A 144179-nucleotide genomic window follows, 5' to 3' on the forward strand; every position below is an offset into this window, starting at 1 on the left:
AATTTTAATTTGTCGTTGGCTCCCTATCTCTACCGCGCAGTTCGCCACACACCCTCCAAGGCTCACTAGTAGGCAAGCTGCTCATCGGGGATACAGAGGCACTGCACCAAAAATAAATGAGTACACACACACACACACACACACACACTTCAGAAGTTGTCTGTCAGCCACGTTGAGTGATCCCTATATCGGTGTCAGATGTGACTAAGATGTTTTGTCAGCGTACCAGGGGGAGACGGGTTTCAGAGGCCTGTTATTTTGCGACGGAGTAGAGTGAACGTTTACAACATCTGACAAGCCCCCCCTCTTTAGTTTTGACATCTCCCAGACGTCAGAGCTAAGCTATAGACACACACACACACACACACACACACACACTCAAACACACGCATACAAACACACGCACAAACCCACACATGCAAGCACACACGCACACACACACCTACACACACACACACACACACACGCACACACACACACAAACACACATACACACACACACACACGCACACACACACAAACCCACACATGCAAACATGTGTACATTCACACACATGAATACACTCCCCTTTGGTTGGTGGATTTGCTCCCTTTTGCGGTTTCGTTGTTGTAAGTAAGTAAAACTTTATTTATATAGCACCCTTCCCAGCACGGATGCACAGGGTGCTTTACATATAAAATAAATAAAAAATAAAAAAGTGCAAATTCGAAACATCAATGATTAAAAACAGAAAGGAGACAACATAAACAGAACATAAACAGGAACAATAAGAAGGCTAAAATTGACTGCCGGCCTGTCTAAACAGATGTGTCTTAAGTTGCTGCTTAAAAGTTTGTTCTGATGGAGCGGCTCTCAGGTCAAGGGGGAGGGCGTTCCAAAGCTTTGGTGCCGTCACCTCAAACGCTCTGTCCCCTTTTGTTCTAAGTCTGGTCCTAGGCACGACCAGGAGCTCCTGGTCGCAGGACCTTAGTTACCGGGTGGATGAGTAAGGGTGAATGAGATCCGAGATGTAGGCGGCTGTTGTAGGCGGTAGATGTTGTTGTTGTTGTTGTTGTTGTTGTTTACTATCTTCACAATACTACAGTAATTGCTCACTTGACCCAGCCCACTTGGTCTGGTGCTGACATGTTGACGAGGAGATGAGATTGAGCTGTTACAATAACTCCTCTGTTTCCTGAGAGTGAGATGCCTGACAGCAGGGAAGGGATTGACAGAGAATTGCCTCTCAGTGTCATGTACACAACCACTCACGTCAGGTTGTGGCGGCACACTTGACATTGTTGTGCTCAGTCTATGAAATGGCAGCCGTGTCATTTCTAGTACAGTGTCACTACAGTGCTAGTAACAGTGGCACATACAGTCACACTCACAACAGGAATACCTTTTGGGGGTTGCTGTTATTACTGACTATCATGAATTAAAACATAATTTCTCATTTTGATGCTAAACTTGACAGGCCACCATTGTAATGGTCCCAACAGATCATCACATACATATATATATATATATATATATATATATATTTATACAGTATATGTATATCATACAAACCTCATAGATATTCTAGTTTCAAAAGCCTCAGTATGAGACTAATCCAGGAAGTAGATTTAAGCTTGCTGTGAGGATATCTATGAGGTTTGTACTATATGCTTAAAGTGACAAGAAATATGATTTTTGTCTGTAGAATTCCGCTGTAAGGTTGGTACACATTTCATTGCTACGTCACATTACACAAGTGTAAGAGAGTAAAATTCTTAGGCTTCAGTTCCTGACATTGCACCATAATTAACATTTGACAAATTAGACAGCATACAATTAGCAGTATCCAGACAATTAGCAGACAATAAGGCAATAGGGCATAATTCAGGGCATTTAAAAAGTGACAATACATGACTAGTAGAGCCGGCGTCTAATGATCGCGAGGTCGGCAGCTCGCGGCGGTTCGAACCCCGGCTGGCCACGTGTCGACGTGTCCTTGAGCGTGGTACTGAACCCCTAATTCCTCCAGGGTCGCCTTCTATGGCTCTGACCCCTGGCCTAGAGCATAAAATACATTTGGTTGTACTCTGCAATGACAAACGTTGAACTTCTTCTTCTTCTTCTTCTTCTTCTTCTTCTTCTTCTTCTTCTTCTTCTTCTTCTCCTTCTTCTTCTTCTTCTTCTCCTTCTTCTTCTTCTTCTTCTTCTTCTCCTTCTTCTCCTTCTTCTTCTTCTTCTTCTCCTTCTTCTTCTTCTTCTTCATCTTCTTCTCCTTCTTCTTCTCCTTCTTCTTCTTCTTCTCCTTCTCCTTCTTCTTCTTCTTCTCCTTCTTCTCCTTCTTCTTCTTCTTCTCCTTCTTCTTCTTCTTCTCCTTCTTCTCCTTCTCCTTCTTCTTCTTCTCCTTCTTCTCCTTCTTCTTCTTCTTCTCCTTCTTCTTCTTCTTCTCCTTCTCCTTCTTCTTCTCCTTCTTCTCCTTCTTCTTCTCCTTCTCCTTCTTCTTCTCCCTCTCCTTCTTCTTCTTCTCCTCCTTCTCCTTCTCCTTCTTCTCCTTCTTCTCCTTCTCCTTCTTCTTCTCCTTCTTCTTCTTCTTCTTCTTCTCCTTCTTCTTCTTCTCCTTCTTCTCCTTCTCCTTCTTCTCCTTCTTCTTCTTCTTCATCTTCTTCTTCTGATGGATGCGTGTGTTGGTGCGCCCCCTGCAGGTCAGACGGTGCGCTCGCGGAGCGTCCTCCAGCAGGCCCATGAGGAGGGGCGGCCCTGTCCCCTGCTGCTGTCCCAGACCAAGCCCTGCCCCATCACACCCTGCTACAGCTGGGAGCTGGGCGACTGGTCCCCCTGCCATGTGGAGGTATGCATCGACCATGTATATATATACATCGATTCCTGCTGGGACCATATATATATATATCTATATACATCGATTCCTGCTGGGACCATATATAGATATATGTCTATATCTATATCTATATCTATATACATCGATTCCTGCTGGGACCATATATATAGAGAAAAATGTATGCACGCACAATGTAAGTCGCTTTGGATAAAAGTGTCAACTAAATGGTGTGTGTATATATCCGTCACCTTCTTAAAATAATGTAATATTTTCAAGTTTTGAGGAAAAGCAGAATAAACTGAACCAAATCTAGAATATATGATATTTAGGCAAAACGTAATTTTCCTCAAAAGTGACTTAAGCCATTATTTGAAGAAGGTGACGATGTATATGTTTACATTGTGCTTGCATACAGTTTTCAGTATATATGGTCCCAGCAGGCATCGAACCCTAAGCAACCTAAGCTTTGTTAGCGCCATGCTAGCTAGGTCTAGCTAGTATCAGCGTAGCTAGCTAGCTAGGTGTGGTGCCAGGTCAGTGTTGTGCTGGGTCCAAGGCCCACAAACAGGCTGGGGTGCGTTTCCGGCTTTGGAGCACGGTGAGCATTTCTATCAGTGTAGAAGTACCCAGTGTAGAAGTTTGCCAGCCTGTTTATTTCCTGAGGTCACGGCAAGTGTTGGCAAATGTTTTTTGTTTTTGTTTTTTTTCAATGATGTTTCAAACTGTTGATTTTAATAAGCCTAAGGTTTGGCTATGTTTATGATTTCAGCCTAATAAAGGCTTCCTTGACACTGATTTGGTCCTCATGTTGACAGACACCAATAGCAGACTCCAAAGGCAATCGCAAAGCCTAGAATCAATACTAGACATTGACATCTTTCTTACGCCTGCACAATTATGTGCCGTAACACACCTGTCAAGCCAATTGTCCCATCACTTTGATGTCCCCTGAAATAGAGGGTTTATATACACAAAAATGGCTTCAAATAAAAGTTGAGAATCTCTCATTATCCTCACAGTAACTGTTGGATTTCAAATCCAAACTTCGAATGCGTGTAGAGTCAAAAGATGAAAACATGAAAGCTTCACTCTTCTATTACCATACTGCAATAACAAACAGCAATTTTGTTATTTCATAAACATATTTTTGACCACTTTGAAGTTATTTCTCCCTCTGATTGACGACTACAATTGAGAAGGGAGGAAAAGTAAACATGCGTGCAGACTCTGTTTTAGAGGTAACTGTTGACACATGGCGTTCCTGTTACAGGAAGAGGAATTTGGGGTAGTGGGCTAGTGGTGGCCTCATAAATAGGGAGTTGGACTGGTGATCAGAAGGTCAGGAGTTCAAATCCCACCTGGGAACACCTCCACTAGTGTGCCCTTGAGTAAGACCTGGGAACACCACCACTAGTGTGCCCTTGAGTAAGACCTGGGAACACCTCCACTAGTGTGCCCTTGAGTAAGACCTGGGAACACCACCACTAGTGTGCCCTTGAGTAAGACCTGGGAACACCACCACTAGTGTGCTCTTGAGTAAGACCTGGGAACACCTCCACTAGTGTGCCCTTGAGTAAGACCTGGGAACACCACCACTAGTGTGCCCTTGAGTAAGACATGGGAACACCACCACTAGTGAGCCCTTGAGTAAGACCTGGGAACACCACCACTAGTGTGCCCTTGAGTAAGACCTGGGAACACCACTACTAGTGTGCCCTTGAGTAAGACCAGGGAACACCACCACTAGTGAGCCCTTGAGTAAGACCAGGGAACACCACCACTAGTGTGTCCTTGAGTAAGACCTGGGAACACCACCACTAGTGAGCCCTTGAGTAAGACCTGGGAACACCACTACTAGTGAGCCCTTGAGTAAGACCTGGGAACACCACCACTAGTGTGTCCTTGAGTAAGACCTGGGAACACCACCACTAGTGTGTCCTTGAGTAAGACCAGGGAACACCACCACTAGTGAGCCCTTGAGTAAGACCAGGGAACACCACCACTAGTGTGTCCTTGAGTAAGACCTGGGAACACCACCACTAGTGTGTCCTTGAGTAAGACCTGGGAACACCACCACTAGTGAGCCCTTGAGTAAGACCTGGGAACACCACCACTAGTGAGCCCTTGAGTAAGACCTGGGAACACCACCACTAGTGAGCCCTTGAGTAAGACCTGGGAACACCACCACTAGTGTGCCCTTGAGTAAGACCTGGGAACACCACTACTAGTGTGCCCTTGAGTAAGACCAGGGAACACCACCACTAGTGAGCCCTTGAGTAAGACCAGGGAACACCACCACTAGTGTGTCCTTGAGTAAGACCTGGGAACACCACTACTAGTGTGCCCTTGAGTAAGACCTGGGAACACCACTACTAGTGTGTCCTTGAGTAAGACCTGGGAACACCACCACTAGTTTGCCCTTGAGTAAGACCTGGGAACACCACCACTAGTGAGCCCTTGAGTAAGGCACTTAGCCCTAAGTTACTCCAGGGAGACTGTCCCTGTAATCTGTAATTGTAAACCGCTTTGGATAAAAGTGTCTGCTAAATGGTTAAAATGTAATATGTAAATGTAGAAACCTGTTGACCTCTGTGGTTGTCTGTGGGTTAGGGTTAGTTAGCTCAGTTAGAGCATGCCGCTAACAACGCTTAGATTATGGGTTTGATTCCCGCTGGGACCATATATACTGAAAAGATAAAAGCGTCAGCTAAATGGCATATATTATTTATATATATATATATATATATATATATATTATTTGAATCTATTGAATTAAAAGCCCCCATCTTTTTCCCTCATCTACTACGCCAGCCTTTATTCCCTATCTCATCTCCGTTGGGTAATTGAATATCTCTGGGTCTTCTGTACACCCCACCCCCCTCCCACTCCCACCCCCCCTCCCACTCCCACCCCACTCCCTCTCCCACCCCCCACCCTGCTCCAACTCCCCCCCCCTCCCACTCCAACGCATCTCCACTCTCATGTTGATTCATCTCAAGCCATTCCGTTCTCATGTTCAGAACGTTTGGCCCTAATTGCGACCGTCACTTTCAAGGCGTTTTTCCAGTCTGACAGAGAATGTTCTCTAATGGTCACAGTACGCTGGGTTTCCTGTATGATATGTTTTCTCGATATACTATATACAGATACTGAGTAGCATGTTTGAACATCTATTGGAGTTTCTACATACTTCTACAGGGACATTATGAATCAGTTATTTAACTGTGATTTAATTAAAAGGCTTGACATTCAAGATTAAGACACATTTCAACAAAACTTTGACACTTTTTCATCTTCAAAATGTCACTAAAAACGGAGAAGGTTAAATATTAACGTTTTCCCATAGTTGTTTGTTGTTCTCTCCTCCTCCCCGTGTCTATTTTCACCAGGAACTGTAACAAACGTACTGAGTTATTGAGTCTGTTGCTGTGTCCCTGCAGGGAGCGGAGTGCGGGGAGGGGGCTCGCAGGAGGAGCCTGACCTGCACGGTGCGCTGGGGGGGGGGCGCCTGGCCCTCCGCCTCCTCCTCCTCCTCTCCTAAGCCAGTGGAGGAGGACCTCTGTGGAGACCGGCTGAGGAGGCAGAGCCAACAGGAGCTCCGGCTGCCCTGCTCCGTCCCCTGCCCAGGTACGCTTCCTGTTCCTCTGTTCACACCTGCCCCCCCCCCCCCCCCCTCCCTGCAACCCCGCCGTGCTCTCCCCCGGCTCGCTGTGCCGAGCTTCCGTTCTGCCCAGGTATGCTTCCACACTCTGTTCACACCTGCCTCCCCCCGCACACCTGCCCCCCCCCCCTGCACACCTGCCCCCCCTGCACACCTGCCCCCCCCGCACACCTGCCCCCCCCCCTCCCCCCGCACACCTGCCCCCCCCCCCCTGCACGCCTGCCCCCCCTCTCCCCGCAACCCCCGCCGTGCTTTCCCCCTGCTCGCTGTGCCGAGCTTCCTTCGGCTCGACTTCAGCTTAAATAATTGTTTTAAAATAAATTGCTAGAAGTGGTGGATACCTTGGTTTCAAAGTCTTTTTTATTATCCATTATCCACCTACTGGATGCTGCCCCTGGTGTGTGCACTCCGCTGATAGATATAGATTTTTACATTTTACTTCTTACTTACTTACCTGGGAAGCCAACAACAACAAAAACGAACGTCTCTCTGAGCTGAAAACAATCACTTATTCTGCCCCCCTCCCTCCCCCCGATCACAGACTCTCACTGTATCTTCTGTCTTCATGAGTCTCGTCACCGCCACATTAGCTAGCAGAAGCAATTCATTGAAAGGGGGCCTCTGTATTCCTCTGTATTCCTCTGTATTCCTCTGTATTCCTCTGTATTCCTCTGTATTCCTCTGTCTTCCTCTGTCAGGGTTCCTACAAGTTTCAACAAGTCGAATTTAAGAAATGTTTAGACATTTTTTAGACCTCTTTGAATATAATTTTAGACCTATCGCGACACCATATGATAGCTTTTTGTCATCCTCGAGGTGATTCATTTTTTTGGGTTCCAGCTTGATACATTTCCGTGTAAATAGATGTGGTCGGACTGATTTCCTTGCAGGATCTAATTTTTAAGACCTAGCACCTAATTTTTAGACTGAATAACTGCCATTTGAGACCTTTTTAGGCCTTATGAATTGGATTGCTGGATTCTAGACTTAAACGCTTTTTAAGACCAGCGCGGGAACCCTGGTCTGTACTCCTCTGATCACTGCCTCTCCGTCTCCCTCCTGTTGTGTCCCCGCCCTCCGTCCACGGCCTGTCCCCCGCCCCCCCTTCTTCTTCTGTGGTGCTGTCACTCGCCTGTGTGATGGGAGGGAGGTGGGGGGCGGGGGGGGGGGGTCTGACGACCGGATGAAAGATAATGAGCTGCTTCACTGCACAGATTGTCACTAATGGCGAGCGCGCCAGGGCAGGGAATCAAAGGGATGTCATGGATGAGGAGCCGTCACAGTCGGAGGAATTATCACTGTGAGATACCCCGCGCTTTGGATTAGAAAGGCCTATTGATGTATGACCTTCAGTTAAGGAAATGCTTATACCCGTTATTTATAGACATGCATAATAGATGCCCGCCTTTTTCTTTTCCACAATGTTAGATCACTCAGCGTCGCCGTTATGGAAACGATAATATATGTATTTTTTTGTGTGAGTAATTTATTCCCCCAAGCAGATTTGTATGGGTGGTGGTGGTGATGGTAACTGTGGGGGGGCAATTACACTGTATGGATTTTACTGTTGCACTCTGTTGTTTTCAATAAATGCTGTTTACTGTTATATTGATGAGTCATGAATAGCATCTTTACTTTCTTTCTTTCTTTCTTTCTTTTTTTTACTTTTTATTCATGAATATTTTCGCTTTAAGAAACTATACACAGGGTTCCCGCGCTGGTCTTAAAAAGCCTCAAAGTCTAAAATCCAGCAATCCGATCTGCAAGGCTCTAAAATCGGTCTAAAAAATGTCATCCCCCTCGAGGATGACAAAAAGCTATCATATGGTGTCGCGAATCGGTCTAAAGTTCTATCCAACGAGGTCTAAAAAAGGTATAAAAAGGTATTACATTTTGACTTGTTGGAACTTGTAGGAATCCTGTATACAGGCAAGACAAAGAGTAAGACAGAACCAGCCAAACAAACAGACATGAGGTCATGGGACGATGGCGGTCAGGTTAAACCAAAACAGAATCTGCCCAGTGTAACATGAGCATCTTTACTTCCTGTAGGAGATTGTCACCTGACCGAGTGGTCGTCATGGAGCTCCTGTCAGCTGACGTGCCTGGAGGGGCGGAGCTTTGAGACCACGGGGCGCCAGGCCCGCTCCAGGTCTGTGGTGTTCCAGGTCCTGGAGAACCAGGACACCTGCCCCCTCCAGGTGTTTGAGACGCGCCCCTGCAAAGGTACGAGGGGGGGGGGGGGGGGGCGGGTGGGTTGGGGTGGGGGGTGTCCAGGTCCTGGAGAACCAGGACACCTGCCCCCTCCAGGTGTTTGAGACGCGCCCCTGCAAAGGTACGTAGGAGTCGCGACCCTGCAAAGGTGCGATATGGGGCGGGGGGGGTGGGATGGGGTGGGGGGTGGCGACCCTGTAAAGGTACGGGGGAGGGGGAGGGTTGGGGTGGGGGGGGGGCGACCCTGCAAAGGTGCGATGGGAGGGGGAGGGTGGGTTGGGGTGGGGAGGGGCGACCCTGCAAAGGTACGGGGGAGGGTTGGGGTGGGGCAACCCTGCAAAGGTACGGTGGGGGGGAGGGTTGGGGTGGGGGGGGGGCGACCCTGCAAAGGTGCGATGGGGGGAGGGTTGGGGGGGGGGGACCCTGCAAAGGTACGGGGGGGGGTTGGGGTGAGGTGGGGTGGGGGGGGGGCGACCCTACAAAGGTACGGTGGGGGGAGGGGGGTTGGGTTGGGGCGGGGGGGCGACCCTGCAAAGGTACGGTGGGGGGAGGGGGGGAGGTTGGTTGACAGAAGCTAGATAGTAGATACAGTGTGAATCACATACTGTACATCCAGCTTCTTTCTGCTGTTTACTAGATTAGATTTTTAGATTAGATTCAACTTTGTTTGTCATTGCAGAGTACAAGTACCAGACAACGAAATGCAGTTCAGCATCTAACCAGAAGTTAACAAATACTGTAGTGCAAAAATGATATTGTAGACATAGTGCAAGGACATGATAGCGTAGACAAAATAGGGTTTGTACAGTTATGAAATGATAAGTGCAGTATGATGAAGTACATACATAGACAGGAGTATATATGAAGTACAGAAGGTAGTAGGTATATACAAGAGATGGATAACAATAAGCTATGTACAGTAGGGTGTATACGGATGTATAATTAGAGACTAATATGAAAAATGTGGTATGTACCAATATGTGTAAACAAGCATTAATATTACTTTGTCGCGCTGTTGAGGAGCTACCTCCCCCTGAGAGTTCCCATCACTCTGTGTTCTGTGTTGTATGACAAATAAACATTGATTTGATTAGATTTGATTACGGTGACTTCCACTTCATGTGTATGTGTGAATAGCCTACATTCAGTCATTAGAGAGAGAGAGAGAGAGCAAACCTGTATCTCCAACTGTCGTTTTTATATTGTTGACTGTCTCCCACTCTGACTGGGAAGACAGACAACTTATTTGCGACAGCAGCTGGTGAAACCGGGAACAAGTCGCCCCCAACCAATCAAAATGTTCAGACTTTTATTTGGCAATTTTTTTTTATAAATGTCAACGTTGTTGCAAAGGGACACCTTGGCCCCCTCCCTCTTCATCATAGTCCTAGACTACGCACTCAGGAAGGCCATCAGTGGACGGGCGCAAGTACTCGGCCTCACTATAACACCTAGGAGGTCAATATGACACCCCGCTGTAGTCCTAACGGACCTGGACTACACAGACTACTATCAGCCTGCTCTCCGACCACTTAGACCAAGCACAGGAGCTCCTGTGCCGAGTGGAGATAGAGTGTGCCAAGGTTGGCCTTCAGCTAAATGCCAAGAAAACTGAGGTAATCACCTATAACGTCCTCCCGGACCATCCACCTCTAACAACAACAACAGGAGGCATTGCTCTGAAGGAAGTCCTGACCTTAAATTGAGGAAGGCGTTTGTCTGGAGGGCCCTGAAGGGCATTGGCCAGGGTGTGGCACTCCAACCTCCCACGACAAATCAAACTCAGCTTCTTCTATGCAACGGTAGAGTCTGTTCTCCTACACGGCTGTGAATGCTGGACCCTGAAGCCTACCCTGCAGAAGTCCCTAGATGGGTGCTACACCAGAATGCTGCGTGCTGCAGTACTTAACATGTTACCAACAAGCATCTGTATGGGGGGTCACCAAGGATAAGCGAGAAGATAGCAGTCAGGAGAATGAGGCTGGCAGGTCACTGCCAGAGACACCAGGAGCTGCCAGCCAGAAAACCAGCCAACACACGGGCTTCGATCACGAGGGCGTCCCACACTAACATAGAGAGCTAGCAAGATGTATGGAAGATCGGGATGACTGGAAGCGCAGATGGGGGGCTCGTCCAAGGACGACCTAGTAGTAGTAGTAGTAGTTGTTGAAAATCAATGACACACTCGCTAGTTAAGCCAAAACATTGCAATGCAATGGATTCGGTGAGTAATCCCCACTGCTACTTAGTTAACTATAACACTACTTTACATTGTTAGCAGGCTCACAAAACAAGCTGTGTTAGTTGACTAGCGAATGGGCCATATGATTTTCAACAACAACGCTGAAATGTATTTACATTTTTCAGAATAAAAGTGCGAACATTAAATCGGCTGCCGACTTGTTCCCGGTTTCACCAGCTGCTGTCACATTTTTGCACGACCAAAACAGACCCACTTCATGCTTCTTTTCTGTCTTATTACGGTACTTTCATCCCATCCTCCCTGCAGAACAGAAAACATGCCTGATGATAAATACCCCACGTTGGCTGCGTTCGTAAATTCGCTCTGAGTGCGCTGGAGCGCACACTGGGTTCAACGTCATAGAACGACCAACTCATTCGATTGGACAAGAGGCGTTGAGGCCCATGAGCGCTGATCAGATTTCCAGAGCGTATTTACGAACGTATTTACCATTGTGTGTCCACTCACCGGGAAAACGAGAGGCCTTTTCAGTTGACTGCAGCTGAAATATGTTTTTGTGGTAGGCAGCCAGGCAGTAGGGTTGTGTGGCTAATGCTCATGAAAGCTTGCAGTCATGCCTGGATGCCTGACAAAGAAGCCTAACGAGTGTTGCCTCTGCCTCTGTGTTCTCCGTGAGGCAGGAGGGAAATGCCACAGCTACGAGTGGAGGACCAGCGGGTGGAGCGACAACGAACGGGCGGTCTGGTGCCAACGGTCAGACGGCGTCAACGTCACAGGTATGTAGGGAGTCAGACGCTTTCATACAGGTACGTAGGGAGTCAGACGCTTTCATACAGGTACGTAGGGAGTCAGACGCTTTCATACAGGTACGTAGGGAGTCAGACGCTTTCATACAGGTACGTAGGGAGTCAGACGCTTTCACACAGGTACGTAGGTAGTCAGACGCTTTCATACAGGTACGTAGGGAGTCAGACGCTTTCACACAGGTACGTAGGTAGTCAGACGCTTTCACCCGGCTTGCTCTCTTACCACGAACACGCACATGCACACACATAGACACACGCGCACACGCACACACACACAGACATGCATGCACGCACACACTCAGACACACATAGAGGCACACGCACGCACACACACACACACACACAGACACAGACACAGACACACAAACACATGCACACACACAGGCACACAGGCACACACACACACACAGGCGCAGGCACACACGCACGCATGCACACACACACACACACACACACACACACACAGGCACACAGACACACACACATGCACACACACACACACACACACACACACATATACAGAATCACAGATGAAAAAAAATCTTTCTTGTGTAATATAACACCCTTAGATTAGATTTGCTCATGCTCAGCACCGATAGCATTGAACCCCCCCGCACCCACCCCCACCCCCCCCTCCCCTTAACACAACTAATCAATAATACACTGAATGTACAGGAGACTCTCAATCTTTACAAATATAATAAAGCACCATTTTATTTGTGTGTAATGAAGCAGTGCGTGGTAGCAGCACAAAGGTATTCTCAATTCTCAAAGCGGAAATGAAGGCTCCGGGCTTGATGTGCTGTAAATAGCAGGTAAACCAGATCTTATCAGGATAACAGAGTGTCTTGGGCAAACAGGAGCTGTGCTGGAGTAATCTCTCATTGCAGAGAAAGCGCAAAGCCCAAGGCATTATTCTTTGATATTTTGACATGTAATTTTCCATCCCCAGAATTACAATGTTTGCAGGTTGATCATAAACTCTGATAGGACCCCCAACCCCATTAATCTGGCAGGGGGAGAGACTGTATTAATTTGATTATCAACTGGGGTGAAACGGTGACAACTTTCTGTGTTCCAGGGGGATGTTTCCTGCAGAACCAACCGACAACGGTTCGACACTGTCACCCCCCGTGTACCAAGCCCTTCTCCCACTGCACGCCGGTGAGACGTCTGTGCCGTGGATATAAAGTGTTTATTTTTCTCCTTTTTTTTTTTTCTTCATCCATTGCATATCTATCGATCCGCTTGCTTGGCCTTGGCCAAGATCTAATACCCCTGTGCTTGAGGCCATGTAGCCTATTGACGCAAAGAAAACCATACGTGGATGAGTAAGATTCTAATTAAACGTAAACATTTTTTTGAGAGAATTAGAGAATTCAGATTCAGGCCATGCAGAGAGCTGCATGTCAGCGTTTGCATGACTGAAAGACGAGAGTCTGACTGGAAAAACAAGAAACCGGACCGTGCCGTTCCTGCAATGAAAGCGAGGGAAAAACAATTTTCTCCCAGGTTGGATATTTACTGCCCCTCAGAGGTTGTTCTGTGTAACTGCAATTAAGATGTGCACATTAATTTCTCCCCAGTCTCTCTCTTTCTAACACTCAATATCGATCTGGGTGGGAGGCAGAGGCAACACGTTGCTCTACTGTACGCCACAGACCGTCACTATTGACTGTGTGTTTTGTTGCTCTGGGTAAACTATGAATCGCTCACAAACGTCCAGCCGTTGACAGGCTTCTAAAACAAGGCCGATCTCCTCTCCCCCCGCAGAGTGGCGTGTGTGGATGTGAGAAGGGTTACACTGAGGTGATGACCACACACGGCTTCCTGGACTACTGCACCAAGACCCCGGGAGCGGATAACAAGAAGGCCGACGTGAAGACCAACGCTGGGAGGTTAAAACCCGGGCCTTCCCACATCCAGGACTTCTTCAACGAGTGGACCCTGACACCTGTCGGTCCAGGTATTGACATACAAGACATCTCACAGTCCTTAAGATCTGTTCTGGCCTCCTTCAATGGCTGCAAGGTTACTGTGGTCAGGGGAAGGGATGGAGAGGGATTTCAACAGTCCCTGTGTAACTGCATTATTTTTTAGAGAGCATGTCTGAGATGGAAGTATCATTACTGATGTTGGGCTCCTAATACAGTACAGGCCCTTGTATTTACTGTATATTCTGTTGAGCTAAATTATGTATACTGTGTGGTTGACTACATTTCCAGTCATTGTTTTTACAGTCAATAACTAACCGGTTGGACCCCATCTGCCTCTCACACACTGTCTGTAAACAATGCAAGTGTCTTCATGGAATAGCTTAGTACAGTTTGGTTCAAGACCAGGGTCACCGTGGTCTGCATTGATGCACACTCAATATTTGGGAACTTTTCTAAAGTTAAACTTTTCTCGTCACGATCTAGACTTTGTGAAACAGACGTCAAGCTGTTGCAAACAGTGGTCTCGAACTTCGCAACCTCTCGTTTGTGACTTTGTGACTCCTCAAATACCTGATGTAAGCTATTGAAAAGCTACCGTTTTGACAGTGTGGGCTATCGAAAAAATTGGTAGCAATTTCCCGGCAGCACGGGTGTCTTTCCTGTAAGAGTAAAACATATTTTAATGCCTCAGAATATTCAGGGCCAAATGTTTCTCACTGTGCAGTATATTAAAGAACGTATTGAGGTCTAGATGAGCGGTGCAGAGGTATGTATCTAATAATACACCTCCTGCTTTCTGATTGCAGACGGGAGGATAAAGCTCTGGGTCTACGGTGTGACAGCGGGAGGATTCGTCTTGATATTATTCATAATTGCATTATCATTCCTGGTCTGGTACGTATATATTACATCTCTCACGAGGCGTTCATTCCTATTCAGTCTCAAGTTTCATAATGAAAAATCCATTACAGGACACATTAATTGTAAAGGGTTTGTAGAAATTGAATAAGTGGAAATGGGAAAGGAGAAAGGATGTGTTTGGCCACCCTCGGTGCTTCCGTCTTTGTTTTTGCAGCGAGAGTGAAACGCAGCTCAGCGCTTTTGGCAGTAACCAATATTTCAAGGGGGATGGTATTGATTTTGTTTTTGTTGTTGTTTTTTTGTTTCTGTCAGATGAAGGTCAACTTCACGTGTCGTGTGGCGTGCTTCACCTTTTTAATGCAGTTTTGTTTTTAGCGTTTAAGGCCGCACCTCGGCGCTTGTTGTTTGAACACAAACTCCCTCTCGACTTTACTTGACTAATGTGTGACACGTTCGAATGCTTTGGTCCTCATATCGAGATCCGATGTAATGATCAGACTTTTCTTTCGAAAAATGTGAATACATTTCCACGTTGTTGAAAATCAATGACACATTGCTAGTCAACTAACACAGCTTGTTTTGGGAGCCTGCTAACAATGTAAAGTAGTGTTCTAGTTAACTAGGTAGCAGTGGGGATTACTCACCCAATCCATTGCGTTGAGGTATTTTGGCTTGACTAGCGAGTTTGTGTTGTGATTCTCAACAATGTTGAAACGTAGTTCCGTGTTTCAAAAGAAAAGTCACGACATTTTGATTGCCGACATGCGGACCAAATGATCAGACTGCGTCACATATCTGTTCTCATTGTACAAAGCATGGGTGACAATTCCCTTCCTGTGGCATGGATACAGCATATAATACGTCAATGCTGTGTTTATTTTTTCCCTAAACTAAAGATCGATAGAGAAATATAATAATTCATCTGTGTTTTGTTTTTTCTTTCCAGCAAAATGCCAAAAACAACCAAGAGCTCCTCCCCACCACAGAAGCCTCTGACCCTAGCCTACGACGGCGATGCGGACATGTAACCATGGTTACCATACTTTACTAGGACCCACCCTAACCCTGGACAGGGCCTCACACACAGACATACTCTCTATACAGTAACAGTATGAGGTGCAACCCCTTTAAACATCAAGTTCCTCTCAGAAGGTCTCTTGCATTCATCTCAGTCAGCTGAGGGATTTGCCAGGTGTGGTGGACGTTTGTGTTTTTTCCATCAGCATCGGGATGGGAGCGTCCTTCTGACCTGAAACATGTATTTAAGCGTGTTGAGCTTTGTGACATGGGGGAGGACGGGTGTTTGGGATCAACAGACAGAGGTACTCATGACATTCAAAGACGTGGACCAACGGAACATTGACATTTACCACAGAGGATGTTTGCCTGTGCCGGAACATTTTCCAGGTGGAGTAGAACATCTTCACAGGTCATTGTGTAAAAACAAACAGACTTGAGAGTGACTTTTGGATTATTGGACCAATAAACAAAATGCTCTATGCACTACATTAGTGCTGATTCATTCTTGTTTTTCTTTTCAAACAAGTTTTCTAGTGTTTTCATTGTAATGCAAGTTTTTTCGGCTGTGAAATACTGTGTTTTCTGTTGATTATGCCATAGGGATGTGTATGTTCTGGATTTCAACAGTATACCAAATCGGGGTTTGCCAGAGTGCTGTCAGAAGTGAGGATGATGCAGTGCTCTGGTCCATTCAAAAGGCGTGGTCATTTAAAACACTCTGATGCAAAATGTGTAATTTAACTGCTCCAACATAGAACATGAACACGATGTTCATACAGTACATTGCATCGGGTGATTATCATTCTCATCACCATGAGTATTACTACGCATTAATTTAAAAGACTGCAAAGAGCGATGTATTTCTACCTGTATCCCTCTATGATTGAAGCTAGATGGAGATGGAAGCGGCTCAGTGACTATCGTGCAGGTGAATGATCTTGTGGCCAGTTACAGTAAGTAGTTTGAATCTAAAAACAAGTGAATTTATCTTTGTCATGACATGAGAATGTCCTGCTTTTGTGTGAGTTTGTAGTGTGAACTACTGACTGCCAACAAGAACACTGAGTAAGAGTACTGACAGCGAGACTGAGGACGAAAGTCATTTTTAACCAAAAACGCTTAGGGTCTGTTGACTTGGGTTTTTGCTTAAAAATGCTAACAGCTGTTAGCGACAGTGCCCAGGAAAACAGAAGTGTGGGCTGATGTTGTCCATCGACTCTTTCGCAGTAAGGAACCAATGTGATGTCATATCGGAGAAATATTAGAGTGTTTGCTTCCATCATTTTACAAAGTAATATTTATTTATTTATTTATTTATTTATAACGTTTTATTTGATACATTTTTGTAAACATTTCACTATTTATAACACTATTCATAATTCAGCTAGTTATGCATTCCTAACCTCACAGCTACCAATATGATTCAAGCACACAATTTAAAAATGCTAATATCAGTTGAGCAACACATATCTGCCAAACTGTCCATAAAGAACAGTACAGAATGAAGTAGCTTAGTCTGTTATTTTGGTTATGACAATGGCCTGTCTCGTTTCTCTCTGCCTACGTTCTGTTCTGAATGGACATGGTTTGCAATTGTGAATTACTAGAACTCTGAATGTCTCCTTCAAAAAGGTTTATAATCTGTGATGGGTGTTCAGATATTTTTATGTTTCTTGCTAAAACAATGAATATTTCAACACCCAGTTGTATGTATGCATGCTTGATCAGTTTTTACAGAAATCATTGATTCTCTATAAGTGGCCTTGCAAGTACTTTTGTTTTATTTCCATGTGTATTTCTAAGGAACATCAGTTTTATTTCCATGTGTATTTCTAAGGAACATCAGTTTTATTTCCATGTGTATTTCTAAGGAACATCAGTTTTTCAGTGATCATTGGAGGGGTCTTCTCAGTCTATCTGAAATGCCTTTGTTTACATCGACTCTTCTACTGTGTTACTCTGCGCTCTATCAACACATCGCTATACCCAGTAAACTATCATTTACAGTACCTTGTCATTTCTGTTATGTATTGTGTGTACACACAGAGTTGGACGGAAATGCAAATAAATTGTGATACTCTGATGTGCAAATAAATGTACCTCAAATTCAATGGATTTGATATGCCTGTATTTGTATCTGGGTTTTGTGTGTGTGTGTGTGTGTGTGTGTGTGTGTGTGTGTGTGTGTGTGTGTGTGTGTGTGTGTGTGTGTAAAGAGACGACACAATGAAACTCAGAAGAGTACAAACTTGTTTTGTTGACCTTATGACTGCTGTTGAAGATTGACTGCATTGCAACGACACAAACTGTACACATGCAAGGACTCCTTTTGTGGTGTTGACACCATAAAGAAAGAAGCCTCACATGATCTACTGTATGCCCTTGAGAGACATACAGTTTGCACAGTTGGGTCTAATATTGGGTTTAATGGCAATAGTGAGGATTTTTTCCAATTAATTTTGTAGCCAGACATAGTACTGAAAGTCTCTAGAATAGGTGGAATAGAAGTGGATGCTTTATCTATAAACAACAGCATGTCATCCGCATACAGTGCAATATGGTGTTTAGTATCATTAAATGTAATAGGAGAGATGACAGGGTGTTGTCTAATTGTCTGAACTAGCGGTTCTAGCGAAAGAGCAGCAAATAGCAATGGAAACCCTTGACGACAGGAACATGAGATAGATAATTGGCCGGAGATAATTCCCTGTGACAATCATAGCAGAGGGGTTACAATATAGCACTTTGAAAATTTGATGAAATCTGAGTCAAAACATAACCGCTCAAATCCATCCATAAATAGTCCCACTCTAGACGATCAAATGCCTTTTCGGCATCTAAGGATAATACCGCACAGGGTGAGTCAATACTGATGCTAAGCGAGTTCTAATGAAACCTGTCTGATCATGGTGAATTTGTTTCTTTTTGGAGAAAAGAAAACAATAAAAAACATTTGATCACAAAAAAAAGAGACATAAAGTTTGTCAAACTAAAGCTACTTTGAAAAAGGAGTTCACTACATAGAAACTACTTCAACCAACATAATATAATCAGTTACTGACAGATGAACGATAGTTATGGAGATAGACTCCAGTTCTATGAGTGGAGCGGAGCCCCATAGGGGAGCTCTGCTCCTATTGGTTTACCCGCTACCTAAAGTAGCCAATGACTGAATTTTTCAATGCCTGCGCCCGCCTGGGGTGCTATATAAAGGGGTGTACTTCGCTACCTCATTCTCCCAAACATACAAAAACAGCCGGGTTTGAACGAGTCGAAGTGGGCCAGCAGCCCTATGGGGCTCCGCTCCACTCATAGAACTGGAGTCTATCTCCATAACTATCGTTCTATATCGTGGAGCTCCGCCCCATAGGGGAGCTCTGCTCCTATTGGTTTAGGCGGAGCGAACAAGGCCAAATGTACCCCCACTGAGACTATTAATCCGTAAAACAATCTCAGCGGCACCCGGAGCTGACCACTGATGTTGGTTCAAGACAACCTTAAAAAGTTGGCCCAACCCACACGAGTCTGCTCCACTGATCTAGCCCTTACGTGAGCACGCAGGGTTGTAGATCTAACGGAACATGTCCTGGAGGAGGGTCCCCTCCCCAGGCACATCCGTAATCATCCTGACAGCACTTGAATAGCATCCCCAACCAGGGTAATCCAAGTGCCATCCCCACTACCTCAGTCCTCAGCAAACTGAGGACAGAGTGAGAAAAGGATGAGGAAGAAATATCACTTACCTAACCCTTACGTTGGGTTGTTGATCTAACAGACATGTCCTGGAGGAGGGTCCCCTCCCCAGGCACATCCGTATTCATCCTGACAGCACTTGAATAGAATCCCCATGACCAGGGTAATCCAAGTGCCCTTCCCACAACATCAGTCATCAGCAAAACTGAGGACAGAATGAGAAAGGATTGAGGAAGAATATCACTGACCTAACCCTTACGTGAGCACGTAGGGTTGTAGATCTAACGGAACATGTCCTGGAGGAGGGTCCCCTCCCCAGGCACATCCGTAATCATCCTGACAGCACTTGAATAGAATCCCCAACCAGGGTGATCCAAGTGCTTTCCCCACTACATCAGTCATCAGCAAAACTGAGGACAGAATGAGAAAAGGATGCGGAAGAAATATCACTGATCTAACCCTTACGTGAGCACGTAGGGTTGTTGATCTAACGGAACATGTCCTGGAGGAGGGTCCCCTCCCCAGGCACATCCGTATTCATCCTGACAACACTTGAATAGAATCCCCATGACCAGGGTAATCCAAGTGCCTTCCCACTACATCAGTCATCAGCAAAACTGAGGACAGAATGAGAAAAGGATGAGGAAGAATATCTTTCAAGTAATACCGTACAAAAAGTGATGGCGACGACCAAGACGCCGCCTCACATATCTCCTCCACTCCCACTCCCCTGAGAATGGCCACTGATGTGGCCATGCCCCTGGTGGAATGAGCCCGAATGCCAGTCGGCACGGGCTGCCCCTTCGATTCGTATGCGAGGCTAATAGCCTCGCAAATCCAATGGGACAGCCTCTGCTTCGAGAGTGGTGCCCCGGCTTTCTGTCCGCCGTAGCAGATCAGAAGCTGGGGAGAAGATCTCAGTCCTGCCGTGCGCTTCACATATTGTGCCAACGCGCGCACCGGACATAGACAATGTAAACGCCTCTCCCTCTCTCCGTCGTGAGGAGGAGGAAAAAAGGCACTCAGAGCACAGCTCTGAACCCTAAACCCACGATTAACCTTAGGGATAAAAGCCGGGTTAGGGCGTAACACAGCTTTTGTTCTGTCATCAGATATGATCAAACAATCTGCCCGTGTCGAGAGAGCACATAAATCACTCACTCGCTTAGCCGTAGTCAAGGCGAGGAGCTGACTCGTCTTGAGAGACAATAAACGCAACGACACAGTGTCAATGGGTTCGAATGGGGCACGCACAGCGCCTCTAGCACAATCGACAGGTCCCATTTTGGCATTAGAGTCCTATGAGGGCGTCTAAGCCTACACACTCCAGTCAAAAAACGCTTAACCAGCGAATGACTGAACAGTGTCGTTGTCGCAAAACCCTCATGACAAGCTGAGATGGCAGCCGCGTAAACTTTAATAGTTCTCGCCGCCAATCCCTTGTCAAACAGCGACTGTAAGAAGCACAAGAACGTTTCGACCCGACAGCAGACTGGGTCAACGTCCTGTCCCTCACACTGTGTAAACACTCGCCAGCGCGCCGCATATCCCTTTGCAGTGGATTGCGCGCGCGCACTCTGAATGGTCTGAATGACCGCGTCTGTCAGACCCCTGCGTTCTAACAAATCCCTCTCAGTAACCAGGCCATGAGGGGGCCCCCCATCATAGGCGGCCCCCTCACCAAGCCTCTGGCTTGAGAGAGTGCATCTTGTCGATGAGGTATGGGCCATGGCCCTCTACCAACATCTCCATCAGTTCCGGAAACCACGGGGCTCCGGGACGGTCCGGGGCTACAAGAATTAACTCTAGCCTCTCTGACCTCACTCGTGCCAACAGTGGGAGGATAGATCTCAGGGGTGGGAACGCGTATAACAGGACCCTCGGCCATGGGTGGTGTGCGAATGTATCGACTCCCAATGGCGGATTGTCCTGTTCGCGCAGGAAGAACCAAAGGCGACACTGCGCATTCGTCCGTGACGCAAACAGAACCACTTCTGCTTGCCCGAACCGTGCCCAAATCAGCGACACAATGGAGGGTGCTAACCTCCAGTCGTCGTCCCTCGGGCCTCCCCGTGATAACAGATCTGCTCCTTCGTTGAGCAGACCTGGAATGTGGAGAGCTTTCAGCGAACTCAGGCGACTCCGCGCGCGATGACGCGCGGGTCTCTCCAGTAGCTTAGGTCGGTTTTGACCGATCTCTGTATTACAATCAACTTGCGACGGCGTTCTCACTGGAACCCGTCGCAGTCGTGCGAACCGCCTCTGCAGTCTGCGCATGTGTAACAGGCCTAAGGGGACCACTACATGGGCTGCAGACCTCAGTCCTAGTAAGGACATCCTTGACAGAGCGGTGATTGTATTTGTCACTTGACACACCCAGGGAGCTGACGTCAGTGTCGCTCTCCGTGGTGCCGATAAACTGGCCCTCATCTCGGCAGTATCCAACTGAATGCCTAGATAGGAAAACTGTTGAGCCGGCCACGGAGCACTCTCTGTCCAGTTTACAGCTAACCCCAGCTGAGTGAGGCGCTGCACCAGTGAGGTTGCGTCCCGAATGGCTCGATTTGGGCATTGGGCCAAGACCAGTAGGTCGTCGAGATCCGCATATTATGCGTATCTCGTTACGCCTCAGTGGTTCGAGTGCTGTCTGCACGCATTTGGAGAAAAAACGAGGAGCAAGCGCGTACCCGAAGGGCAGGCGCGTGTACTCGTAAACCTTCCCTTGGAAAACAAAACGTAGGAATTTCCTGTGCCACTCTGTGATTGGCACACGAAATACGCGACCCTCAGGTATCTACGAAAGGGGTGTTTCGCCACTCTCTCGTTGAGGACCCTGAAATCTAGTATGGGTCTCATGTCTCCCGAATTCTTTGGGACAAGGAAATACGGGGAGTACCATCTCATGTCCCACTGGTCCCTCGGAACCAATGTCACTGCGCCCTTTGTTAGGAGATTCGTAATCTCCTCCCGGAGCGCACGTGTCTTTATCGGGCAGGACAAAAAACAGTCTCTCTCACGCCCCTGAAGGGCGGAGGAGGCTGAATGAACTGTAGTGCATATCCCCTCCTCAATGTCCTGTCAAGCCAGCCCGACAGAATACCTGTCCCTTCTAGTCATTCTGCATAAAGCAACGACAGCGGCTGGGCCGTCTGTTGTGGTGCAGTCGACAGAAAAAGCTTGAATTTCTGTATGACCCCAGCCGCCGCTGCCCACCGAGGAGATGGCACAGCCCAAGGTGGGGACATTTCGAAAAGGGATGGGCTGCCGTCTGTAAAGAGTGTTTGTTATGTGTAACAATGCTCTTTATTGACGCAGGTTTATTATGCCTGATAATCAAAGAACCGGCCGCACGCTCATGAGCTGGGCCAGGTCTTGATAGACATGGAGGGGTTTTTGATGTAAATAACGCCTCGTGTCGTGATAGGGGTAAGTCTGCTAGGCAGAGAGCTGGCCACACGCCGGTAAGCTGGGCTAGTCTCCGCTTCGTTTCTAACTGGTAGCGATTCGACCACACTCTGACAAGGCAGGTGGGTCTCCGCTCCGGTAGATACCATGGAAAATCCTCCTTAGGGATTTACCGTCTGACTTACCGTCTGTAAAGAGTGTTTGTTATGTGAAACAATGCTCTTTATTGACGCAGGTTTATTATGCCTGATAATCAAAGAACCGGCCGCACGCTCATGAGCTGGGCCAGGTCTTGAATAGACATGGAGGGGTTTTTGATGTAAATACCGCCTCGTGTCGTGATAGGGGTAAGTCCGCTAGGCAGAGAGCTGGCCACACGCCGGTAAGCTGGGCTAGTCTCCGCTTCGTTTCTAACCGGTAGCGATTCGACCACACTCTGACAAGGCAGGTGGGTCTCCGCTCCGGTAGATACCATGGGAAATCCTCCTTAGGGATTTACCGTCTGACTTACCGTCTGTAAAGAGTGTTTGTTATGTGTAACAATGCTCTTTATTGACGCAGGTTTATTATGCCTGATAATCAAAGAACCGGCCGCACGCTCATGAGCTGGGCCAGGTCTTGAATAGACATGGAGGGGTTTTTGATGTAAATACCGCCTCGTGTCGTGATAGGGGTAAGTCTGCTAGGCAGAGAGCTGGCCACACGCCGGTAAGCTGGGCTAGTCTCCGCTTCGTTTCTAACCGGTAGCGATTCGACCACACTCTGACAAGGCAGGTGGGTCTCCGCTCTGGTAGATACCATGGAAAATCCTCCTTAGGGATTTACCGTCTGACTTACCGTCTGTAAAGAGTGTTTGTTATGTGTAACAATGCTCTTTATTGACGCAGGTTTATTATGCCTGATAATCAAAGAACCGGCCGCACGCTCATGAGCTGGGCCAGGTCTTGATAGACATGGAGGGGTTTTTGATGTAATAACGCCTCGTGTCGTCGCGGCACTGAGTTTGCTCAGAAACTCCGCCTCCGCTGCAGACAGACCGTTGGGTCGGTCTGTGGTGATCTTCGCAATGGCGGCGTTAAACACGGCGATGTTATTCGCCGCCGCCTGCGCACCGAGCTCATCAGAGCTTTCTGATTCTGACACCGGCACCGACCACTCAGCTGGGTGAGGGCGGCGTGGTGTCATGGCCGGCTGAGCGGGCGGGACCATCCCTACTTGGGGAGGTGCCTGCCCAGAACGCCGCTCTGGGGCCTGTCCGGACGCATCATCGGCAGAGCTATTCGAGTCGGATAGCATCCCCGAGATAGCGCCCGCCAGGGGAAAAACGCTCTCCTTGATCCAGGCCATCCCCTTTCGCCTTTCCGCGACGGAAAGGAGGTGGAAGGGGAGGCAGCTGGGGGAGGCGACCAACGCCGCCTCGGCATGTTCGGGGCCGAGGCAGACGTGGCAGAAGTCGTGCTTGTCCTCCGCTGCTAGGAAATCGCAGCGGCAGGTGTCCCGGAGGAACTTCTTCGTGGTCGGCGGCGGACGATCCATCGCTGAAGGGAAAAGTCTCCTCCGCTGAAAAGTGTCCTCCGCTGCTCGGAAGTCGCAGCGGCAGGTGTCCCGGAGGAACTTCTCCATAGGCGGCGGACGATCCATATCTTGAAGGAAAAGTCTGGCGGGTTCTCCAGTCTTAGTAGTCGTCCTTCTCAGTCTTCAGATATAAACCCGTGCTGAACTTTTTGGGAGAAAGAGGTAGCGAAGTACACCCCTTTATATAGCACCCCAGGCGGGCGCAGGCATTGAAAAATTCAGTCATTGGCTACTTTAGGTAGCGGGTAAACCAATAGGAGCAGAGCTCCCCTATGGGGCGGAGCTCCACGATATAGAACAGTACATGTGACAGAAAGCATGTGATTGAAATGCTTTGAAATCACTGGGGGAGTGAACAATTGTGAGGTGGAGCAAAGCAGGAAGACTGTAGGCACTGAAGTAAGAAATAGTAGAGGGATTGAAGTCCAAGAGCTGGAATAATATAATCATATTTTCTTTTCTTTTGGACAAGTAGTAAGCAGTGACAGTATCTTACTGTGCCACTACATGGCAAACAAGTATTCCACTACAGGAAACACTACTAGGATTTTAATTAGAAGTACTCCACACAACACTGAAATCCTGCCAAGTCATTTAATTTGGCTAATGTTACACAATATATTGCTCTCATCCTGGTACTGCAAAGAAGAGGCTGTCCTTCACCATATGCTACTCCCTCTGTCATGTATTCATTGATAATTGTCAAGCACTGCGTCTATCAACTGACATTCAAACGATAAACACTACTACAGCAATGGTCTGATCCTCCGCCATTGCCGTGTTGTCTGTGAGAGCAGTGGTGTAGTCTACATGATACGCAGGACTACATCCTGTCTGTGTTACGAAGCACTTGAATGTTGGACCATTGGGACTGACTATAGCTTCATATACCATCAAAGGGGGGAGATGCGACATGAAATATGTCAAAATGCAGCACTATCATGCACAGATCAGCCTTATAACATGTAATTTATATACAGTTAGGTCCATATATATTTGGACACAGACATAATTTTGGTTATTTTAGCTGTTTACCAAAACATCTTCAAGTTACAGTTATATAATGAATATGGGCTTAAAGTGCATACTCTCAGCTTTAAGGTAAAGGTATTCACATCAAAATTGAAGGAAGGGTTTAGGAATTACAGCTCTTTAATATGGAGCTCCCTCTTTTTCAAGGGACCAAAAGTAATTGGACAATTGACTCAAAAGCTGTTTCATGGGCCAGTGTGGGCTATTCCTTCATTATTTCTTTATCAATTAAGCAGGTAAAAGGTCTGAGTTGATTCCAAGTGTGGCATTTGCATTTGGAAGCTGTTGCTGTATACGCACAACATGCAGTCAACTGACCTCTCAATGCAAGTGAAACTGGCCATCCTTAGGCTGCAAAAACAAACAAAAGATATTCTGTCTGCTCAGATTCAGACAAATTCAGCAAAGTTGATTGGATGGTGCTTCACAATACAGATGGACAATGACCCAAAGCATACTGCGTAAGCAATCCAGGAGTTTTTTAAGGCAAAGAAGTGGAATATTCTGCAATGGCCAGAGTCAATCACCTGATCTCAACCCGATCAAGCATGCATTTCACTTGCTGAAGACAAAACTAAAGGCAGAAAGACCCACGAACAAACAACAACTGAAGACAGCTGCAGTAAAGGCCTGGTAAAGCATTACAAAGGAGGAAACCCAGCAGTTGGTGATGTCCATGGGTTCCAGACTTCAGGCAGTCATTGCCTGCAAAGGATTCTCGACAAAGTATTAAAAATGAACATTTTATTTATGATTATGTTAATTTGTCAAATTACTTTTGAGCTCCTGAAAATAGGGGACTGTGTATAAAAATGGTTGCAATTCCTAAACGTTTCATACAATATTTTTGTTCAACCCTTGAATTAAAGCTGCAAGTCTACACTTCAATTACATCTCCATTGTTTCATTTCAAATCCATTGTGGTGGCATACAGAGCCAAAATTATGGAAATTGTGTCACTGTCCAAATACTTCCGGACCTAACTGTATATATATATATAACGTTAGACAGGGAGCACAGACTTATTTTTATGCCATTCCGAAATGAACGATATGAGGCTGGGAGGGGAAAATCACAATATACCCACTGGACAAAACTAGACTACACCACTGGTCTGATCCTCCACCATTGCCGTGTTGTCTGTGCCACTGAAGTGAAGAACGTGCTTTCATCCCGTTGGCCCACCGAGTTACAAATGGACCCAAGATGTCTGACAGATTCACTTCCCCCAACGTTTGATGTGATTTCCAATGGTTCTAAGGTGCTTTTTTTTTTTGGGCCTTAATCTAAATTGTAATTACTGATGTTGGATGATTGGCTGCTGGACCCTACTGATGGATTATAGCCTGATAAGAATTCCACACAGATTGCCAAATAGCCTCTCTCCGTTTTTCCCAAGTCCAGGGTATTCAGAGGATGTGGGGGAATAGAGTTTACATTTTTGGTTTGATCTAATTCATTTAGTTAAGGCTGTCACTTTTGTTTAAGACAACAGTGAATACGAACGGTTGTGTCAAGGCCACTGAGATGAGCAGCAAGGAGATGGGGCAATCATGTCACATCTAATTCATCCGTTTGAGTCCCTCCCAAGGCTTTGCCTTATTTTTGCAGTACGCGAGGGCCTGAATAGTTTGGGAATGACCAGGTTCCATTTTAATTATGATTTATCTTTTACCAGCAACCGAATAATTTTTTTTATACAATTGAATGTGGTTTGGCTGATTTGAGTGAAAAGCATGAACGTGACCTGAAGAATCTATTTCTACCTATTTAGACGATATTCAAATAGAGAGTGAATGAGGTGGCAGATTTGCTGATCGCTTATCTCCACAGCAGTACCAAAAACACAGTAACCAAATAGGCTGTGTTCCTCCCCAGACCTGCGTATGAGGAGCTAGCAGGTGTGCAGACTTTAGGTCCTGCACAGTAAACACAGAATCAGGTAAGGTAGTGGTCTGCATGCCTCGTCATACGAAAAGTCTACGAAATGTCCGGTTGCATGCAAATGTGATACCTTCAGCCAAACGTTTGCATTGTATCAGGCTTTTCATACCTTTGTCGTGGATTTAATTGATTCTTAACAGATTGAGTAGAACTTATAAAGCACAAAGAGCTTAAATCAAGTGTTTCCAAAGAGGCCTTTTATTAAGCAAAGTCACATGAGGGCAGAGAGAAAGTAGCAGACAAAAAGGTAAGAAGCCAAAAGCCCCCAACATTGGGCGGGACTCATATTTATAGAACTGTCCTTGGTCATGAGGTCACTATTCTTGGGAACCAATCATATTATACAAATCTAATCATATTATACAAATCTGTGATTGCACAAGTTATGGGCCCTGTCCATGGTCAGAATTATTCACTGCGCCACAAATCTTGGCCCATCCCTTACAGGAAGGAAATGGGCCTTCCTTGAGTGCTAGATTCACCAAACTGTAGAGAGACTTCAATTTCTCAGTATAAAATGATATAAAACTACAACACCTTCTTGAGGCCTACATAGATGATTCAGTAGCATGAATTATGTCCAGCACAGGACCATGTGCCTACTTTTATTGCCAGGGACTAAATGTGCACACGTCATAATGTACTGTATGGACTTCTAACAGCGTTTATGAGTTTGCTTATAAACCTGCATCATGTATATGAAGGGTTAATTTAGCTTTGATAAAATATAGGTCTGTTTTGTTGACCTATTTTGTTATTCGTTAATTCGGTGTGCAATGAGGCAGATTCCTCATAGCAAGTCAAAGTCACAGAGACGTCGTTGCTTTAAAACCAGACACCCTCCAAGTACACTAGAGGAGCTATAGCTACCGTACATCTTTAAAACCAGACACCCTCCATGTTCTGGAGAAGTACACTAGAGAAGCTATAGTGTATTAGATTACACTATTATATAAATAGTGTGGAGTAGTTATGATACTGTAATATGTAAATGTGTATAGTGTGCGTGGGATTGCTTGGGACGTGGCATTCTTTTGTATTCTTCCAGTGTAGTTCTCCAGGAGCCTGATTGCTTGGGGGGAAATAACAGTTTGTCAGCCTCTGGGTTTTAGCCCCGAGGCTTCAGTACCGTTTCCCAGACGGCAGTAGCTCGAACAGTTTCTGATTGGGGTGGCTGGGGTCCCTAATAATCCTGAGGGCCTTTCTGACACACCGGTCCTTGTAGGTGTCCTGGGTGGAGGGAAGCTCACATCCGCTGATCTTCTCAGCTGTCTGCACTACACTTTGCAGCGCTTTGCGGTTTTGGTCAGTGCCGTTACCGTACCAGGCAGTGATGCAGCCTGTCAGGATGCTCTAGGTTGTGCCTCTGAAGAAGGCCCCTAGGATCTTAGGCCCTAAGCCGAACTTTTTCAGCCGCATGAGATGGAAGAGGCGACGTTGTGCTTTTTTCACCACCTGGTTGGTGTGTTCATCCCAGGTGAGGTCGTTGGTGATGTGAACCCCCAGGAACTTGATGCTGTTGACCCTCTCCACAGCAGACCCGTTGATGGTGATGGGGTCTTGTGTGTCTGCCTCTTCTTCCTGAAGTCCACCACCAGCTCGTTGGTCTTGTCGGCGTTGAGAGCGAGGGTATTGACCTGGCTGTACTGAGCCAGACGGTCCACCTCAATTCTGTAGGCCGTCTCGTCACCATCGGTGATGATAATGAACGAAAGATATCAGTTAAAGAGGAACTGTACTATAGAGTGTACGATAGAGGAAATTCGATACTAGGACCTGTTAAACCTATTTTATGTATATTAGTAAATGCATTTAGCAATATTCAAATCATATTGAGACTATGCATGCTAATGCTCATCGCTCATGAGAAATAAATTGATATCCATGGATTAGATAGTGTTCATCAGTTATTAGCTGACAGATGACTGATTATGTTTATAATCAGTTATCTCTCTCAATTTCTGTTTTTCTCTCTCTCTCTCCCTCTCTCTCTAATGAAATGAAATTTCATGGCCACAATTGATTGTTGCACAACATTCTTTCCCTCTTAAGGGAAAACTACACTTGTAAATATTCTCCAGGCTTCGGTAAACATCTGTCCTGCTATTCGTCAATAATTTACCTCCATGTCACCTTGTGGACGTCTGTTGGCACTCTCTTGCTGATCTTAAATGTAAAAGAGAAATATATTGTTTGTTTTGACTATAACTCAGTTTTGCTGAGTGCCATTACTCATGTTCAGACCAACCGTATCATTCATGTGACTTGTCAGTTAAGGAATAGATTTGATCGCTGTGTTCACTGATGGTCTTTTAAATTAAATAGCATCAAACAAGTATTCCCTCAGGCTCTCATGTTCACTGTTCTCATGGTTCTGTCATGTTATATATATATATATATATATATCTGGTATATAGCGTACTTCAGCTGATTGTGTCTGCAGGGGAAATAGACCTGGCGATGTTGTCTCAGCTGCTTCTGAAGCACCCGGGTTCGATGGTGGACAACCAGGTGGTGGAGCCTAGCGCCGAGCAGCTACACCTCTACAAGGGTAGAGCAGACCACACTGACATGGTCCACTTCCTTGGTGCTAATGTTGTGGCGGATTATTCAGCTAATTCAGCTAATTCAGCTAATTCAGCTAATTCAGCTAATTCAACTCCATGCGTAGACGTTTTAAACTTGTTGCTGAATTCTGTGTGTTTTCATCTCATGGATGATTAATTCAGTGACACTCCTGAGGCTTTATTTGTTTTTCTTTTGTAGTGTTGGTGTCCAACACACCTGACCTTGAGCACATCCACTTCACCTGGGACAAGAAGAATGTCAAGAAGAGTTTGAAAAGCACTGGACGGAGAATAACATGACCAAGAAGATGGACTTCATTCACATGATACAGGTTGTACATTCTGTTGCATTGACAAATGCCTACGGCAGTTTTCCATCATAACAAGCAATGCATTGTGTGAGTATGTGTACAGTATAGCCACCCAACGGGCTGCAGCCCAGCTGGAAAGAAGCACAGAAAGAGGAAACAAGATGCTCAACAAGGACGATAACTTCAGTGTCCCACAGTGGCTATCCCAGGAATAACAACACATGGGTGGGAGATGGGGGGGCTGGGCAGGGAGGGTAGTAGCAGAGGTTTTGATTGACCCTAAACAACCGCATAGAGTGTTTATGCCAGCGGCTGGCCCTGAAGTATCTGTTTCTATGGCCCACAGATGTTGTACTACGTCAAGGATCCTGGAGCTACCGTCTCCTTCTTTCAGAGTCTCTTGAGTAACAATGGGAAACTTATGATCATTCTTGGATCTGGTAAGTCAGTTGGTTCTGTATTGACATTATAGGGGTCTTCAGCGGTTTTGCACTGAAGTCAGTAAGAAAATGTATTCGGCGTTGAGTATAAATATGTTATTTTGCTGTAACAGTAGCGTTTTGTATGCATATAAGGTTCCACCTTGAAGAAATGGTCTCCTTCCGAACACTCCCCCATCTACATCAATGGGATGGAGGTGGAGCATGTTCCCAGCTAAGTTTCTGGGGGTCCACATCTCCAAGGACCTCTCCTGGAACCTTAACATCTCTTCCCTGGTCAGAAATCCTTCTCCTTTTTATCCACTAACGCAGCCTCCTCCACCCTCCTGTCCGCTCTCTCCTCATCCTTCACTTCTCTCTGTCCACTGACCTCAAGGCCAGCACTATCCTCTCTATGTGCTCCCTGGCTCTCTTCATATTGTTGTTTATGATCTTTAGTTATAGTTTTGAAGATTCTCTTTATATATATCATAGTGGACTTGAAGGTTTGTTTTTCTCCATCTGCGCTCTGCTTTATGACATTCTCTTTTTTGGGTCTTTACGGATGGGGCAGTTCTCCAGGGAGCTTTTTGCTTACCAGAAATGCATTTGGATCTAATGGGTGCAATATCATCAATGGTTTTTGTGATTTTTTAAGTTGAAATCGTGTAGAAGGTCATTTACTGAGGTTGAAATAGAAGTTTTGGGGAGGGCTAGGGAAAAGGCCTGTGTGAACAACAGTGTTTTCAACAACAATTGGTGTTTTCATTGATATATAATTTGGAAATAGTTTTAGACATAGTTTGAATAACCGGGAAGATAGATACGGGTCCTGAGTGGGACCTCGATTATGAGTAGGGAGGTTCACATGTTGTTGAAGTTCAAAAACATCTAACAGAACAGAGAGTTCTTTGGCTTTGTTGTCCTCTGAGTTATCTACATGAATCAGACCATTAAATTCAGTAGTAATGATGGAGAGAAGCTCCGTAAGTTCATTGAAGAATATTGTACAGTATTGGGGTGGTCTATATACAATTATAAAAAGAATTCGAGTGGAACAAGTGAAAGGTATTCAAATGATAAAGATTCTCTGAAGGATGTCTGTTTGCAGTTAAAACTGTCTCGAAAAAAAGAGGCAATTCCACCTCCTCTTTTATGGAATCTAACGACATCTAAGGTTCTAAAATTGGGGGGTGCTGACTCGATAAGAATTGGTGTCTTGTTATCTTTATCTAACCAGGTCTCAGTTATTATAAATAAGAAATCTAGTTCATAGGATCTAATCAAGTCATTGATTAAGAGAGACTTATTAGCTAAGGATCTGGCACTGAAAAGTGCTAGCTTGTGTGGTTTTGTGTTTGGTCCCTGTGTGGGCTGTGTGTGGCAGGGTACAGAAATGAGAGGAAAAGGAGAAAAACCAGCCTCCTTGATTACCTAAAACTTTCTCTCTCCTCCTCCTCAACTACACCTCCTCTGCATCAGCTGCTAAAGCTTCTTACTACCATTCCAAAATCCAACCCTCTGCCTCTGACCCAAGTAAACTGTTCTCCACATTTTCCTCACTACTCAATCCACCTCCCCCTCCTCCCCCCTCCCTGTCTGCGAATGACTTCGTCACCTACTTTGGAAATTCACACAAATTGACCTTCACAGCTCTTTCTCTCTCTCTTGAACTTCAGCAATCTGGCTTTAAGACTGAGCACTCTACTGAGACTGCTCTCCTTGCTGTCACGGAGGCCCTCCATTCTGCTCGAACTTCATCCCTCTCCTCTGTTCTCATTCTTCTGCACCTACTCCTTCTCTCCAGCCTCTCAGAACTCCTCTTCCTGGCTCTGCACTCTCCTGGTTTGCATCCTACCTGGCCGATCGCTCCTATCAAGTGACGTCCTACCAGAGTATCGCTGTCCTCTCCACGAGCCCTCACCACTGGGGTCCCCCAGGGCTCCGTCCTTGGGCCCTTACTGTTCTTCCTCTATACCAAATCTCTTGGCTCGATAATTGCCTCACATGGTTTCTCCTACCACTGCTACGCAGATGACACTCAAGTCTTTACTCTCTTTCGCTCCCTCTGATTCACAGGTGGCGACACGTGTCTCTGCGTGTTTTGCAGACATTTCTGCTTGGATGTCAGCCCACCACCTCAAGCTCAACCTTAATAAGACTGAGCCGCTCTTCCTCCCTGGGAAAGCATGCCCTCTCCAAGACTTATTCATCACAGTGAACTCTACTCTGACCTCCTCCCAGACAGCCAAGAACCATGGGGTGTTCCTTGACAACCACTTATCCTGTGCGGCGAACATCACAGCGACAGCACGCTCCTGTAGATTCTTCCTCTACAGCATCAGGTGGGTCCATTCCTCACCAGAGAAGCAGCACAACTCTTGGTCCAGACACTTGTGATCTCCCGCCTTGACTACTGCAACACACTCCTGGCCTGACTCCCTGACTATATCTTAACTGTCCCTTCTAAAGACCTCCTCATCCCCACTACCCCCTGTACAGTTTCTCTACTATAAAATTTAAATTCTAATTAAGTAATTCTTCCTTCTAGCATTGTAACTGCCAATGGCCCCTGGATTTGCCATAGATTACTTTTTCTTATGATGACTGATTGATGGATGATTCACTTACATAGATGTATTTGTATTTGTTTATACAAATGTATTTTTTGGAAAGTCACTTTGGATAAAGGCGTCTGCTAAATGCCAAAAAGGTAAATGTAAATGTAGGCCAATCCACAATGTTTGATTTTATAGCTGAAGTGTTGGCGCCATCTTGAGGTCAGTCTATGTAGCTCAGCTAGGGTATTCAGCACGCCTGTAGGCCTATATTGTTCAAAGACAATTCTACAAAAAATAAAATAATAATAATAATATATATAATACTCAGTTTGATATAAGCTCTTCCTCAATGAGTCATTCATCTTCGTGATGACTTTCACTGGTCAGCTAGAGGTTGTGGTTTAGTTGTTGTGAAACGCAGGGCGTAACTACTCTGGTATGCGGGGTAAGCACTGTACTTCTCGGGTGGGTGTCAGTTTGGAATTCTAATTCCATGCCTTGTTGTTGAATACATACACCACTAACAAAATGAATCTGTACCTGAAGTAATGTTCCAGCAGTTGTTGATGACATGCAGCTGTGAGGCTCAGATAACCAACTGTCTCACTATCTCCTTCAGAACAACCTCCTTGAACCTCACCAACCTGGCTTTAAGGCTGGACCCTCTACTGAGACTGCTCTCCTTGTTGTCACAGAGGCCCTCCGCTCTGCTCGAGCTTCCTCCCTCTCCTCATTCTCTGTCTTTCTTCCCCTCTGACCTACATGTTGCAACACGTGTCTCTGCATGTCTCGCTAACATCTCTGCATGGGTGTCAGCCCCCCACCTCGATCTCAACTTTAACAAGACTGAGCTGCTCTTCCTCCCTGGGAAAGCCTGTCCTCTCCAAGACTTCTCCATCACAGTTGAGAACTCTACTGTAACCTCCTCCCAGACAGCCAAGAACATACAAAGCTAACATGTGTAGGCAAAGCTAAATTGAATGTTTGCATTGCAATGTAGGCAGTTGTCAGTGCAGAGTGCATAGTAGTGATGGGGGTTTTAAACAGTACCAGCAGAAGTGTGGACTGTAGGGACGAACACATGGTGAATAAAAGCTTAAATGTCATAAAAGGAACCTTTAAAAAAGGATGAGCTAAAATAATTTTAAGATGTCTTTTAAACATGTCCACATTGTCTGCCCTTCTCAGGCTCTCTGGCAGGCTGTTTGGTTGGAGGCAACTATAGCAGCTTACACTGCAAATAAAAATATGTAGTTAAATGTCCAAAATATGTCTGGAATTGGTTCAATTCATAGCTGAATGTGTACTGTATGTGTAGTCGAATTATGTCTAAAGAAATGTGTCCAACGTATTGACTTGATTGATTAACCTGTACTGTATTGCATAATATGCACATTGGCCTTAAAGTAAGTAAGGATAGAGTTGAAGCCACTGCTCAACAGTCACTTTTTTGCTACATGATGTATAGGCAGAGGACATGCACTGACTAGGCCTAAACAGTTTTTTCAACAGTGAGTCATCTGGAATATATTCAGCATAGTAGGTTTTATTTACATTTACATTTTTTAGCAGACGCTTTTATCCAAAGCAACATACAACAAACACATTTGTCACAATTAGTTGTTTAATTGAGGTTAACTTGAGGTTGCTGAAGCACAGTAATGTCTATCAAAACGGGGACGGACACACTGATATTGATTCCTGATGGTTATCAATATCTAAAAGCATCTAAGATGGAACAAGTTGTACACTTTTCAGAGACATTCATTAGGGTTGATGGAAAACATGAAAAATAAAACGACTGACAACTGTAGTGGTTTTTATATTATGTTATACAGTGGCGGGCGGTGCATTTCACACCTAGGCCTTCAGTGATGTCCGACACATTCCTACCTGAATTATTCTACCTCTTAATACCATCGTTATGACGCCATGGCTCTAGAAACTAGACAGAAACACAGTATAACCGGGCGTTGCATCACCTTAACATAGTCAGACAAGTACAACAGAGTTATATTAATATTTCCGAAGCATTTTTAATCAATAAATCCGCATTTACAATGAAGAGTGTTAAACTAACATATTTAAGATCGCTACATTACCCACGTCTGTCGTCTCGTCCACCATAATAGCGACAAAGGGTGCCTTTTTAATCTCCATTTTGATCTCTTCTCTCATCACTTCAGCAATAGCAAAAATCAGGTCGTTTTGTATTTTGCCTTACGTCCCAGTAAACACTTTGTTTGTGGACAGGTGGTAATGTAAATCTGGGTTGTTTTCAGCAAGAAAAGCTCAACGTAGTTTCCTCTGTTTGTGGACTCAGCGCTTTCATCCTGTCCCCTAAATGAAAGTTATTGTTTACCCAAAAACAGGACACAATCGATCAGTATTATCGATCAGTCAACGAAAGGGTGACACTTGTTCGTTGAGCTGTAAATCCACTCGCGTGTCCCCAAAGGTGTTCAAAAATCCCACATCTACCGGCATAGTTACGCATCTCAATAGTGAATATCAATAGTGCGTATCAATAGTGCGTATCCAATCAAAAGACGTGCTGGGTGCTGACATCATTGAGCCTTACAGCAGGCGCCGTTGTTGCTATTGCTCACCAACTCGAAATCTACGTAGGTTTCCACTAGGAACGCCACAGGTGTTCTCGTTCAACGTTAAGTTACAGGTCGTATCCGCGGCACGATTTATTGTGCAGGCGGTAGGGATGGACGGTTTCCAATTATTGAAACCGAAAAACCGTCAGAGAGTAAAACCGCGGTTTTCCGGTTAACCGAAAAATACAGTAAAAAAAAAAAAAAAAAAAAAAAAACGGAAAAATATAAAGAAAAAAAGGAGCGCCAATTTCAAATAATTGAGCCCTACTGCTACAATACACTCATGTCGAACACCATTAAAACACCGTAAGCACAGTCGCAACACATTTAGGCTACTTAGTTTCACAAATATAAGTGGAAAGGCAGACTTTTGTAAGCTACACCATACATGAAAACACATGAACACATGAACACCAGCTCCGCTGATCCAGGGTGCACGCCTGCACGGAAGATCATCTCTTGGAACAGCGTCTTCATTGAATGAACTGCTTTCTCAATATCTTGGTTCTTAGACAAAGTTTCAGCTGCTGCTCAATGTATTTAAATATTTGAATACTGCTCAATAATCACTGAAATATTAGACTTAGAATTATGCAGTGAACATACTTAAAGCTTTTCATAAAAACCACATGCCGCGAGACTGACTCGTCCTGAACTGTCGTAAGTCAATCAACAAAGAATGCCCCATCAAAATAAAAGTGCCCATGGTAGAGCTGTCAAAATAGAGCTTTCAAAATAAATGTACTAATACAGATAGAGATAAATACAGAACTACCTTTGCGTCACTAAGTGACCGCGTATCTTCTGAGACATGCGTTCTGTCATCACTTTCAGTAGCGCCTTCACACACAGTGGCGCTGTGCACAAACACTCTTGATCCGTATAGCTCTTGTTTTATTATATTGTGGTTTAGTAAATACTGCACTTGGAGTTACATTCAATGCATGATTTGTGCTATAGAATATAAATAAAGTTTGATTGATTGATTGATATCAAATCACATTTTATTTCTATAGCGCATTTCTCACAAAAGTGACCCAATGCGCTTTACAGAGAGCAGCGAAAATGATCTTATTAAATGTAAGCGAGTAATTGTAAAAAACCTTTCCTATCTACCAATAACTGAAGGCAACTATCTTTCCCATAGAGTGATTCGTTACCCTTAAATATAATCCCAATTAGATATTAATCCTCAGTTATTCTTCACAACTGACCAAACCTCTCACTCATTGCGTGGCAGATTCAGACTGTATCATTGTTATTTTCACACACGACAAACATGTCACATGTTCCAGTTTTATTCTTATTCTATTTTATTCTTAAAAAAAAAAAAAAAAAAAAAAAAAAAACGGTTTCAGACGGTTTTGATAAAAAACCGTTTCTATTTTTATAAACCCCGGTTTTCGGTTTAACCGAAAAACCGTCCATCCCTAGCAGGCGGGCAGATTTTGGAGCCCCCTGGCAACACATTTTGATTGGATAAAAGCTCTAACATAAAGGCCAGCCCTCCAAATCTCAATCGGAGACTGGAAGCAGCGCAACCAAGAGGAAAGCTATGAAATGAAGAGAATAGACTATGGGGAATCATTAATACATATTTGTGGAAAAAATATATTAAAATAAAATGTATATTCTGATGATGTTTAGGCCAGCAGAGAAGGCCTTGCTGGCCCTGACGGCACACCACTTATGTTATACTGAGTCTCTCCAGTAGTGGCGAAGCTAGCACTCAAGGAAGGCCCATTTCCCTCCTGAGGGGGTATGAGCCAAGATATGTGTCGCAGTGAACAATTCGGAGTATGGACAGGGCCCATAACGTATGTAATCACAGATTTGTATAATATGATTGGTTCCCAAGATTGGTGACCTCATGACCAAGGATAGTTATAAATATGAGTCCCCACCATTGTTGGGGGCGGCTTTTGCTTCCTGCTTGCTCCTGGCTGCTACGCTCATGTAACCATTTTGCTTAATAAAAGGCCTCTTTGAAGACAATTGATCGAAGCTCTTTGTGCTTTGTAGGTTATACTAAATCTATTAATAATCGATTAGAGGCCACAACACAACATCTTTCATCAACAGTGCATGAACAAAACATACAACAGAATTGTTTCTAAGTCAGAGGGTCAACGACCAACACACCAAGGTTGTTATTAAATATGACTCTTCCGTCACGCTCTACACTGCAGTCAGGGTGACGCAGGAGGTCCAGCACACCTGCTCTCAGCTCAGGGGAAGCTGTTTTACGAAACTCTAACACCTCTGTCAGGAAATCCAGCAGCAGTTCCCCCTCCTCATGGCCCTCTGTGAAGACCTCTGTGATGTCCATTTCAGACGGCAGCTCATAGCTCGCGTAGCGGATTCCTTTAGAGTCCAGGGCGCTTTTGATATCACCTGTGGTGACACACTGGCTGATCTCAGTATTGCACAGCTGGGTCTTGTAGGTAGTCCACAGCTTTCCCCAGCCACTCGCATCTGCAAGGAAATGTCATGAACACAAAACAGCACAGAAAAAGGTGTAAATACTGTACTGTGCTTGACCAGGAAATTAATGTACTTCATACATACGTACATACATATATACAAAACACTAATGTTACAGGAAAACAACATATTTATACTCAACACCGGATACATTCTGTTACTGACTTTAGTGCAAAACCGCTGAAGACCCCTATAATGTCAATACAGAACCAACTGACTTACCAGATCCAAGAATGATCATAAGTTTCCCATTGTTACTCAAGAGACTCTGAAAGAAGGAGACGGTAGCTCCAGGATCCTTGACGTAGTACAACATCTGTGGGCCATAGAAACAGATACTTCAGGGCCAGCCGCTGGCATAAACACTCTATGCGGTTGTTTAGGGTCAATCAAAACCTCTGCTACTACCCTCCCTGCCCAGCCCCCCCATCTCCCACCCATGTGTTGTTATTCCTGGGACAGCCACTGTGGGACACTGAAGTTATCGTCCTTGTTGAGCATCTTGTTTCCTCTTTCTGTGCTTCTTTCCAGCTGGGCTGCAGCCCGTTGGGTGGGTATACTGTACACATACTTACACTATGCATTGCTTGTTATGATGGAAAACTGCCGTAGGCATTTCTCAATGCAACAGAATGTACAACCTGTATCATGTGAATGAAGTCCATCTTCTTGGTCATGTTATTCTCCGTCCAGTGCTTTTCAAACTCAGCGGCATTCTTCTTGTCCCAGGTGAAGTGGATGTGCTCAAGGTCAGGTGTCTTGGACACCAACACTACAAAGGAAAAACAAATAAAGCCTCAGGAGAGTCACTGAATTAATCATCCATGAAATGAAAACAGAGAATTCAGCAACAAGTTTAAAACGTCTACGCATGGAATTGAATTAGCTGAAGTAGCTGAATTAGCTTAATAATCCGCCACAACATTAGCACCAAGGAAGTGGACCATGTCAGTGTGGTCTGCTCTACCCTTGTAGAGGTGTAGCTGCTCGGCGCTAGGCTCCACCACCTGGTTGTCCACCGTCGAACCCGGGTGCTTCCGACGCAGCTGAGACAACATCGCCAGGTCTATTTCCCCTGCAGACACAATCAGCTGAAGTATATACCAGAGAGATATATATATATATACAGGGTTCTTACAAGTTTCAACAAGTCAAATTTAAGACCTTTTTAGACCTTTTTAAGACCTCTTTGGATAGACTTTTTGACCTATTCGCAACACCATATGATAGCTTTTTGTCATCCTCGAGGTGATGAAATTAGGGATTTCACTGCCATACAGACAAAAAAGGAAGCGAATTGGCATTTGTTGGGTTCCAGCTTGATTCATTTCTGTGTAAATAGATGTGGTCGGACTGATTTCCTTGCAGGATCTAATTTTTAAGACCTAGCACCTCATTTTTAGACTGAATAACTGAAATGTAAGACCTTTTTAGGCCTTATGAATCGGATTGCTGGTTTTTAGACTTCAAGGCTTTTTAAGACCAGCGCGGGAACCCTGAATATATAACATGACAGAACCATGAGAACAGTGAACATGAGAGCCTGAGGGAATACTTGTTTGATGCTATTTCATTTAAAATAAAATTAATAAAATGTATTTTAAAATCTATTCCTTAACTGACAAGTCTGACACAAATGCTGTGACAAATGGTACGGTTGGTCTGAACATGAGTAATGGAACTTAGCAAAACTGAGTTATACTCAAAACAAACAACAAAGCGATCAGTAACCGCCAACAGACTTCCACAAGGTGACACAAGGTGAGGTAAATAATCTACAAATAGCACAACGGATGTTTACCAAAGCCTGGAGAATAATTACAAGTGTATTTATTTATTGTATAAAAGAATGTTGTGCAACAATCAACTGTGGCCATGAGAGAGAGAAAGAGAGAGAGAGAGAGAGAGAGAGAGAGAGAGAGAGAGAGAGAGAGAGAGAGAGAGAGAGAGAGAGAGAACAGATTTGAAACCATTTCTAAATCAGCTCACTCCACATGTAATATACATATGGTTACAATGTCTGTCAATCATCTGTCAACTACCTAATAACTGATGAACACTGTCTAATCCATGGATATCAATTTATTTCTCATGAGCGATGAGCATTAGCATGCATAGTCTCAATATGATTTGAATATTGCTAAATGCATTTACTAACATACATAAATAGATTTAACAGATCCTAGTATCTAATTAGACCTAATTTCCTCTGATAACTGATTTCTTTCATTCATTATCTAACAAGTATCATCAATTTGCACTAATAACTTAACCACACATACACAGCAAGGTTATGGTGATCTTTTCTATACCTGCTTCCTGGTAGAGTTTGATAGATATCCATCTCACCTGCTCCACTTCCGACGCCAAGGACATTGAAATGGCCTTTTCCATCTCCAATGCTGGAGGGAAAGAGATGGTCCAGATGTGTTAACTGGGAAGACATTGTTTTTCAAGATAGAAACTAAGACTACTAGTGTAACAAAACTGTCATAAAGAGGATCCCAAACAGCTTGGTAGAAAAGTTGAATATAATATGTTCTTATTCATGTTCAAAATGTAATTACATTTTTCTGGATGTGCCAAACACAGTTTGTCAGGGTTTCAACAAGTCACATTTAAGACCTCTTTGGGTAGAATTTTTGACCTTTTCGCGACACCATATGATAGCTTTTTGTCATCCTCGAGGTGATGAAATTAGGGATTTCAAAAAAAAGTAAGCAAATTGGCAATTTTTGGGTTCCAGTTTGATTCATTTCCATGTAAATAGATGTGGTTGGACTGATTTCCTTGCAGGATCTCTTTTTAAAGACCTAGCACCTCATTTTTAGACCGAATAACTGACATTTGGGATATTTTTGGGCCTTATGAGTTGGATTGCTGGATTTGAGACTTCAAGGCTTTTTAAGACCAGCGCGGGCCAGCACGGGAACCGTGGTTTGTGCACTTGGGAACTGTTACCTGGCCAGTATATCAGGGAGGGTGCCATGGATGAAGTCCTGCATGCACTGATGCTCAGACGAGCGCTCCAGGAACAGACGAAAGGACTTCAGATATCTGCCGTCATCTTCTGACAGGCTCCTCAGCGGAGAGGTCATGGTAATCACTGCTGTTCAGACAATCACTGGGTCTAAACAGATGGACTATATCAGACACCCAAACCATAATTGTGGATATTTATTGACATCAGAAACACATGGTTTACGTGATAACACAGATTGCGATAACCACCATGTATAACAATGATATATGCCAGTACTGTATTGTAGGCAAACAACACTGTATCATAAGGCAATGCTTTAAAGACATTACATAATTATAATTATAGTTACATTATATTACATAGGCTAATTATAGTACATAATTGTCCAACTAAGTTCATTTGGGTCACCTGTTTTATAATATATTAAGAGACACAGGGCTTATGTTGAAACTCATTAAAATGTAAAAGGTCGCCTGTATGGTTCATTCTGCATTTATTTTTTATGTAAATTTTAGGGACAATGCATATTAATGAACATTAAAAATGTAAATACGCCAGATTTAGCCAGGAGGCAAATGTTCATCCATAGTCCCTCGCCAGTTATAAAAAGGCTTCTTAAAAAGATAAAATAACATCACACAGTAAAAGCATACATAGCAAAGGTAATACTGTACATTAAATAATAAATCATCAAATACAAGACAGGTCATTAAAAAAGATAGTCTATATGTCCATACAAGAACAACACAGTACAAGCAAGCAGTAGCGACAACACAGTAACACACAGAAACACACAGAGACACGGTACAGACACATAGACAACACAGTAACACACAGAGACACAGTACAGACATATAGACAACACAGTAACACACAGAGACACAGTACAGACATATAGACAACACAGTAACACACAGAGACACAGTACAGACATATAGACAACACAGTAACACACAGAGACACAGTACAGACATATAGACAACACAGTAACACACAGACACAGTACAGACATATAGACAACACAGTAACACACAGAGACACAGTACAGACACATAGACGACACAGTAACACACAGAGACACAGTACAGACATATAGACAACACAGTAACACACAGACACAGTACAGACATACAGACAACACGGTGACATGTAGTTCCTTATGAAACGGATGTTGCCTAGGCTGAATTTGACTGGCTTCCAATTTTGGGGGGACATGTGCCTTGAATGAAAGATTCGAGTCTAGCCAAACACCAAGATATTTCAATTCACTCACAGCCTGTAATTGTTCCCCGGATACAATAACGTGTGGATCCTCATTTCTCATCACGAGTTCCTAAATCGAAAGCAAGCCTGACTCGTGCAAGACAAGTGTTTCTATTGACACTCTGGGAAAATAACTCCTACGATCTACGGTTTGAAGTGTGTGTTTCTGCGTTATTGCAGGCTGACATAGAAATGTAAAATATCCACTTACTTTAACCTCCATGGGATACTAAAGCAGCTGATGTTATGACTGTTATGTTATTGTTATGACTGTGGATCCCAAGAAAACGCGCAAGATGTAACAGATCCTCCTACTGAACATGGAAGATGTCTGGTTTTAAAGATGTACTATAGCTCCTCTAGTGTACTTGGAGGGTGTCTGGTTTTAAAGCAACAACGTCTCCGTGACTTTGACTTGCTATGAGGAATGCGCCTCACTGCACACCGAATTAACGAATAACAAACAGGTCAACAAAACAGACCTACATCTTATCGAATAAATTAACCCTTCATATACATGATCATGCAGGTTTATAAGCAAACTCATAAACGCTGTTAGAAGTCCCGTACACATTTAGTACCTTGCAATGAAAGTAGAGGAACATTGGATCCTGTCCTGTGTTAGACGTGATTCATGCTTGTTATACAACAGTTAGTTCCGGTCATTTGATTGGACAAGAGGCGTTGTAATGGATCTCCGTATATGAAATGGCTTGAAACTTACTGCTGTTATTTACTTGTTTATTTATTTCCTCTTACAATCATTCAACTGTGAAAGTCCACATCTAATAAACGATCACATTCCACCGTAAGAACTATGGCCTCATACGGGTCCATTCCTTTACGTTATCCTGTTGTGACCAGAGCTAATAATAATAAACTTGACGAGAGCTTCATCATTATGGAAGCCGAATAAAACAAAACACGTACATTTGGCTAAAGCTCTTCGCAATAAGAGTCACGGATATCCTATTCAAACAACATATAAATCACATAACAAAACCAGTCCGGCAATAAGTAAGCTAGAAATGTACGGCAGGTTAATTAACTTAAAATAATAACTTTTCATGGGGTTATTTACAGGCGCATTCCATGAGTGCTGATATAGGCCGTGTTCGAAAATTCGCCGGAACGCACACTGGGTTCAACGTCATTAAGAGACCACGTAATTTGATTGGACAAGAGGCAGTCACGTGGACGCTCCAGTGCTCTCAAAGCTAATTTACGAACGCGGCTTATGAATGAATGAATGAATGAATGAATGAATGAATGAATGAATGAATGGTCTTTATTGTCATTGATATAGTACAGGTACCAAACAACGAAATTTGGGAGGGGGGGCTCCCCTGGTGCTAGGAAAAAAAAACTAAAAACAAGAAGGGAAAAGAGCTGGTTTACATAAATAAAGGCTATGTACACTATCCACTATACTATACTATACAAATAAAACACTGTGCTGTACTCTATGCTATGCTATACATATCCTAACATTTCCTATCTCTGAACCGTATATATCCGAGGGTTGTCATATTGCACATAGTGTTATTGCACATTCATTTAAAGTGTCGCAGTTTGCAGGTTTGAAATGTTCACAGTTGTGTTCAGTATTGCACTTGATTACAATCTAGTAGCTGCCATCAAATTGTCTAGATTGTCCAGGGCCTAGAACCTAGGTCTTTGCTGTGTTCAGGGCCTGGATGGCCCTGGGGTAGAAGCTGAGCTTCAGTCTGTTTGTCCTTGCGGACATGGTCCTGAACCGCCTGTTCGAGGGCAGCCGAACAAAGTGTTATGTATCACTCCACCGCACAGGTGTTCTATTAAATTACTGTTAATTAGACTAGGTTACATTAGGCCTAGGCTACGTTAATGGTCGTTATCTGTAAGATTGTAACACATTTTGCACTGCAGAAATGTATATATTTCCACAAATAACTTTCGAGTTAAGTTTCGAGGAAAGTATTCAGGTTGCTTGGCAACAGTCCAGTTCAAGTTCAAGGGCAAGTTCAGTTGCGGAACTATTTCATTGGCGGAGCCAAAATAAATGATTAAATAAATGAACACATCATAACCTGTTGTTGCTTATTAATGTTAAATAATAACTGGCGCTCTCTCTTGAACCTCATCAATCCGGCTTTAAGACTGAGCACTCTACTGAGACTGCTCTCCTTGCTGTCACGGAGACCCTCCATTCTGCTCGAACTTCATCCCTCTCCTCTGTTCCCATTCTTCTGGAGCTGTCTGCTGCATTCAACACAGTAAACCACCTACTCCTTCTCTCCAGCCTCTCAGAACTGGTCATCCCTGGCTCTGCACTCTCCTGGTTTGCATCCTACCTGGCTGATAGCTCCTACCAGGAAACGTATCACTCTCCTCTCCACGAGCCCTCACCACTGGGGTCCCCCAGGGCTCCGTCCTAGGGCCCTTACTGTTCTTCCTCTATACCAAATCTCTTGGCTCGATAATTGCCTCACATGGTTTCTCCTACCACTGCTACGCAGATGACACTCAAGTCTTGCTCTCTTTCCCTCCCTCTGATTCACAGGTGGCGACACGTGTCTCTGCGTGTTTTGCAGACATTTCTGCTTGGATGTCAGCCCACCACCTCAAGCTCAACCTTAATTAAGACTGAGCCGCTCTTCCTCCCTGGCAAAGCCTGCCCTCTCCAAGACTTATTCATCACAGTGAACTCTACTGTGACCTCCTCCCAGACAGCCAAGAACCATGGGGTGTTCCTTGACAACCACTTATCCTGTCAGGCGAACATCACAGCGACAGCACTGTTAGGCCTGAATCAAGCGGTCAAATGTGGCAGCACCCCAGAACAGACGGACACAGAGACTAGGGTAATAACAAAAGGATATTTATTAAAGGGGTTAGTCAGAGAATGGTCGTAGGGCAAGTGGGGGTCAGGCAGGGGGAGTAGTCGGCAGGCAGGCAGGGGGGTTAGGCAGGAGGGGTAGTCGGCAGGCAGGCAGGGGCTTAGGCAGGAGGAGTAGTCGGCAGGCAGGCAGGAGCTTAGGCAGGAGGAGTAGTCGTTAGGCAGGCAGGAGGGTAGGCAGGGCAGGCAGACAGGAGGGCAGGTAGGGCAGGCTGTCCAGGGATGATGGAATGGACACATGGGATCAGATTGATCAAGCATCAGACGGCAGGTTGTGGGGCTTTTTATGCAGGTTTCTCCTCCTGAGATTGTAAGCACCTGCTGGAGCCGGCGCAGCTGTCCCAGATTGGGCCTGATTGGTCTCAACGAGCGGTGCCGAGGTGGGAACGAGTGGAGCCGAAGAGGGATCCACAACAAGCCCGCTCCTGTAGATTCTTCCTCTAGTGTCAATGTCCCTTCCTCACCAGAGAAGCAGCACAACTCTTGGCCCAGACACTTGTCATCTCCTGCCTTTACTACTGCAACACACTCCTGGCCGGGGCTCCCCGCCTCCGCCATCAGACCTCTGCAGCTCATCCAGAATGCTGCCGCCCGTTCAGTCTCCCTCTCATGTCACCCCCCTTCTTCAGACCCTTCACTGGCTCCCGGTAGCAGCTCGCATTAGATAGAAGACCCTGGTGCTCGCCTACTGGGCGCTACTGTACTGTATGTCTCTGCAGGGTTTTTTTCTCCTTTTTTTTTTTTACTGTGATTCCCCAGCTTGGTAGCTAGAGTATATTTGAACTGTACACATCTTAACCCTTGTCTGTACATAACATATCACACTGTACATATATCTTTACTGTACATCATATTGATATTCATGCTCATATATTGACTTTTTACATTCATATTCATTGCACATATACTGACTTTATATTAATTTACTTATACTCACTGTAATACCGTATACTGTCCCACCATGCACTGTAATACTGTATACTGCCCCACCATGCACTGTCCATACATTTATGCCTTTTGCACTATGCACTATTGCATGCAGTTAGATGCCGAACTGCGTTTCATTGTCTTTGTACTGCTACTCTGTCAGTGACAATAAAGTTGAATCTAACCTCAAATCTAATCTAATCTACAGTTGAAGAATAAACAAATGAATCCTCAGTCAATGATTGATATGAGGGTAGCTGGCTCTCTCTGGTTTGTTTGTTGATTGACAGCCTGTCTACCCAGTATAGTTATGTTACATCATCACACCAGGTAGACCCCTGAGGTCCGCTGGCACTGAACTCCTGACGGTCCCAGAAGCCGGGACCAAGAGATATGGAGAGACAGCTTTCAGTATATGTTCCCAGACTATCGAACACCCTACCTGAGAGCCTGAGATTGTCCAAAACTCTGGAAACCTCAAAACCTACTTATTCAATCTGGCCTTTAAAATGTCCATCTTAGTTGTTGCGTTATCTTCTCTGCTCTTTGTGAAGCGCGTTGGGTCACATTTTGTGAGAAATGCGTTATACAAATAAAACTTAATTTGATTTGATTTGATTTGATTTGATCACATTACTGGATCAAATGTCCCTCGGTACACAGACTTTGGACTCACACTCAACTCAGTGTGTTGCTGTTCCTCCAGAGTCTACTGTGTAAGAATATATACTGCTATTAAAGCTATTAATCATTGAAGTATCTCGTTAATATTGTTGCAATGTTCCCTCTCTGAACTGCTGAATGTTTGAAGCTTATCAGCTATTTACTTTGTAGTGTGTGTGTGTGTGTGTGTGTGTGTGCGTGTGTGTGCGTGCCTACATGTGTGTGTGTGTGTGTGTGTGTGTGTGTGTGTGTGTGTATGAGTGTGCGTGTGCACGTGTGCGTGGGTGTGTGTGTGTGCGTGCCTACACGTGTGTGTGTGTGTGTATGCATGCGTGCATGTATGTGTGTGGGTGCGTGCGTGCCTACACGTGTGTTTGTGTGTGCATGTGTGTGTGTGCCTGCCTGCCTGTATGCATGCTTGCCCATGTATATTCATCCTGTCTATCTGTATTTGTAGAGGAGGATGTCTGGGGGAAGCTATGGGGTCAGATTCAGACTCTGCTGTGCTATACAACTCCCTCACCCCTCTGTGTGTATGTGTGTGTGTGTGTCATATTCAACAACAACCTGGAAGCTGTTATTTTTTTATCCCATAAACTACGCTGTGTGTAACAATACAGATTAGATTCCATGTTCTCTGTGTTGCTTGTATCTAGGTGGGTCAGGGTGGAGTGAAGTGGAGACGGCGTCCTCCATTGACCTGTTCTTGCGTGGTTAGGCCAACAGGTGGGGGTCTAGTGTGGGAGGTGGGTGAGTTTTTAGGTGGGTCAGGAGGACCGACCTCTCGAAGCACTTCATGTCGACGGAGGTGAGCGCAACAGGGCGGAAGTCATTCATTCCCGCTGCAGCAGAGTTCTTTGGCACTGGCACAACGGTTGTGGTACTCTGTCAGTGACAATAAAGTTGATGAGATTGCAACGTTGTTGCATAAATTATTTCTCTGATTTGCCTTCTCACAGCCCTTTATGTAAACAAAGTAACATACTGTAACGATCCTGTATGAGGCCCCGTTGACAGCTCCTCCAAGGGAGTTAACTCTCTTGGTATAGTGGTTAGCGCGGCCGTCGGTTATGCGGGAGTTCGGGGTTCGACTCCCGCATGGGGCGAGTTACACTACCAGTTCCCGTTCGCTACACTGGTGTCAGAAAGTTGGGATGGAAGGAAGGCCATCGGAGAGGCGTGTCCACGTGAGGGACTTGACATAGTGAAGCGTGAGGGCACGCTCTCCCGAACGGTGAGGATAGTGTAACGATCCTGTATGGGGCCCGTTAACAGCTCCACCAAGGGAGTTAACTCTCTTGGTCTAATGGTTAGCGCGGCCGTCGGTTATGTGGGAGGTCGGGGTTCGACTCCCGCATGGGGCGAGTTACACTAGAAGATTCCCGTTCGCTACAATACGCAATCGAAGCAACAGACGTGGTAGTTGATTGGTCAGAAAAATTGAAAATTGCCCGTTGTCCCTCTCTTATCCAGATCAACACGCTGTTGTTTTCCTATGGACTGCCTCGAGCAGCGTTCTCACCAAAAGCGAAGCGAAGCAAAGTGATGGATGCATCGTTTGTAACCGGAGCGAAACCACCCTTTTCAAGCGGAGCATCCGTCGGATGTTTGCTCCGGGAGTGACTTCGAATGCTCGTTCTCACAGCTCCAAACGACGCAGAGCAAAGCAAATGTTATCCTAAACTCCAATTCCAAGTGAAGCAAATGTTCTAGTGAGAACACACCCTACGAAGAATAACAAATGAATCCTCAGTCAGTGATTGATACGAGGGCAGCTGGCTCTCTCTGGTTTGTTTGTTGATTGACAGCCTGTCCACCCAGTATAGTTATGTTACATCATCACACCAGGTCGACCCCTGAGTTCTTTGGCACTGGCACTATGGTTGTTGCCTTGAAGTGCGTGGGGGACACCTGCCTGGGCCAGTGGCAGCGTGGGGGACACCTGCCTGGGCCAGTGGCAGGTTGACAGGGCGTGGGGGACACCTGCCTGGGCCAGTGGCAGCGTGGGGGACACCTGCCTGGGCCAGTGACAGCGTGGGGGACACCTGCCTGGGCCAGTGACAGCGTGGGGGACACCTGCCTGGGCCAGTGACAGCGTGGGGGACACCTGCCTGGGCCAGTGGCAGGTTGACAGGGTTCCCACGGGTCCTTGAAGTGCGTGGGGGACACCTGCCTGGGCCAGTGGCAGGTTGACAGGGTTCCCACGGGTCCTTGAAATCCTTGAACGTTTGTGAATCAGAGAAAAAAAAATATGTTTTTGAAAATAGACATGGGTCATTGAAAGTGCTTGAATCAATCTCTCTCTCTCTCTCTCTCTCTCTCTCTCTCTCTCTCTCTCTCTCTCTCTCTCTCTCTCTCTCTCTCTCTCTCTCTCTCTCTAAAACAAACCAATGTAGCCCGAATATACGGGACATCCCAGGCTAATGCAGGACAGTTGGCAACCCTTTGAAAAACGGTCAGTCAGTCGACTCACAAGTAACCATGACACCATAACAGAGTGGGGCTGGATCTCAGCCAATGGGAAAGGCGAGAGGCAGGGAAGTACTGAGGTCAACTGAGTTAATGTAAAGTATATGTTTCAGTTAGCTATGCTGCTAGCACACAACTATTGGTTCTCAAAGTTGTTTGAAGTTGTTGTGCTTAATTCAAATGTGCTCGATAGTGATTGAATACATGAATTACACCCATTTGGAAAGATTAATGCAAATGATTAAAGCTTTACTGGTTTGATTAGGAAACAAACTAAATAAATGATCCTATTCTAGATGTTGGTGAGTCGGAGGGCTGATCCTAATATTTAGACAGCTGATGGCCTTTGTAATGTATCTATCTATCTATCTATCTATCTATCTATCTATCTATCTCTCTCTCTCTCTATCTCTCTCTCTCTCTCTCTATATCTATCTCTCTCTCTCTCTCTCTCTATCTATCTATCTAGAACAAATGCCGATGGTGAATAAAGCAGCACTGTGCAGATCAGGGTCGTTGTTAGGGGGCTCTAGCCCCCCCCTCCCCCCCAATGCCCAGGGTTACAGCAGAGAGAGGAGCCTGAATGGGACAATGTCTTGTTGAAAGAGTTACATAACCACAGCTTTATGTTGGCCCAGTCAGGGGGTGGGAACACACACTTCAAACTAAACCGTGCTGTTCAGAGGAAGGAGGACACTTCTCTATAAGGTAACTGTCAGTGATTCTTGTTTAGTCACTGATATATGTATCTTGGGATGTGTATTTTTTTATTATACATTTTTTAATGAGATGAACCATTTTAAATATTCAATTGTGTGATTATAGTAGCGTTTTTCTGTGATTGCTGCTGTAACAATGAGTTCAGTTCAATGTAAAAACCCATCTTTTAATGACAAAAAAATATTGCCTTTAAATGACTAAATGATTCAATGTTGATTATATAATGACTAAAGCACTTTGAGCTGACACGTTTGCAGGAAAAGTGCTATACAAATAAAGGTTGTTATTGTTATGAAGGTTATTACAGTGTATGTAATAATAGCTTGTTTGTGTGACTTGTTCTTGTCTGTAGGCTATAGACCCCAGGCTGCAACCATGGGCACTGAACCTAAACCAGCAGGTTACGAGGGTCGATATGTTCAAGGCTTTCAGTATTACCTGAAACACTCAGAGGAACATAAGGCTATCCTCTCATTCGTTGACAAGGTTCTTCCTGGTGAATTTGAAAGGTAGATTTCAAGATCTTTCTGCTTGTTTATAAAGCTCTCACTGGCATAGCACCAGAATATCTGAAAGACCTTTTGCTAGCATATCAGCCCAATAGAGCTCTCAGGTCTTCTGACGCTGGTTTTCTCTGTGTACCACATGTACAAAAGAAGAGATTTGGTGAGGCTGCATTCTCATTTTATGCACCCAAATTGTGGAATGCAGCACTGCCAGTTTACATTAGGGATGCAACCTCAGCAAATATGTTCAAGTCAAGACTAAAAACCCATCTTTTTAATATTGTCTTTAAATTACTAAATAATTAAATTATGATTATATAATGATTGGAGCACTTTGAGCTGCAAATTTTGCAGGAAAAGCGCTATACAAATAAAAAGTTGTTATTATTATTATTATTATTATTAGTGTAAAGAAGAAGGGGGTTATTGTTTTTGTGTGATAAGCACATTTTAATATTGTGTTGAGATGCATTTTGGGTGCATTAGCGTTTCCGTTTTCATTCCTAGGATTGCAGAGGGGAGATCCCACATGGATGTGCTGGGTGTCGGGAGTGGAGGAGGTAATAACGCACGACACGATTTCGAACATCTTAGGGTGCGTTCGTAAATACGTTCTGGAAATCTGATCATCACTCATGGAATGCCTCTTATCCAATCAAATGATTTGGTCCCTTTGTGACGATGAACCCAGTGTGCGCTCCGGCGCTCTCAGAGACAATTTACGAACGCAGCCTTGAAGCCGGAGAACCTCTCACACTTTGCTTCACACTTTCCCAAATCCTTCTGTCGCTCTCTCCAAGATAAGTGTTCGTCTCACAGTGCAGGATTGAATGGATACGTTGATCATACGATTTGATCATAAAGATCTCAATACGTGTTTGTGTAAGAACAGCAAGGTATACACATAGTTGTATAGTTGTGTTATTTAATTTGTGTACCACATAAAAGACGATGTATGGATAATTAGCTTATTTTCTCTGGTTTCCCCTCTTCTGTTATCTGATAGTTGTATTGCTCTGGGAATCACAACTTATTTGAAGAGCATTACTATTATGCGTTATCAAATGAATTAAATCGACAATGCATGTATACATGTGTTACAGTATAAAGACATGCAAACAACTGTCATTGCACAACAAACTTGATTGGGCAGCCTAACCTGCTTCTGAAGCGTACATGCACACATGCGACCAACCACAAGGTGGCGACATAACCTCACACAATGCAACGTCACCCTCCCCCCCACCCTCCCCCCCCACCCCCCTCAACCCCTACAATGTTCAGGTATCACCAGATCACATGTCTAAAACCCAGAATATAATCAGTTAAAAAAAAACAAGTGAAGCAACACATCATACATAGCCTACATGTTGATGTTTTTCTTTGTTATATGTTTTGTGTGGACCCCAGGAGCTAGATGGTGCTAGCAGTTGCTGATGCTTTAATGGGGATCCTAATAAATCAAATCAAATCAAATCAAATCAAATCAAATCACCCCTGCCCTACTCAAGCCTCCCTCTGCCTTAGTCAAGCCTCACCCCTCCTTCTCCACCCTCACCCCTGCCCTAGTCAAGTCTCACCCATCCTCCTCTACCCTCACCCCTGTCCTAGTCAAGCCTCACCCCTCCTTCTCTACCCTCACCCCTGCCCTAGTCAAGCCTCACCCCTCCTTCTCCACCCTCACCCCTGCCCTAGTCAAGCCTCACCCCTCCTTCTCTACCCTCACCCCTGTCCTAGTCAAGCCTCACCCCTCCTTCTCTACCCTCACCCCTGTCCTAGTCAAGCCTCACCCCTCCTTCTCCACCCTCACCTCTGCCCTAGTCAAGCCTCACCCCTCCTCCTCTGCCCTCACCCCTGCCCTAGTCAAGCCTCACCCCTCCTCCTCCACCCTCACCCCTCCTCCTCCACCCTCACCCTCTTCCTCCACCCTCACCCCTGCCCTAGTCAAGCCTCACCCCTGCCCTAGTCAAGCCTCACCCCTCCTCCTCCACCCTCACCCCTGTCCTAGTCAAGCCTCACCCCTCCTTCTCTACCCTCACCCCTGTCCTAGTCAAGCCTCACCCCTCCTCCTCCACCCTCACCCCTGTCCTAGTCAAGCCTCACCCCTCCTCCTCCACCCTCACCCCTCCTCCTCCACCCTCACCCTCTTCCTCCACCCTCACCCCTGCCCTAGTCAAGCCTCACCCCTCCTCCTCTACCCTCACCCCTCTTCCTCCACCCTCACCCCTGCCCTAGTCAAGTCTCACCCCTCCTTCTCCACCCTCACCCCTGCCCTAGTCAAGCCTCACCCCTCCTTCTCCACCCTCACCCCTCCTCCTCCACCCTCACCCTCTTCCTCCACCCTCACCTCTGCCCTAGTCAAGTCTCACCCCTCCTCCTCCACCCTCACCCCTCCTCCTCCACCCTCACCCTCTTCCTCCACCCTCACCTCTGTCCTACTCAAGCCTCACCCCTCCTCCTCCACCCTCACCCTCTTCCTCCACCCTCACCTCTGTCCTACTCAAGCCTCACCCCTCCTCCTCCACCCTCACCCCTCCTCCTCCACCCTCACCCTCTTCCTCCACCCTCACCTCTGCCCTAGTCAAGCCTCACCCCTCCTTCTCCACCCTCACCCCTCTTCCTCCACCCTCACCCCTGTCCTAGTCAAGTCTCACCCCTGCCCTAGTCAAGTCTCACCCCTCCTTCTCCACCCTCACCCCTGCCCTAGTCAAGTCTCACCCCTCCTTCTCCACCCTCACCCCTGCCCTAGTCAAGTCTCACCCCTCCTTCTCCACCCTCACCCCTGCCCTAGTCAAGTCTCACCCCTCCTTATACCCTCACCCCTGCCCTAGTCAAGTCTCACCCCTCCTTCTCCACCCTCACCCCTGCCCTAGTCAAGCCTCACCCCTCCTCCTCTACCCTCACCCCTGTCCTAGTCAAGTCTCACCCCTGCCCTAGTCACCCCTGCATTGTTCAGATATCAACCCTGCTATTTACATTTACATGTTTGCCATTTAGCACACGCCTTTATCCAAAGTGACTTACATTTCACTAAGTAAGTGAATCATCTATCCACCTCAGAGGAAACAGTACAGGGGGGTAGTAGATGTCTCAGGAGGGACAGTACAGGAGGGTAGTAGATGTCTCAGGGGGGTAGTAGATGTCTCAGGAGAGGGGTAGTAGATGTCTCAGGAGGGACAGTACAGGAGGGTAGTAGATGTCTCAGGAGAGGGGTAGTAGATGTCTCAGGAGGGACAGTACAGGAGGGTAGTAGATGTCTCAGGAGAGGGGTAGTAGATGTCTCGGGAGGGACAGTACAAGAGGGTAGTAGATGTCTCAGGGGGGTAGTAGATGTCTCAGGAGAGGGGTAGTAGATGTCTCAGGAGGGACAGTACAGGAGGGTAGTAGATGTCTCAGGAGAGGGGTAGTAGATGTCTCAGGAGGGACAGTACAGGAGGGTAGTAGATGTCTCAGGGGGTTAGTAGATGTCTCAGGAGGACAGTTAAAGTGTAGCCTGAAGAGATGGAGGTCTTCAGTCTAAGGTGGAAGGGGTGATTCTGCAGTTCTGACAGCAGTGGGAAGGTGGTTCCACCAGCAGAGGGAGCCAGTGTAGTGTCCTAGTCAAGCCTCACCCCTCCTCCTCAACCCCCACCCTTGCACAACAGTGAACAACATACACAGTCAGGGAATTTTAGGGATTACAACTAATTGATTAACTGGGATGTAAGCGACAACAAAGCAGTCACCCTACCCCTAGGTAAACAGCTGAGAGACGGGGCAACAGTATAGCACTATTCATACAACAGGGGCAATTCAAAGTGCTTTACATACATTATTTTTAAATACAGCAAGAGGAGCATAGTAAGAAAATAAAAATTACAATGAATGAAAGCAAATATAAGAAGTAAATAGATAAAACATTTAATAAGACAATAGTTAATGGAAAAAAGACATTGATAGAAGTGTTTCTGTTTAATCATAACTGGTGCAAAACATGAAGGTTTTTAGCTTAGATTTTTTTAAAAATAAGGGTTTGGGCCTGTTTGATTTCTTCAGGGAGTTTGTTCCAGGAGCATGCATCAGCGTGACTGAAAGCTGCTGCACCGTGTTTTGTTTTTATTCTTGGAATTATTAGCGAATTATTCTCAGCTGACCTTAGACGTAGGAATGTCTCAGCTGACCTTAGACGCAGGAATGCAATAACAATACAACAGACTAATATTGTATCTATCTCTATGATCCTAGAAATACATTAGAAAGCCGTTTAAATGGTTCATCTTGTGTTTCAGGTGAGGTGGACACCCACATGCTGTATCTCCTGCAGTCTAAGGTCCCAGCCACTCCCATCACTGCTGACATCGTGGAGCCAAGCAGTGAACTCACAGAAAGCTTCAAAGGTATTCAACGCAGCTACATTTGAATAAAACATTTTTAACAAAAAAAAAATCACTTGAGTTGGGTCAGTCCTACTCATATATTTAAATCTTTTTTTAGACAGAGACAGGTAAGTAAGTTGGAGAGAGCAGGGATCCAAACCCATGCCAACATGGGCATATGTGTGCACTGTAAGCCATGGTGCTAGACCACTGGACCACTCCAGGCCACAACACTTGAATAACTCCTATCACTAAGCAGGTAATGGTATATAATGTATACCGGTAGTCAGTGGGTTTGATTACTCCGTTTATTCTTCTTTAGTCTCACTGCCAAGTGCTTCTCTGGTTTATCCTGTGCTGTGTTTTACTGCTTATCTACTTTTTGTTTAGTTTTTGATGGCGTTCTTATTCTCTTTAATGTGTTGTGTTTTAGTAAGTAAGTAAGTAAGTAAGTAAGTAAGTAAGTAAAATGTATTTCTATAGCACCTATCCCAGACCAGGGGTCAGAAAGTGCTTTACAAATACAAGATCATAATAAAAGAGCAGAAGTCATAGCAGGTTAAAATAGGCAAACAAGTGAAAATAAGAACAAGTAACAAACAACAAGTGTACAACAATATCAACAGGACACAGAAAGACTGTTTCTACTTACATTTAATATTTTATTTTTTATTTTTAAATCAGTTCTATCGCTTCTCTGCCTTTTGGCTAAACTCAAGTGTAGTATCTGTTCTTATCAGTTTAATATCTGATACGTCCCCTACCCAGGGACCATATATTAAATATTTTTTTGCAACAGGGAGCTGGAATAGGGGCTTGCTCCGTCCACTCCACGCATCGACCTGGTATTGCAGTATGTCCAGGGAATGGTGCACTCCTTTTACTGCATTCCGTTGTCTGGTACTTGTGCTCAGCAACGATAATAAAGTTGAATCTAATCTAAATCTAAGCTATTTGTAAAACACTGTAATGTTAACGCTTGGCTACATAAGGAATGTCCCTACTGGTGCGTCTGGCCGACCCAACCGGTGCGCTACGTTACATAAAACAAGTTAATACGTTTCCATACTGACCATGAGCTGGTGTTAACATGGACAGGCTGTTTAGTTAGGCTCGACCATTAGTGGGATGATATCAGCCCCGTCTTGGAGCGAGCAGAAGTATTTTGAGAAGGATGCAGGAAAATACTTATGAGATGCGTAATTCTGTTTGGAGACCATGCATGTACGCTTTCCCACCAGCAGAGGGCAGCCTAGCTCTTCCTGGTCAGCGCTGACACGAATGGTGGTGACTTTATTCATCAACATTGTTTTCATCTAGGCCTATATATTTGTATGTATTTACTTGTTTAAATCTTACAGTAATTCTTAGATTATTTAGTTATTTTCTTTATCTTTGTTCTAGGCCCTTGAATAAATGGTTTATTCTTGTTTTATTAGGTAGTTTATATTATTGCTATTGTGTGTTGTATTGATTACTATTGTTCTATATTAGAAATACTCATGTACTTTCGAAATATACATAACCCTAATATATATATGTATATATATATATATATATATATATATATATATATATATATATATATATATATATATATATATATATATATATATATAAGGATATGTATATGAGCATAGCCGTATATAGCCTACATATATACAGTTGGGGACAACATTGTTTTAGGACGATATGTCGAACCGTCGTTGGGACTTCTGTCTTGTTGGTCAGGTACCCGGGTTTCTCTGGTCTCAGGTATCTCTGCGCAGTGGCAGTATCGTAGCCTATGAGGTTTATCCGAGGCGTGATTATTGCTAGTTGAAAACTTTACCCAATACCCCGCCGTGACGACTTGAAATATAGTCGGCATTGGCAATTTTTGATGGTCTCTAAGGAGACTGATTTACTTGTGGAAAATAAATTACAGTAGAATCTGAATCGCTATTATTACATCCTAAAGTAGAAATACACAAGTTAGAAGTATTTTGAGAAGGATGCAGGAAAATACTTATGAGATGCGTGATTCTGTTTGGAGACCATGCATGTACGCTTTCCCACCAGCAGAGGGCAGCCTAGCTCTTCCTGGTCAGCGCAGACACGAATGGTGGTCTCGACTAGAGTACCGCGGGTGACTTTATTCATCAACATTGTTTTCATCTAGGCCTATATATTTGTATGTATTTACTTGTTTAAATCTTACAATACTTTTTAGATTATTTAGTTATTTTCTTTACACACTGCAGATCCACCTCCCCTCCCAATCAGACAGTGAAAATGACTGGAGCTTGGCTCAACCAAAACGCAAAAGACCACAAAAAAAGGCAATCCGAAAAAAAACAGACAAAAAGACTACTCCAGAACCCAAACCCCAACGCCATACAGGTAAGCCGGCTCCCCCCCCCCCCAAACCCTCCTCCCCACCCTCTTCCTCTCTCCAGTCATCACATGCTCCTCACCCTGCACAGCCCACCAGCCACCCCCAGTCCATGCTCACCGGACCGTACGGGCCACCGAAAATCACCTCATCAACAACACAGATGAGAGGGCCACCAGGCAGTCAGTGGGGAGACAACCCCCACACCATGAGCAGCCAAGGGGAGGTGCCACACTATCTGGCCCCCAACGACCCATTGGAGGGCCTCATCCTCATTTGCAATGACTTAGCAAAAATTGGAACAAACCAAATCCAAGAACCATGAAGATAACAATCTCATCTCTCAACACCAGAAGCCTCCGGCAACCAGACAAACGGGAGGTCGTCTACCAGTACATCACCCAACATCAGTCAGACATGTATATCCTCCAGGAGTGCGCCATCCCATTCAAGGAGATGGACGCCACCCTGGAGGAGGAATGGACACGGGGGGACTCTCTCTGGTCAGGCTCAAACATCGATAGAGCGGATGGGGTCGGCATATTGGTGGCCAACCCTTTTCTGCAGACCAAAAAGGGGGAGGTTGTAGAGAGCGGGCGAATCCTGGTTCTGGACCTAGAGATCCAGGGTTCGCCGCTGAGGGTCATCAATGTGTACGGCCCAAACAACGTGGCCAAGAGAGTCTCCCTTTTCAAGAAACTTCGGTCTCTCCTCCTCATTCCCACACCAGTCCTAGTGGGGGGAGATTTCAACTGTGCCCTCCGGGATGAGGACCGCAGTAGGTCCAGGAGAGACCGATCCACTACAGAACTTCAGTCCATCATAGACGACTTCCAACTGGTAGACGCCGGTGGCACCTCCCCGCCGACACACACAAGGGTGAGTTCCTCCGGGAATTCTTCCTCCAGGATAGACATGTTCTTGCTCTCGCCAGGTCTGAGGATGGGAACCCTGACCAGCCAAGCGGCCCACTTCTCGGACCACAGGATGTTGACAGTGTCCCTGGAATGGGACGGCCAAACAAGAGCGGGTAGGGGAACCTGGAGGATGAATACATCGATCCTTCAGGACCCAACAGTGGTGCATTCCTTCTCCAGGCGCTACCTGGAGTGGAGGACCCTAAAATAACTGTTCGACTCCCCGATAGAGTGGTGGGAGATGGTTAAGGCCAGGACAAAGGGCTACTTCGGGTCAGTCGGAAGGAGGAAAGCGGCAGAACAGAGGGCCAGGTTTCAACACCACAACGCGGCCCTCCAACGCCTGAGTCTCCTACAGCTGGGTGGTCTGGATGTGGCCCGAGAACTGGCCGAGACCAAACAACACCTTGCCACCCTCTACCGGGAGCAACAACAAAAGAAACAGTTCAGGGAAAAACTCCAGGGCCTGGAGGAGAAGGAGAAATGCACACGCCACTTCTTCCGCAAGGCACGGTCAAAACACAAGCCTATCCTGTCCCTATACGACACCAATGGGGACACCGTGTCAGACAGAGGCAACATCCCGGGGGTGGCAAGAGAGTTCTACGAGAGTCTCTACAACATCAAGACAACCGACGAGACTCTCATGGCCACCTTCCTGGATGGTCTGGACCGGGTCCCCGAGGGTGGTGAGAGTGAGAACCCAGAGCTGACCACGGAGGAGCTCACCCGGGCCGTGCACTCCTTGAATACACACAAGGCCCCTGGACCGGATGGGATCCCAGCAGAGTTCTACAAGACTCTCTGGGATCTCCTCAAGGAGGACTTGGCGGAGGTCTTCAAAGCCGTCTACAGGGAAGGGAGGCTTGGAGAGTCAATGCGACAGAGTACGGTCACACTGATCCCCAAGAAAGGGGACCTCAAGGACCTCCGGAACTGGCGCCCCATCAATCTCCTCCCAGTGGACTATAAAATCATGACAAAAGCCCTCACTCAACGGTTTCAAACCCTCCTCCCCTCAGTTATAGCCCCTGACCAAACCTGTAGCATCCCCGGTAGGTCCATCAACGACAACCTGCTCCTGGTGAGAGACCTCATCCTGCACTCCCAGGAGCGGAGGTCCCCTTTAGGCCTTCTCAGCCTGGATCAGGAGAAGGCCTTTGACAGGGTTAGCCATGGTTTCCTGCAGAGGGTGCTGAAGGGCATGAACTTCCCCCAGCACCTGCTCAACTGGACCGAACTCTGCTACAACAACATCACAAGCAGAGTTCGGATCAACAACCAGTTGACAGACCCCTTCCCCATCAAAGCGGGAGTACGGCAGGGATGCCCCTTGGCCCCTCTGCTGTACGTCATCTACCTGGAGCCGTTCCTACGGAAGATCAGGAGCTCCCCCAACATCATGGGCTACCCTCTACCAGGGGCCCGTGGGGAGAGGCTCAAGGTGGTGGCGTACATGGACGACATCACCATCGTCGGCACAGATAGTCGCTCCATTTCCACAGCAACGAAAGTGGTGGAGGACTACTGTGCAGCCACTGGCGCCCTGATCAATAGGGGTAAGTGTGAGCTGTTTCTGTCGCAGCACTGGCAGGAGAACCTGGCAACCTCCTTCCCTGTAAAGACGGAAAACATTAAGCTGCTGGGGATCACCTACCAGAAAGATGGAAGGGCCTCCGGCAGCTGGAAGGAGACCATCCGCCAGGTCCAAAAGAAGATCTGTGAGTGGAGTGCACGGCCCCTCACAATGACAGGCAAGATCCTGGTCCTGAAGGCTATTGTTCTTCCCATTCTCCTTTACCTGGGCAGGGTGTTTCCCCCAGACAGAGCAGTATCCAAAACCATCGAAAGGATCATGTTTACCTTTGTCTGGGGGAGCCAGATGGAAAAACTAAAACGCACCACCCTGTACAAAACAGTGGAGAATGGGGGTAAAGGGGTCCCAGACATCCTAAACATCATTAGGGCACAGGGACTCTCCAACCTCATCAACAACATCAACAACAAAGATAGGAAAGCCAGGTTCTTTGAAATATTCTATGCCACACCCATCCTCCGGACACTCAGGGTGACCGCATTAATAAATCACACTGTGCCCTACAGCTGGGACCCCCCTCCAGTCTACAAGATATGGAGGGACTTTGCCTTCAGGACAGGATTGTCCGCGGCTGGGCTGGCCTCATGGAAATACAAAGACATTATGACCTTCATAAGGTCGAAGGAAACCATTACTCACCCCAAGGCCAGCACAGCCGTGGACTCCAAACAGGTATGGAAAAACATTAATCATAAATGTACTAACAATAAACAAAAAGACATTGCCTGGATGGCTGCTCATGGTTGTCTCCCCACTAGGGAATTCTTGCATAGGCGGCACATCGCAAAGACTGAGAAATGCCCCCACGGATGCACGGACACAGAATACATTAACCACCTGTTCTGTGAGTGCTCCGTGGCCAGGCGGGTCTGGGCCCTGTTTGTTCCCTCTGTCTCCCTAAACAGCCTGCTGACCCTGCCCCGCTTGACGGCCGAGAACATCCTGTATGGTCCTCCCGGGGGGTGCACAACCCCCCAACTACAACAACAGTGGAGGATCATCAGCGCCGTCAAGCAGGTACTCTGGGAGACGAGGAACATCAGGATCTATCAGAAACAGAGCGTCGACCTGACAACCCTGAGGAGGAGAATCACCCTCTTCCTCAGGGACCATGCTATTATTGACTTTAAAAATAACCCGGATCAAGCAAGAGCGGTGTGGGGGGTGGAGAGATGGAAGGACGTCATCCTCTAAACCGCCCCCCATGCCGCGCCGCATCGCCCAACCCCCCCCCACCCCGGGCCTACCTCACTACACCACCAGTTCCTGCACTATCACCTTCACCACCGTTCCAGCACAAGCCCTGGTCAGCAGTAACACCATCACAAGGACCAGGAGAGGAGCAGCGCACAACACCAACAGGGAAGTTTACTGCACCTTCCACCACCTACACATGTACACAGCACTGACCCACTTCCTACCCTCACCAGAATATCACCACACACAACCCACAGCCGAACCAGCCGTCTCTGCCAGCACCACCAGCACCAGGATGACCAACATCACTGGGTCACAGGGAAGCACATGTCATATCCAGCTCTGACACCTACCCAGGCTTCCAGACCCAGGAGCAGAGACCGGCGGGAACCACCACGTCACCCCAGCACCAACCCCAGGTTCCAACTCAGCGACCCCAAACCCCCTGTTCCGGGCCCCCCCCCCCCAACTCCAGGCCCCAGCTACAGGCCCAGTCCCCTACCCGCCAACCCCCAACCCCCAGCCCGGAACAAGCTGAGAAGAGCCAGGGAGCTTTTTCCCTGGATAAGCTGTGTACAGGTTTTTCGCCTCTGCTTGCCTGCCATGCGCCGAGCTCTCTGGGCCTCTCCTCGGGGGCCTCCGGTCGGCCTGCGTGCTCGATCTGCTCCGCCGCTGGGGCGCCTGGTCCGGCTAGCCTCGTGAAGGGCTACAGGAGTCTGAGCCTGGTGGGCTGGGCCGGATGCGCCGGTGGTGGGGCGGGTCGGGTGAGTCGGGTGTGTGGGGTCCCTCCGGGGTCGGGAGGTGGGGGAGCCACGGCTTTGCACTGGTGGGCAAACTGGATAGTAGTCGCTCTACAACTAGAGGGCTGCAGGGGAATTTTTTCCCGGATGCACAGCGAACAGGTTTTTTACCCCTGCCTCCTACCGACACTGGAACCTGGACACTGAACACTGAACATTACACTACACTGGACAATACACTGAACACTGAGCACTTTAGTTAGTTTAATGTTGGTTGTTGTTGAATGAAATGTCTTAAATGTCTGATTGTTTTATGATTGAGTAATTGATTGTATACACGGTGTTGCGTTTTTATAAAAACCAATAAAAAACACCTTAGTTATTTTCTTTATCTTTGTTCTAGGCCCTTGGATTGTATAATGGTTTATTCTTGTTTTATAATGTAGTTTATATTATTGCTATTGTGTGTTGTATTGATTACTATTGTTCTATAGTAGAAATACTCGTGTTTCAATCTCATGTACTTTCGAAATATATATAACCCTAATCTATATATATATAAGGATATGTATATGCGCATAGCCGTATATAGCCTACATACAGTATATACAGTTGAGGACAACATTGTTTTAGGACGATATGTCGATATATATTACATTGATTTTTGCAACAGGGAGCTGGAATAGGGGCTTGCTCCGTCCACTCCACGCATCGACCTGGTATTGCAGTATGTCCAGGGAATGGTGCACTCCTTTTACTGCATTCCGTTGTCTGGTACTTGTGCTCTGCAACGACAATAAAGTTGAATCTAATCTAAATCTAAGCTATTTGTAAAACACTGTAATGTTAACGCTTGGCTACATAAGGAATGTCCCTACTGGTGCGTCTGGCCGACCCAACCGGTGCGCTACGTTACATAAAACAAGTTAATACGTTTCCATACTGACCATGAGCTGGTGTTAACATGGACAGGCTGTTTAGTTAGGCTCGACCCTTAGTGGGATGATATCAGCCACGTCTTGGAGCGAGCAGAAGTATTTTGAGAAGGATGCAGGAAAATACTTATGAGATGCGTAATTCTGTTTGGAGACCATGCATGTACGCTTTCCCACCAGCAGAGGGCAGCCTAGCTCTTCCTGGTCAGCGCTGGCACGAATGGTGGTGACTTTATTCATCAACATTGTTTTCATCTAGGCCTATATATTTGTATGTATTTACTTGTTTAAATCTTACAGTAATTCTTAGGTTATTTAGTTATTTTCTTTATCTTTGTTCTAGGCCCTTGAATAAATGGTTTATTCTTGTTTTATTAGGTAGTTTATATTATTGCTATTGTGTGTTGTATTGATTACTATTGTTCTATATTAGAAATACTCATGTACTTTCGAAATATACATAACCCTAATATATATATAAGGATATGTATATGAGCATAGCCGTATATAGCCTACATATATACAGTTGGGGACAACATTGTTTTAGAACGAGATGTCGAACCGTCGTTGTGACTTCTGTCTTGTTGGTCAGGTACCCGGGTTTCTCTGGTCTCAGGTATCTCTGCGCAGTGGCAGTATCGTAGCCTATGAGGTTTATCCGAGGCGTGATTATTGCTAGTTGAAAACTTTACCCAATACCCCGCCGTGACGACTTGAAATATAGTCGGCATTGGCCATTTTTGATGGTCTCTAAGGAGACTGATTTACTTGTGGAAAATAAATTACAGTAGAATCTGAATCGCTATTATTACATCCTAAAGTAGAAATACACAAGTTAGAAGTATTTTGAGAAGGATACAGGAAAATACTTATGAGATGCGTGATTCTGTTTGGAGACCATGCATGTACGCTTTCCCACCAGCAGAGGGCAGCCTAGCTCTACCTGGTCAGCGCTGACACGAATGGTGGTCTCGACTAGAGTACCGCGGGTGACTTTATTCATCAACATTGTTTTCATCTAGGCCTATATATTTGTATGTATTTACTTGTTTAAATCTTACAATACTTTTTAGATTATTTAGTTATTTTCTTTATCTTTGTTCTAGGCCCTTGGATTGTATAATGGTTTATTCTTGTTTTATTAGGTAGTTTATATTATTGCTATTGTGTGTTGTATTGATTACTATTGTTCTATAGTAGAAATACTCGTGTTTCAATCTCATGTACTTTCGAAATATATATATAACCCTAATCTATATATAAGGATATGTATATGCGCATAGCCGTATATAGCCTACATACAGTATATACAGTTGAGGACAACATTGTTTTAGGACGATATGTCGATATATATTAAATTGATTTTTGCAACAGGGAGCTGGAATAGGGGCTTGCTCCGTCCACTCCACGCATCGACCTGGTATTGCAGTATGTCCAGGGAATGGTGCACTCCTTTTACTGCATTCCGTTGTCTGGTACTTGTGCTCTGCAACGACAATAAAGTTGAATCTAATCTAAATCTAAGCTATTTGTAAAACACTGTAATGTTAACGCTTGGCTACATAAGGAATGACCCTACTGGTGCGTCTGGCCGACCCAACCGGTGCGCTACGTTACATAAAACAAGTTAATACGTTTCCATACTGACCATGAGCTGGTGTTAACATGGACAGGTTGTTTAGTTAGGCTCGACCCTTAGTGGGATGATATCAGCCCCGTCTTGGAGCGAGCGGAAGCATTTTGAGAAGGATGCAGGAAAATACTTATGAGATGCGTAATTCTGTTTGGAGACCATGCATGTACGCTTTCCCACCAGCAGAGGGCAGCCTAGCTCTTCCTGGTCAGCGCTGGCACGAATAGTGGTGACTTTATTCATCAACATTGTTTTCATCTAGGCCTATATATTTGTAAGTATTTACTTGTTTAAATCTTACAGTAATTCTTAGATTATTTAGTTATTTTCTTTATCTTTGTTCTAGGCCCTTGAATAAATGGTTTATTCTTGTTTTATTAGGTAGTTTATATTATTGCTATTGTGTGTTGTATTGATTACTATTGTTCTATATTAGAAATAATCATGTACTTTCGAAATATACATAACCCTAATATATATATATATAAGGATATGTATATGAGCATAGCCGTATATAGCCTACATATATACAGTTGGGGACAACATTGTTTTAGAACGATATGTCGAACCGTCGTTGTGACTTCTGTCTTGTGGGTCAGGTACCCGGGTTTCTCTGGTCTCAGGTATCTCTGCGCAGTGGCAGTATCGTAGCCTATGAGGTTTATCCGAGGCGTGATTATTGCTAGTTGAAAACTTTACCCAATACCCCGCCGTGACGACTTGAAATATAGTCGGCATTGGCAATTTTTGATGGTCTCTAAGGAGACTGATTTACTTGTGGAAAATAAATTACAGTAGAATCTGAATCGCTATTATTACATCCTAAAGTAGAAATACACAAGTTAGAAGTATTTTGAGAAGGATGCAGGAAAATACTTATGAGATGCGTGATTCTGTTTGGAGACCATGCATGTACGCTTTCCCACCAGCAGAGGGCAGCCTAGCTCTTCCTGGTCAGCGCTGACACGAATGGTGGTCTCGACTAGAGTACCGCGGGTGACTTTATTCATCAACATTGTTTTCATCTAGGCCTATATATTTGTATGTATTTACTTGTTTAAATCTTACAATACTTTTTAGATTATTTAGTTATTTTCTTTATCTTTGTTCTAGGCCCTTGGATTGTATAATGGTTTATTCTTGTTTTATTAGGTAGTTTATATTATTGCTATTGTGTGTTGTATTGATTACTATTGTTCTATAGTAGAAATACTCGTGTTTCAATCTCATGTACTTTCGAAATATATATAACCCTAATCTATATATAAGGATATGTATATGCGCATAGCCGTATATAGCCTACATACAGTATATACAGTTGAGGACAACATTGTTTTAGGACGATATGTCGATATATATTAAATTGATTTTTGCAACAGGGAGCTGGAATAGGGGCTTGCTCCGTCCACTCCACGCATCGACCTGGTATTGCAGTATGTCCAGGGAATGGTGCACTCCTTTTACTGCATTCCGTTGTCTGGTACTTGTGCTCTGCAACGACAATAAAGTTGAATCTAATCTAAATCTAAGCTATTTGTAAAACACTGTAATGTTAACGCTTGGCTACATAAGGAATGTCCCTACTGGTGCGTCTGGCCGACCCAACCGGTGCGCTACGTTACATAAAACAAGTTAATACGTTTCCATACTGACCATGAGCTGGTGTTAACATGGACAGGCTGTTTAGTTAGGCTCGACCATTAGTGGGATGATATCAGCCACGTCTTGGAGCGAGCAGAAGTATTTTGAGAAGGATGCAGGAAAATACTTATGAGATGCGTAATTCTGTTTGGAGACCATGCATGTACGCTTTCCCACCAGCAGAGGGCAGCCTAGCTCTTCCTGGTCAGCGCTGGCACGAATGGTGGTGACTTTATTCATCAACATTGTTTTCATCTAGGCCTATATATTTGTATGTATTTACTTGTTTAAATCTTACAGTAATTCTTAGATTATTTAGTTATTTTCTTTATCTTTGTTCTAGGCCCTTGAATAAATGGTTTATTCTTGTTTTATTAGGTAGTTTATATTATTGCTATTGTGTGTTGTATTGATTACTATTGTTCTATATTAGAAATACTCATGTACTTTCGAAATATACATAACCCTAATATATATATAAGGATATGTATATGAGCATAGCCGTATATAGCCTACATATATACAGTTGGGGACAACATTGTTTTAGAACGATATGTCGAACCGTCGTTCTGACTTCTGTCTTGTGGGTCAGGTACCCGGGTTTCTCTGGTCTCAGGTATCTCTGCGCAGTGGCAGTATCGTAGCCTATGAGGTTTATCCGAGGCGTGATTATTGCTAGTTGAAAACTTTACCCAATACCCCGCCGTGACGACTTGAAATATAGTCGGCATTGGCAATTTTTGATGGTCTCTAAGGAGACTGATTTACTTGTGGAAAATAAATTACAGTAGAATCTGAATCGCTATTATTACATCCTAAAGTAGAAATACACAAGTTAGAAGTATCTTGAGAAGGATGCAGGAAAATACTTATGAGATGCGTGATTCTGTTTGGAGACCATGCATGTACGCTTTCCCACCAGCAGAGGGCAGCCTAGCTCTTCCTGGTCAGCGCTGACACGAATGGTGGTCTCGACTAGAGTACCGCGGGTGACTTTATTCATCAACATTGTTTTCATCTAGGCCTATATATTTGTATGTATTTACTTGTTTAAATCTTACAATACTTTTTAGATTATTTAGTTATTTTCTTTATCTTTGTTCTAGGCCCTTGGATTGTATAATGGTTTATTCTTGTTTTATTAGGTAGTTTATATTATTGCTATTGTGTGTTGTATTGATTACTATTGTTCTATAGTAGAAATACTCGTGTTTCAATCTCATGTACTTTCGAAATATATATAACCCTAATCTATATATAAGGATATGTATATGCGCATAGCCGTATATAGCCTACATACAGTATATACAGTTGAGGACAACATTGTTTTAGGACGATATGTCGATATATATTAAATTAATTTTTGCAACAGGGAGCTGGAATAGGGGCTTGCTCCGTCCACTCCACGCATCGACCTGGTATTGCAGTATGTCCAGGGAATGGTGCACTCCTTTTACTGCATTCCGTTGTCTGGTACTTGTGCTCTGCAACGACAATAAAGTTGAATCTAATCTAAATCTAAGCTATTTGTAAAACACTGTAATGTTAACGCTTGGCTACATAAGGAATGTCCCTACTGGTGCGTCTGGCCGACCCAACCGGTGCGCTACGTTACATAAAACAAGTTAATACGTTTCCATACTGACCATGAGCTGGTGTTAACATGGACAGGCTGTTTAGTTAGGCTCGACCATTAGTGGGATGATATCAGCCACGTCTTGGAGCGAGCAGAAGTATTTTGAGAAGGATGCAGGAAAATACTTATGAGATGCGTAATTCTGTTTGGAGACCATGCATGTACGCTTTCCCACCAGCAGAGGGCAGCCTAGCTCTTCCTGGTCAGCGCTGGCACGAATGGTGGTGACTTTATTCATCAACATTGTTTTCATCTAGGCCTATATATTTGTATGTATTTACTTGTTTAAATCTTACAGTAATTCTTAGATTATTTAGTTATTTTCTTTATCTTTGTTCTAGGCCCTTGAATAAATGGTTTATTCTTGTTTTATTAGGTAGTTTATATTATTGCTATTGTGTGTTGTATTGATTACTATTGTTCTATATTAGAAATACTCATGTACTTTCGAAATATACATAACCCTAATATATATATATAAGGATATGTATATGAGCATAGCCGTATATAGCCTACATATATACAGTTGGGGACAACATTGTTTTAGAACGATATGTCGAACCGTCGTTGTGACTTCTGTCTTGTGGGTCAGGTACCCGGGTTTCTCTGGTCTCAGGTATCTCTGCGCAGTGGCAGTATCGTAGCCTATGAGGTTTATCCGAGGCGTGATTATTGCTAGTTGAAAACTTTACCCAATACCCCGCCGTGACGACTTGAAATATAGTCGGCATTGGCAATTTTTGATGGTCTCTAAGGAGACTGATTTACTTGTGGAAAATAAATTACAGTAGAATCTGAATCGCTATTATTACATCCTAAAGTAGAAATACACAAGTTAGAAGTATTTTGAGAAGGATGCAGGAAAATACTTATGAGATGCGTGATTCTGTTTGGAGACCATGCATGTACGCTTTCCCACCAGCAGAGGGCAGCATAGCTCTACCTGGTCAGCGCTGACACGAATGGTGGTCTCGACTAGAGTACCGCGGGTGACTTTATTCATCAACATTGTTTTCATCTAGGCCTATATATTTGTATGTATTTACTTGTTTAAATCTTACAATACTTTTTAGATTATTTAGTTATTTTCTTTATCTTTGTTCTAGGCCCTTGGATTGTATAATGGTTTATTCTTGTTTTATTAGGTAGTTTATATTATTGCTATTGTGTGTTGTATTGATTACTATTGTTCTATAGTAGAAATACTCGTGTTTCAATCTCATGTACTTTCGAAATATATATAACCCTAATCTATATATAAGGATATGTATATGCGCATAGCCGTATATAGCCTACATACAGTATATACAGTTGAGGACAACATTGTTTTAGGACGATATGTCGATATATATTAAATTGATTTTTGCAACAGGGAGCTGGAATAGGGGCTTGCTCCGTCCACTCCACGCATCGACCTGGTATTGCAGTATGTCCAGGGAATGGTGCACTCCTTTTACTGCATTCCGTTGTCTGGTACTTGTGCTCTGCAACGACAATAAAGTTTAATCTAATCTAAATCTAAGCTATTTGTAAAACACTGTAATGTTAACGCTTGGCTACATAAGGAATGACCCTACTGGTGCGTCTGGCCGACCCAACCGGTGCGCTACGTTACATAAAACAAGTTAATACGTTTCCATACTGACCATGAGCTGGTGTTAACATGGACAGGTTGTTTAGTTAGGCTCGACCCTTAGTGGGATGATATCAGCCCCGTCTTGGAGCGAGCCGAAGCATTTTGAGAAGGATGCAGGAAAATACTTATGAGATGCGTAATTCTGTTTGGAGACCATGCATGTACGCTTTCCCACCAGCAGAGGGCAGCCTAGCTCTTCCTGGTCAGCGCTGGCACGAATAGTGGTGACTTTATTCATCAACATTGTTTTCATCTAGGCCTATATATTTGTAAGTATTTACTTGTTTAAATCTTACAGTAATTCTTAGATTATTTAGTTATTTTCTTTATCTTTGTTCTAGGCCCTTGAATAAATGGTTTATTCTTGTTTTATTAGGTAGTTTATATTATTGCTATTGTGTGTTGTATTGATTACTATTGTTCTATATTAGAAATAATCATGTACTTTCGAAATATACATAACCCTAATATATATATATATATAAGGATATGTATATGAGCATAGCCGTATATAGCCTACATATATACAGTTGGGGACAACATTGTTTTAGAACGATATGTCGAACCGTCGTTGTGACTTCTGTCTTGTGGGTCAGGTACCCGGGTTTCTCTGGTCTCAGGTATCTCTGCGCAGTGGCAGTATCGTAGCCTATGAGGTTTATCCGAGGCGTGATTATTGCTAGTTGAAAACTTTACCCAATACCCCGCCGTGACGACTTGAAATATAGTCGGCATTGGCAATTTTTGATGGTCTCTAAGGAGACTGATTTACTTGTGGAAAATAAATTACAGTAGAATCTGAATCGCTATTATTACATCCTAAAGTAGAAATACACAAGTTAGAAGTATTTTGAGAAGGATGCAGGAAAATACTTATGAGATGCGTGATTCTGTTTGGAGACCATGCATGTACGCTTTCCCACCAGCAGAGGGCAGCCTAGCTCTTCCTGGTCAGCGCTGACACGAATGGTGGTCTCGACTAGAGTACCGCGGGTGACTTTATTCATCAACATTGTTTTCATCTAGGCCTATATATTTGTATGTATTTACTTGTTTAAATCTTACAATACTTTTTAGATTATTTAGTTATTTTCTTTATCTTTGTTCTAGGCCCTTGGATTGTATAATGGTTTATTCTTGTTTTATTAGGTAGTTTATATTATTGCTATTGTGTGTTGTATTGATTACTATTGTTCTATAGTAGAAATACTCGTGTTTCAATCTCATGTACTTTCGAAATATATATAACCCTAATCTATATATAAGGATATGTATATGCGCATAGCCGTATATAGCCTACATACAGTATATACAGTTGAGGACAACATTGTTTTAGGACGATATGTCGATATATATTAAATTGATTTTTGCAACAGGGAGCTGGAATAGGGGCTTGCTCCGTCCACTCCACGCATCGACCTGGTATTGCAGTATGTCCAGGGAATGGTGCACTCCTTTTACTGCATTCCGTTGTCTGGTACTTGTGCTCTGCAACGACAATAAAGTTGAATCTAATCTAAATCTAAGCTATTTGTAAAACACTGTAATGTTAACGCTTGGCTACATAAGGAATGTCCCTACTGGTGCGTCTGGCCGACCCAACCGGTGCGCTACGTTACATAAAACAAGTTAATACGTTTCCATACTGACCATGAGCTGGTGTTAACATGGACAGGCTGTTTAGTTAGGCTCGACCATTAGTGGGATGATATCAGCCACGTCTTGGAGCGAGCAGAAGTATTTTGAGAAGGATGCAGGAAAATACTTATGAGATGCGTAATTCTGTTTGGAGACCATGCATGTACGCTTTCCCACCAGCAGAGGGCAGCCTAGCTCTTCCTGGTCAGCGCTGGCACGAATGGTGGTGACTTTATTCATCAACATTGTTTTCATCTAGGCCTATATATTTGTATGTATTTACTTGTTTAAATCTTACAGTAATTCTTAGATTATTTAGTTATTTTCTTTATCTTTGTTCTAGGCCCTTGAATAAATGGTTTATTCTTGTTTTATTAGGTAGTTTATATTATTGCTATTGTGTGTTGTATTGATTACTATTGTTCTATATTAGAAATACTCATGTACTTTCGAAATATACATAACCCTAATATATATAAGGATATGTATATGAGCATAGCCGTATATAGCCTACATATATACAGTTGGGGACAACATTGTTTTAGAACGATATGTCGAACCGTCGTTCTGACTTCTGTCTTGTGGGTCAGGTACCCGGGTTTCTCTGGTCTCAAGTATCTCTGCGCAGTGGCAGTATCGTAGCCTATGAGGTTTATCCGAGGCGTGATTATTGCTAGTTGAAAACTTTACCCAATACCCCGCCGTGACGACTTGAAATATAGTCGGCATTGGCAATTTTTGATGGTCTCTAAGGAGACTGATTTACTTGTGGAAAATAAATTACAGTAGAATCTGAATCGCTATTATTACATCCTAAAGTAGAAATACACAAGTTAGAAGTATCTTGAGAAGGATGCAGGAAAATACTTATGAGATGCGTGATTCTGTTTGGAGACCATGCATGTACGCTTTCCCACCAGCAGAGGGCAGCCTAGCTCTTCCTGGTCAGCGCTGACACGAATGGTGGTCTCGACTAGAGTACCGCGGGTGACTTTATTCATCAACATTGTTTTCATCTAGGCCTATATATTTGTATGTATTTACTTGTTTAAATCTTACAATACTTTTTAGATTATTTAGTTATTTTCTTTATCTTTGTTCTAGGCCCTTGGATTGTATAATGGTTTATTCTTGTTTTATTAGGTAGTTTATATTATTGCTATTGTGTGTTGTATTGATTACTATTGTTCTATAGTAGAAATACTCGTGTTTCAATCTCATGTACTTTCGAAATATATATAACCCTAATCTATATATAAGGATATGTATATGCGCATAGCCGTATATAGCCTACATACAGTATATACAGTTGAGGACAACAATGTTTTAGGACGATATGTCGATATATATTAAATTGATTTTTGCAACAGGGAGCTGGAATAGGGGCTTGCTCCGTCCACTCCACGCATCGACCTGGTATTGCAGTATGTCCAGGGAATGGTGCACTCCTTTTACTGCATTCCGTTGTCTGGTACTTGTGCTCTGCAACGACAATAAAGTTGAATCTAATCTCAATCTAAGCTATTTGTAAAACACTGTAATGTTAACGCTTGGCTACATAAGGAATGTCCCTACTGGTGCGTCTGGCCGACCCAACCGGTGCGCTACGTTACATAAAACAAGTTAATACGTTTCCATACTGACCATGAGCTGGTGTTAACATGGACAGGCTGTTTAGTTAGGCTCGACCATTAGTGGGATGATATCAGCCACGTCTTGGAGCGAGCAGAAGTATTTTGAGAAGGATGCAGGAAAATACTTATGAGATGCGTAATTCTGTTTGGAGACCATGCATGTACGCTTTCCCACCAGCAGAGGGCAGCCTAGCTCTTCCTGGTCAGCGCTGGCACGAATGGTGGTGACTTTATTCATCAACATTGTTTTCATCTAGGCCTATATATTTGTATGTATTTACTTGTTTAAATCTTACAGTAATTCTTAGATTATTTAGTTATTTTCTTTATCTTTGTTCTAGGCCCTTGAATAAATGGTTTATTCTTGTTTTATTAGGTAGTTTATATTATTGCTATTGTGTGTTGTATTGATTACTATTGTTCTATATTAGAAATACTCATGTACTTTCGAAATATACATAACCCTAATATATATAAGGATATGTATATGAGCATAGCCGTATATAGCCTACATATATACAGTTGGGGACAACATTGTTTTAGAACGATATGTCGAACCGTCGTCCTGACTTCTGTCTTGTGGGTCAGGTACCCGGGTTTCTCTGGTCTCAGGTATCTCTGCGCAGTGGCAGTATCGTAGTATCGTGCTATTGTGTGTTGTATTGATTACTATTGTTCTATATTAGAAATAATCATGTACTTTCGAAATATACATAACCCTAATATATATGTTATGAAGGCCCACAGTTTAGAGCCAGTTTAGTTTCCCCGAATCAGCCCCTGTTATTTCCTTTATTATTTTCTATACTATTCCTGTACGTTTCATGAAGGTGTATGTATTGTTACTGTAATGTTTATGTATATGTTTAATGACGTGGTATATCCGGGGTGTGTCCGTGACCCGGATGCTAGGTTCGGTGGTGTATATATAGCGACGGAAGTGCTCTGTGCGTCAGTGTGACGAGAATCAGAGTGATGAGAGTAACGAGAGAGAGTAACGAGAGAGAAGTAACGAGAAGTCGACCTAAGATGGCGGAGTCAGTAAAACGCACACCGTGCTGAAGCTGAAGACGCCAAGTGATTATTGAGTTCACAACTGTGATAGCCCGTTTAGCTGTGTCCCCGTTAGTCAGCCTTGCCAGCAGCCGGCTGCGAACGTTGGACCAAGCGAGACCCAAGCTGGACAGAGCCGTCGCCTCCACGCGTGGATTGCGACCGACCGCTGACTCCACCGGAGCTTACCGTGGACCCCCGGACCTGAGCCCTTCACACCTCGTTGTGGACTTCGAAGAAGCCCCTTTCCCTTCGAGTTGCTACGTCACCCCCCCCCCTTCGTCTGCTGCCTTACTCAAAGCACATGCGAGCTCCAACCAGGCCTCAACGAGCTCATTCTCAGTCCGGGACTTTAAGCCTTTTCCAGGCCAGGTACTGTGAGTGAGTGAGTGAGTGTGTGTGTGGCCGGCGGGGAGGGAGTATATTTTGGGAGGTATATACCGTATTTTCCGCCCTATAAGGCGCACCGGGGTATAAGGCGCACCTTCAATGAATGGCCTATTTTAGAAATTTTTTCATATACAAGGCGCACCGGCTTATAAGGCGCACTGTCGGGTTTTTTTTTTGACTGGGGTTGCGTTATGCATCCACTAGATGGAGCTGTGCTAAAGGGAATGTTAACACAACAGTCAAATAAAGTCACACTTTATTAAGCGTTCTTAAACGTTGTTCAACGTTCAAACGTTGTTCAAACGTTAATGTGCATATTAACAATATTAACAATATTAACAATAACACAGAGACATACTGGAGGTATAATTTTTTTTATTTAACCGTTATTTAACCGGGAGGTTCTTTGAGATCAAAATCTCTTTTTCGAGGGAGACCTGGCCAAAGAAAGCACACCAACCAGTACAGATACAAGTTACAAAATTAAAAACAATAAAATATTATAAAACAATAAAACAATAATAATAAAACAAAACATACTAAATAACAGACAAGAGATAAGAGCAGACTACATATTAAAACATGAAAACATTTTAAGAGTAGCAATTGCACATTTCTGTCACACAATTTCCAATCAGAGCTTTGAACTCTCACAGGGAGACGAGGTTAATAAACTGTAGTGTGTTCTGGAGGTTATTCCATGACCAGGGCGCAAAATAATAAAAAGCTATTTATTGTAAATGCGTCACCTCTCGCTACACATATGTACATAACAATATTAACAATAACATATTAACAATATTAACAATAACAAGTTCACTCTTCTCCCAAACGTGGAGGGGAACGTTTCTTCCAAAGGCATGGGTGTTCTACAATGACATGGAGACAGAGGGATGAGATGTTCATTAATTCAATTCAGTCAAACATTCAAACTTTATTTCAGTAAACACGTAGTAAAAGAAACAGTCTGATACCACTAAATCAAACGTTAGTGCATAACTCAACATTGTTCAGTTATGTATAACACGTAAAGCTCACTTTTTCAGTTCATTCGTCTTCCACGAATCCCTTGAATTCTTCTTCTTCGGTGTCCGAATTGAACAGTTGGGCGAGTACGGGATCCAATATGCCCTGCTCCCTCTCGTCATTATCTGAGTCAGTGTCGCTGCTGTTGAATGAATGAATGAATGAATGAATGAATGGTCTTTATTGTCATTGCTATAGTACAGGTACCAAACAACGAAATTTGGGAGGCGGGGCTCCCCTGGTGCTAGGAAAGAAAAAAAAACAAGAAGGGAAAGGAGCTGGTTTACATAAATAAAGGCTATGTACACTATCCACTATACTATACTATACCTGTTGCCTGGCAGTTCAGTGGCAGTTATTCCTGCCTTCGTGAAAGCTCGGACCACAGTTGAGACTGATATATCAGCCCAGGCATCCACGATCCATTGGCAGATAGTGGCATAAGTCGCCCGGCGCTGTCTCCCCGTCTTGGTGAACGTGTGTTCGCCTTTTTGGATTGATTGAAAACTTTATTAGAAGATTTGCAGAAGTAGGTACATGAAAATACATATTACATATACTGATTCTTAATTCATCGTTACCTTCTGTCATCCACTGCTCCCACGCAGCTCGCAGTCTAGATTTGAACGCCCTGTTTACACCAATATCTAGCGGCTGGAGTTCTTTAGTTAATCCACCCGGAATGACGGCAAGCTCCGAATTAGTTTGCTTCACTTGTTTTTTGACAGCATCGGTGATATGGGCCCGCATGGAGTCGTAGATCAATAGAGACGGAGCTGTGTGGAAAAAGCCACCCGGTCTCTTGACGTAAATTTCTCTCAGCCACTCGCGCATCTTTTCCTCATCCATCCATCCCTTCGGGTTAACTTTGATGACGACGCCGGCTGGAAAGTTTTCTTTTGGCAAGGTCTTCCTCTTGAAAATAACCATGGGTGGAAGTTTCTGGCCACTAGCCTGGCAGGCGAGAACTACAGTAAAGGATGACTTCTCATTCCCTGTGGTGCGTATGGACACCGTACTGGTTCCCGTTTTCTCCACAGTGCGGTTCACAGGAATATCAAAGGTGAGTGGAACCTGATGAGAGATGAGATGAGATGAGATAACGTTTATTGCCATTTATGCATACACATTAAGCATACACATATAGGAATTTGATTTGGCGTTACAGTAATAGCATTTCTAAATGCAATGCAAACAAAACAATATCAACCTCGTCCATGTTGGTGATATGCTCTGGCAGGATCTTCTTTTCAGTTATCTTCTTTTCGCAGTATGCGCGGAAAGTGACCAGCTTTTCTTTATAATCGTCTGGCAGTTGCTGCGAGACGCTAGTTCTTGCGCGGATGGACAGTTTACGTCTTTTCATAAATCGAAAGCACCAAGAAGGACCCCCTCGAAAATCCTCGATGTTCATGTCTCGTGCTAGCGCTGTTGCCTTCATTCGAACTGTGACTGTAGAGACGCTTCTACTTGCTGCTCTCTGTTCAATAACCCACTGTTCGAGTTGGTCCTCTAACTGTGGCCATCTCGCTTTGCTCCCTCGGAAACTTTGCTTAGTTTTCTTTACTTGGCGCAGGTCATCTTCTTGCTTCCTCCACTTCCTTACCATTGATTCATTAATATTGAATTCCCTCGCTGCTGCTCTATTACCATTTTCTACTGCGTGACTGACAGCCTTGAGCTTAAACTCTGCGTCGTACGCGTGTCTCTTGACAGGAGCCATTTTGTCGTCTTCTTCACTGTGAGTAAGCACCGGTGTTTACAGATTACCGTAATGCTGCAAGCGGTGCGGCTTTGCAGTTTACCAGTCGTACTGAAACATTGTATTATTATTAAAAAAAAAATATTGGTCATGTAATTTTTACATTTCGATCCATATATAAGGCGCACCGGGTTATAAGGCGCACTGTCGTTTTTTTTTTTTTTTTGGAACTTTTAAGTGCGCCTTATAGGGCGGAAAATACGGTATATATAATTTGTATAATAAATGTGTTTGTTCATATTGGATACCGTTGCTGTGTGTTTCGTTGTCTGGTAGCTAATGCTAATGCTAATGCTAATGCTAATGCTAATGCTAATGCTAATGCTAATGCTAATGCTAATGCTAACGATATTACTGCTAGTCTAAAGGGTTGCTGGCGCCCCCTGCCTGTATCCTCCTGCACTGCCTATTTAGCTCAGAGTTAGTTAGATAACCAGCCCTTCCTAAATTCTACAGTCCTTTTAGCTACTCCCTGGTTACAATTGGTCCTTCGAGCCGGATAGGTTGTGTAGTGATAGCATGGCTGAGCGCAGCCAACCAGACAAGACAGTTACCCCCCCTTCTCCGCCCCCTGAGCCAGAGCCACGACCACAGAGAGTCCCGCGGTTGCCTCCGAGGTTACAGGAGTATGAGCTTGAGCTCGAAAGCTCACTGAGTGGTAGTGAGGAGCGCACTCCACGGGATACAGTGGTCGGAGAGGCCGAGGTGTCCGCCGGCGCGCGGGTGGCTAGCACCGAGACAGCCATCAAAGAGCACCAGCCTGAGGATGAGATGGCAGAACAGCAGGGTTTTGCCGTAGAAACGGAAGAGCAGGAAGGAGAGGCCCGGTCCGACAGCGCCTGCGGGCGGAAGAGGGAGGGCCTCCGCCTTAACGATCTGCCTCCCAGTACGGCGCGCTCGAGACCTAGCTCCTGCCGTTCAGTGGCTTCCTCCCGGTCCAGGGTTTCCGTGGGCAGTTCTGCCTCTGGGGCGGATAGCATGCACTCCAGAGGGAGTAGTGCCGCGCTGTCCGAATGTATGCGCCAACAGGCCGAGATGGCGTTAGAGCGGGAACGCCTCCAGTTCGAGCGTGAACGCCTCCAGATGGAGGGGGCGGAACGCGCGGCGGAGAGGCAGCGCCAGGAGGCGCTAGAACGTGAACGCCTCCAGATGGAGGGGGCGGAACGCGCGGCGGAGAGGCGTGAACGCCTCCAGATGGAGGGGGCGGAACGCGCGGCGGAGAGGCAGCGCCAGGAGGCGCTAGAACGTGAACGCCTCCAGATGAACGGAGCGGAACGTGCGGCGGAGAGACAGCGCCAGGAGGCTTTAGAGAGGGAACGCATCCATTTCGAGCGCGAGCGCCTCCAGATGGAGGGGGCGGAACGCGCGGCGGAGAGGCAGATGGCAAGAGAGCAACTGCACGCGGAGAAGATGGAGGAAGTGATGCAGACCATGCGCGACGTGTGCATCAGCGGAGCTCCGTCGGCCCGTAGCTCCAGAGCATCATCCGCACGGCCCTCTCGAGTGCCATCTCCTGAACCCCCCGCCGATGGCTCCATGACCCCCGCCATGACTGTCCAACTACAGGCCCAGCTGACCACCTGGAAGGAAGAGGACCAGGGACCCGACCGCTACGCGGCCCAGAGGGAGCCAGCGTCGCTGCCCGGCAGGGGAGCCATTCCCCAAGAGCGTAGCACACCCCTAGGTCCTCCAGTGAACCAACATGCATGCAGGCCGGACACCCAGACCGTCACTCCAGCCCCGATCATCCACTACAGGATGTTTCCCCAGGTGGAGGGACCCAAGTTCCCCTTCTTCAAGGACGAGGACAGGAGCCAGTATGTGGAACTACGCATCTGCCTAGACACGCTCTTGGACGACTCCTGCTCAGAGTCCTACAAATATGCGATTCTCCTTCAGCATGTGAGGAACCCCAGAGCCCACAACATGGTTCTGGCCCATGCCTCCGCACCGACACCTTACACCCGAGCGCTCGCCGACTTGGATGCCCGCTACGGTCGTCCCTGGAACCACGCCCTTGCTGAACTGCAAGCCCTCGAACAGCAGGCCCCCATCAAGGATGAACGGGCGCTGGATGACTTCGCGCTCCGCGTGCACACCTTGGTTGGAATGCTGAAGACGCAGGGCCCAGCTGGCGCCAGCGAGATCAACAGCACCTCCAACGTAGAGCGGCTGCTCCGCAAGATCCCACGCTTCCGGCAGGAGAGGTTCCGGCGACAGCAGCGCGTTCGTAACCCCGAGAAATTGGGTCTGAGCATGGCTGCCTTCGCGGAGTTCCTACTGGAGGAAGTGCATGACACCAACGTAGACGCCATGGGTTACGCTGAGCCGAAGAAGGAGAGGGAGAAGGGAGACCGCTGGGACAGGCCGAGCTCGAACAGAGGACGCCCAGTAGGAGTGCTGCGCACGGAGGAGGAGCCTCGGAGAGAGAGGAAAGCCCGACCTGAGGGAAAGGATTCCTCTCAACCCCCTCAAAAGGGAAGGAGAGGTCCACCGCCATGTCCGTACTGCACCAGCGAGCACTGGTTCAATGAGTGCAGTGACTTCAACAACCTGAGTACCGAGGCCAAGCAGAGGTGGCTCGAGGAGAACAAGAGGTGCTGGAACTGTGGGCGCGACCATCTGGCTAAGAACTGCACCTTGAGGAGAAAGTGCAACCGCTGTGAGGAGGTCCACCTCAACATCCTACACGAGGTCTCCCTCGCCAGGTCCACGGAGGGCACCAGAAGCCCTAGGTCCGGTCGCGCACCGGAAGAGGAAACCCCTGTCTACTACCTAGACCCAACCCAGAGCAGCGGCTCCAAGGTCCTACTGAAGGTGGTGAAGGTCCGACTTCACCACAACAACGCTGTGTACGACACGTACGCCGTTCTAGACGACGGGTCGGAACGGACCATCCTCCTCCAGGAGGCAGTGCGCCAGTTGGGGCTCCACGGGACTGAGGAGAAGCTGACTCTGCGCACGATACGTCGCGACCTTAAAGAGGTCACCGGGGCGAGAATCAACTTCTCTATCTCCCCGGCGGGGCGGCCGTCGGATAGATATCGGCTTCAGAATGTCTTCACCGCAGACCAGCTAGCGCTCTCCCGCTACGACTACCCCCTGGAGAGATTACGCGCAAGATATTCCCACCTACGGCGAGTAGACCTACATCCGATAGAAGGAGCGGAGCCAACCCTTCTCATCGGCTCGGACAACGCTGCACTGATCGTGTCGCTCCGTCCTCCGCTGAGAGGACCACGAGGCTGCCCGATGGCTGTTAAGACTGCGCTTGGGTGGGCCCTCCAAGGCGCTACCGAGTGGAGAGATAGAGACGGGAGAGCTACGTCATCCCTCCATGTCCGCACCGAAGAAGTGCAGACCATCAACTGCCTTCACACCAGTGTGGACTCCATGAATGCGGCGCTACTAGACAACGTCCAGAAGCTGTGGACGCTAGACGTTGCGCCCTACAAGAATGAGAAGCTCTACGTACGGTCCAAGGAGGACGTCTACGCCCTAGACCTCCTTAAAGCAAAGACAGTGCGTATCGAAGTCCAGGGCGTGAAGAGATACGTCACACCACTACTCCGAAGAGAACCCATGCCAGAGTTTCGAGTATCCCCTCGAACCGTCCTACAGTGTCTGACCAGCACTGAGAAGCGTATGAGGAAGGACGAGGTCCTTGCTGCTTCTTACCGAACGGAGATGAAGAAACTGACGGAGTCCGGTCTGGTGAAGAAGCTTGAGCCAGCCGAGGCGAACCAGAGTGCCGAGTCTTGGTACCTCCCGCACCACAATGTTCACCACAACGGGAAGAACCGAGTGGTCTTCAACTGTAGCTACCAGGTGGGGAAGCTCAACCTCAACCACTATCTTCTCCCTGGTCCAACCTTGACCCCAGCCCTCTTGGGAGTTCTGGTGCGCTTCCGTCAGCAGCCGATCGCAGTCAGTGGTGACATTAAGCGAATGTTTCACCAGGTCAGGATGTTGGAGGAAGACAAGCCACTCATGAGGTTTCTCTGGAGAGAGGACCCGAGCGACCCCGACCCCTCTATCTACCAGTGGGAGGTGCTACCATTCGGGACAACCTGCAGCCCCTGTTGCGCTACCTATGCGCTACAGACTCACGCCGCGCAGGAGACGGCACCTCCTGGAGTGTTCGACGCCGTCCATAAGAGCTTTTACGTGGACAACTGCCTCCACAGTTCGAAGACAGCCACGGAAGCCCGTCAGCTAGTCCAGGACCTGCGTGCTCATCTCCAGGAGGGTGGATTTGAGATCTGCCAGTGGGCCAGCAACGACCCGGAGGTCATCAGAGACCTCCCGAAGGAGGCCACCTCGACCAGCAGCGAGGCTTGGGTCTCTCACTCACCAGACGAGGCTCAGGAGATGACGCTCGGACTTATCTGGCAGTTCCAGACCGACACTCTACGCTATCGCAATAAGCCTGCCAAGCCCCAACGCGTCACGATGAGAACGATATACAGCACTCTAGCGAGCCAGTACGACCCACTGGGATATATCGCTCCCTTCACGACGATGGCCAAGGTGCTTGTCCGGGAGCTGTGGGCCCAAGAACGAGGATGGGACGATCCTCTGCCTCGTCACCTAGAAGAGAAGTGGAAGGCCTGGGAGCAGGAACTTCCCACTCTCCAGCACATCAAGCTGCAGCGGAGCTACTTCCCTCCCTCCACGGACCTAGAGAGGAGTGTCATCACGCTACATGTATTCTGCGACGCCTCGGAGATGGCGTACGGGTCCGTGGCATACGTCAGAGCGGCAGAGCTTGGAGGTGAAGTCCACGTCTCGTTTGTCCTGGCACGTTCCCGAGTGGCGCCGAAGAAGCAACAGTCCATCCCAAGACTGGAGCTGTGTGCTGCCCTGAACGGCGCGCAACTGGGAAGGTTCCTGCTCGACGAGCTCCAGCTACCTCTGATGAGCGTCACCATGTGGTCAGACTCCACTACCGTCCTCCAGTGGTTGAAGTCCAGCTCATGTCGGTATAAGGTGTTCGTGGGCACCCGAGTCGCAGAGATTCTGGAGTTGACTGAGGTGAACTGCTGGCGTTATGTAGACACCAAGAGGAACCCTGCTGACGTCATCACGAGAGGGGCAACTCTCCAGGATCTGGCTGAGCCCCACCTGTATCACACGGGACCAGACTTCCTACAGGAGCGGGAGTCAGAGTGGCCAGCCACGCCGGCGTTAGCCGAAGACAGAGAGGACAAAGAGCTGCGTAAGACGTTGTTCTGCGGAGTCACCCAGGTCGTAGACCCTGAGACTACTCCAGGAGAGGAGTGTGAGACGCTCGAAGAGCTGCAGAAGAGGATGTTCTGCTCCAAGGCCGGTCTACCCCTAGATACTACGCTCAGCGCCGAAGATTACACCGCGGCGGAGCTCCTGGTGCTGCAGAGTGCCCAACAGGATGCCTTCTCCCGAGAGCGGGAGTGTCTCGAGAAAGGGAAGCCGATCCCCTCGGACAGTAGACTCCGCGGCTTAGCTCCAGAGCTCGACGGTGTTCTCATTCGCGTGGGTGGCAGACTGCGCCGCGCTCAAGATCTAGACCTAGACACGAAGCATCCCATCGTGCTTCCCACTAAGCATCAGGTCACCAGATTGGTCATCAAGCACCATGATGACAAAGTGCAGCACGCGGGTGGAGAGCGTGTCTTCGCGGAGGTACGACGGAGATTCTGGATACTCCATGGACGGGAGGCGGTACGGAGGTATCAAAGGTCCTGCTCGGACTGCCAGAGGTGGCGAGCCACGCCGCCGCAGCCCATGATGTCCGATCTGCCCGAGGACCGGCTGCGACTGAGACAGGCTCCGTTCCACTCTACTGGGGTCGACTGTTTCGGGCCACTCCTAGTCCGAAACCGGCGAGCCTCCGAAAAGCGGTGGGGCATCATCTACACGTGCCTGACGACGAGAGCAATGCACCTGGAAGTTCTGCACCAGCTCACAAGCGACAGCTTCCTCATGTCCTTCAAGAGGTTCACCTCCAGGCGAGGGACCCCTAAGACCCTCCGGTCGGACAGAGGCACCAACTTCGTCGGTGGTGAGGCCGAGCTGAGGGCGAGCTACGCTGCGATGACTGAGGAGGCCCGTGACAGACTCGCCTCCCAGCAAGTGAAGTTTGAGTTCAACCCCCCAAATGCTCCACACTTCGGGGGAGCCTGGGAGCGGGAGATTCGCTCAGTAAAGAACGTCCTACGTACCATTCTCGGACAGAAGGTGCCTACCGATGAGGTGCTCCAGACTGTACTAGCAGAGATTGAGGGCATCTTGAACTCCCGGCCCCTAGGCTATACCTCCAGTGATGTAGCAGATCTGGATCCCATTACGCCCAACTTCTTGCTGATGGGGCGGCGAGACTCTGCACTGCCTCAGGTAGTCTACGACCCTGCAGAGCTCACCGGAAGAAGATGGTGGAGGCACAGCCAGGTGCTCGCGGACCAGTTTTGGAGGCAGTTCATACTGCACTACCTGCCGACCCTGCAAGTCAGGCAGAAGTGGACGAGGGAGAGAGACAACTTGTCCGAAGGTGCCGTGGTACTGGTGATCGACCAGTCCCTTCCACGCGCCGCCTGGCAGACAGGCAGAGTGACCAAGGTCCTGCCGGGTCCGGATGGAAGGGTGCGGACGGCCATCGTGGACGTTGGTGGTCGCACTTACACCCGACCTGTGGCACGCCTGATTGAGCTCCCTCAAATTACGAAGGACACTATCACCTCCTACCTCACGCTGCTAGAGCAGCCTAGCCAGTGTGCCTTCCCTAGTTAAATGAAACCGAGGGTTTCATGGGGCGGCTGTTATGAAGGCCCACAGTTTAGAGCCAGTTTAGTTTCCCCGAATCAGCCCCTGTTATTTCCTTTATTATTTTCTATACTATTCCTGTACGTTTCATGAAGGTGTATGTATTGTTACTGTAATGTTTATGTATATGTTTAATGACGTGGTATATCCGGGGTGTGTCCGTGACCCGGATGCTAGGTTCGGTGGTGTATATATAGCGACGGAAGTGCTCTGTGCGTCAGTGTGACGAGAATCAGAGTGATGAGAGTAACGAGAGAGAGTAACGAGAGAGAAGTAACGAGAAGTCGACCTAAGATGGCGGAGTCAGTAAAACGCACACCGTGCTGAAGCTGAAGACGCCAAGTGATTATTGAGTTCACAACTGTGATAGCCCGTTTAGCTGTGTCCCCGTTAGTCAGCCTTGCCAGCAGCCGGCTGCGAACGTTGGACCAAGCGAGACCCAAGCTGGACAGAGCCGTCGCCTCCACGCGTGGATTGCGACCGACCGCTGACTCCACCGGAGCTTACCGTGGACCCCCGGACCTGAGCCCTTCACACCTCGTTGTGGACTTCGAAGAAGCCCCTTTCCCTTCGAGTTGCTACGTCACCCCCCCCCCTTCGTCTGCTGCCTTACTCAAAGCACATGCGAGCTCCAACCAGGCCTCAACGAGCTCATTCTCAGTCCGGGACTTTAAGCCTTTTCCAGGCCAGGTACTGTGAGTGAGTGAGTGAGTGTGTGTGTGGCCGGCGGGGAGGGAGTATATTTTGGGAGGTATATATATATAATTTGTATAATAAATGTGTTTGTTCATATTGGATACCGTTGCTGTGTGTTTCGTTGTCTGGTAGCTAATGCTAATGCTAATGCTAATGCTAATGCTAATGCTAATGCTAATGCTAACGCTAACGATATTACTGCTAGTCTAAAGGGTTGCTGGCGCCCCCTGCCTGTATCCTCCTGCACTGCCTATTTAGCTCAGAGTTAGTTAGATAACCAGCCCTTCCTAAATTCTACAGTCCTTTTAGCTACTCCCTGGTTACAATATATATATAAGGATATGTATATGAGCATAGCCGTATATAGCCTACATATATACAGTTGGGGACAACATTGTTTTAGAACGATATGTCGAACCGTCGTTGTGACTTCTGTCTTGTGGGTCAGGTACCCGGGTTTCTCTGGTCTCAGGTATCTCTGCGCAGTGGCAGTATCGTAGCCTATGAGGTTTATCCGAGGCTTGATTATTGCTAGTTGAAAACTTTACCCAATACCCCGCCGTGACGACTTGAAATATAGTCGGCATTGGCAATTTTTGATGGTCTCTAAGGAGACTGATTTACTTGTGGAAAATAAATTACAGTAGAATCTGAATCGCTATTATTACATCCTAAAGTAGAAATACACAAGTTAGAAGTATTTTGAGAAGGATGCAGGAAAATACTTATGAGATGCGTGATTCTGTTTGGAGACCATGCATGTACGCTTTCCCACCAGCAGAGGGCAGCCTAGCTCTTCCTGGTCAGCGCTGACACGAATGGTGGTCTCGACTAGAGTACCGCGGGTGACTTTATTCATCAACATTGTTTTCATCTAGGCCTATATATTTGTATGTATTTACTTGTTTAAATCTTACAATACTTTTTAGATTATTTAGTTATTTTCTTTATCTTTGTTCTAGGCCCTTGGATTGTATAATGGTTTATTCTTGTTTAATTAGGTAGTTTATATTATTGCTATTGTGTGTTGTATTGATTACTATTGTTCTATAGTAGAAATACTCGTGTTTCAATCTCATGTACTTTCGAAATATATATAACCCTAATCTATATATAAGGATATGTATATGCGCATAGCCGTATATAGCCTACATACAGTATATACAGTTGAGGACAACATTGTTTTAGGACGATATGTCGATATATATTAAATTGATTTTTGCAACAGGGAGCTGGAATAGGGGCTTGCTCCGTCCACTCCACGCATCGACCTGGTATTGCAGTATGTCCAGGGAATGGTGCACTCCTTTTACTGCATTCCGTTGTCTGGTACTTGTGCTCTGCAACGACAATAAAGTTGAATCTAATCTAAATCTAAGCTATTTGTAAAACACTGTAATGTTAACGCTTGGCTACATAAGGAATGTCCCTACTGGTGCGTCTGGCCGACCCAACCGGTGCGCTACGTTACATAAAACAAGTTAATACGTTTCCATACTGACCATGAGCTGGTGTTAACATGGACAGGCTGTTTAGTTAGGCTCGACCATTAGTGGGATGATATCAGCCACGTCTTGGAGCGAGCAGAAGTATTTTGAGAAGGATGCAGGAAAATACTTATGAGATGCGTAATTCTGTTTGGAGACCATGCATGTACGCTTTCCCACCAGCAGAGGGCAGCCTAGCTCTTCCTGGTCAGCGCTGGCACGAATGGTGGTGACTTTATTCATCAACATTGTTTTCATCTAGGCCTATATATTTGTATGTATTTACTTGTTTAAATCTTACAGTAATTCTTAGATTATTTAGTTATTTTCTTTATCTTTGTTCTAGGCCCTTGAATAAATGGTTTATTCTTGTTTTATTAGGTAGTTTATATTATTGCTATTGTGTGTTGTATTGATTACTATTGTTCTATATTAGAAATACTCATGTACTTTCGAAATATACATAACCCTAATATATATATAAGGATATGTATATGAGCATAGCTGTATATAGCCTACATATATACAGTTGGGGACAACATTGTTTTAGAACGATATGTCGAACCGTCGTTGTGACTTCTGTCTTGTGGGTCAGGTACCCGGGTTTCTCTGGTCTCAGGTATCTCTGCGCAGTGGCAGTATCGTAGCCTATGAGGTTTATCCGAGGCGTGATTATTGCTAGTTGAAAACTTTACCCAATACCCCGCCGTGACGACTTGAAATATAGTCGGCATTGGCAATTTTTGATGGTCTCTAAGGAGACTGATTTACTTGTGGAAAATAAATTACAGTAGAATCTGAATCGCTATTATTACATCCTAAAGTAGAAATACACAAGTTAGAAGTATTTTGAGAAGGATGCAGGAAAATACTTATGAGATGCGTGATTCTGTTTGGAGACCATGCATGTACGCTTTCCCACCAGCAGAGGGCAGCCTAGCTCTTCCTGGTCAGCGCTGACACGAATGGTGGTCTCGACTAGAGTACCGCGGGTGACTTTATTCATCAACATTGTTTTCATCTAGGCCTATATATTTGTATGTATTTACTTGTTTAAATCTTACAATACTTTTTAGATTATTTAGTTATTTTCTTTATCTTTGTTCTAGGCCCTTGGATTGTATAATGGTTTATTCTTGTTTTATTAGGTAGTTTATATTATTGCTATTGTGTGTTGTATTGATTACTATTGTTCTATAGTAGAAATACTCGTGTTTCAATCTCATGTACTTTCGAAATATATATAACCCTAATCTATATATAAGGATATGTATATGCGCATAGCCGTATATAGCCTACATACAGTATATACAGTTGAGGACAACATTGTTTTAGGACGATATGTCGATATATATTAAATTGATTTTTGCAACAGGGAGCTGGAATAGGGGCTTGCTCCGTCCACTCCACGCATCGACCTGGTATTGCAGTATGTCCAGGGAATGGTGCACTCCTTTTACTGCATTCCGTTGTCTGGTACTTGTGCTCTGCAACGACAATAAAGTTGAATCTAATCTAAATCTAAGCTATTTGTAAAACACTGTAATGTTAACGCTTGGCTACATAAGGAATGTCCCTACTGGTGCGTCTGGCCGACCCAACCGGTGCGCTACGTTACATAAAACAAGTTAATACGTTTCCATACTGACCATGAGCTGGTGTTAACATGGACAGGCTGTTTAGTTAGGCTCGACCATTAGTGGGATGATATCAGCCACGTCTTGGAGCGAGCAGAAGTATTTTGAGAAGGATGCAGGAAAATACTTATGAGATGCGTAATTCTGTTTGGAGACCATGCATGTACGCTTTCCCACCAGCAGAGGGCAGCCTAGCTCTTCCTGGTCAGCGCTGGCACGAATGGTGGTGACTTTATTCATCAACATTGTTTTCATCTAGGCCTATATATTTGTATGTATTTACTTGTTTAAATCTTACAGTAATTCTTAGATTATTTAGTTATTTTCTTTATCTTTGTTCTAGGCCCTTGAATAAATGGTTTATTCTTGTTTTATTAGGTAGTTTATATTATTGCTATTGTGTGTTGTATTGATTACTATTGTTCTATATTAGAAATACTCATGTACTTTCGAAATATACATAACCCTAATATATATATATAAGGATATGTATATGAGCATAGCCGTATATAGCCTACATATATACAGTTGGGGACAACATTGTTTTAGAACGATATGTCGAACCGTCGTTCTGACTTCTGTCTTGTGGGTCAGGTACCCGGGTTTCTCTGGTCTCAGGTATCTCTGCGCAGTGGCAGTATCGTAGCCTATGAGGTTTATCCGAGGCGTGATTATTGCTAGTTGAAAACTTTACCCAATACCCCGCCGTGACGACTTGAAATATAGTCGGCATTGGCAATTTTTGATGGTCTCTAAGGAGACTGATTTACTTGTGGAAAATAAATTACAGTAGAATCTGAATCGCTATTATTACATCCTAAAGTAGAAATACACAAGTTAGAAGTATTTTGAGAAGGATGCAGGAAAATACTTATGAGATGCGTGATTCTGTTTGGAGACCATGCATGTACGCTTTCCCACCAGCAGAGGGCAGCCTAGCTCTTCCTGGTCAGCGCTGACACGAATGGTGGTCTCGACTAGAGTACCGCGGGTGACTTTATTCATCAACATTGTTTTCATCTAGGCCTATATATTTGTATGTATTTACTTGTTTAAATCTTACAAAACTTTTTAGATTATTTAGTTATTTTCTTTATCTTTGTTCTAGGCCCTTGGATTGTATAATGGTTTATTCTTGTTTTATTAGGTAGTTTATATTATTGCTATTGTGTGTTGTATTGATTACTATTGTTCTATAGTAGAAATACTCGTGTTTCAATCTCATGTACTTTCGAAATATATATATAACCCTAATCTATATATAAGGATATGTATATGCGCATAGCCGTATATAGCCTACATACAGTATATACAGTTGAGGACAACATTGTTTTAGGACGATATGTCGATATATATTAAATTGATTTTTGCAACAGGGAGCTGGAATAGGGGCTTGCTCCGTCCACTCCACGCATCGACCTGGTATTGCAGTATGTCCAGGGAATGGTGCACTCCTTTTACTGCATTCCGTTGTCTGGTACTTGTGCTCTGCAACGACAATAAAGTTGAATCTAATCTAAATCTAAGCTATTTGTAAAACACTGTAATGTTAACGCTTGGCTACATAAGGAATGACCCTACTGGTGCGTCTGGCCGACCCAACCGGTGCGCTACGTTACATAAAACAAGTTAATACGTTTCCATACTGACCATGAGCTGGTGTTAACATGGACAGGTTGTTTAGTTAGGCTCGACCCTTAGTGGGATGATATCAGCCCCGTCTTGGAGCGAGCCGAAGCATTTTGAGAAGGATGCAGGAAAATACTTATGAGATGCGTAATTCTGTTTGGAGACCATGCATGTACGCTTTCCCACCAGCAGAGGGCAGCCTAGCTCTTCCTGGTCAGCGCTGGCACGAATAGTGGTGACTTTATTCATCAACATTGTTTTCATCTAGGCCTATATATTTGTAAGTATTTACTTGTTTAAATCTTACAGTAATTCTTAGATTATTTAAATATTTTCTTTATCTTTGTTCTAGGCCCTTGAATAAATGGTTTATTCTTGTTTTATTAGGTAGTTTATATTATTGCTATTGTGTGTTGTATTGATTACTATTGTTCTATATTAGAAATAATCATGTACTTTCGAAATATACATAACCCTAATATATATATATAAGGATATGTATATGAGCATAGCCGTATATAGCCTACATATATACAGTTGGGGACAACATTGTTTTAGAACGATATGTCGAACCGTCGTTGTGACTTCTGTCTTGTGGGTCAGGTACCCGGGTTTCTCTGGTCTCAGGTATCTCTGCGCAGTGGCAGTATCGTAGCCTATGAGGTTTATCCGAGGCGTGATTATTGCTAGTTGAAAACTTTACCCAATACCCCGCCGTGACGACTTGAAATATAGTCGGCATTGGCAATTTTTGATGGTCTCTAAGGAGACTGATTTACTTGTGGAAAATAAATTACAGTAGAATCTGAATCGCTATTATTACTTCCTAAAGTAGAAATACACAAGTTAGAAGTATTTTGAGAAGGATGCAGGAAAATACTTATGAGATGCGTGATTCTGTTTGGAGACCATGCATGTACGCTTTCCCACCAGCAGAGGGCAGCCTAGCTCTACCTGGTCAGCGCTGACACGAATGGTGGTCTCGACTAGAGTACCGCGGGTGACTTTATTCATCAACATTGTTTTCATCTAGGCCTATATATTTGTATGTATTTACTTGTTTAAATCTTACAATACTTTTTAGATTATTTAGTTATTTTCTTTATCTTTGTTCTAGGCCCTTGGATTGTATAATGGTTTATTCTTGTTTTATTAGGTAGTTTATATTATTGCTATTGTGTGTTGTATTGATTACTATTGTTCTATAGTAGAAATACTCGTGTTTCAATCTCATGTACTTTCGAAATATATATAACCCTAATCTATATATAAGGATATGTATATGCGCATAGCCGTATATAGCCTACATACAGTATATACAGTTGAGGACAACATTGTTTTAGGACGATATGTCGATATATATTAAATTGATTTTTGCAACAGGGAGCTGGAATAGGGGCTTGCTCCGTCCACTCCACGCATCGACCTGGTATTGCAGTATGTCCAGGGAATGGTGCACTCCTTTTACTGCATTCCGTTGTCTGGTACTTGTGCTCTGCAACGACAATAAAGTTGAATCTAATCTAAATCTAAGCTATTTGTAAAACACTGTAATGTTAACGCTTGGCTACATAAGGAATGACCCTACTGGTGCGTCTGGCCGACCCAACCGGTGCGCTACGTTACATAAAACAAGTTAATACGTTTCCATACTGACCATGAGCTGGTGTTAACATGGACAGGTTGTTTAGTTAGGCTCGACCCTTAGTGGGATGATATCAGCCCCGTCTTGGAGCGAGCCGAAGCATTTTGAGAAGGATGCAGGAAAATACTTATGAGATGCGTAATTCTGTTTGGAGACCATGCATGTACGCTTTCCCACCAGCAGAGGGCAGCCTAGCTCTTCCTGGTCAGCGCTGGCACGAATAGTGGTGACTTTATTCATCAACATTGTTTTCATCTAGGCCTATATATTTGTAAGTATTTACTTGTTTAAATCTTACAGTAATTCTTAGATTATTTAGTTATTTTCTTTATCTTTGTTCTAGGCCCTTGAATAAATGGTTTATTCTTGTTTTATTAGGTAGTTTATATTATTGCTATTGTGTGTTGTATTGATTACTATTGTTCTATATTAGAAATACTCATGTACTTTCGAAATATACATAACCCTAATATATATATATATATATATATATATATATATATATATATATATATATATATATATATATAAGGATATGTATATGAGCATAGCCGTATATAGCCTACATATATACAGTTGGGGACAACATTGTTTTAGAACGATATGTCGAACCGTCGTTGTGACTTCTGTCTTGTGGGTCAGGTACCCGGGTTTCTCTGGTCTCAGGTATCTCTGCGCAGTGGCAGTATCGTAGCCTATGAGGTTTATCCGAGGCGTGATTATTGCTAGTTGAAAACTTTACCCAATACCCCGCCATGACGACTTGAAATATAGTCGGCATTGGCAATTTTTGATGGTCTCTAAGGAGACTGATTTACTTGTGGAAAATAAATTACAGTAGAATCTGAATCGCTATTATTACATCCTAAAGTAGAAATACTAGTGATGGCGAGATGAAGCTTCTTGAACTGTTGAAGCTTTCCATCAAATTGCGTCACACTTGGACCGAAGCTTCATGTTGCTTCATTTGCTCTACTGCGCCATCAAGTGGACAATAAATGTATAGCAGGCAGAGTGATAATGACACCGTGGATTTGGTGTGTGAAGCTTTGAATTGAATAAATGTGCTTGTGTTACTAGGAACAACAACATTTTATTCATTTTTATTTAAAAATAACAATTTCCCCACAGTGCTGGGCTTCAGGCGGTTTCTTTTTTTTGAGACGATTTCACCTGCTTTTGAAAATATCCTTTCACAGGGCACAGATGAAGCTGGGGTACATAGATAATTAACGGCAAGTTTATACAAATTAGGATACACATGTTTGTGTTCTTCCCAATACTGTAGGGGGTTCTGCATCCTTTCGATGTTTGGTTCAGCCAGGTAGGTATGGACCTCCACTGTTGCATCTGCAGTTACATTTTGGGTCCTCGCCTGCAGGACTGTGGTGTCTAAACGACGCCACAGTTTGTAACCTAAAACAGACAAACAGGCTGTCAGTGTCAGTGAATATATACAATAAGACAATTAGAATGTATCCAGTATACATTACCTTGAGTCACAGGCTGCGAAGCTTCTGATATGGGGGGTTGTGATGACGAGGAGGAGGAGGAGGAGGAGCCAAATCCGAGCCACTTCCCGAATCGTACGTCATCAACACACGCCTCGGTACGCGCTTCACAAAAATCTGCCTCTGTTACTCGATACACGCTCCGAAGCGTCGGCTTCATCTCGCCATCACTAAGAAATACACAAGTTAGAAGTATTTTGAGAAGGATGCAGGAAAATACTTATGAGATGCGTGATTCTGTTTGGAGACCATGCATGTACGCTTTCCCACCAGCAGAGGGCAGCCTAGCTCTTCCTGGTCAGCGCTGACACGAATGGTGGTCTCGACTAGAGTACCGCGGGTGACTTTATTCATCAACATTGTTTTCATCTAGGCCTATATATTTGTATGTATTTACTTGTTTAAATCTTACAATACTTTTTAGATTATTTAGTTATTTTCTTTATCTTTGTTCTAGGCCCTTGGATTGTATAATGGTTTATTCTTGTTTTATTAGGTAGTTTATATTATTGCTATTGTGTGTTGTATTGATTACTATTGTTCTATAGTAGAAATACTCGTGTTTCAATCTCATGTACTTTCGAAATATATATAACCCTAATATATATATAAGGATATGTATATGCGCATAGCCGTATATAGCCTACATACAGTATATACAGTTGAGGACAACATTGTTTTAGGACGATATGTCGATATATATTAAATTGATTTTTGCAACAGGGAGCTGGAATAGGGGCTTGCTCCGTCCACTCCACGCATCGACCTGGTATTGCAGTATGTCCAGGGAATGGTGCACTCCTTTTACTGCATTCCGTTGTCTGGTACTTGTGCTCTGCAACGACAATAAAGTTGAATCTAATCTAAATCTAAGCTATTTGTAAAACACTGTAATGTTAACGCTTGGCTACATAAGGAATGACCCTACTGGTGCGTCTGGCCGACCCAACCGGTGCGCTACGTTACATAAAACAAGTTAATACGTTTCCATACTGACCATGAGCTGGTGTTAACATGGACAGGCTGTTTAGTTAGGCTCGACCATTAGTGGGATGATATCAGCCACGTTTTGGAGCGAGCAGGAGTATTTTGAGAAGGATGCAGGAAAATACTTATGAGATGCGTAATTCTGTTTGGAGACCATGCATGTACGCTTTCCCACCAGCAGAGGGCAGCCTAGCTCTTCCTGGTCAGCGCTGGCACGAATGGTGGTGACTTTATTCATCAACATTGTTTTCATCGAGGCCTATATATTTGTATGTATTTACTTGTTTAAATCTTACAGTAATTCTTAGATTATTTAGTTATTTTCTTTATCTTTGTTCTAGGCCCTTGAATAAATGGTTTATTCTTGTTTTATTAGGTAGTTTATATTATTGCTATTGTGTGTTGTATTGGTTACTATTGTTCTATATTAGAAATAATCATGTACTTTCGAAATATACATAACCCTAATATATATATATATATATATATATATATATATATATATATATATAAGGATATGTATAAGAGCATAGCCGTATATAGCCTACATATATACAGTTGGGGACAACATTGTTTTAGAACGAGATGTCGAACCGTCGTTGTGACTTCTGTCTTGTGGGTCAGGTACCCGGGTTTCTCTGGTCTCAGGTATCTCTGCGCAGTGGCAGTATCGTAGCCTATGAGGTTTATCCGAGGCGTGATTATTGCTAGTTGAAAACTTTACCCAATACCCCGCCGTGACGACTTGAAATATAGTCGGCATTGGCAATTTTTGATGGTCTCTAAGGAGACTGATTTACTTGTGGAAAATAAATTACAGTAGAATCTGAATCGCTATTATTACATCCTAAAGTAGAAATACACAAGTTAGAAGTATTTTGAGAAGGATGCAGGAAAATACTTATGAGATGCGTGATTCTGTTTGGAGACCATGCATGTACGCTTTCCCACCAGCAGAGGGCAGCCTAGCTCTTCCTGGTCAGCGCTGACACGAATGGTGGTCTCGACTAGAGTACCGCGGGTGACTTTATTCATCAACATTGTTTTCATCTAGGCCTATATATTTGTATGTATTTACTTGTTTAAATCTTACAATACTTTTTAGATTATTTAGTTATTTTCTTTATCTTTGTTCTAGGCCCTTGGATTGTATAATGGTTTATTCTTGTTTTATTAGGTAGTTTATATTATTGCTATTGTGTGTTGTATTGATTACTATTGTTCTATAGTAGAAATACTCGTGTTTCAATCTCATGTACTTTCGAAATATATATAACCCTAATATATATATAAGGATATGTATATGCGCATAGCCGTATATAGCCTAGATACAGTATATACAGTTGAGGACAACATTGTTTTAGGACGATATGTCGATATATATTAAATTGATTTTTGCAACAGGGAGCTGGAATAGGGGCTTGCTCCGTCCACTCCACGCATCGACCTGGTATTGCAGTATGTCCAGGGAATGGTGCACTCCTTTTACTGCATTCCGTTGTCTGGTACTTGTGCTCTGCAACGACAATAAAGTTGAATCTAATCTAAATCTAAGCTATTTGTAAAACACTGTAATGTTAACGCTTGGCTACATAAGGAATGACCCTACTGGTGCGTCTGGCCGACCCAACCGGTGCGCTACGTTACATAAAACAAGTTAATACGTTTCCATACTGACCATGAGCTGGTGTTAACATGGACAGGCTGTTTAGTTAGGCTCGACCATTAGTGGGATGATATCAGCCACGTTTTGGAGCGAGCAGGAGTATTTTGAGAAGGATGCAGGAAAATACTTATGAGATGCGTAATTCTGTTTGGAGACCATGCATGTACGCTTTCCCACCAGCAGAGGGCAGCCTAGCTCTTCCTGGTCAGCGCTGGCACGAATGGTGGTGACTTTATTCATCAACATTGTTTTCATCGAGGCCTATATATTTGTATGTATTTACTTGTTTAAATCTTACAGTAATTCTTAGATTATTTAGTTATTTTCTTTATCTTTGTTCTAGGCCCTTGAATAAATGGTTTATTCTTGTTTTATTAGGTAGTTTATATTATTGCTATTGTGTGTTGTATTGGTTACTATTGTTCTATATTAGAAATAATCATGTACTTTCGAAATATACATAACCCTAATATATATATATATATATAAGGATATGTATAAGAGCATAGCCGTATATAGCCTACATATATACAGTTGGGGACAACATTGTTTTAGAACGAGATGTCGAACCGTCGTTGTGACTTCTGTCTTGTGGGTCAGGTACCCGGGTTTCTCTGGTCTCAGGTATCTCTGCGCAGTGGCAGTATCGTAGCCTATGAGGTTTATCCGAGGCGTGATTATTGCTAGTTGAAAACTTTACCCAATACCCCGCCGTGACGACTTGAAATATAGTCGGCATTGGCAATTTTTGATGGTCTCTAAGGAGACTGATTTACTTGTGGAAAATAAATTACAGTAGAATCTGAATCGCTATTATTACATCCTAAAGTAGAAATACACAAGTTAGAAGTATTTTGAGAAGGATGCAGGAAAATACTTATGAGATGCGTGATTCTGTTTGGAGACCATGCATGTACGCTTTCCCACCAGCAGAGGGCAGCCTAGCTCTTCCTGGTCAGCGCTGACACGAATGGTGGTCTCGACTAGAGTACCGCGGGTGACTTTATTCATCAACATTGTTTTCATCTAGGCCTATATATTTGTATGTATTTACTTGTTTAAATCTTACAATACTTTTTAGATTATTTAGTTATTTTCTTTATCTTTGTTCTAGGCCCTTGGATTGTATAATGGTTTATTCTTGTTTTATTAGGTAGTTTATATTATTGCTATTGTGTGTTGTATTGATTACTATTGTTCTATAGTAGAAATACTCGTGTTTCAATCTCATGTACTTTCGAAATATATATAACCCTAATCTATATATAAGGATATGTATATGCGCATAGCCGTATATAGCCTACATACAGTATATACAGTTGAGGACAACATTGTTTTAGGACGATATGTCGATATATATTAAATTGATTTTTGCAACAGGGAGCTGGAATAGGGGCTTGCTCCGTCCACTCCACGCATCGACCTGGTATTGCAGTATGTCCAGGGAATGGTGCACTCCTTTTACTGCATTCCGTTGTCTGGTACTTGTGCTCTGCAACGACAATAAAGTTGAATCTAATCTAAATCTAAGCTATTTGTAAAACACTGTAATGTTAACGCTTGGCTACATAAGGAATGACCCTACTGGTGCGTCTGGCCGACCCAACCGGTGCGCTACGTTACATAAAACAAGTTAATACGTTTCCATACTGACCATGAGCTGGTGTTAACATGGACAGGCTGTTTAGTTAGGCTCGACCATTAGTGGGATGATATCAGCCACGTTTTGGAGCGAGCAGGAGTATTTTGAGAAGGATGCAGGAAAATACTTATGAGATGCGTAATTCTGTTTGGAGACCATGCATGTACGCTTTCCCACCAGCAGAGGGCAGCCTAGCTCTTCCTGGTCAGCGCTGGCACGAATGGTGGTGACTTTATTCATCAACATTGTTTTCATCGAGGCCTATATATTTGTATGTATTTACTTGTTTAAATCTTACAGTAATTCTTAGATTATTTAGTTATTTTCTTTATCTTTGTTCTAGGCCCTTGAATAAATGGTTTATTCTTGTTTTATTAGGTAGTTTATATTATTGCTATTGTGTGTTGTATTGGTTACTATTGTTCTATATTAGAAATAATCATGTACTTTCGAAATATACATAACCCTAATATATATATATATATATATATATATATATATATATATATATATAAGGATATGTATAAGAGCATAGCCGTATATAGCCTACATATATACAGTTGGGGACAACATTGTTTTAGAACGAGATGTCGAACCGTCGTTGTGACTTCTGTCTTGTGGGTCAGGTACCCGGGTTTCTCTGGTCTCAGGTATCTCTGCGCAGTGGCAGTATCGTAGCCTATGAGGTTTATCCGAGGCGTGATTATTGCTAGTTGAAAACTTTACCCAATACCCCGCCGTGACGACTTGAAATATAGTCGGCATTGGCAATTTTTGATGGTCTCTAAGGAGACTGATTTACTTGTGGAAGATAAATTACAGTAGAATCTGAATCGCTATTATTACATCCTAAAGTAGAAATACACAAGTTAGAAGTATTTTGAGAAGGATGCAGGAAAATACTTATGAGATGCGTGATTCTGTTTGGAGACCATGCATGTACGCTTTCCCACCAGCAGAGGGCAGCCTAGCTCTTCCTGGTCAGCGCTGACACGAATGGTGGTCTCGACTAGAGTACCGCGGGTGACTTTATTCATCAACATTGTTTTCATCTAGGCCTATATATTTGTATGTATTTACTTGTTTAAATCTTACAATACTTTTTAGATTATTTAGTTATTTTCTTTATCTTTGTTCTAGGCCCTTGGATTGTATAATGGTTTATTCTTGTTTTATTAGGTAGTTTATATTATTGCTATTGTGTGTTGTATTGATTACTATTGTTCTATAGTAGAAATACTCGTGTTTCAATCTCATGTACTTTCGAAATATATATAACCCTAATATATATATAAGGATATGTATATGCGCATAGCCGTATATAGCCTAGATACAGTATATACAGTTGAGGACAACATTGTTTTAGGACGATATGTCGATATATATTAAATTGATTTTTGCAACAGGGAGCTGGAATAGGGGCTTGCTCCGTCCACTCCACGCATCGACCTGGTATTGCAGTATGTCCAGGGAATGGTGCACTCCTTTTACTGCATTCCGTTGTCTGGTACTTGTGCTCTGCAACGACAATAAAGTTGAATCTAATCTAAATCTAAGCTATTTGTAAAACACTGTAATGTTAACGCTTGGCTACATAAGGAATGACCCTACTGGTGCGTCTGGCCGACCCAACCGGTGCGCTACGTTACATAAAACAAGTTAATACGTTTCCATACTGACCATGAGCTGGTGTTAACATGGACAGGCTGTTTAGTTAGGCTCGACCATTAGTGGGATGATATCAGCCACGTTTTGGAGCGAGCAGGAGTATTTTGAGAAGGATGCAGGAAAATACTTATGAGATGCGTAATTCTGTTTGGAGACCATGCATGTACGCTTTCCCACCAGCAGAGGGCAGCCTAGCTCTTCCTGGTCAGCGCTGGCACGAATGGTGGTGACTTTATTCATCAACATTGTTTTCATCGAGGCCTATATATTTGTATGTATTTACTTGTTTAAATCTTACAGTAATTCTTAGATTATTTAGTTATTTTCTTTATCTTTGTTCTAGGCCCTTGAATAAATGGTTTATTCTTGTTTTATTAGGTAGTTTATATTATTGCTATTGTGTGTTGTATTGGTTACTATTGTTCTATATTAGAAATAATCATGTACTTTCGAAATATACATAACCCTAATATATATATATATATAAGGATATGTATAAGAGCATAGCCGTATATAGCCTACATATATACAGTTGGGGACAACATTGTTTTAGAACGAGATGTCGAACCGTCGTTGTGACTTCTGTCTTGTGGGTCAGGTACCCGGGTTTCTCTGGTCTCAGGTATCTCTGCGCAGTGGCAGTATCGTAGCCTATGAGGTTTATCCGAGGCGTGATTATTGCTAGTTGAAAACTTTACCCAATACCCCGCCGTGACGACTTGAAATATAGTCGGCATTGGCAATTTTTGATGGTCTCTAAGGAGACTGATTTACTTGTGGAAAATAAATTACAGTAGAATCTGAATCGCTATTATTACATCCTAAAGTAGAAATACACAAGTTAGAAGTATTTTGAGAAGGATGCAGGAAAATACTTATGAGATGCGTGATTCTGTTTGGAGACCATGCATGTACGCTTTCCCACCAGCAGAGGGCAGCCTAGCTCTTCCTGGTCAGCGCTGACACGAATGGTGGTCTCGACTAGAGTACCGCGGGTGACTTTATTCATCAACATTGTTTTCATCTAGGCCTATATATTTGTATGTATTTACTTGTTTAAATCTTACAATACTTTTTAGATTATTTAGTTATTTTCTTTATCTTTGTTCTAGGCCCTTGGATTGTATAATGGTTTATTCTTGTTTTATTAGGTAGTTTATATTATTGCTATTGTGTGTTGTATTGATTACTATTGTTCTATAGTAGAAATACTCGTGTTTCAATCTCATGTACTTTCGAAATATATATAACCCTAATCTATATATAAGGATATGTATATGCGCATAGCCGTATATAGCCTACATACAGTATATACAGTTGAGGACAACATTGTTTTAGGACGATATGTCGATATATATTAAATTGATTTTTGCAACAGGGAGCTGGAATAGGGGCTTGCTCCGTCCACTCCACGCATCGACCTGGTATTGCAGTATGTCCAGGGAATGGTGCACTCCTTTTACTGCATTCCGTTGTCTGGTACTTGTGCTCTGCAACGACAATAAAGTTGAATCTAATCTAAATCTAAGCTATTTGTAAAACACTGTAATGTTAACGCTTGGCTACATAAGGAATGACCCTACTGGTGCGTCTGGCCGACCCAACCGGTGCGCTACGTTACATAAAACAAGTTAATACGTTTCCATACTGACCATGAGCTGGTGTTAACATGGACAGGCTGTTTAGTTAGGCTCGACCATTAGTGGGATGATATCAGCCACGTTTTGGAGCGAGCAGGAGTATTTTGAGAAGGATGCAGGAAAATACTTATGAGATGCGTAATTCTGTTTGGAGACCATGCATGTACGCTTTCCCACCAGCAGAGGGCAGCCTAGCTCTTCCTGGTCAGCGCTGGCACGAATGGTGGTGACTTTATTCATCAACATTGTTTTCATCGAGGCCTATATATTTGTATGTATTTACTTGTTTAAATCTTACAGTAATTCTTAGATTATTTAGTTATTTTCTTTATCTTTGTTCTAGGCCCTTGAATAAATGGTTTATTCTTGTTTTATTAGGTAGTTTATATTATTGCTATTGTGTGTTGTATTGGTTACTATTGTTCTATATTAGAAATAATCATGTACTTTCGAAATATACATAACCCTAATATATATATATAAGGATATGTATATGAGCATAGCCGTATATAGCCTACATATATACAGTTGGGGACAACATTGTTTTAGAACGATATGTCGAACCGTCGTTGTGACTTCTGTCTTGTGGGTCAGGTACCCGGGTTTCTCTGGTCTCAGGTATCTCTGCGCAGTGGCAGTATCGTAGCCTATGAGGTTTATCCGAGGCGTGATTATTGCTAGTTGAAAACTTTACCCAATACCCCGCCGTGACGACTTGAAATATAGTCGGCATTGGCAATTTTTGATGGTCTCTAATGAGACTGATTTACTTGTGGAAAATAAATTACAGTAGAATCTGAATCGCTATTATTACATCCTAAAGTAGAAATACACAAGTTAGAAGTATTTTGAGAAGGATGCAGGAAAATACTTATGAGATGCGTGATTCTGTTTGGAGACCATGCATGTACGCTTTCCCACCAGCAGAGGGCAGCCTAGCTCTTCCTGGTCAGCGCTGATACGAATGGTGGTCTCGACTAGAGTACAGCGGGTGACTTTATTCATCAACATTGTTTTCATCTAGGCCTATATATTTGTATGTATTTACTTGTTTAAATCTTACAATACTTTTTAGATTATTTAGTTATTTTCTTTATCTTTGTTCTAGGCCCTTGTATTGTATAATGGTTTATTCTTGTTTTATTAGGTAGTTTATATTATTGCTATTGTGTGTTGTATTGATTACTATTGTTCTATAGTAGAAATACTCGTGTTTCAATCTCATGTACTTTCGAAATATATATATAACCCTAATATATATATAAGGATATGTATATGCGCATAGCCGTATATAGCCTACATACAGTATATACAGTTGAGGACAACATTGTTTTAGGACGACATGTCGATATATATTAAATTGATTTTTGCAACAGGGAGCTGGAATAGGGGCTTGCTCCATCCACTCCACGCATCGACCTGGTATTGCAGTATGTCCAAGGAATGGTGCACTCCTTTTACTGCATTCCGTTGTCTGGTACTTGTGCTCTGCAACGACAATAAAGTTGAATCTAATCTAAATCTAAGCTATTTGTAAAACACTGTAATGTTAACGCTTGGCTACATAAGGAATGACCCTACTGGAGCGTCTGGCCGACCCAACCGGTGCGCTACGTTACATAAAACAAGTTAATACGTTTCCATACTGACCATGAGCTGGTGTTAACATGGACAGGTTGTTTAGTTAGGCTCGACCATTAGTGGGATGATATCAGCCACGTCTTGGAGCGAGCAGAAGTATTTTGAGAAGGATGCAGGAAAATACTTATGAGACGCGTAATTCTGTTTGGAGACCATGCATGTACGCTTTCCCACCAGCAGAGGGCAGCCTAGCTCTTCCTGGTCAGCGCTGGCACGAATGGTGGTCTCGACTAGAGTACCGCGGGTGACTTTATTCATCAACATTGTTTTCATCTAGGCCTATATATTTGTATGTATTTACTTGTTTAAATCTTACAATACTTTTTAGATTATTTAGTTATTTTCTTTATCTTTGTTCTAGGCCCTTGTATTGTATAATGGTTTATTCTTGTTTTATTAGGTAGTTTATATTATTGCTATTGTGTGTTGTATTGATTACTATTGTTCTATAGTAGAAATACTCGTGTTTCAATCTCATGTACTTTCGAAATATATATAACCCTAATATATATATAAGGATATGTATATGCGCATAGCCGTATATAGCCTAGATACAGTATATACAGTTGAGGACAACATTGTTTTAGGACGATATGTCGATATATATTAAATTGATTTTTTCAACAGGGAGCTGGAATAGGGGCTTGCTCCGTCCACTCCACGCATCGACCTGGTATTGCAGTATGTCCAGGGAATGGTGCACTCCTTTTACTGCATTCCGTTGTCTGGTGCTTGTGCTCTGCAACGACAATAAAGTTGAATCTAATCTAAATCTAAGCTATTTGTAAAGCACTGTAATGTTAACGCTTGGCTACATAAGGAATGTCCCTACTGGTGCGTCTGGCCGACCCAACCGGTGCGCTACGTTACATAAAACAAGTTAATACGTTTCCATACTGACCATGAGCTGGTGTTAACATGGACAGGCTGTTTAGTTAGGCTCGACCCTTAGTGGGATGATATCAGCCCCGTCTTGGAGCGAGCAGAAGTATTTTGAGAAGGATGCAGGAAAATACTTATGAGATGCGTAATTCTGTTTGGAGACCATGCATGTACGCTTTCCCACCAGCAGACGGCAGCCTAGCTCTTCCTGGTCAGCGCTGGCACGAATGGTGGTGACTTTATTCATCAACATTTTTTCATCTAGGCCTATATATTTGTATGTATTTACTTGTTTAAATCTTACAGTAATTCTTAGATTATTTAGTTATTTTCTTTATCTTTGTTCTAGGCCCTTGAATAAATGGTTTATTCTTGTTTTATTAGGTAGTTTATATTATTGCTATTGTGTGTTGTATTGATTACTATTGTTCTATATTAGAAATACTCATGTACTTTCGAAATATACATAACCCTAATATATATATATATATATATATATATATATATATATATATATATATATATATATATATATATATATATATATAAGGATATGTATATGAGCATAGCCGTATATAGCCTACATATATACAGTTGGGGACAACATTGTTTTAGAACGATATGTCGAACCGTCGTTGTGACTTCTGTCTTGTGGGTCAGGTACCCGGGTTTCTCTGGTCTCAGGTATCTCTGCGCAGTGGCAGTATCGTAGCCTATGAGGTTTATCCGAGGCGTGATTATTGCTAGTTGAAAACTTTACCCAATACCCCGCCATGACGACTTGAAATATAGTCGGCATTGGCAATTTTTGATGGTCTCTAAGGAGACTGATTTACTTGTGGAAAATAAATTACAGTAGAATCTGAATCGCTATTATTACATCCTAAAGTAGAAATACACAAGTTAGAAGTATTTTGAGAAGGATGCAGGAAAATACTTATGAGATGCGTGATTCTGTTTGGAGACCATGCATGTACGCTTTCCCACCAGCAGAGGGCAGCCTAGCTCTTCCTGGTCAGCGCTGACACGAATGGTGGTCTCGACTAGAGTACCGCGGGTGACTTTATTCATCAACATTGTTTTCATCTAGGCCTATATATTTGTATGTATTTACTTGTTTAAATCTTACAATACTTTTTAGATTATTTAGTTATTTTCTTTATCTTTGTTCTAGGCCCTTGGATTGTATAATGGTTTATTCTTGTTTTATTAGGTAGTTTATATTATTGCTATTGTGTGTTGTATTGATTACTATTGTTCTATAGTAGAAATACTCGTGTTTCAATCTCATGTACTTTCGAAATATATATAACCCTAATCTATATATAAGGATATGTATATGCGCATAGCCGTATATAGCCTACATACAGTATATACAGTTGAGGACAACATTGTTTTAGGACGATATGTCGATATATATTAAATTGATTTTTGCAACAGGGAGCTGGAATAGGGGCTTGCTCCGTCCACTCCACGCATCGACCTGGTATTGCAGTATGTCCAGGGAATGGTGCACTCCTTTTACTGCATTCCGTTGTCTGGTACTTGTGCTCTGCAACGACAATAAAGTTGAATCTAATCTAAATCTAAGCTATTTGTAAAACACTGTAATGTTAACGCTTGGCTACATAAGGAATGACCCTACTGGTGCGTCTGGCCGACCCAACCGGTGCGCTACGTTACATAAAACAAGTTAATACGTTTCCATACTGACCATGAGCTGGTGTTAACATGGACAGGCTGTTTAGTTAGGCTCGACCATTAGTGGGATGATATCAGCCACGTTTTGGAGCGAGCAGGAGTATTTTGAGAAGGATGCAGGAAAATACTTATGAGATGCGTAATTCTGTTTGGAGACCATGCATGTACGCTTTCCCACCAGCAGAGGGCAGCCTAGCTCTTCCTGGTCAGCGCTGGCACGAATGGTGGTGACTTTATTCATCAACATTGTTTTCATCGAGGCCTATATATTTGTATGTATTTACTTGTTTAAATCTTACAGTAATTCTTAGATTATTTAGTTATTTTCTTTATCTTTGTTCTAGGCCCTTGAATAAATGGTTTATTCTTGTTTTATTAGGTAGTTTATATTATTGCTATTGTGTGTTGTATTGGTTACTATTGTTCTATATTAGAAATAATCATGTACTTTCGAAATATACATAACCCTAATATATATATATATATATATATATATATATATATATATATATATATATATATAAGGATATGTATAAGAGCATAGCCGTATATAGCCTACATATATACAGTTGGGGACAACATTGTTTTAGAACGAGATGTCGAACCGTCGTTGTGACTTCTGTCTTGTGGGTCAGGTACCCGGGTTTCTCTGGTCTCAGGTATCTCTGCGCAGTGGCAGTATCGTAGCCTATGAGGTTTATCCGAGGCGTGATTATTGCTAGTTGAAAACTTTACCCAATACCCCGCCGTGACGACTTGAAATATAGTCGGCATTGGCAATTTTTGATGGTCTCTAAGGAGACTGATTTACTTGTGGAAAATAAATTACAGTAGAATCTGAATCGCTATTATTACATCCTAAAGTAGAAATACACAAGTTAGAAGTATTTTGAGAAGGATGCAGGAAAATACTTATGAGATGCGTGATTCTGTTTGGAGACCATGCATGTACGCTTTCCCACCAGCAGAGGGCAGCCTAGCTCTTCCTGGTCAGCGCTGACACGAATGGTGGTCTCGACTAGAGTACCGCGGGTGACTTTATTCATCAACATTGTTTTCATCTAGGCCTATATATTTGTATGTATTTACTTGTTTAAATCTTACAATACTTTTTAGATTATTTAGTTATTTTCTTTATCTTTGTTCTAGGCCCTTGGATTGTATAATGGTTTATTCTTGTTTTATTAGGTAGTTTATATTATTGCTATTGTGTGTTGTATTGATTACTATTGTTCTATAGTAGAAATACTCGTGTTTCAATCTCATGTACTTTCGAAATATATATAACCCTAATCTATATATAAGGATATGTATATGCGCATAGCCGTATATAGCCTACATACAGTATATACAGTTGAGGACAACATTGTTTTAGGACGATATGTCGATATATATTAAATTGATTTTTGCAACAGGGAGCTGGAATAGGGGCTTGCTCCGTCCACTCCACGCATCGACCTGGTATTGCAGTATGTCCAGGGAATGGTGCACTCCTTTTACTGCATTCCGTTGTCTGGTACTTGTGCTCTGCAACGACAATAAAGTTGAATCTAATCTAAATCTAAGCTATTTGTAAAACACTGTAATGTTAACGCTTGGCTACATAAGGAATGACCCTACTGGTGCGTCTGGCCGACCCAACCGGTGCGCTACGTTACATAAAACAAGTTAATACGTTTCCATACTGACCATGAGCTGGTGTTAACATGGACAGGCTGTTTAGTTAGGCTCGACCATTAGTGGGATGATATCAGCCACGTTTTGGAGCGAGCAGGAGTATTTTGAGAAGGATGCAGGAAAATACTTATGAGATGCGTAATTCTGTTTGGAGACCATGCATGTACGCTTTCCCACCAGCAGAGGGCAGCCTAGCTCTTCCTGGTCAGCGCTGGCACGAATGGTGGTGACTTTATTCATCAACATTGTTTTCATCGAGGCCTATATATTTGTATGTATTTACTTGTTTAAATCTTACAGTAATTCTTAGATTATTTAGTTATTTTCTTTATCTTTGTTCTAGGCCCTTGAACAAATGGTTTATTCTTGTTTTATTAGGTAGTTTATATTATTGCTATTGTGTGTTGTATTGGTTACTATTGTTCTATATTAGAAATAATCATGTACTTTCGAAATATACATAACCCTAATATATATATATAAGGATATGTATATGAGCATAGCCGTATATAGCCTACATATATACAGTTGGGGACAACATTGTTTTAGAACGATATGTCGAACCGTCGTTGTGACTTCTGTCTTGTGGGTCAGGTACCCGGGTTTCTCTGGTCTCAGGTATCTCTGCGCAGTGGCAGTATCGTAGCCTATGAGGTTTATCCGAGGCGTGATTATTGCTAGTTGAAAACTTTACCCAATACCCCGCCGTGACGACTTGAAATATAGTCGGCATTGGCAATTTTTGATGGTCTCTAAGGAGACTGATTTACTTGTGGAAAATAAATTACAGTAGAATCTGAATCGCTATTATTACATCCTAAAGTAGAAATACACAAGTTAGAAGTATTTTGAGAAGGATGCAGGAAAATACTTATGAGATGCGTGATTCTGTTTGGAGACCATGCATGTACGCTTTCCCACCAGCAGAGGGCAGCCTAGCTCTTCCTGGTCAGCGCTGACACGAATGGTGGTCTCGACTAGAGTACCGCGGGTGACTTTATTCATCAACATTGTTTTCATCTAGGCCTATATATTTGTATGTATTTACTTGTTTAAATCTTACAATACTTTTTAGATTATTTAGTTATTTTCTTTATCTTTGTTCTAGGCCCTTGTATTGTATAATGGTTTATTCTTGTTTTATTAGGTAGTTTATATTATTGCTATTGTGTGTTGTATTAGTTAGTTTAGTTTAGTTTAGTTTATTAGTTTATTATATCGAGGACAATCCTAATACATGAACCATATAAAATATAGTAAAAAAGGCAGCGTTAGCCTAGTCGGCTAATTTTCAGCTGAAGTCCCCGGCCAGTTGCAACATGGCATCCTGAAAAGTAACGTCATTAGTTAAAATAAAACATTTAAAAATTCTAAGAACACGTGGCTGAGACAAGGTACCCCAACATCACACTTGACAAAAAACACACGTAAGCAAGCTGAGGTGATTGAAGGGGCTACAACAAACACCACATACACACTTATGGGGGCAGCGACATTTCAAGCACATAGAAGCCACAGGACAATTACAGGCCACACAACATTAAGCACTTACAAACAGTTAAACAGTTGTCGTGTATTTCTCTTATTGGTTACGAATCAAAGAACAATTATTGAGTTTAAGATGATTTAATTAAAGTACAGAAACAGGGTATACGTATACCAACACTGGAGCCTTGTCTCTGTCCTCCTCTCCTGGGATCCGCTGGTCAAGAGCGCCCCCCTTGGGTCTCAACCCTATCCATCCACAATATGCAAATACAGTCACAGGTCATAGCCTATCACCTTATCCAGATGGCCATGAGGGCCGTCCCCTGTGATGTCACCACGGCCCCAAGTCCGAGGGGCTGGTCAGATTACAAGAGCCATTGCACAACACTAGAAAATAGGATATATATAGTAGAAAATATACGACACATCCCCCCTCGGACCACCCAGAGGGTGTTCCGAAACTAAACGACCACAAAACAAAAACAAAAACACAAAACCCCACATAAAAAAAAATAAAAAAATTAAAAATATATATATATATTTTTTTTTTTTTTTTTTTTTTTTAAATAAACAACAACAAACAGAAAACCTACACCAACACACATCACAAGAAGCACAATAACACAGACCAACCCAGCACCAGTACCAGCAACCAAATACAAAACAATCAACAATAAAAAAGAATCCTAAAAATAACAATCACAATTAAACTAAACACAGTTCATCATGCACAAATCAATACAGAAACTTCCAACGACCGATGTTTTCTTTGTCCTTGAAGCGTCAGGGTCAGAGGTTGCTAGCACTTGTACCCAGTTGGAGAACAGCCTTTACCGCTGTCTCAGATTGATAACACTTTCATAGTCAGGAGCTTCCATTTTCATCGTTGCGTTAGGAACAGAACCTCTTTCCTATCTTTGCATAACCACTACATCACTTCTCAACTGACATCAATCACATACGATATAGAAATAAACAAACAATACACAAATAATGACATTCAGTTATCATAACACATAATTCCCCAACAGTAAGCACAGGACAAAGGGAATGCATTAATGCATAGATCTTCACCTCAGGTGAGGACTAGTCTTCTGAAAAGTGGACTGAGTGACTGATTTTCCAAAAACAGTCAATGAGGCCCTGCCTCCTAAGAAAGTCAAAAATCATGTCTGCTATAATAGGTGCTCCTATCTTAGCAAAATAAGTTTCCCATTCCCCTAAGACCGTTTCCAGCCATGCTATCATCTGCTGTCCATTCCCGTCGTTCCCTTTGATCTGCTGCTTCACTACCCTATTCATAGTCTTTAATCTTTTCCTAACTGGTCGTCGTCCGTCAGTGTCATTGAGGTTCAGGCAGCCGCCTGGTCCCCTCCCACGCTGATCAAGGTCTGGGGAGTCGCCCTCAGCATCATCTGAAGCATGGTGCAGGCACTCGCCAGCATCCCCAGTAGCACAGGTGTCCAGGCTTTGGACACTCCCAGGCTGGACCTCCAGACTGTCAACACTCTCTGCTTCGTTGGTTTCTGGTTCATTGGCATCTGGACAGCTTTCCACTGTCCCCTCGGTTTCAGGCACTGCCGGTAATGTCACTGGCTGTAACACTGGCATTGCCACTGGCTCTGGCAACACCACAGCATCTCGTCGTAGCTCCTCCTTCTCAGGTTTTCTGGGGACCTCGGCACCTGTTGGCACAACATCCTGCCTACTCTGTACATCCACCCCCCTGTCCACCACCCGTGGCCCTATTGGGGTAGGGATATGCCCAGACACCACTGGTGTACCCACTCTGATGTTGTTTCTCCAACAGACCCCACATTGACCTAAAGCATGGTCAATCTGTTCCATCAAATATGGACTCCAAAACCCATATTCCTTGGTGATCTTGCGTCTTACCTCCCCCCTAGCCACATGTGCTAATCCATGAGCTTCCCGTATTAACATGCCTATTAAATCTGAGGGTGCTACAACCAACCCCTCATGATTCCTCCATAGACCTGTGTCATCCTGACTTGCCCCCCTTGCTAGCCAAACGTTCTTGTCTAACGTAGTTACTCTACTCTGTAACATCAATAAATCCTCAAGTGCGACCATGCCCTGTAATTGCTTTTCATGTGTGACCAGAAGACCTTTACCTGCCTTGTCTGCTCCTGTAATGGCTTTGGCTGCATCTTCTGCAGCCCTGTTACCTTGTGTGACATGTGATGAGTCAGACCTGTGTGTGGCACACTTCACTATGGCTAATTCCTTTGGCTTCATCATGGCTTGTAACAGCTTCATGATCTGTGCGTGATGCTGTATAGGCGTACCATCAGTTCTCTTAAAACCCCGCCCCCTCCATACAGCTCCATTAAAATGACAAACATTATGTGCATAGGCAGAGTCGGTGTACACTGTCACTCTCCGTCCGGTTCCCAAGTTGCATGCTTCTGTGAGGGCAATCAATTCAGCCAACTGAGCCGAGCAAGGCTGAGGAACTGCCTCAGCCTGTTCTACAATAAACTTTGAATTTTGTGCTTTAACTAAGGAATACCCAGCGCACAAAGTTTCTCCTACCCCGTAACAAGACCCATCAACCCAATATTCTATATCAGCTCCCTTTAAAGGCAAAGCTTGTAGGTCTGTTCTATGCTTAATCACTCTGGCCGTCGATGGAATCTGAACACCAGATGGCACCGTCACCTGACAGCCGTCAGGTGTGCATTTTACTGTACAGTTCAATTGGCATAGAGCATCTCTCCCTAGCAGCCCTGTTGGCGTGTGTTCTGACACAAGTGTTGACAGAGTTGCTCTCTGTCCCTTGTACTCTAAGTCTACAAGCTCAGTTGTAGGAATCAGCTGTTTAATTCCCTCAAATCCGATTGTCTTCACATATTCTCTAGACATAGGGAGGTGCGTGGCGCCTTCAGGCTTCTGTGTCACCACCAGCTGGCACCTCCCACTCGGATCTTCCGGGCACCCCTATAGGCCAGCTGCTGGGCCTCCGTAAGGGTTCATCACTCCTGGAGCAGGTGTAGTAGGAGGCCAATATCCTCCTCCTTGGCTCCCCCCTGCGCCCCCCTGGGGCCTGTTGCAGCAGGTACAGGCTAGATGTCCATTCTGGTCGCATTGGTAACACGGTTCTAGCATCTTCTTCCCTGCTGCTGTCCATCCCCCTGGTGGTGGTCCTTGGCCAGGCTGTGTGTACATCTGGTATGGAACCGCTTGCACCCCTGGTGGTCCTTGTGGGTATGGATACCCCCCTTGTGGCCCCTGTGGGTAGGACTGGTAAGTAGCAGGATACCCCCCTTGTGGCCCCTGTGAGTAGAACTGGTAAGTAGCAGTCTGCACTCCAGGTGGCTGTTGCTGTGGGGCTAAAGCCTGCACTCCCTCTATGTTCCTCTCGCTTTCAGTCAATTGCAAATGAGTCAATATTCTGAGGGATTCTTCGTCTCGTGCCTTCTGTATCTGAATGTTCTTTCGATATAACTCAACTTGATGAGCTACGTGGTCTATATAAACAGCTTTGTTCATGTGTCGTAGCCCCACCACTTCTGCTAGCTTATCCTTAACTGGGGTAGGAAGCCCTTCTTGTATTTTTTCCCTGATTATGGATTTTTCTAAGGGGTTATCTTCAGCGTCTTTCCCTGTCACACTTCTCCATTGAGAGTGCACACGGGCAACATAACCCCTGGGATTCTCATCCCCCCCCAGTGGCTTCACAATGATATTGTCTGGGTGAATGTGAGTAGGGTAGATCTCCCTGATTGCTTTCCACAGTTTGCCTCTGTTTGCTGCAAAGAGCTCTGGATCATAAACTGATGTATTGATATATCTATGAAGTCCTGCCTTCATCAATATTTCCTGCATTGTATCCAATCCTGCAATAAAAGCTAAGAGTCTTTTCAGGTCTCCCATCGCGGCCTGCGTTCCTGTCAGTATCACGTCGACCTCTCGCGTCCACGAATGTCCTCCCTCTTGAAGAACGGGGAGTTTCTCGATCACTTCAGACAGATCTGTATGATGCCACGGATGATATTCCATCTTGTTACCCCGAATCAGCACTGGACAGTTCTTTAATGTATTTGATGACATTCGGTGACAATCTCCCTCTTTCTCCGGGCGTCTTCTCCCACCTTTCCTTTCGGCTGTGGCTATCATCTTCCTGACCTGCGCGTTGTAGCCTCCATCTGCATTGTCGTCATCACTTGAGTCTTCACTGCCATCTTCGCTGTCATCTTCCTCGTCACTCCTGTCGTCCCCTTTTCCCCTTGGCTCCTTCTTCTTCTGGGAATGATCCTCCAGTGCCTTAGCATATGGAGGGGGACTGGAGGCAGGACACAGGTCTGGGGATGAAATGTTCAATTTCTGTTCCAGTGTTCTGGCCAATTCTTTTTTCTTTTCCGGTTCCATCTGAGCTATTTTCTGTCCCTCTACCTTAAAGAGGTCTAAGATGTCTAATTCTAACTTGCGTTTCTCTGACCTATCTTTCCCTTTCTGATTTGCCTTGTGTACAGTGATAAGTATCTCCAATGTTGCAATTAATTGTAAATTAAGGCTGCCCTCTTTCGGCCACGGCTGTTCAATGTATGCCCAACGGCTATTCCATTTCGTTGACATTTTGCTAATTTCCCTAACAAGAGGATTCATTTTTTCCACTATAGCCATAGGGGATAACGTAGCCAACATTCCACGATGTTCACTAATATCTTTTAACAGCTTCGTAGAATTTGACCCCATTCTACTTGCTCAATATGCTGACAATATTCTATATTAGATAAGGTGTACGCTTCTTACAACCCACCTTATTTTGCCTTATTTGCTAAACAAATGCTAGTCCAATATAACTGTATTAACCGCCCACACAAAACCACTACAACCCAGAACAACAGATTTGCCTCTTGTGTATGTCAGTGCAGTATTAACTTAAATCTAATCACTTTGTAAGTACTTTATACTTAAATGTGTTTCCTAATTGTTTATGAATATGTGTCACTTGATTACTCCTTCAATACTAATTACAGTTCTGGTCAACACAATTATTAAATCACAAAGGCTGGTCACACCTAAGTATTCACCGATCCACAAAAACCCTTTTACTGCTCAACTATCAAATATGTACTATTCTGCTATTCCTTAATCAAACACTGTGGAAATGACCTAACTAAAATAAAATATGTAAATTACAAATATTAATTATAACCTGTAAAGAAATCGACTTGTTATTTGGAAAAGAATGAATGATTAATTATTAATTACAATCTGTAAAGAAATCGACTTGTTAAGTGAAAGGAATGAATGATTAGTTAGAATTATTCATTGACACTTCATTGATGTAAACCTGTAAAGTCAATTAGCTATTATCGACACAAAGAAATGGTTATTATTAGATTATCACAAAACAATTGATCAAAGTTCTGTGAAACAGAAAATGAAATGATCTGAATAATTAATTCAATCAATTAGTAATTAATTAAATTAATTAAAGTAATATCTAACAATCATCTACAAACATCATCAATGAAGGAGGGTTGTATTTCATCAATTTACAGAGAGCCAATGTTTTAAAAATGTCTTGTCGTATTTTGGCCAGCAGATGGAGCTGTGCTCCGGCTAACGCGCATCGATTGCGCATGCGCCAACTCTTCCATGTAAAATGGAGGCTATGAATGTTTTAACCGTAACTCTAAACTATTTAAAATACCCCGCTGATCAATTCACCTTATCTCTATCTCTAAATTACTACACAACCTATGTGAAATGAATTTAACTTTATCTGTAAGGGATAAGTAATGAAATTAATCAAATTCAGGTTCCCTTCTAAAGGAATGTTCCACTGTGTGTCTGCGCTTTTTGCAAAGCAGGAAGAGGGAAGGGCTTTATTGTTCTTGAAAGCCCACGGCCGTATTGGGGCCTGCTTAAAACAATCTCTTTAACACAACTTGTTTTCATAAACGATTACTTTTCACGACACAGCAATATCAAGATTATCTTTCAATCCAGTTAAACTATTATTTATCTCATTCAAATATTCTACGTTCACGTTTTCCTCATAAAGATGGCCTCTGTGTGTGTCCTTTCTCAAGGACAAAGAAAAATGGCGTCTAAGAATAGATTCTCTGACAGGACACTGCAAATGGCCGCTTACAAAATGGCGTCCTTTCAAACAGACAAAGAGCCTCACATGTTCTCCACTGCTACAATACAAAACAGACTACCCAGTCCACCCACACTCCAACACATAAACACAACCTCACCGAATTTTACACAGACACACACGATATTCCAATACCGTACAAACAAATCACATACCTTACCATCAAACACTATATTTTACAAAAAACGGGCTTCAAAGTCCGGCTCTCACCACCCACTTATTAAAGATTATGAAAAGTTTGTTTCTATTCCAACAAGATTACCGTTACACAAAGATTCTTTTGACTATAACTTATCTGAGATTTACAGTCTATTTTGAACACACCAATCGACTAGAGAGAGAGGTCTCTGCAGAAAATCTACCTTCTTCGTTAGATTGAAGTTTGCAAAATACTGTAAATTAAGCTATATTATCTCCGTTGCTTGCTCGCCATTACTGTCGTGTATTTCTCTTATTGGTTACGAATCAAAGAACAATTATTGAGTTTAAGATGATTTAATTAAAGTACAGAAACAGGGTATACGTATACCAACACTGGAGCCTTGTCTCTGTCCTCCTCTCCTGGGATCCGCTGGTCAAGAGCGCCCCCCTTGGGTCTCAACCCTATCCATCCACAATATGCAAATACAGTCACAGGTCATAGCCTATCACCTTATCCAGATGGCCATGAGGGCCGTCCCCTGTGATGTCACCACGGCCCCAAGTCCGAGGGGCTGGTCAGATTACAAGAGCCATTGCACAACACTAGAAAATAGGATATATATAGTAGAAAATATACGACACAGTTAAACATTAAACAAAACAAAACATACCAAAAAAAGGCATTATGGGGAGGCAGCACAGAGAGGGATTAATGAGGACAAGTATAGTTCTGTGTCAGCCAGGCTTTCATGTGTGTTGTGAAGGTGGAGTAAGTATGTATGTCTTTGAGTTGGTTGGGTAGTGAGTTCCAGTTTTCTATTGCTATCACTGAGAAGGATTGCTTACTGAAGGTGCTTTTCCTGAATGGAACTATAAGGTCGCCACGAGAGGTGCTTCTGGTGGGCCGTAAGCTGTGGTCACGCTGGTTTATGAAAGAGTTAAGCGGGGGAGGAGCTTTGTTATGCAGAATTTTATGGATGAGACAGATGTTTTTGTATTTGATGGTGTCTTCCCAGCTAAGGTATTTACATTTGTCTAGGATGGTACAGTAGTGTGTGCTGTTTGGCTTCTGGTCCATGACCTTAAGGGTCCGCTTGTATAGGGTGGCTAATGGCTTTAGGGAAGTGCTGTATGCATGGCCCCAGCTTGTCAAACAATATGTGAGGTGCGACATAATTGATGCGTCCATGTATAGTCTGGCAGCACTCATGGTCAGTGAGCTTCTGATGTACCTGAAGTTTGCCAGGCCAAACTTCACCCTACCAGACACTTTCTTGATGTGCTCTTTGAAAGTCAGGTTTGAATCAATGATGATCCCTAAATATTTGAACGACGGAACTATACTAATGTTTTGCCCTGAAATGGTTATGTTTGCCGTGGTCATATTGTGTTGTTTGGAGAAGAACATTCCTACAGTTTTATTAACATTGAGCTGGAGGCAAGAGCTGTTGAGCCATTTGGTGACCTTTTCCATAGCAGAGCTAAGTTTGGCAGCTGCCAGGTGTTTGTTCTTGTCATGCACATACAAAACAGTGTCATCAGCATACATTTGTACATGCACTTCTGGGCAGACAGATGGTAGGTCGTTGATATATAGGCTAAACAAGAGTGGGCCAAGTATGGAGCCTTGTGGTACCCCGGTGCAAGACATGATGGTAGGTGAGCGCTGATTGTTTATCTGGACTAGCTGATTTCTGTCACTGAGATATGAGTCCAACCATTTAAGGGCTGATGGCAAGAAGTTAAAGGCAGACAGCTTGGTGATAAGGACCTGGTGATTGACTGTGTCGAAGGCTTTGCGTTCAATAGTATTGATTACTATTGTTCTATAGTAGAAATACTCGTGTTTCAATCTCATGTACTTTCGAAATATATATAACCCTAATCTATATATAAGGATATGTATATGCGCATAGCCGTATATAGCCTACATACAGTATATACAGTTGAGGACAACATTGTTTTAGGACGATATGTCGATATATATTAAATTGATTTTTGCAACAGGGAGCTGGAATAGGGGCTTGCTCCGTCCACTCCACGCATCGACCTGGTATTGCAGTATGTCCAGGGAATGGTGCACTCCTTTTACTGCATTCCGTTGTCTGGTACTTGTGCTCTGCAACGACAATAAAGTTGAATCTAATCTAAATCTAAGCTATTTGTAAAACACTGTAATGTTAACGCTTGGCTACATAAGGAATGACCCTACTGGTGCGTCTGGCCGACCCAACCGGTGCGCTACGTTACATAAAACAAGTTAATACGTTTCCATACTGACCATGAGCTGGTGTTAACATGGACAGGCTGTTTAGTTAGGCTCGACCATTAGTGGGATGATATCAGCCACGTCTTGGAGCGAGCAGAAGTATTTTGAGAAGGATGCAGGAAAATACTTATGAGATGCGTAATTCTGTTTGGAGACCATGCATGTACGCTTTCCCACCAGCAGGGGGCAGCCTAGCTCTTCCTGGTCAGCGCTGGCACGAATGGTGGTGACTTTATTCATCAACATTGTTTTCATCTAGGCCTATATATTTGTATGTATTTACTTGTTTAAATCTTACAGTAATTCTTAGATTATTTAGTTATTTTCTTTATCTTTGTTCTAGGCCCTTGAATAAATGGTTTATTCTTGTTTTATTAGGTAGTTTATATTATTGCTATTGTGTGTTGTATTGATTACTATTGTTCTATATTAGAAATAATCATGTACTTTCGAAATATACATAACCCTAATATATATATATATATATATATATATAAGGATATGTATATGAGCATAGCCGTATATAGCATACATATATACAGTTGGGGACAACATTGTTTTAGAACGAGATGTCGAACCGTCGTTGTGACTTCTGTCTTGTGGGTCAGGTACCCGGGTTTCTCTGGTCTCAGGTATCTCTGCGCAGTGGCAGTATCGTAGCCTATGAGGTTTATCCGAGGCGTGATTATTGCTAGTTGAAAACTTTACCCAATACCCCGCCGTGACGACTTGAAATATAGTCGGCATTGGCAATTTTTGATGGTCTCTAAGGAGACTGATTTACTTGTGGAAAATAAATTACAGTAGAATCTGAATCGCTATTATTACATCCTAAAGTAGAAATACACAAGTTAGAAGTATTTTGAGAAGGATGCAGGAAAATACTTATGAGATGCGTGATTCTGTTTGGAGACCATGCATGTACGCTTTCCCACCAGCAGAGGGCAGCCTAGCTCTTCCTGGTCAGCGCTGACACGAATGGTGGTCTCGACTAGAGTACCGCGGGTGACTTTATTCATCAACATTGTTTTCATCTAGGCCTATATATTTGTATGTATTTACTTGTTTAAATCTTACAATACTTTTTAGATTATTTAGTTATTTTCTTTATCTTTGTTCTAGGCCCTTGGATTGTATAATGGTTTATTCTTGTTTTATTAGGTAGTTTATATTATTGCTATTGTGTGTTGTATTGATTACTATTGTTCTATAGTAGAAATACTCGTGTTTCAATCTCATGTACTTTCGAAATATATATAACCCTAATATATATAAGGATATGTATATGCGCATAGCCGTATATAGCCTACATATATACAGTTGAGGACAACATTGTTTTAGGACGATATGTCGAACTGTCGTTGTGACTTCTATCTTGTGGGTCAGGTACCCGGGTTTCTCCGGTCTCAGGTATCTATGCGCAGTGGCAGTATCGTAGCCTATGAGGTTTATCCGAGGCGCGATTATTGCTAGTTGAAAACTTTACCCAATACCCCGCCGTGACGACTTGAAATAGTCGGCATTGGCCATTTTTGACGGTCTCTAAGGAGACTGATTTACTTGTGGAAAATAAATTACAGTAGATTCTGAATCGCTGTTATTACATCCTGTAACAATGTTTTTAAAAGGTGCTAGATAAATAACGTTTATCGTTATTATAATAATAATAATTATTAATATTATTTATTTTCTGCATCTGCATGAAAGTCCTTTTGCTAGCATATCAGCCCAATAGAGCTCTCAGGTCTTCTGACGCTGGTTTTCTCTGTACAAAAGAAGAGATTTGGTGAGGCTGCATTCTCATTTTATGCACCCAGATTGTGGAATGCACTGCAAGTTTACATTAGGGATGCAACCTCAGCAAATATGTTCAAGTCAAGACTAAAAACCCATCTTTTTAATATTGTCTTTAAATGACTATTATTATTATTATTATTATTATTATTATTATTATTATTGTTGTTGTTGTTGTTGTTATTATTATTATTTTTATCTGTTGTGTAGCTCTGGTGAAGAAGTCTCCCAACCTCCAGAAGATCCTGTTTGCGTGGCACACCGTCACCTCTGTGGAGTACGAGAAGCAGCTCAAAGACAAAGGAGGAGAGATCAAAAGGTTTGACTTCATGCACATGATACAGGTAAGAGGCTTCCATCTGCCTCGGGAAACACCCCAGATCTAAGATCTAATCATGTTACTCCTCAATACGCTTATTTCAATGGAACATGCTTTGCATATTTATACATTTATATATTTATATTTATATATATATATATATATATATATATATATATATATACTGTATATATATATATGTTATGGTACATGTGGGAATACGGTACATGTGGGAAAACTAGGATTAGGGTTAGGTGCTAGGGTGCTAGGGTTAGGGTTAGGGTTAGGTGCTAGGGTTAGGGTTATGTTTGGGGTTAGGGGTAGGGTTAGGTGCTAGGGGTTGGGTTAGGGTTAGGGATAGGATTAGGGTTAGGGTTAGACATGCCAGCATGTACCAAGTCGACGTAGCACCTAACCCTAACCCTATTTTTCCCACGTGTACCATATTCCCACATGTACCGTAACATATATATATACATAAGCATCCCTTTTCTCCCTGTGTAGATGCTGTACTACGTGACTGACTACCCGGCCACTATCAAGTTCTTCCACAGTCTCCTGAAGAAGAACGGCAAGCTGCTCATTGTCCACGAGGCGGGTCAGTGTAGCCTTGAATAAGACCCAGAATCCTCTGCTTCATAATACAACTCTATGCTGTGCTGCGCTGTGAGAAAATGACTGGCTTGTTTCTGGGGTGCAGTTTTGGGGGGAACACAATGGAAGGGAGTTCTGTAACACATTACCACGGGGACAGTGTTGACCATTATCAATTAAACTCAACTTCGGAAGCAGTTCCGCCTCAGGCAATACCCCAGTTTATCCTCTAGCTAGGTACACCTCAAAAAAGCAGATTTCAGGGGAGTTAATATTTCGCTAAACTTAACTGCTACTACATTTCTACAATTTGTTTATATGATGACGAATGCATATAAATGAACAACCGCTATCTTATCCCCACATCCAGCAAACTCTGGCTGGGAGCTACTGTGGAAGACGTTCCGGAAGGTGCTGTGTACCAAGAGCATCTCAGACTACCAGTCAGCCGGGGACATCAAGGTCCACCTGGACGCCCTGGGCCTGAAGTACGAGGAGCACATCGCTCCGAACACGCTGGATATCACCGACTGCTTCAGCCAGGGCAGCGAGATGGGGGAGCTGCTGCTCGACTTCATGACTGAACAAGATCACTTCCACCGGTCCCTGACACCTGAGATCCGGGCAGGCATCCTGGACCTGCTCCGGAACAAGTGCAGCAAGGAGAAAGATGGCCGCATCCTGTTTGACTGCAGCTTGAGCTGCCTGCTTGTTAGTGCATGAGCTGTCCTTCTGTGTGATTCAGTGTGTGTGTGTGTGTGTGTGTGTGTGTCCTCACTCACTCTGGCTCTGTGCATGCACACAGTACTGTAGGATAACATGGCATTTCACTCAAATCTAACTTTTATAGCCCAGTCGATGTTTTCTCTAATGTATCACGTTTTAAATTGAAGTCCTACCTCTTATAATCAGACTGTTCTGTACCGTGATACTGAAACTACAAGCGTGTACAAGTGTGTGCTGCACCTGAGGGCCCTACCTGTGAAGTTTCTTCTCTAACGGAGCTCTGTCTCTATGGATGATGGGATATGATATGATGTGTTAGCATGATCTAGCTCTCTTGATCTCTCATCAAACCAGTATGTGTATTGTTTTTTTATTCATATAAAATAGTACTAATGCTTCCTCAGAGAAGATATTATGATGTCACAGGGGGCAACATAATGTTTGCTCACACTGTACCAAACACATTAAATCAAATAACACATCTTCGATGGTGTAAGTGTTGTTTATGTTTTCGTGATAGGCCTACTTTTGGTTTGGGAATACCTTATCTGGTACTGAACTTAATCAAACCTGCATTGCAGTTCCTCACAGTAGCATCAACTATACCTTTTAAATTATACCTTTTTTGTCATATAAAAATGGTCTTGACTACTTTGATAACTATGTAGAATCCATTCACGGGTAGGTGCTTCTAGTTCTTAGATTAACACAGAAGCATAGTCAGACTCAGTAGTGGGGTATAGTTTGTATCATATAATATATATACATGGTCGTAGTTTAGTTTTAGTTTATTTATTTAGCACACAAGGAATTGTGCAAGGAGGGAACGAAGCCCAGAAGGCTTGTACAGAGTTCCACTCCACGTCAATATCAATGTTTCAAATAAAAATCAAGGGACACTTACTGCACGTCAATAGGAGAAAAGAAACCACAAACAAAATCATATCCATCGGGCAGAAAGGTAGGATAGCACATACAAACACACAAGACAAAAACAAAACAAACAAACAAACAAACAAAAAACTGAAAATAGATACAAGGATAGCAAGATTAGTAAAAAAAAAAAAAAAAACATACGTACAGGTCGTTATTCAACTCAAAGCCAGTAGATAGCGCTGTAGTATTAAAGTAATCAAGCAGCACTACCGCGACACACAAATCAAGATCACCAGCAGATGACGCTGTAGGTTTTCATAAGAAATGTATCTGTACTCTCAAACAGGTGCAAAGTCATATCGGCACTACAACCAAATACAGTTAACAGAGTATTGTGTATGTTTATTAACACTTTTTAAAAAGGTGAACGTGTGATAGTAAAGTATATCACTGGCTGGTTTGGCCTAGGGCACGGGTGAAAGAGGCGAGTGCTCACATTCGAGTGGAAGTCTCTGGAGTCTCCTTACTCACAGTGTATTCATATTCCCTCTTATTGGAGTATGTTGTTTATTATTAATAATAATAATAAAAACATTTTGGTATATTTTCCTGCAAATGTTGCAGCTCAAAGTGCTCCAATCATTATATAATCATAATTTAATTATTTAGTCATTTAAAGGCAATATTAAAAAGATGGGTTTTTAGTCTTGACTTGAACATAATGTGCTGAGGTTGCATCTCTAATGTAAACTGGCAGTGCATTCCACAATCTGGGTGCATAAAATGAGAATGCAGCCTCATAGTACCGATAGAAGTATCAACAATAGGCTACTTGAAGAGAAGACTGTAGATTAGAAACTTGCTAAACTCGCCCTCCTGTCCACTGTGGTGTCGTGTCGTGTGAACTGCGTCAGTACGTCACACTGCAGCAGAAGAATGGCCCTTGTCTCTCAGTACCTCGCACACATGCATTCTGCTTTCTCATTTTCCTCATTAGCTGTAATATAGTAGTAATTGGAATCCATTATAAATTCCTGTCAATGCTCTGGAAAGCCCCTGATGTGTGAGACTTGCAAGCACCTGCCCAGATCCATTAGGTCGTAGCTGGGCATTCTCCCTCTGTGTTTGCGACAGAACATTTGTCACTGGGATAATCAACCTGAAGGCACTATAATGTAATGTTCTTCCAACATAATTGGAATATTGGCAAGCAATTTGTTTTACAGTGCAGAAATTACCAGGTATTTACTTACATGTAGATATTACATGGTAGATTGATTATGTTGACTTTTTTGAGTACTTGAAATGTATTGTTGCCACATAATGTTTTTTTGTAAATACAGTGACGTAGAATCAGTGTTCACTGTTCATGGGAGATATGAATTCTATAAATTCTGCCGCATCCCACTCATGCACAGCATGACTGGTGCTTAACAAGACAGGAAGTGCAATATGTTGGTGTCTGTGGTGTTACTTCCAGAAAATGTGCAACACACACACATCTGGGCAATTATTTAGAGGTTGAACTTTCTCACTCCTTAGTTTCAGGACATCTCAGACTGTCCACTGGGACTCATCACCTTCAGCATCAATTTAACAAAACAACAACAACAACAACAAAAGCTAATATACTGGTACACAACTAATGGTTTCAATGGCGTCACTGACTTCTCCTGAAGAAACTGAAGTCCTACCCGGTGTTCGTTGAAAAGATGACAGGATAATGTTTTCATTATACTTTAAAGAACTATTTTAGATTACTAAAACATGTTTACACTCAATCACAGTAGCATATGTATATTCAATATCTTTATTGGTGACTAAAAGCTAAACAAAAGAATCACATTTTCTGGTATTCCCTTCTCTTTTAGGGTTGTGGTTACCTCTGCTGGTCTGTGGTTGTAAAAAAAAAAAAAAAAAACAGAACAAAAAAAAACAATCTGGCTACCAACATCATCTCTAAGACCAGGGACAGAGGCTCTCTGCCATTTCTTCTGACAGCACCAAAACCTCAAACCAGATGAATAAACGTCTCCCCCTGTTAAAGCTTATAGCCTCAGTTCTCTTCTCTGAAGCCCCCGGTGGGACTACAGTATCAATCAGAGACGCCTTCTTCTATCACCTATCATGTCAGAGATGCGTGATAGGTGACGGTCCGAGACGCGAGCAGGACATAAACTGGCCCCCTTTAATACATCAAATGGAGTTTAATGGGGAAAAGGCCGAAGCGCAGCCTTGAAATACAACCCTGATACGAACCCTGTAAACGGCTGGCCTCTGTAGAGTATTTCATTCTGGGGGAATTAGTACTGTTTAGCAGCTGCAGTTATATAGTGCCCCCTGTCCCCTCTGTGGGCCCGGTGGAATATAGGCAGGGTGGGGTGGGGGGGGGGCTTTGATTGACGATTCCTGGGCTTTTTGTTTCTCTCCTCTTCTGGAGAAGGCGTCAATTAAATCACTCACCAACGAGGTGGAGAGTCTCTCTCCTCCAGCTACAGGGGTTTTCCCCCTCCCTTTAGCTTTGAGTCTGGTTGGCTGGGGCAAGTCATACAGGGTCTTGTGAGATCCTACCAGCGGGCTCAAAGGGCTTAAATCTATCCTGGGTGATTAACTACAAATCAGAAAGGAGGTGGAATGGGCCCACTGTGCTGTAATCAAGTTTACCTTTTGTCTGCCTCATTAATCTAGTGAAACCCGGCCTCACATTTGCCTCAGAAGGCTCATTCTTCTGTGGGTGAATACAGGAGATTAGGGCAGATAGTGGTGATAGTGATATACCGGGTGTTATTGTGGCTCGGCATATTTGTTCTAGCATGTCATATATTTAATCTGGTTTGTTGAATATGAACCGTGTTATCAACGTTATTAATTGATCCCAGGTCATATCTTGATCCATGAGATGAAACGGAATATCTATTTTGAAATTCATCAATCACATTTATTTTTTTCCCAGGTCTTTCTTCGTGTGAGTGAGTCTCATTCGCGGAAAGAAAGAAAAGAAAAAAAAAAATAAGAGAAATTAACTAAAACTTCAGGAGAAAATGTTCCTGTGTGTCTGAAAAATGGGATAAAATGTGTGGAGAAGCTCATTAATTTGGGCTTGGAGCCACAGTCTTAAGGCGAACCTGTTCTTTCTGCTCTTTTAATTAAAGAGACAGTGTCAGAGGTTCACTTTGTCAATACTGAGCTCGAGCTGTGGGCAACATCCTCCTTAATTACCCTCCGTGGTGTTCATCACAGAGGAGGGCTGGGGCTGGAGCCTGGCATAAAACTCGGATTCCTCTCACACGTAGCATATTGTGTTTTAACTTGAGTTGTACTCTTTGTAAGAAAAACTAAAACAGGCGATTTATATAAACTACAACATTTCAAATTGCATTTTTCTCATCGATCGTGTTTTAACATCTTAAAAACATCAATGAGAAAGATGCAATTTGAAAATGTGTAGCGCATTAGCATGACATTATCATGCATTAGCATGACTGATAACGGCGTCAGTTCATCTTTGCTCGACAAAGGAGCTAACGACACTTTTTCTCCACCAAAGACCCAAACTCGACACACTAAGATGTTTCCAAAGGTTATTACCAACAGAAGGATTATCTGTGTTTAAGCCCTATCCCCCGTAACAAACCAGGCCCTTCCATTTCCCCACAGATCTCCCATGCCTCTATTATACTTTATTAATCAAGTTGCGTCTAAACTTTGCTTTTTATTAAATGCAATTTCTTTGTTCAAACCCATGCGGCGGATCTTAAATCTCTTCCCTCTCGTGGGAACGAGCTAAATTGTGCATATAGGAAATTAAGTTTCAAACTTAATGCACTATTTAAAGGGACGGGTCTCGAGAGTGGCCCCCTCTCCTTAATAACATCTAATCACCATCCCCCGGATCCTCCTTTTCATTTCGAATCGCTTCGGTGTTTCCAAGCAAAACCTAAATCTAATGAAGTGTTCTGTTGGATTGTCAAATGAACCTGTTTCGTATCTATAAAACCTGTTTACAACGCTCCAGGGGACCTAGCGCTAACAAAGATGGCTGCTAGAGCCTGACACAGTGATATCACAGGTGGAGGCGGCTGTTTACTGTCTCGTTTAGGAAACTCACACACCTTCATTCTGAAACTCATCAGTTGTGTTTGAGCGAGGAGAGGAGTTCCCATGCTCCCATGATTTCCCATGATCTAAATGTGGAACGTGAAACGTGGAATGACCAAGCCTATATATGAAAACAATAGGTATAGAAATGAATTGCTCCTCAAACCTTGAACATTCAATTTACAGTACAGTATATAACGGTTTATCGGCCAAGACATTTTAGAACACTAACATTTCCACACACCTTTTCCCCTATTTTCCATGTTGACGTTCATCGGCGGTTACCCCGCAGCGGGGGGTTACACAGGTCATGACTGATGGAGCCTTGTCACTCTCTCCCCGCATGCATTTGTTTCCTGGCGGTGGTCAAATATGCATGTTTGCACCATCTTTCCTGGTTCTCACATACGTCGATTCTGCCTCTGTGGATCAATGTGCGTATTGATGAGAGTCCGATAAAAAGCCATTACGGCTACCGAGCTTAATCCCTCAGCTGAACGGATTCCATTTGAAATGATCCATGCACATCTAGTGAGGCACACTGCCATTGTGTGTTTTACCTTGACTCGGGGCGAGAGAGACGTTATTCATCACAAAGGAGAATGTTCCATCTTCACACCCCAATAAAGCACAGAGTAATGAGCCTCCTCTGTACGCTGTCATCCCAGCACTGCTTTATAAAGGATGACACAATTATATTTTACCAGCTTCCCCAAAAATGCTGACAAGCTTTGGTTCAATAAAGTGCAATCTGTACAGATAGCCAAGCAGCCTGGTTTCTCTCCTCAGGAGTCATAGCTCACAAGCTAGCTGGACACTTGCCGTGGTGTCTCAACCCCCCCCCCCCCTGGTACGTGTGACTGTCTTTTCTTCCTGAGTGTTCATGTAATGGACGCATGTATGTACAGTAATTGTGTTTTAAATGAGATTTGTCAATTTCACTGAGAATATAATGAAAACAATGTTGCTTTTGAAAAATGCTGATCCTACGTTCATGTTTTCTTTAATATCATTTGGACAGAGGGTTTGTTGCAAGACATTGTTGCTGCAAATGACATGGGTGTAACATTGGGATGTTGCATTGCATGATGGGGGCAAACACAGAGGCCTCCGCTGCATTACAGAACAAAGCAGTCAATCTAAAGGTTTTTTTTAATGTAAATGTCAATTTACTATATTATGATAGATTATCATGAAAATGTCATCATAGTCAACAACAGAAAGAAGCTATCCTGTCCTAAACCTGACATCTCTCAGATACTCAGAGACAGGGAGTGTGATATTGGGGCTGCAGACAGCAGACGTCCTGCTGCTAGCCCTGGGGCCCTGGGGCGTGGTGCAGCACGGGCCCCTTCCCTCCGAGAAAGACTCATCTGGTCCCGGGTAATCTCCCCTCACTCTTCCCCTCTCTCTAACACACATCTCCCCTCACTCTCCCCCTCTCTCTAACACACGCAAGGCTCAGCTTCATGTAATTCTCAGCCGGCGCTTTTCTCCCTGACATGGATTACAGAGGCAGTAGTACTGGTAGTGTGAATTATATATTTACAGTAGATATGTCTCTATTTTTACCTTATTGTAAGGCAAGTGACACATGCTGCTGTGAGATGTGGGGGATGTGGGGGGATGTAAATGTCAACATGGAGTAGTGTTCCACATCTCACAAGACAAAAGTTGAAACTGTTACAGCAGGAAACTGCATAAACCTTTGTGTCTGATATAAATAGATTCTGACCTGGGAGACATGAGGCGACAGCTACAGTACGCTGTAGCAGCGTAACATGAATGAGAATATGTCACAATGAAACATCATCATTAATTCACAACCCCATCTAGCACCGGGAAATTAATGGCAGCTCAGCATAAAAAAAACAAATATGATGGAAGAATGTTTCATTAATCTGCATTTAAAGTTATGAACGTAGAAAAACAGTCATAATCATGTCGTGTGTTGAATCAAGAGGAGAGGGCGCGAGAACAATGTGTTGTGATTGAAACACATGCAATCTTAATGGTAATTAATGTGTGTGTTGTGTATCACCATGCCTGGAGGAAGCCTGGAATGGAATACGTACACACCAGCAGCGGCCAAACTAGTTTATTTATTAACGGAGGAATTGTCTGCCTCACTTGCTATCAGTGAGGCTTGACAGCTGCACAGTCCAGGTGATGCATGAGCCAATATGTGGACTAGAGAGAGCTCAACGTCGCACATCAATATGAAAATCAGTTTCTCGCCGAAATAGCCCCGGGCAGTACATCCAGCTCCAAAAAGTGACTAATCTTAGGGTCATAAACCTGCACAAGACGCCTAAGGTCTTTTTCGAAAGACAGAATTCAGAAATGTCATCGTTTTCCATTCCAGGAGCCAGGGACTTCGCGCATTAGCAGATCTCTTTTAATAGTGTGTGAAATAGGGGGTTGCCATAACTAAGCGAGAGCAAATAAAAAAAATAGGAAGAAAGGTGACCTTAGTCTCTGAAGCGCCGGATTAGAAACTTCAAATGCCCGGCCAGAGGCTTTTTAGCGAGCTGTAGAAGAACAGAGTCACCGTAGGCATACCCTATTTATTGTTTAAGGTGTTCTGCTACATTGACTTCACATATCATCTTCTTACAGGGAAGGATTATACATTTCATACTGCAGCGTTCACACGGTTGCCACTTAAAATGAAGAACCTAAATGTTTTTTTTTATGGATCTAGCTTTTAACTTGGCATAATGGAACTGTTTACTTTTTTATGACATATTTTAAAATATATATATGTTAATGCATATACATTAAAGACAAGGAGATGATGAACAAACATATTTGCTAATACTAATGTTATTGAGGATATTGGTTATTATTATTAAATGCCTAGTTCTGAAAGACTAGTTCTTTCAATTGTTCAATAATTGTATCAAGCAAGGAGGCAGCAACATTGCATAATGCCTGCACAGTATGGCTCAAGTATCATTGTTTGATATGTCAATAGGTCCTATTATTTAAATACATTTCAGTTTCACTGAACTGACAATTTATACTGTAGTGTAGGTGAATAGCCGGTTCTTTCCCCTCTGCGCTCCCCTGTGTGTGGATAATAGCTCAGCGAGCTTAATTACACACTCAGCTTCTCAAAGGAAACAAAATACCAGGAAAATGATTTGACTCGTGAGGCTCGGAGTCAGAGACAATGGGTTCCCAAATCCTGGAGTGGATTTCTATCTCAAAGCTCATGGTAAGGCTTGTGTTCGAACAGCGGTGGATTGCTGAGTGCAGTTCAGTGCAGTAATTACTGCTGAATGACTTACTCCAAGTCCTTGACCCAGTTAAGATTTCTTATCATAACAGTCTGCTCTGAGTCAAGATTACTTTTTAAACTTTGGAAAAAAAGAGGGAGGTGTGTGTGTGTGTGGGGGGGGGGGGGCTGGGGGGGGGGGGTATCGAAAACAAGCTAATGCCATCGCACAAATACAGAGAGGACATACAGCCCAAAGCCATTTAGAAAGCAACAGCCCATTCCAAGATGTGGCATTGCCCTGGCATACGCACAGCTCTCAAATTCCTTCTCCCCTGCCAGATGGCAACAGAATTGCACATTTTTTAATCTAAAGCGTAGACCTCTCCAGGCTCAGGGAAATCTTCCTGGGATCCCCATTTTGGATTTATTTGCAGGGAAAGCGTAGGCCACGTCCCCGGGGGCAGGCGGCTGGTGAAATATGAGGCCGGACATTAAATGCCGGTCGCATCTCGAGAGACGCCTCGTGGTCCTCTGTGGCTCAGTTGGTAGAGCATGGCGGCGCTAACAACGCTTAGGTTGTGGGTTTGATTCCCGCTGGGACCATATATGTGACACGTTCTAATGCTTTGGTCCTAATGTCGGGATCCGATGTAATTATCAGACTTTTCTTTCAAAAAATTTGAAAATCGATGACACGTTGTTGTTAAGAATCAACGACACGTCGCTAGTTAACTGACACAGCTTGTTTTGTGAGCCTTCTAACAATGTAAAGTAGTGTTCTTTTTAGTTCTAGTTAACTAGGTAGCAGTGGGGATTACCCACCCAATCCATTGCGTTGTTGCAGTATTTTGGCTTGACTAGCGAGTTTGTGTTGTGATTCTCAACAATGTTGAAACGTAGTTCGTGTTTCAAAATAAAAGTCTGAACATTTTGATTGGTTGCCGACATGCGGACCAAATGATCAGACTGTGTCACAAATGGCCTATAGTACTCCTCTAGTCAGGCGTTTGACCCTCCTTGCTGCTAGCAGGGACCAGAGTTGATTGTGCTTCGTTAATGTGTTTTTTGTCTCTTTCTGTCTGAATTCGGTTGTTAAGTCGTGACGTGTTTCCGGGTCCAACGTTGGCTGAGGCACTCTCTTCGAAATGCCGGAGTAATAACAATAATTCATTATATTTGTATAGCGCTTTTCCGAGGCTCAAAGACGCTGACAATATGGGAAAAACAGGAAAGTGCTGTGTCCCTTGTTGTATGAATAGATCCGAGTTTAAAAACGATTGAACTGTCATTCTACCGCTTTAGTACACTGGTACTCTGGTGCAGGGAATTTTTAGTTTGGACCCGGAAATTGCTAAACGTCACATTTAACAACCGAATACGATCAATACGCACGGTGTAGAGGTGAGGAGGAATGTGGTATGGACGTTTATTTTTGTCTAAATGAATGTGAAGGGAAAAACATACTTTAGATGGGAGTGGTTAAAGATACTTGTGTCCCTGCGCTCTTATTTTGAAACCGAGAGAGAATATCTCTCTCTGGAATGTAAGTCGCTTTGGATAAAAGCGTCAGCTTAATGTCATATATATACTGTGTTATGTGGATTATGTGGATTGGTGCATTGGTGACAGTGTCAATTCAATAAATTCATTCCGTCTAGCTGTGCCAATATCCACGATATACCACGGCTTCTCGTTCCATAACGCTTTTATACAACTGTTTTTATACAACTATGGAACTATGTTTTATTGTGAGTGTATTCATCCGCTGAACAGTTGTTTATCGGTTGCTAAGCAATGCTAATAACGTAACTTTGATAACGGTAATAATAATATACAAACGCTGAGTAATATGAAAAGATGTGTCAACATTCCATTTAGCCGTGCGTAATCGTATCATGGATATCGGCACGGCTGGAACGCAAACTGACCAATAGAGACAATGGACCGGATCTATCCGTTGTATAATATGGGATACTACAATGTGATTCCACTACTTGTATTGTTGTTGTTATTGTACTGTTAGTTTTACATGCATTGGTCTGATGAAGCAGAGATCAGGGGTCATCTGTAACGTTCTTCTACGAATGGAGAAACACAGCATAAAGGGGGCGGCTAGAGGGCCGGCTGTGGCCCAGGAGGTAGAGCCGGCGTCTAATGATCGCAAGGTCGGCAGAACGGCGGTTCGAACCCTGGCTGGCCACGTGCCGACGAGTCCTTGGGCCAAGACATTGAACCCCAAAATTGCTCCCAATGAGCGGGGCTGGCGCCTTGCACGGTAGCTTGGCCGCCATTGGTGTGTGTGTGTGTGTGTGTGTGTGTGTGTGTGTGTATGTGTGTGTGTGTGAACGAGAGGCCGTTGCAAAGCGCTTTGGAATAAGGCGCTATATATAAGCGCAGTCCATTTATAAACACCGTGGCACATCAAACGTGTGTGTTTGCCGACACACAGCACGTCCACTCTCCAAAAGGTGTGAACCCAGATGCCATCAGTAACGGTCAAGGACGCCGCTTCCACCTTCCACCTGAGCTCGCTGGCGGAGAGGCGGAAGAAAAGCATTGTTATTTTGTAAACATCCAGGGGGGGGTGGGGATGGGGTGGGGTGGGCTGGCGGGTGGGGGACGGTGGAGGGTAGAGGGGCCGCGGGGGGGGGGGGGGGGGGGTAGGCAGCAGTTTCCTGGCAGTTCTTCGTTCGTTCTTCTCGATCTTCTACTAAGGCGGAGGACTGAGGAGGACCGCAACGTCGTCGGTTGAGGAGGAGAGACTTCAACCGATGATCTTTAAGGTTAATTAGAAAAATTATCTCTTAGGAGAGGAGCTGGAAAACAAACGGAGGGAGATGGGAGCCGGGGCCGGGCCGGCTGCGAATGGAGACTCTCCTCTCCTCCTCCTGCTGGCGGACGAGTTAATCTATGGCAGGTCTGCTCCGGGTCCACCTGCGATCCGTCTCCGTCACTCCTCCTGACAGTCCCCACGGGCCGCGGCGAGGTTCCGCTCCGCCGCGCTGCCGCAGCGCTGTGACTGGCCTGCTAATGGAAACAGAGGAGAGGCAGGACGGACCAGACTCCCGCAGACTCCACACGGGCCTCCTCCCTTCCTCTCACACAGGCCTCCTCCCTCCCTCCCTCCCCTCCCTCCCCTCGTCCTCTCACTCAGGCCTCCCCCCTCCCTCCCTCCCTCCCCTCCCTCCTCCTCTCACACAGTTCTCCTCCCTCCCTCCCTCCCCTCCCTCCTCCTCTCACACAGGCCTCCTTCCTCCCTCCCCTCCCTCCTCCTCCTCCTCTCACACAGGCCTCCTCCCTCCCTCCCTCCCTCCCCTCCCTCCCTCCCTCCCTCCCTCCCTCACTCGCTCACACATCTCGGCGGCTGCTCGCAGGATGCCGACTCAAATGGAGCAGAACTCCCCCCCCCCCCACCCCCCGTGACTGAGAGAGACAGAAAGAGGGGCAGGGAGGGGGGGGGGGGAGAGGAGAGAGGAGTACTCAGGCGGACAGACAATGATTCCTCTCATGTTTGAAATTCGTAAGACGAACTAAAGGGAAACAGATAGGGTTGCAGTCGGTTGAGTTAGGAGGCTGCTGGCCCCCACTAGACTAGAGATATGAAAACCATATACAGGAATGTGAGGGGTTTTAATCAAATGGAAAATAAGCCGTGTTTGTTGGGAATAACAATCCGTGACGTTAGAATTATAAGGTTCTATTTCCATTTTTGGTCAAAATTTAGTTTTTTACATAATCTGAACCATTAGGTGTTTATTAATGCCTGTGTGGTGTTATTTTTAAAATGTTGAAGTATTTTAGTTAGTAATCAATAACATACAAAGGTTCCATCTCACAAAACATAATGGAATGTAAAAACTTTGACACTCAATATCTCTGAACTACCCTAAACGGAGATAGAACCTTTAATTCTAAGCTCGCGAATTTTCGAGAAAGAAAATAATAAGACCTAATGTTCCATGCATAAAGCGATTCAGATTATGATCTCCTCAAAGTGGTCAAAGTAACTTGATTAAGAGAGAAGTGTTATTCCCAAGGCCCACACGAAATGATATGTTGATCAGGTTCAGACGACTCCTCTTGTTCTGGCTCCGCGTGACCTTCCAGGTCCAGATCTGTGAGCCGTAACGCATCCGGGCTCCCTGACGTAAGTGGACATTATCCTGTAATCAAGCTGAACTATATCCAGACACACAAGACTAGGGGTCTTTTATTTATGGGAACATCAGCGAACCTGCCACAGGTTAATTTGTGATCTATGCTGACATTCACAGAGAACGATTAAGAGAATGTGTCGGTGTGATTACCGCCTTCATCCATCCGTCGCCGACTACGCCACTCAGGTGTCATGCAGGAGGAGGTGAAGCATAAGGTCAGGTTAGGTGGGCGTCAAGTAACGCAGTGTGTTCTCTATCAACACCCCCGCCGTAGAGACACATCCAGAAGAGATGTTTTTATTACACACAAGTGAAACTGAGATTGTTCAGTACTCCACTTATTACAGGAAACATTAAACTCAGTACAGTACTAACAGTACTATGAAGCTGTTACCTATTGCGGCTGTGGCGCAGGAGGTAGAGTCGCCATCTAATGATCACAAGGTTGGCAGATCAGCGGTTCGAGCCCTGGCTGGCCACATGTCGAAGTGTCCTACTCCTTGGGCAAGACACTGAACCCCAAAAATTGCTCCCAGTGAGCGGGCCGGCCGGCGCCTTGCATGGCAGCTTGCTGCCATTGGTGTGTGAATGTGTGTGAGAATGGGTGAATGAGAGGCCGTTGTAAAGCGCTTTGGAGCAGCAAAAAAGGCGCTATATAAGTGCAGTCCATTTACCTGAGGCACTCGGTGGCGTAGCACATTAAGGCATCAGCCATGTAATCGCAGGGTCCCCGGTTAAATTCCTTCTGTCGACATGTCCTGCATGTCATCCCTCCTCTCTCTCATCCATCTTTCCTGTCAATCTCTACTGTCTCTATCCCAATAAAGCAGAAATGCCCTAAAAAAAAATATTATAAGAAAGAAAGCTATTACCAAAGTCTTATGTGATGTAACAACACTAGAGGTTAATGTAGTAATTACAATGTTATTACACAGCTATAGAGTAACTTATGGTGTCGCCAACCACAAGTGTCGCCAATGTTTCCAATCTTTCCACCCAACCTAATCCCTTTCTTCAAGAATTCACTCATCTACAGCAACTAATAATTCACACAAAATTCACACCACCATCGTCAGCCAACACAAGCTTTTTTTCTGAAATGGTGATGAAACCATATGTCCGTCCGTCCCATCCCCCGCTGGCTAATGACAAGGTGTGCGCACACACACACACACACACACACACACACACACGCACACACACACACACACACGCATACACGCACACACACATACACGCACACACACACACACACATACACGCACACACACACACACACACACACACACACACACACACACACATAAACGCACACACACACACACACACACACACACACACACACATAAACGCACCCACACACACACACACACACACACACAGCCTGCCTGTCACTGGACTGGTTAAAAATGACAGTGAGACACACGGCACACTGCAGTCATCTCTATGGTAATAAGACAATTCAAGTCATTGATGATGTGTCTGTTGGTAAGTGGTGTTCATTTGTTACCTGCTAGTTAGATCACACGAGCGTTTCCCAGTTTGCATAGTTGTTGTTTTGTTTGTTTGTTCGATCTGAGAGTCATCATGTAAGCTTCCTTCACGGCTGTATGTGTGGGAGCTATTCTGTCACACTCTACATTTACACACACACACACGCGCACATACACACACACACACACACACACGCACACACACACACACACACACACACACACACACACACACACGACAAGCCTGATCCAAGATCTCTGTTATGTGTGTGCTTTGATTTAACAACAATTTAATAACTGTTTACAAGACATTTATATTTTTGGCATTCAGCAGACGCCTTTATACAAAGCGACTTACAAGTACTTTTGTCTAAAGTAAGTGAATCATCTATCTGTCAGTCATCATAGGAAAAACAAATCTATGCCAGGAACGGGGGCCATTGGCAGTCACAATGCTAGAGAAAGGAAGGATTACTTTTTTATTATTATTATTATTTACAGTAGAGAAACTGTACATGGGAGTAGTGAGTATGAAGAGGTCTTTAGGGGGGCCTGTGGCACAGGAGGTAGAGCCGCTGTCTAATAATCACAAGGTTGGCAGATCAGCGGTTCGAGCCCCGGCTGGCCACATGTTGAAGTGTCCTTGGGCAAGACACTGAACCCCAAATTGCTCCCATAGGGCTTTCACACCGGCAAAGAACCGTGCCGGTTCGCGTTTGGAAACCTCCGAACGTTGGCGCTGTCTGGCGAACGAGCCCGCGTTCATACACTTGGCTCGTTCGCCAGGCAGCGCCAACGTTCGGAGGTTTCCAAACGCGAACCGGCACGGTTCTTTGCCGGTGTGAAAGCCCTACCAGTGAGCGGGCCGGCGCCTTGCATGGTAGCTTGCCGCCATTGGTGTGTGAATGTGTGTGTGAATGGGTGAATGAGAGGCCGTTGTAAAGCGCTTTGGAGCAGCAAAAAAGGCGCTATATAAGTGCAGTCCATTTACCATTTGGGAGGGACAGTTAAGGTAGCCTGAAGAGATGGGTCTTCAATCCACGGCAATAGGCCTGGATTAAACAGATCAGCCCCAATAGATTTGCTAGTGGCTGACTGACCTCCCATGGAGCATACAGTTCTAGAATACAGTACGATACGCTTGTTCACCATATGATACTTATACCATGCCATACCATACTATGCGATGCAATATGAAATAATACTTAGTTGTCCATTAGTTTAGTTCCATACATATTTGTATAGTGACTGTACTTATATATACACTCACTTTATTATGAACACTATATTAATACTGGGTAGGGCCTCCCTTTTCTCTCAAAATAGCCTCAAACCTTGAATGAATGAATGAATGAATGAATGAATGAATGAATGGACTTTATTGTCATTGCTACAGTACAGGTACCAAACAACGACATTTAGGAGGGGTGGCTCCCCTGGTGTTAGGAAAGGAAAAAAAAAAAACTTTTAGAAAAAGAATAAAATCACAAGAAGGTAAGGAGCTGGTTTACATAAATAAAGGCTATGTACACAATCCACTGTACTATACTGCACAGATAGTCAACTAGGGTTGTCATATTGCACAATAGTATTTTTTCACGTTATTTAAAGTGTCACAGTTTGCAGGCTTGAAATGTACATGTTTGTGCCTCAGCACTACACCTGATTTTTTCAGTCCAGCAGCTGCCATACAATCCGTCCAGACTGTCCAGGGCCCAGAACTTAGGTCTTTGCTGTGTTCAGGGCCTGGACGGCCCTGTGGTAGAAGCAGTTCTTCAGTCTGTTTGTCTTAGCGGCCGGGGTCCTGTACCTCCTTTTCGAGGGCAGCCTGATAAAGTGTACGTGCCCAGGGTGGGTCGGGTCCCTGGAGATCTTGGAGGCCTTCCTGAGACAGCGTGTGTTGTACAGCTCTTCCAGAGAGGGAAGGGGGGCGCCGGTGATCTTCTGTGCTGTTCTCACGACTCTCTGTAGCGCATTTCTCTCCGCTGTTGTGCAGCTGTAGAACCAGTTGCAGATGCCGTAGGTGAGGATGCTCTCCACTGCGCCGCGGTAGAAGGCCACCAGTATCTCCTGCTTGTTGTGTTCTTTCCTGAGGCATCTCAGGGTGTATAGCCGCTGTTGTGCCCTCTTGATGGTGCCTTTTGTGTTGTCCTTCCAGGTCAGGTCATCCCGCATGTGATGTCCCAGGAATCGGAGGGTTGAGACTCTCTCCACGCTCTCTCCGTCGATGAGCAGGGGCTGGATCTCAGACTTTTTCCTCCTGAAGTCTACGATGAATTCCTGGGTCTTTGACTTGTTCAGCAGCAGGTTGTTAACCTTGCACAGCTTGCTCAGTTGCTCTACCTCATCCCTGTACGCCGCCTCCCCCCCCCCCCCCGAGATACATCCCACCACGGTGGTGTCGTCTGCAAACTTTACGATGTAGTTGCTGGGGTGGACGGGGGTGAAGTCGTGGGTGTAGAGGTTGTAGAGGATGGGGCTTAGCACGCAGCCCTGGGGGGACCCAGTGCTGAGGCTGAGGGCTGTGGAGGTGTGGGGGCCCACCCGCACCCTCTGGGGGCGGTCGGTCAGGAAGTCCTTGATCCACGCACATATAGAGTGTGATAGACCCAGGTCTAGTAGTTTGGTCACTAGCCTGTCTGGAAGGATGGTGTTGAAGGCGGAGCTGAAGTCCACGAAGAGCAGTCTCGCGTAGCTGTTTCCCCTCTCCAGGTGGGATAGAGTGGCGTGGAGAGTCGTCGCGATGGCGTCCTCTGTGGACCTGTGGGCTCTGTAGGCGAACTGGTATGGATCCAGGTTGGGCGGGAGGCGTGTGAGTATGTGGGCCCGGACTAGTTTCTCGAAGCACTTCATGATGATTGGTGTGAGTGCCACCGGGCGGTAGTCGTTTAGGCAGCTCACCGTGCTTTTCTTCGGGACTGGGATGATAGTTGAGGTTTTCAGGCAGGGTGGGACGGTGGCCTGGGACAGGGACTGGTTAAAGATGTTGGTGAAAACCCCGGCCAGCTGGTCGGCGCAGTCTCTCAGCACCCGTCCCAGGACGCCATCCGGCCCCGAGGCTTTCCTGGGGTCCACCGCCTTCAGTACGCGTCTCACTTCATGCTCTGTGAGGGTGAGGCTGCTGAGAGCTGGAGAGAGTGGTGTTTGTGTTGCGGTTACCTCCGTTCGCCCCTCGTCGAACCGGGCGTAGAAGGTGTTCAGCTTTCCCGCCAGCAGGGGGTCGTCCTCTGCGGCTGTGAGCCTGTTGGCTCTGAAGTTTGTCATCTGCTGAACCCCCTGCCACATCCGCCTGGAGTCGTTGCTCAGGAGGCATTCCTCAATCTTCTCTCTGTGCTCTGCCTTGGCCGCTTTGATGCCGCGCTTTAGGTTGGCCCTGGTGGAGCTGTACAGCGGTGTGCTCTTCCCTGCGAAGAAGGCGTTGTCCCTCTCGTTGATCAGTTTTTGGACCTTCCCAGTCATCCATGGCTTCGTGTTGGGGTAGACCCGGACCCGTTTGTCCACGGTGACTGAGTTGGTGCAGTTCACTATGTGGTTCAGAACCGACGACGTGTACTGTTCCAGGTCCTCATGCTCATATTCCTGCCATAGGGTGTCATTTAGGCAGATCTGCAGTGGAGCGGACCCTTCTGGCCAGGTTCTGACAGTCTTAGTGGTGATGGGAGCACTTTTCCCCATTGTAGTGTATGCAGGAATCAGGAGGATTGACACATGGTCAGACATGCCTAGATGAGCTAGCGGACTAGCCTTGTAAGCACGTTTGATGTTGGTGTATACCTTATCCAGTGTTTTTTCTCCTCTCGTTGCACATTTCACATGCTGATAGAACTTGGGTAGTACTGCCTTCAGGTCGACATGATTGAAGTCCCCTGCTATGATGTGAATAGCCTGTGGATCAGTGCTTTGTTGGCCACTGATGACTTCATATAGTCGCGCCAATGCTAGGCTGCTGTCTGCGCTAGGCGCTATATACACACATGTTAAACCTTCATGGCATTGATTCCACAAGATGTTGAAAACATCCCTTTGAGATTCTGGTCCATGATGACATGATTGCGTTATGCAATTCCTGCAGATTGCACTTTCATCAAGCTGTGAATCTCCGTTCTACCACATCTCACAGGTGTTCTATGGACCTATCGCTAAGCCACGGCCCCTTTGAAAACTCAGACAAACAAACAACGCTTCACTGACAGTGACTGACTGACCGACTGTGACTGAATGACATTCAATGACTTACAATGGCGGGAGTTGGCAAATTTATGATTTATGTTTTACCACAGCAAGTAATAGACATGATTTTTTTAAAGATGACAGGTGTACAGATGTTCCTAATAAAGTGTCCATTGAGTGTATATGTCACATGTTCTAATGCTTTGGTCCTCATATCGAGATCCGATGTAATGATCTGAGTTTTCTTTCGAAAAATGTGAATACATTTCCGCGTTGTTGAAAATCATTGACACATCGCTAGTCAACTAACACAGCTTGTTTTGTGAGCCTGCTAACAATGTAAAGTAGTGTTATAGTTAACTAGGTAGCAATGGGGATTACTCACCGAATCCATTGCGTTGTACAGTATTTTGGCTTGACAAGCGAGCTTGTGTTGTGATTCTCAACAACGTTGAACTGTAGTTACGTGTTTCGAAAGACAAGTCCGAACATTTTGATTGGTTGCCAATATGAGGACCAAAGCATTAGAACGTGTACACACATATACGCTGTCTTGCTGCACCTAACCCTTCCTCAGGATAGATGTGTATCCGCTTAACGTAGGTTAACACTAGAACAGCCACGGGTGGGGGTCATTTGACTATGTGAGTAAAAATAAATGTATATCTTTGCACTCGATCAAATTTCAGGACCCTCATTTCCATGACTTTTTCTAGATATGTGCGTTCTACCACCCAGTATCCTTACATCACATCAGGATAAGCTAGTATAAAGCTATTATATAGTTTTTTCTGTGTAGGAGGCTAATTTACATGTGCGCCAACTAGTGGTATTTATTTCTAAGTAACAGCTTCCCATTGTAAAAGACCAGTGATGTGAATAACGGCGTTAAAATAAACGGCGTTACTAACGGCGTTACTTTTTTCAGTAACGGGTAATCTAATTGATTACTATTTCCATCGTTATAACGCCGTTACCGTTACTGGTAATTCAATGCGGCGCGTTACTAGTTACTACTGAAGCTTCTCATTGTCATCCGACCTCAGTCACAGCTGGGAGGAGAGGGGCGAGACAACCGCGCAAGTGATCATGATTGGCTATGGTAGAGAAAATGTCATGGTAAGCCAACCATAGTTCAGTGTTGTGCGGATGTTTCTACACACAAACCACATGCGCGCACAGCATCACACACACACTCAAACTATCAGAGAGATAGCAAAGCAATGATATATATATTATATATAATAGATATTACACTGTAACTATCAGAGAAATACACGCAGCAATGGCGAGTCCCGAGTGTGAACGTGCCGTTTTCACGGTGGAAGTACAGGCACTATTTCAGTACTACTTTAAAAGCACTTCATATTGTTTAACTGTTAACTTTTGTAATGAAGAAAATACTTGAAGTACAATATGTCTACCAGTTGTGGTCTGTTGAAGTGCAATAAATATGAAAAGTTCCCTGCTGAAACCTGCTCAGAAAAAATCTATCTTCACAAGAAGATCACATTTATCTTCTAATATGGCAGTGGGTAAGCTTTTCCTTGTCACATTTGGCTGACTGACCTTAACTTAGCCCGCTTCACCGTGGTAAAAAGTACCGCACTAGTTACTTTCCCTAGTAACTAGTTACTTTTATAATGAAGTAATTCAGTTACTAACTCAGTTACTTTTTGGGATAAGTAACTAGTAACTATAACTAATTACTTTTTTAAAGTAACGTGCCCAACACTGTAAAAGACTATGGTCATTTGACCCCTTGAGGCGGCTCTTATAGTAGGTAAAATAGGCACGGCTGTTCTAGTGTTAACAAGGGTCATAAGACCACGGTCATGGGATATGTTAAGTGACTGTTTAAAAACTAAAGGGGCCAATCAGATGAAATCCTTGGGTGGTGTTTTATGACGAACATGAGTAGCCTACACGGAGCCCCGGTGTCGATGGTGATCCCACTTTTAGCATAAGACACAAGAGCAGGGCGTGAAATCGTGTCCCTTTTTCTAAAGAGTTACGATCGCTCACGTTGAGCGCGTGATAATAAATAGAGGGTGTGTCGCGCCTTTTTATCAGTCACTCCGTGACCCTCAACGTCATGACCTCATCGTTAATATGGGAAGGCCAGATGATAGATATGAACATGGCCCAGTGGAGCCTCCCTGGGCTACAGCTGGCCTTGGACCGTACATCAGACCCCCCCCTACACACACACACACACACACACACACACACACACACACACACACATACATACGTACATACACACACACACATACACACACACACATACATACATACATACGCACACACACATACACATACACACACATACATATATACACACACATACAGTACATACACACACACATACATAGATACATAGATACACACACACACACACACATACATACATACACACACACACACACACACATACACACACACACACACATAGATACATACACACACACACACACATAGATACATACATACGTACATGCATACACACACACATACATACACACACATACATAGATACATACATACACACACACACACACATACACACATACACACATAGATACATACACACACACACACACATAGATACATACATACGTACATGCATACACACACACACACACATACATACACACACACATACATAGATACATACATACACACACACACACCCACCCACACAAACACCCACCCACACACCAACACATACATACACCCCCCCCCCCCCACACACACACACACACACACACACATACACACACACACACACACACACACATGAAGAAGCTTTATGGAGACCCTGTGTAAAAGGACACCCCCCATCTGCCAGCCTTGTCACCGCTTTCTGATGACGGTGTCCTCTTGAGTCGACGAGAGAGAGAGAGCATTGACCAATGAACATTTAGACGCTGTATTCTATTGATTACCATTTATCTATGACATGCAAAGTATCATGGGCTATTTCCTAAACCTGGCGATTCATCAAACAGTCGACGTGTAGTGTTGTGTAGTTCATGGGTGCTTCACGACGACACGGCTGTTCCTGAATTATTGTTATTTATTCTTTCTACTGAGTGTTTCTCCACGCACGCAAAAACTAAAAAAGCATGTTCTGTAAAACGGGTATTATCTTTATAAGATATACCCTTTTTTTCTTCTTTCTTCTTTTAAACTATTCTGACTTGGTAGTTGGTACACTTCAGAGGTTGCTTCTATTCCACCCTGTTCCTTATCTGCTCAGTCCTTTTTGCATGTTGTTTTCATAGAATAGTGATTAGAAGTCAACAACAAACAGGCTCCTCCGGATGCTTTCCTCTCTCTCTTCAACGTCTCTTGAAGGCCCCTACAGTATCTCTCTAGGTGTTTCTTCTTTCTCTAATTAAAATCATAGTTTCTCTCAGCGGCAGACAGAACAACAGACTCCTACAGGTAGCCGGTATATATACGGAGACTATTACTCTTTGTGTTGGTACTTGCAGGTGTCAGGCTGTTGTCAGGCCTGGTCTGCGGGCTGTCGTGGGTGATTCATCATGTTGCCAGGATCATTAACTTCCTAGTGGAAGGACTGACAGAGGGAAAGTCAAAGCAGGCTTCCAAAGAGTTTATGTGCCTTGTCAATGCCTTCGGTATTAATCTGATCAAAACTTCTTCTTTTTTTCTCTCTCTCTCTCTCTTTTTTTTTCTTTCTCTCTCTCTCTTTTTTTTTTCTTTCTCTCTCTCTCTCTCTCTCTCTCTCTCTCTCTCTCTCTCTCTCTCTCTCTCCCCCTATTGTTTTGGTTTTAGTACTAGTCGTTTCTATGCTTCTCTGGATATAAACACAATTTAGATGTGTTCAGTTTAGATATGTTTAATTTAGATGTGTTCAGTTTAGATATGTTCAATTTAGATGTGTTCAGTTTAGATACAGTATGTTCAATTTAGATGTGTTCAGTTTAGATATGTTCAATTTAGATATATGTCCAATTTAGATATGTTCAATTTAGATATGTTCAATTTAGATGTGTTCAGTTTAGATATGTTCAATTTAGATGTGTTCAGTTTAGATATGTTTAATTTAGATGTGTTAAGTTTAGATATGTTCAATTTAGATGTGTTCAGTTTAGATATGTTCAATTTAGATGTGTTCAGTTTAGATATGTTCAATTTAGATGTGTTCAGTTAAGATATGTTTAATTTAGATGTGTTCAGTTTAGATATGTTCAATTTAGATGTGTTCAGTTTAGATATGTTCAATTTAGATGTGTTCAGTTTAGATATGTTCAATTTAGATGTGTTCAGTTTAGATATGTTCAATTTAGATGTGTTCAGTTTAGATATGTTCAATTTAGATGTGTTCAGTTTAGATATGTCCAATTTAGATATGTTCAATTAAGATGTGTTCAGTTTAGATATGTTTAATTTAGATGTGTTCAATTTAGATATATGTCCAATTTAGATGTGTTCAGGTGTCGTGGTGAAACAGGTCAAAGCTGTAGTTAACAGAGGAGAGGGGAAAATATCCAAAACAAAACAACGCAAAATGAAAAGCAGACGCAGTCCTATGACCCAACATCATTCATGCATAGACATATGAATCAATATGGAGTGTGAAAGCTTAAACACACACTTACATCCATCGGTGTTGTAATTGTCCCATTAGACTAATGAGAGTCTCTGCCTTTGACCATTAATTGCTTCATTCCAGAGTAATGTTGTCATTGTTTTCGACACAGACATATGTTTGGAGGGACCCCTTACCAGTCATTTACATAACTCATGTTCATCAAGGCCGTCACAGGCATCATCAAGAACCTCCGTTAATTGATGATGGAGATGTAAGGACCCGTCAAATTAACCTCTTTTCCAGTACATTACACTTCTATATTCAACCCAAATGAAACCGGAAACCTTCCCCGCCAATACATGATGTTCTACTTAATTTTTCTCCTATATTTATGCGTTCCTGTGGTACTAGTGGATTCAAACAAAGTCATTTCCTATTCCCACAGCTTTTCTAAATCCTTAGCCAAAACTTTTTTATTTTTATTAAAAAAGTTAGGTGTGATCGATCCTGGAGATTTATTTCCAGGGGGGAAAATGAAAGACTCGTAGGCCTTGAGACCTTCTCTCTCTGTCGTGGGCTTTTTTTTTTGCTATTGTTGTTGCTTGGTAACAAGTTATTATCCAATGGCAGTCTTTTACAGGGACGGTGAAAGGAAGAAAAGAGTCTATATTGAGGTGTTATTGTATGATGAAACATTGACATTTTAAATTAAACATCACAGCCTACTTCACTCTGCCTGGCAGAGTGTTTCCACAATGACAGAACAGTGTTTTCTATTGAAGGGTTAGGGTGGTTTCAAAGTGAGTGTTCTCCAATCTGTGTGACACCTACAGTGTGTTTTTGTTCTTTTTAATAAAGACTCACTTAACACTGTTTTTCTTCTGTCTATGTACATGTTACAGAAAATAACTGAATAATAACTACAGGGTTCCCGCGCTGGTCTTAAAAAGCCTTAAAGTCTCCAGCAATCCAATTTATAAGGCCTAAAAAGGTCTCACATTCCAGTTATTCGGTCTAAAAATGAGGTGCTAGGTCTTAAAAATGAGAAAATGCTAATTCGCTTCCTTTTTTGTCTGTATGGCAGTGAAATCCCTAATTTCATCACCTCGAGGATGACAAAAAGCTATCATATGGTGTCGTGAATAGGTCTAAAATTATATTCAAAGAGGTCTAAAAAAGGTCTAAAAAGGTCTTAAATTTGACTTGTTGAAACTTGTAGGAACCCTGTAACTAAATAACTGCATTACATCTATCCCACCCAGCCTCCATTTTGGAACGTTGTGTTTACTGAAGCCTCAGCTCAGACTCACTCCAATTTCATCCTTGTTTGTGTAAAATGAGAAGATAAAAGAGAAGAAAAAAATAAAGATAATCCATGGGACATAAACTTCAGTTGTTGTTGTTTTGTAAAGTACATTTCCAGCATGAAATTCGGTCGGTCAGTCACACATTTCATGCATTGAGGAATTGTTGTCTCTGTAATGTTCAGCATTATATCTAGTTAATGCACTGTATTTAATGTCCTGCTTACATCTCCTTCACAAGCCCGAAAGCCAGAATGTTCTTCTTTTTAATACGCTCTTTTTCCAATTCAGTCCATTTGGTACAGTCCATCATTGTTTTGCTGTTTGGATGTTGCAGACAATTGATCCTACTAATCTCCTCGTTGAATGTACACTGTGTGTTAATAGGGTTATGGGCAGAGAGGGGTGTGGTGCTACGAAAAACACTGAACACACTGGGAGCTTCATCTCCTGTGTCTCCACTTGATTAGTTTAACAGCTTCTTTGATCTTTGGCGGTGATTGAAGTGTTTAGCTGGAACACGGGGAGCACTTGGGGAGAGCTGGGGACCAGGCGCTGTGAATGTGCCGCCAAATGCCTATGAGGCACAACGCCTTAATGTCAGGGGGAAATTAAAACACTTTTTCCATTACTGAGGCCCCCTTGAATCTTAATTCGTTCCTCTGAGAAGTATACAAAGTAGGTGACAAGGTCAGTAAATACTTATTGAATAAGAATGGTGAACGGGTGACCTTTTGCAGGCTAGGTAGAAAAAGAACACAGATTCTTTAGATATATTTGGGTGGGGTGGTCATGTAGTTTTAATACGGGTATTGAGGTTTTTTTTCCGGTCGTTCTTTGCTAGCTCCCCTCATATGGCCGTCTTGACGCTGTCGATAGCAGTCGAGACAAGGAAAATCGGCTCCTCAGTTGAGTACAAAAGTACAATGTTATGGTCAGTGTTATGATGGTCAGTGAAGAAAGTCATTGTTTGAGGACAGTTAGCGCACCTTAGTATGCATGAGTCAACACAGACTTAGAAGAGGTAACACTTGAGCACACTGGCTACTAACGTTGTGTTTGACATGTGTTTTTACTGTATTTGTTTTTGTTCTTGACAGTCTTTGTGAGTGTATACAAATGGATAAAAACACATGTCTGCTGATGGGAACACTGAAGAAGATCTGTCGACCATAACATCGGTATCTTTCCACATAAATGTGAAGTATCAAGAAAGCCAGTGTGCTTCTCCCTTT

At 43.9% G+C, this 144179-nt stretch overlaps 3 protein-coding genes across 7 annotated transcripts in view; 2 read left to right on the forward strand and 1 right to left on the reverse strand.

Annotated features, from left to right (window-relative positions):
• Positions 1 to 15523, forward strand: part of thsd7ba (thrombospondin, type I, domain containing 7Ba) — a gene marked incomplete at both ends in the record, with an annotated part of 171368 nt that extends 155845 nt beyond the window's left edge. The window contains 8 exons of the mRNA XM_080536695.1: positions 2680 to 2825; positions 6254 to 6440; positions 8527 to 8700; positions 11572 to 11667; positions 12779 to 12861; positions 13471 to 13663; positions 14441 to 14528; positions 15442 to 15523. Of these exons, the coding sequence (XP_080392821.1) occupies positions 2680 to 2825; positions 6254 to 6440; positions 8527 to 8700; positions 11572 to 11667; positions 12779 to 12861; positions 13471 to 13663; positions 14441 to 14528; positions 15442 to 15523 (1049 nt within the window). The remainder of the gene's footprint in view (positions 1 to 2679; positions 2826 to 6253; positions 6441 to 8526; positions 8701 to 11571; positions 11668 to 12778; positions 12862 to 13470; positions 13664 to 14440; positions 14529 to 15441) is intronic.
• A 21459-nt stretch (positions 15524 to 36982) lies between these two features.
• Positions 36983 to 42990, reverse strand: LOC308161763 (histamine N-methyltransferase-like). Of its 5 annotated transcripts, none has more exons than XM_080535831.1 (7): positions 42940 to 42990; positions 41074 to 41242; positions 40462 to 40514; positions 39080 to 39187; positions 38754 to 38884; positions 38335 to 38428; positions 36983 to 38103 (listed from the first exon to the last, which is right to left on the reverse strand). In XM_080535831.1, the coding sequence occupies exons 2-7, from the start codon at positions 41208 to 41210 to the stop codon at positions 37742 to 37744; spliced, it is 885 nt and encodes a 294-aa protein (XP_080391957.1). In that variant the 5' UTR covers positions 41211 to 41242; positions 42940 to 42990; the 3' UTR covers positions 36983 to 37741. The 5 variants fall into 5 exon arrangements, with proteins under 5 accessions (XP_080391957.1, XP_080391959.1, XP_080391956.1 ...); XM_080535833.1 differs by lacking the exon at positions 42940 to 42990 and adding an exon at positions 42570 to 42868 and having other exon boundaries at positions 41074 to 41221; XM_080535830.1 differs by lacking the exon at positions 42940 to 42990 and adding an exon at positions 42570 to 42867.
• Positions 42991 to 49881: 6891 nt separating this feature from the next.
• Positions 49882 to 119545, forward strand: LOC308161765 (histamine N-methyltransferase-like). Its single transcript, XM_080535836.1, has 7 exons — positions 49882 to 50003; positions 50368 to 50524; positions 51029 to 51081; positions 54790 to 54897; positions 117631 to 117764; positions 118244 to 118337; positions 118704 to 119545. The coding sequence occupies exons 2-7, from the start codon at positions 50391 to 50393 to the stop codon at positions 119054 to 119056; spliced, it is 876 nt and encodes a 291-aa protein (XP_080391962.1). The 5' UTR covers positions 49882 to 50003; positions 50368 to 50390; the 3' UTR covers positions 119057 to 119545.
• Positions 119546 to 144179: the final 24634 nt, after the last annotated feature.

This window comes from Nansenia antarctica, assembly GCF_963989245.1.
Source record: "Nansenia antarctica genome assembly, chromosome: 7".
NCBI lineage: Eukaryota > Metazoa > Chordata > Actinopteri > Argentiniformes > Microstomatidae > Nansenia > Nansenia antarctica.

Excerpts from the sequence above, each read along its gene's own strand:
- LOC308161763 (XM_080535831.1), bottom strand. The coding sequence starts at position 41,210 with ATGACCTCTCCGCTGAGGAGCCTGTCAGAAGATGACGGCAGATATCTG. Across the intron at positions 38,885-39,079 it reads GCAGCTACACCTCTACAAGG|TGTTGGTGTCCAAGACACCT; the intron begins GTAGAGCAGACC and ends TTTCCTTTGTAG. Across the intron at positions 38,104-38,334 it reads TATGATCATTCTTGGATCTG|ATGCGAGTGGCTGGGGAAAG; the intron begins GTAAGTCAGTTG and ends ATTTCCTTGCAG.
- LOC308161765 (XM_080535836.1), top strand. The coding sequence starts at position 50,391 with ATGGGCACTGAACCTAAACCAGCAGGTTACGAGGGTCGATATGTTCAA. Across the intron at positions 54,898-117,630 it reads ACTCACAGAAAGCTTCAAAG|CTCTGGTGAAGAAGTCTCCC; the intron begins GTATTCAACGCA and ends TCTGTTGTGTAG. Across the intron at positions 118,338-118,703 it reads GCTCATTGTCCACGAGGCGG|CAAACTCTGGCTGGGAGCTA; the intron begins GTCAGTGTAGCC and ends CCCCACATCCAG.